Source organism: Mustela erminea, chromosome 8 (genome assembly GCF_009829155.1).
Source record: "Mustela erminea isolate mMusErm1 chromosome 8, mMusErm1.Pri, whole genome shotgun sequence".
Classification (NCBI taxonomy): Eukaryota; Metazoa; Chordata; class Mammalia; order Carnivora; family Mustelidae; genus Mustela; species Mustela erminea.
The window spans coordinates 80,476,168-80,620,346 of NC_045621.1; the positions used below are offsets into that span (position 1 = coordinate 80,476,168).

Sequence of the window (144,179 nt, forward strand, 5' to 3'; positions counted from 1 at the left end):
GCATAAAACACTTAATTAATCCTTGGTCTCCTTATCTCTAAAATGGGGATAATGACTACTTATATCATAGGGTTACCAAAATTATATAAATAGGGTTTGAGAAACTTACTCCCACAAAACAGCTCTACAGTGAATATTCCCATTACCAAGAAAAGAATGCTATAATTTGTAAAGGCAGAAAGTTGATCAGTGGTTATGGGGGTTTCAGGGTGGGAAAGACGGCAAGGGGAAATGGGTACAAGGAACCTCTTTGGGATGATAAAAAATGTTCCAAAACTAGACGTGGAGATGTTAGTACAACTCTGAAAATTTACTAAAAGTCACTGAATTTTATACCTAAAATAGGTGAATTTTACAGTTTTTAATTTATGTCTCAATAAAGCTACTTTGTTTTTAGTGCTCTAGGGAATAGGAGGAGAGGGAATTGATTTTAAAAAACTGGCCATAATAATTGTTTAAGCTGTTTAATGGGTACATGAGGTTTATTAAGCACTTATCTTTAATTTTTAATATACTCAAAAATATCGGTGATAAAAATAATTGGAGAAAAAGGAACGTTGTAATTAATGACAATTAAGTTTTATAATTTTATCATTGTTAAGGTTATCTAGTTTCTTAAACCAGATATAAGGTCTTATGTCTTAATAAATATAATGCTGCTAAGAAGTAAGAATGACAAATGAATAGAGGCATAGGCTCTTTCCCAGCTGTCACTGAGAAGCAGAGGTTAATTGAAAGCTATTCTTATACCTTTGCAATTATTCTTTGTATCACCATAGATATCATTCTGCTTTTACTAAATTGTAAAGATGGAATTTCCTCCTCTATTGACAATTCAACATAAATTTAAAGCGAGTGGCAGAGGGTTCTGAAAACATAAACCATCAAGAACCAGAACGTTTACAACTTGATATATTCTTTTTTTTTTTTAAGATTTTTATTTATTTGACAGAGAGAGATCACAAGTAGACAGAGAGGCAGGCAGAGAGAGGAAGGGAAGTAGGCTCCCTGCTGAGCAGAGAGCAGGATGCGGGGCTCAATCCCAGGACCCTGGGATCATGACCAGAGCTAAAGACAGAGGCTTAACCCACTGAGACACCCAGGCGCCCCTACAACTTGATATATTCAAAACAAACTTCCTCCCACCCCACTCAACTGATTTTTTACCAAAATTTAATCTTCCATTTGAATTTCCCTGAATATCAGTGTACAATCAGCCGCACCACAAAAACAAACAAACAAACAAACAAACAAAAAACAAAAAAAAAAAACCCTACAGTTATCTAACTTCTCTTCTCTCCTTAATTTTCTACATGCTATTGTTGATCATTTTCTATTAATTACACCACTTGACATTATTCTTCTGCATCCTGTCTTCTCCACCCACAAAAACCCTTACTTAGTTCAGATCACATCACCTCTCAAGAAGATGACAGAGATCATCTCCAACAGGTATTTCTGTTGGCCTCTTTCCACATTCTCTACATTAGCCATTCTCAATCTACTTTTCTTTTGGAGAACACAATGAAAGATGCTCACAAGAACACAATCATATTTTAATGAAACTGCAGGAAAAAAAAAAGAACTGCAAAAGAAAAAAAGCATGTAGATAAAGTAGGAAAGTAATATATTCATAGCTCTAACTATTAATAGTATCTCAGTAATGGTCACTTTTAAAGGTCCAAGTAGTAGGGGCACCTGGGTGGCTCAGTGGGTTAAGCCTCTGGCTTCAGCTCAGGTCATGATCCCAAGATCCTGGGATCAAGCCCCACATCAGGCTCTCTGATCAGCAGGGAGCCTGCTTCCCTTCCTCTCTCTCTGCCTGCTTTTATGCCTACTTGTGATCTCTGTCTGTCAAATAAATAAATAAAATCTTTAAAAAATAATTAAAAAATAAAGGCCCAAGCAGTAAAAGGATCATGGATTTGGTGTGATTCCAGCCAATGGCACTCCTCTTTCTCCCCCAAAAGGCAAACCGAAAAATAAATGAGCAGCATTATTAATTAAGAACACCTCCTAATACAATGACCAAATCACTTTCAACTTAACATTTTTCTATAGGTCCTCACGGTCTACAGAATAAAGTTCACATTCTTTAATAAATTTTATAACTGCAAACCCAACCCCATAATCTGGATTCTTTCATCTGTTCCTTGCCCATACCTTCAATCTCAAATTCTGTCATATTCCTAATCTAATTCTACATTCCAGCCATACTGAGCCACTCAAACTTCTCTAAATTTTTTATTATGTCTCACATTTTAGAACCCCAAAAATAGTTATGAATAGTTTTTAAAAATGAGGAAAATAAAAACTCATATGTTGCAAGCTGCTGGTGAAAAAAGAATATTCCATGTGTGATACATAATAACTTAATAGAATTCTTTTAAGACATAACTTCAGAGGTCTGATGACCATTCAACTTATCCCAATCTTAGTTATTTTTACTGCAGCTAAAATTACTTCATATTTCTGTTTCTAATTTCCAAATTTGCCTTTGGATCTGGAACTTTTACCTTCTGACCTTAGCACACATTAAACCATCTTATCCATAAGAACAATGAGATACTATAAAATAATTATACCATTATATATAATGGTATATAATACTGAACATTATATAATGTTTAGTATTACATAATACACTAAACTAGTCATAGTTACTGGCCAAAAAGTTATATATTTTTTTAAAATCCACACAATTTTTTCTGTATTTTACCTCAAAACTGAATTTCAGAATATTTTAAAAATACTTAAATATAGATACCTTTATAAATTCATTTGTATAAGAAAAGCTAAAAGGAAGAAGATGAAAATGAAGTGAAAGAGGTGGAGAAGGAAAAGGAAACAGAAGAAAGTTTGCATTTTCTAAATGCTAGATCTAGATATTTGGTGTTGCCAGTATTTTATAAAAAATGGGAATTATTTGGTTTTTAAAACTAGTGTAATGGAGAAAATAATGGTATTTATGATACTGCTGTCTTAGAATTAATAAATGAAAGTCACCCTTCTGCTGAGCTCTTCAGTGACTCTGCATATGCAATGTTTTGAGATTAGAGGTCGTAAAAGACATGAATTCACTTCTCCACAAAAAATTGAGACGAAGTTGGGGTTACTTAGAATATTCCAAAAAATGCAGAAAAGGGGGGAAAGGAAAATGTAAGAACATGGCAAGGGAGAAAGACGTTAACAAACTCGTAAAAAGGCAGAAATGCTATATTGTGAGATGGTCAGTGAAACATCCCCATTTGTTGAGCAGCTGAAGAACTTTTAAGACAGAAATATTTTTTTAAAGTCGATTATTTTGTGGGAATATTATAGCCCCCAAACTCACGTAGTCACACACCTCCCTTGTAAAACTAAGCAGGCACACGGGTTTTTTGTTCATTTACTTGATGTAAGTCATGAAACAGAGATGAATTCCAGGTCTGCGGCAACAGAGAGAGTAACCAAAGCACTCTGTTAAGGAAGGTGAGATAATCCATAACCCGAGTCAAATCAACAGAACCAGTGGCTCAGAAGAAGAATGAAAGTCATGGGGGAATTCCCATAAGTTTCACAGAGGACTGTGAACCTTCAAAGAGTATGCCATGGAGGGTCAACCTATACCACCTACTTCTGAAGTGGCAAGAAAATCCCAGCTGATAATCAGGCTACATTAGTTTTCCAAAACTATCACACAGCCACCCAATGTTAACAGGCATGCATTTCCTACATATCAAAAAATGATACCTCATGTGCTACATACAAATGTATTTGCTATTTATCAAAAACTAAAACCTCATTTTGTCTTTATCTCAGAGGAGCCACAGAGAGTGAAATATGATAGTTTTGCAGGCAAAATTCCATGTATTTGATGATGACTGTCAACCCACTCAAATCAGAATTATATAGAGTTGTGTAATAAGATACTATAATTATCAAGATACTAGTGTCATAATCCTATAAATCTATGCCCACTAATTATCAAGTTATTAGTGTTATAATCTTAAAAATCAATGCCCACTTACAATAGATTAAGAAAAATATGGCAATATTCATACTTCATTCAAAAAAATTGAAAAAAAAAAAACCATGAAATGTTAACCAAATCTTCTCTGGGTAGTAAGACTATGAGAAATGTTGCTTTGCCCCCCCCTTCTCCTCTTCATATGGAGTTTATTTTATAACATTTTTATTTTGTACTAGAAAACAAACTGCAATTTTCATTGCTCATGAACATCTGAACTATATGGATGTAATTAGAGATAAAATGTATACATACAATAGTTCCATGATTATTCTAATTACTAAAGCTATGCAACTATGAGATTTCTAACTATGAATCTGTATATACCAGTCCTCTCATTAGTTTTTAATTTTCTTAAAACAGAAAGAAACAAAGACCCTTTGGAAAGATGACCTATTGACAATACAGTTTAACTTTCTCCCATGCTAAAGCTATTTTGTCTTCCACTGAAAATGTTATTGCTCACTAACTACTCTACTGAAATTGGATATTCCTTACCTTGGGTAACTCACAGGTTTTAATGCTTTTAAAGCCTACCTGTTGCTACCATATTTTTCCTCATGCCAGTCTCAGCAACAGCTGGGGAAGTCACCATTTATTTGTAATTGTGTTGTTAAGGATGGAAATAAGTGAAAACAGGAGAAAACTGAAGTTGCTCTGCTGGACAGTCTAAACCTTTAGGGCTGTCCAATAAAGACCAAATTATTTTGCTGAGCAGAAAAAAATAGTGTCAAGCTGTCAACAGTAGAAAATAAAGAGGTGTCATTTCTCAGTAATTTAGAAGACTAGAACATATCTTTTCTCAAGCAACTTTTATTTGTGTGGGAGGGTGTGTGTGTGTGTGTGTGTGTGTGTGTGTGTAAAACAGAGAGAGCGAGAGAGAGAGAGAACTGCCAAAACTTCCCATATTTTTTTAAGGGAGCTACTGTGCTTCTAAACTTTAATATCTATTATTTTTCTTTCTCAGACACAAAACTCTCTAAGACTTTAGAATTTCACCCACTATTTCTTCAACCTGAACACCAACCTTTGCTTTAGCCACTGAAAAATTCTCACTCATTCTAGAAGGTTCTGCTCAAATTCTTTCTACGTTTTCTGTGAATCTCGGACTGTTCTAGGGAGACTTTCATGCTTATACTTCTTTTCAACCTTCAAAACAATTGCCTTTTATGGAAATACATTGTAATTGCTTGAGAATAGAGACAACAGAGTTTCATCATTGTATTCCAAAGACTTAACAAAATAAGCACTACTGAAGGATAGATCTCAGGAAGATAGCCGTCTGATTCTAATATGCCAGTGCTAACTTTATCAACATCAGCAAAAGGGTGAACCCCTCTATGCTTCTATTTCTTTAAAGCGAAAATTGTAGTGATGATAAATCCTATCTAATAAAGGTGTTGTGAAGATTAACTCATATACTATTTGTACAACACTAAAGAAAGGGCCTGGCATATAATAAACTCTCAAAAAAATACTAGCTCTTGTCTAATAACCAGTAAAATTATATCTCTTACCAAATTTCTGATGAGAAAACACAGAAATAACATATTATTAAGGTTCTTTCTCATTATCAATTATTTTTCTTAGGATTCCCATCGAATATAAGAAGGTTCTTATATGAACTAGAAAAGTTTGTATTCCTAGTGAAATTCCTTCAAAAGGTGATAAAAGTCACTGTCACAGATAACTAGATTGAAGGGTCTTTAATTTACCAGTAGATCATTAAAAGCCACACATGCAATTCTTTTAAATGTCGTCTATCCTCTGTAGGATATCCTAATGATGAATACGTGTTATTATATACTTGTCCAAATCCACAGGATGGATAATACCAAGAGCAAATCATAATGTAAACAAAGACCTTGGATGACTATGATGTGTCAATGTATGGCCATAAATTATAACAAATGTACCACCCTAGTGGATGATGTTGATAGTGGGAAACGCTACCCATATATGGGGGTAAAAAGTATATGATAAATCTCTATACCTTCCTCTGAAATTTTGCTGTCAACCTAAATCTGCTTTGAACAGTCTTATGGGGTGTCTGGGTGATGTAGTCCATTAAGCATCTGACTCTTGAGTTCGGCTCAAGTTATGATTTCAGGGTCTTGAGATCAGTCCCCATGTAGGGCTCCACACTGCTGGGTGTGGAGACTGTTTAGGATTCTCTCTCCTTCTTCCTCTGCCCCTCCCCCTCCTCACTCGAGCCCCCTCTCTCTAAAAAAATAAAATAAAATAAGGGCACCTGAGTTGCTCAGATGGTTGAGCATCTGCCTTCGGCTCAGGTCATGACCTCCAAGTCCTAGGATGGAGCCCCACTTCGGGCTTCCTGCTTAGCAGGGAGTCTTCTCCCACTTCCCTTCCCCCTGCCCGTGCTCACTTTCTCTCTCTTTCAAAGGAATAAGCAAAAACTTTTTAAATAAATATACAGAATAAAGAGAAATAATAAATAACAATCTTTTAAAAAGACAGAAGCACTTAAATTGGTTAGAAATCTAGAAATACATGTTCCTAAGACATACATCTAAACTAAATTGTTGTTTACAAGATTGAAATAAACAAAAGGTCTGAGATATACTAAAGAAATCCTTATCAGAAAGAAAAAAGAAGAGGCACCTGGGTGGCTCAGTTGATTAAGCAACTGCCTTCAGGTCAGGTCATGATCCTGGAGTCCCAGGCTCCCTGCTTGGTGGGTAGTCTGCTTCTCCCTCTGACCTCACCCCTCTCATAGTCTCTCTCTCTCTCTCTCTCTCTCTCTCACTCTCTCTCACTCTATCAAAAAAAAAGAAAAGAAAAGGAATGATAAGCAGATATAAACTGAGTTCACAAACTTAGGTATATAAGCAATTTTTAAATGATTCATTACATTTTTGTGTAAATGTATTTAAATTCCAAGCTCACATCTTTCTAAGCTCGAAGGAAATTCAAACATCAGCAATTCCTGAGATGCCTCCTTAGGGTTAACCTAAGGTTTAACTTAGCAAACTAGTAAACTAGTTTGGGGTCCTGGTCAACACCAGGATATTGGGGTGGGGGATGGAGAGCATTTTAGTCATCATGTGTTTATACTGATTATCACTTAGTCCTCTATTATTCCAGCCCACATGTACCTTTCAGATCTATCATTTACTCTATTACTTTTGTAAACACGCTTTAGATACAAAGTCTTAAAGAGGTGAAGATATCTTGGATTGAAATCAATTTTCCTGATCATTCCTAATGACTATTCCCTCTGAGGACTTCCACATCTGAATGTCAAATCCAGGCATTTTTTTTAATCAGTTAGATTTCTTTTTTTTAATGAATAAATCCCCAGACCTTCCACTCATCACCGGCAATCGAGGAAAATTTTTGTAGTCTGTGGAAATCCCTCTCTATATCCTTTAAGAGCTCCCTTTCATTGGACTCTATCGTCTTCAGTAGGCTTAAGCTTTTGGAAACAAAAGACAGGAAACAGGAGAAATGTCTGGTGTACAATTTCTATTCCACCCAGCCGGAACTTCTACCTAGCCAGGAAATTCCCAAGATAGAAAAGTCACAAAATTGATTATCTACTTGAATGGGATAAGGGAAGAGAGAATATACCAAAAGAAAACCCATAAGAATGTGTCAAAAATTTTCATCGCACAGTGATATAATGCTGAGGTTACACAACAATCATAAAAGTTTTTGTGTACCTGTAGCTTTCTATGGAGGCAACTAGGATAAGATATGATATATTTTAAAAAGAAGGAACCCTGAATTTTTAGTCAGGAAACCTAGATGTAAGGACTATTAATTTTATGGGTCTGGGAAGGATATTTCATCTATGTGAGCCCAAATTTCATCTTTAGTGAAGTAAAGATTCCTTATAAAAATTCTGGGCAATCAGCAGCAGCCGGGTGGCTTGGTGGATTAAACTGTCTGACTCTTGATTTCAGCTCAGGTCAACATCTCAGGGTGGTGAGACTGAGCCCTGAGTCAAGTGTGAGGCTTGCTTAAGATTCTCTCTTTCCTTCTCCCTTTGCCCCTCCCACTCCCTCTCTCTCTCTCTCTCTAAAAATAAAAAGAAAGAAAGAAAAAACCTGGAGAATCAGAAAAGTGCAAATATAATGTAATAATATTATTATTACTTATACTTTTTTCTATACTCTTTAATTTTTAAATATATAGAATATATTCATTTAGGTCCTAACAGATTAAAGCTATAACTGGATGCTCTTACTCTTTAATATTTGTCTGTTCTTTCTCTTAACATGAAAGGGAAGGAAAAATAAGTATTAGAATTATCGCTGAGTGTAATATTCAAAATGCTATGTCATCATGGAGTACCTGCTTACAAAGTTCAGGAGTGCCCAGAACTACCATTATTCTGACATCAAAACTTTGGGACAGCAGTCCCCAAATAGCCCTCATTTCTGACACCAATTACAAGTCCCCAAGACCATCCTCAAGTTCCATAATTTACCAGTAGGAGCCACAGAATTCACTGATAGCTATTATACTCATTGTTATGCTATCTTACAGGTGGCGGATACTGGCAAAAATTAACCAACAGAAGAGACAGAAGGGACATACTCCAAAATACTTCCACATCTTTAACTTCCAACTGTCCTCCCTCAATGAAGTTGTGGACAGTGCTAACTTCTCTAGGTAATGATGTGTGACAATATTCATAGAATATTGCCAACTAGGGAAGTATGCTCAAGCCATGGTATTCAGAGTCTTTATTAGGGCTTAGGCACACAGACATGACTGACCACCTATGTGACTGACCTTTAATTGTCAGCCCCTGTGGAGAGTGAGCTGTGTGGCCCAAAGTCCAGACCATAATTCACATTATTAGACTATTCAGTGTGACCCAAGGCCCACAGATAAACAACAATACTCTTATTGGCAGGTTAATAAAAGGGCTTAGAAATTACCTCTCATGAAGAAAGGTAAGATCTCTCGGTGGGTAAGGTTAATTCTTTACTACAGAGCAATTATGATTACCAATGATGTTGACTGATAACTTCTCATAAAGCCATGAGAAAACAAACCTAAACTCTTTAGACTTACTATAATAAAGAAGAACACCACCATCAACAAAGTCATGGCAGGTTCCCCAAAAGAAAAGGATAATAGAGAATGCTACTGATATAGAGTTTTGGGGTCTAAGATGAGGTAGTTTAAGGTTGGTGTTTCAAGGCAGGAAACAAATTCTGAATCGGGCAAGCGCATGATGTAACAGCTTAGAACTGATGGGCACATGAGAACACTTTGCGTTCTTTCTTCATATGAAGACGAAGCACACCTTCCTCAGTGGACTTTTTGATACATTTGTTATTTGCCCAGTTAAGCAATCTCTTCCTGGGCAAGAATTTCCTGAAATAATATTTAGTCATGTTGACACAAGTAATCTCTATTCTTATTTACAGCTATTTAGTAAAGTGGATGCAAATGGTCTCAATTCTTAATGGTAGAATAAAATTCCAAAACTCATATGGAAGTCTTACCATAAAACAGAAAACTAGCACTACAAGAGACTATGTTTCAGTGAAGTATGTGGATCTGAGCAGGCAGTGAGGTTGTTTGGTTAAAAATTTTAGCTCATCCATTAAAGATTAAACAATTAAAACCTTAAGACCTCCTGAGACTCGGTCTCTTTATCTTTAACACAGAAATATTAATACCTCCACCAAGGTACTGAGCAAGTTTAACTAGCTACTAAATGACCAAGTTGGGATGCAAACCCAGTCCGTTGGACTCCCAAATCTCCCATCACACCACCTGGCCTTATATTCTCATTCTTATGCTAAAATAATTGAAATACTAAATAAAATAATATATGTGAATGCACTTACCAGAACTTGGCACATAGTAGGTGTGAGTAAATATTAATTTCCTTCCTTAATTTGTGAAGATTACTGCTTTCCATTTAAGGTCAATGACAAGGAGAAAGGGGTCTAAATGATAGATGATAATTAAGTCACACACATCAAAAACTTTCTGAACTTGTGCAACAAAGTTCTTTCCCTATTCCTTATAAATGAAATAATAAGCATTTATTTGTCTGGACTGAGGGAGAGGATGTAGAAAGGTGGGAGGGACAGGTAAGGATATAAAATGGTCTTTGAAGTTTGGGTTGGAAAGGGAATAATACCAAACATTTAAAGAAGAGTTAATACCTACTCTTCTCAAACTATTCCAAAAAACAGAAATGGAAGGAAAATTACCAAACTCATTCTATGAGGCCAGCATTACCTTTATTCCAAAACCAGACAAAGACCCCACTAAAAAGGAGAATTCTAGGCCAATATCCCTGATGAACATGGGTGCAGAAATTCTCAACAAGATACTAGCAAATTGAATTCAACAGTACATTAAAAGAATTATTCACCACAATCACATGGGATTTATTCCTAGGCTACAGGGCTGGTTGACTATTTGCAAATCAATCAAGGTGACACAGGACATTAATAAAGGAAAAGATAAGAACCATATGATCCTCTTAATAGATGCAGAAAAAGAGTTTGATGAAGTACAGAATCCTTTCCTGACCAAAAAAAAAAAAAACCTCAACAAAGTTGGGATAGCGGGAATATTCCTCGACATCATAAAGCCCTCATATGACATACCCACAGCTAATATCATTCTCAGTGGGGAGAAACTGAGAGCTTTTCCTCTAAGGTCAGGAACAAGACAGGATGTCCACTCTCACTACTGCTATTTAACATCATATTGGAAGTCCTAGCTTCAGCAATCAGACAACAAAAGGAAAGAAAAGGCATCCAAATTAGCAAGGAAGACGTCAGACTTTCACTATTTGCAGACAGCATGCTACTCTACAAAGAAAACCAAAAAGACTCCACCAAAAAATTGCTCCAACTGACACACAAATTCAGTAAAATCGCAGGACACAAAATCAATGTAAAGAATTCTGTTGTGTTTTTATACACCAGTAATGAAGTGGCAGAAAGAGAAATCAAGGAATCAGTCCCATTTGCAAGACCTTCTATACTCATCTTAAAGTGTTTAAAAACTGATAAACTGTGAAGAGAGTTTTTGTGTTTGAAAAAGTTGACTCCTGTTCCTTTACCACCCACAGTCCCACTGGCCTGCAAGTGAGTTAAGTGTTCTTTTTCAATTAATTTTCAAGTCAAACTCAAGGATGAATTTTAAAATAAAAGTGAGAGCATTTGTCATTGGACCTTTCATATTGGGTGACAGCAAGAAAGCATGGAAGGAAGACATAAAGTGAAACTGAAAACAAGCAGGATTGCCAATATTGAATGTGTGGGGATACTGGCATTTTTGTTTATTTCAATGGTAATAGCCTGATGTCTCTGCAATTTCTTGTCTTACATAAAAAAGTTTGGAAATGTTGTTATAAATAGAGTTAGTCAGATTATCCATTAAAGGTGCATAAACAAACTTTTCTAAATTCAGCTCCTAAACTATGGCTGATACATTGATGGACAGCATAGCTAAAAATTTAGAAGTCAGTGAGGACTGCAGTGAGCAGTATTCAACAGAAACCTTACCACAGTGTGGTTCCTACAGAACAAAAGAGTCCATCTGTGATCAACCCAGAACCCACTGGACTGGCAGAAGAGTTATCCAGGACCCGGTTTCCCTCTAATTTTACTGCTGTGTCATCTTTAGGATGCCACTTTCATTCTTGTGATTGTTAGATGGCTACTCCATCTTGAGATATTGTATCTGCATTCCAAGCAGGAGACAGCAGAAGGATGGAGGGCAAAAGACAAAAGACCAGCTGTGTGTCATCTATTTCCAAATAGTCCCTGAAATCCCTTCCAACAATTTTTCCTTATACCCATAGTTCCCAAGCTGTGTGTCAAACTACTTCATAGCATAAGCTAATTCATGGGAACATGACAGGATATTTTAAGTTTTTGAGGAAAGCACCATAATAGTCAATTATTAGTCTGATAATAGTCAATTTATCAGACTAAGAGAAAAACTAACTTGAGCAAATTTGGGTTCAACATTTGAACTTGGTATATTGAAATGACCTATCTTTGAAAAGCTGTAATTTTGACAGTGCTATTGTTAAAAAGAAAGCAAATATCATATGCAAATCAATGTTGAACAGAAAATGAGGACAACAGGGTCCAATCTGATTCCAAGATTTGAAAAGTTGCACAGCATTCAAGGCACAAACCTCCCACTATGCATAATTTCATTCGTCAAGAATGTAATAAAAATAGCTTTGATCTTAATTTACTTGTATTATTTTTTTTAAATGGCTACTACCTTATTAAAACATAGATACTTAGTAAGTTGTTTGGATGGAACCACTTTAAAAAACTGTTATTTATTTCTTTTGGCTTAAGGGCACCATGAAAAAATTACTAAGGTATGAAGAGCTCCGTGATGAGAAAGTTGGGTCACCTCTGCCTTAAATCTTTAGCCATCTCTAGCTGCAAAGAAATGTAGGAAGACATAAACTTTTGTTAGACACACAACCAGGACTCTATTAATAAAGAAAAAGGAGAAAATGAATATTGAGCAGGTAGCACACAGTTTCTACCCCACAGACAGACTGAGAATTTTAATACTATTCCCATTTCTTTTCCTTTTTATAACATTTTATTTTTAAGTCCAAGGAAAGGACAATTTAATAACTGGAAAAATATGGTAAATTACCAGTCAATGCTCACATTTACTAATTATATACTTGGGTATTATCTTTGTGGACTTTGTAAAACTCACATCATTTTATTAGTTCAAATTATTATATGTTAGTTCAAATATTACAAATTTTAAATTATGTTAAGTATGTTAATTGCCACTGTCAGCTATAATGGGATCTAATAAACTGGGGCTACGTTAGGTATCTTATAGAATTTCACTAACATTTACCAAAAATGTATTCCAATAATTAACAGATTTAGTTCAGCTTTCTAAACCCAACAGAGGAAGCAATTTTGAGATCAGAAATTTAAGATTCAATATCTAGTAATGAAAAACTTTAAGCATTTACGAAAAGAGCTTAAAATTGGCATTTTATATATTAAACCCACTCTAAGTCAATAACCTGGGGCTATATGGAATTAAGAGAAACAATAATTATCAAAGAATCGTATTCTTTAAATCTCTATTTTACCACACCATATATATTGTGTGATGACAACTGCAATGAAAGTACATAAAAGAGATAACCAAATAGCACTTAAGGAGCTAAAATACCCATCTTAAATTTTACTTCGGCTAGTTGGTATTCATTTAGATTATAGAACACTGGTATAATGTGTTTCCTTGTAATCACACCCAGAAACACTTAAACCGAAAATACACTGTGGCCTCATCAGCCCAAAGCTTAGAAGCACAAAATGTAAAGAGTAACTGATGTATTTTTTAAAAAGACACAATAACCTTTGCAAATCTGACAGAAATTTTATTTTACACCAAAACTCCCACCTGAGTCCACAGAAACTAATTTCAGTATAGTACATCTTGTGATAGGAATTGAGGGCCCTTCTCTCTCCCCCAACAACAACAGCAATAACAACAACAACAACAAAACTAAAAAAAGAAGGCAAAAAACTTATATTCAAATTGGAAGATCTGTATCTGGAAGCCTCCTACTGTCCAAAACATTTGATGTTAGCTATAATGTGGATGTATTGAAACTAATAATCTAAATCCTCTTAATATCCAGTTCTGGCATTAAACCAGTATCACTGTGGTTTAAGGCCTGAAATAAATATTGCGTGTTGCCTTGACTTCTGATTCTAAGGCTTCAAATGGCCTAACCACAGTTCCCTGCTCCACTCTGCTCTCAGAGACAAAATCCCCTAGCCAAGCAAACCCATCACGGAAACCAGGGACCATGCCTACTTTATCCTTGTACCCCAGTTTTCAGTTCCCCCCGAGCCCACAGAATTACTGAACAAGCCAATCATATCCTCCCATAGGATCCCAGAGTCATCTCACCCTCTTGTCTCTACAAAGTCTGCTCCCCCCTCTGTTTGTTCCACTGATCTTGAGATCACCTCTCTGTGTATCCGGCTCCAGCAGATCGTGAGTACATGTCACTGGTAAACTGCTGTTGTCTCATCTTTCCAGAGCCTAGTGTCACTTGTTTGGCCTTCCCCATAACCTGAGGGTAAGAATCCTTCCCTCACTAATGGGGTGACAAAGACGTGATCAAAATAGTCAGAAAAGGGCGCCTGGGTGGCTCAGTGGGTTAAGCCGCTGCCTTCGGCTCAGGTCATGATCTCAGGGTCCTGGGATCGAGTCCCACATCGGGCTCTCTGCTCAGCAGGAGTCTGCTTCCTCCTCTCTCTCTCTCTGTCTGCCTCTCTGCCTACTTGTGATCTCTCTCTGTCAAATAAATAAATAAAATCTTTAAAAAAAAAAATAGTCAGAAAAACATGGAACAAAAAAAAAATCATGACTCAGAGATATAAATTAAAATGATTACTACTAATAAAATGATGATAATAATTATCATGAGGGCACCTGGGTAGCTCAGTTGGTTAAGCTTGTGGGACTGAGCCCCATGTGGGACTCTGTTTGAGATTATCTCTCTCCCCTTCTCTCTGCCCCTCCCCCACTCATGCTCTTGCTCTTTCACTCTATAAAATAAATAAATAAATAATATCTTTTAAAATTAATAATTACCACATATACAGCTTTCCATATGCTAAGTACTGTGCTGGGTGTTCTACATACATGTTGTTATTCAGTCTTCTGATAGTTCTATGACATATTCACATTTTATGGACAAAGAAAATAAGGTTTATAGGAGTTAAGTAATTTAATCAAGGTTATAAAACTATTTGTGCAATGAACTAAGATTTAAATTTAAGCAGTCGACACCATTACCCTAAAAGACAGAATCATTGTCATTCAGATAGATCTAATCTGTATATTTCAGTTCTAGTAAGAAGTCATCCCATATCTTTCAGGGCAGAGTTTATCAAACATCAATAATATAATGAACTCTTTTCAAAGGAAATAATATTTACTAAACCCTATTTTTTTTAAGATTTTATTTATTTATTTGACAGAGAGAGAGAGAGCAAGAGTGCGCACAAGCAGGTGAGCAGAAGGCAAAGGGAGAGGAAGAAGCAGGCTCCTTGCTGAGCTGGGAGCTGATGCCACCCCAGGACCCTGGGAGCATGACCTGAGCTGAAGGCAGATACTTAACCGACGAAACCGCCCAGGCACCCCTAAATCCTGTTCTTGACAAATAATTTCATCATGAGTCTTAAATAGACTCACATAAATTAAAATATAAACTGTTAATAAAAAAAACAAATTTTAAAATTAATATTAAAACTAAACTGAAAAAAATTGATTTGATATATTGAACATCTTCTGAAGCTACATTGTCAAACACAGATTTCACATAAATGTCACTAAACTGACTTCTTTGATTTGGGGGCATGCTGGGATCTCATTCAACATTATTGTTATCATGTTTTTATAACAGTGAATTTGATCGAGTAACACATTATTTTGATAGGCTACTTAATAGTGAATACAAATTAACAGTAAAAATCAATAAAAATAATTTCTTATTATTTATTTTAACATTTATTAATAATTATTTGATTCAAGTCATTATATATAAATCATTATATATAAAGACAGAATTTTGTCATTATATATAAAGACAGAATTTTGGGGCAACATCTTCTCAAGATGTAAATATAGTAAACACACACATATACATGCATATTACATTGTTGGTTCTTCTGAGTTTTAAAGGCCATGACGAATTAATTCTTCCAAAATTTCTTTATTTGAACTACTATGAAATATATAAATAAGGCTAATAAGAAAACTGACCTTCTCTTTACAAAACATCATTTATGCATTAACTTCTGCCACTATTCTTTCTCAGTACTATACAATAATAAAGGCAGCACATTTCTCCAATACTCCGTGTCATTTTCTTGCCAGTTTAAAGCCATAGTTTATCAAAAAACTTAGACTTATATTAAAATGTAATGTGACTTGATTTCTAACTGCAAAAAAATATTTTTTTCTTAATAATTTCTAAAGGAATTCATCATGAGTACAAGTATAGAAATGGAATAACTTTTGTTATTTTGGTACCAGAACATTCCACCTTAAATTCCCCCAGATTTGGGGATGCCTGGGTGCTCAATTGGTTAAACATCTGCCTTCAGTGCAGGTCATGATCTCAGGGTCCTAGGATCAAGTCCCATATCCGGCTCGTTGCTGGAGGTGGGGTGGAGGATGGGGAGTGGCGGGGGAGACTGCTTCCACCCTCTGCCGGCTCTGCCTCCTCTGCCAGCAGCATCCTCTGCTTGTGCTCTCTCTCGCTCTCTGATATAAATAAATAAAATCTTAAAAAAAAAAAAGAGTCAGATATTTTTACCAACACTCTGAAAGTCAAGTGACTTTTTTTAAAGATTCATCTATTCCAGAGAAAGAGAAAGAGAAAGAGCGAGTGTGGATGAGACAAAGGGAGAAGGACAGAGAATGTCAAACAGATAACACGCTGAGCATGGAGGCCCACACAGGGCTCAATCTCATGACCCTAAGATCACAATCTGAACCAAAACCACAAGTAAGACATTTAAATGACTGCGCCACCCAGGTACCCCAGGAAATCAAGAGACTTTAGTGGTCACTTGATAAAAATTCAATTTTGGACACAAGTAAAAATCAGGCACTAAAATTGCGTGGCAGGGCTTACTTACAGGTTAAGTCTAACGCAAAATCTGTATTAAAAAGTTTCATCACCACAAATTAAATTTTAAAATGATGCTAGAGGGGGCACCTGGGTGGCTCAGTGGGTTAAAGCCTCTGCCTTCAGCTCGGGTCATGATCCCAGGGTCCTGGAATCGAGCCCCACATCGGGCTCTCTGCTCTGCAGAGGGCCTGCTTCCTCCTTTCTCTCTCTGCCTGCCTCTCTGCCTACTTGTGATCTCTGTCTGTCAAGTGAATAAATAAAATCTTAAAAAAAAAAAAAAGATGCTAGAGGACAACATGCAAAAGAATGAAACTGGACCATTTTCTTACACCATATCCAAAAGTAAATTCAAAAAGGATTAAGACCTAAGCATAAGACATGAAACCATCAAAATCCTAGAGGAGAACACGGGCAGCAACCTCTTTAACATCAGCTGTAGCAACTTCTTACTAGACATATCTCCTGAAGCAAGGGAAACAAAAGCAAAAATAAACTATTGGGACTCAAAATAAAAATTTTCTACACAGTGAAGGAAATAATCAACAAAACTAAAAGACAACCTATGGAATGGGAGAAGATATTTACAAATGATATAACTGGTAAAGGATTAGTATTCAAAATCTACAAAGAACTTATCAAACTCAATATCCAAAAAAAAAAAAAAAAAAAAAAAAGATCCGGTTTAAAAATGGGCAGAAGTCATGAATAGACATTTTTCCAAAGAAGACACTGAGATGTCTAATAGACGTATGAAAAGATGCCCAACATCACTCATCATCTGGGAAACACAAATCAAAATTACCAGTAAAAATTATTAAAATGAACAACATAGGAAACAACAGGTGTCAGTGAGGATGCAGAGAAAGGGGAATCCTCTTACACTGTTGGTGGGAATGCGAACTAGTGCAGCCACTCTGGAAAACTGTATGGAGGTTCCTCAGAAAGTTAAAGAACTACCCTACAATCCAACAATTGCACTACTAGATATTTACCCAAAGATACAAAAATACTGATTTGAAGGGATTTAAAATTTAAAAATTAATATTAAAAAAAAAAAAAAATAAAAAAAAAAAAATAAAAATTAATATTAAAACTAAGCTAAAAAACAACAAAAAATTCCAGTTCAAGGTAACAGAAACTTTTTTGAAGATAAATTCTGAAGATAAATGAATGAAACAAGTAACACTAACGCACCTAAAAGTATGATTCCACACACAAATACCAGTAACTAACTATGCACCTTGTTCTTGGGGTGATTGTATAATTTATCACTCTAACTGCAATATTTTCAGAGTGAAGAGAACTGCTACTAATTATATTGAGACAACAAGCATATACCAAAACTACACCTGGCAAACTGAAATATGTGACAGCCACTCTACTGCTAGCCTACATTTTTTAAGCACAAGAAGATTCCTCAAATCTCTATCCGTGAGACAAACACAGACAGAAATGCAGAAAGGAAAATGAAGAGGGGTTAAAAAAGAAAGGAAAATGTTTTAATTCATCATACTCACTTTTCGATTTGTCTCAGGGCCAAAATCTTTTTGTGAAATTACATGCACAAACTTTGCTACTACTTGTGAGTTGAACTAATAGTAAACACAAAATATTAATAAAATCCTAAAAAATTTAAATCACTTTTAAAGAATCATTCTTTGTTCACTTGGTAATGACCAAACTGAATTGCTTCATTTTCTGAGGCAAAACATTAGAGTCTGGTTTGTTTGTTTGTTTTAAGATTTTATTTATTTATTTGACTGAGAGAGTGATCACAAGTAGGCAGAGAGACAGGCAGAGAGAGAGAAGGAAGCAGGCTCCCTGCTGAGCAGAGAGCCTGATGCGAGGCTCAATTCCAGGACCCTGAGATCATGACCTGGGTTGAAGGGAGAGGCTTAACCCACTGAGCCACCCAGGCGCCCCATTAGAGATTTTTAATAGTACTTCATTTCTACTAAGTTAAGTTCACCATTTAGAACCATGGAAGAAGTGCTGAGAGAACAAAACATTTCTCCCAGTGAGATGAAAATAAGAGCTTGAGTGGTTATCATCTGAAACAAAACCAAAAAGAGGCAGTGCGGCGGCGGGGGTGGGGGGGGGGGGTCGGGGGGGAGGCGTGTTATGATAGTTCAGGGCTTAAAGGAGTCAAATAAATAATACTTGCTGTTCCTCCCTTAGGTTTGAAAACAACTGGGAGATACACTCAAGTTTCATGCTATTAACCTTTGTTTCTAATGAAAAAGACTGGAGAAAATGGTTTTAGACCTGCAGTTTTTTGCCAGGTTATCATAATACTTTACTAACAGGTCTTCAGGCAAAAGCAGTGCAGGACTGTTTCAGGCTTGCGCCCAAAGAAGGCAGAAAAAAGACCCAAATTCAAGAACTTCATGGCAGTCAGACTGAAGAACCAAGAGACCTCTGTCGCTCAGTTTCTTCTCCCAAACTCACTAGGTTGTGTTATTCTCTGCCGGAGGAGTGAATGATATGTGAGAAAGAAATTGGCCATTTTACACTCCATGAAGTCCCTCCACACGGAAACAAAAGGCCAAAATATGGAGGTTTTCCTCTATCTAACATATGTGCCTCATAATTCTTACTTGAATATTGGGGAAGTCCCTAGGATCACCAACTTCTAGTAAAATCAAAGTGGTTTTAGGTTTTTATTTTTAGTCAAAATCTGGTAAACCATTTTATAAGGGAAGGCAATGTTTATATGCAGTATGTGCTCTTGTTCTCCCAGGGAACTTTCCACAGAAAGTACATTCAAGACTTCCATTGAAACCCCTGTACACTATGCATAGAGGAAAACAAATAACCATGTCATTAAGGAAAATGATTAAATATGAGAACAGAGAGAAACCACAGGCCATATATCCAAACCACATACGTGTGATGGGAAAGAGAGTCAGTAGTTTCAAATAAAAATCTTAGAAAATAAAGAATATTTAACCAGGCATAAAATTTACAGAGATTTCAGTAAAGGTTAGAATAAGCTATACTTGAGAGGAATAGATACTGTATTTATTGAGGGTGTGCTTAAACAATACTCTTAGAATAGACAAGATTCCAAAAAACCCTTTTTATATTTTTCCAGCCAGTGGTGATCGGATTTCTGTTTCTGGTCCTACAAAATCTCTGTTCATATGACTGCTGAGCATCAAGGACTGTAACAGTTCCTGAAACACCAAAAGATACTTTCTGTAAATGCCACAGTTGCCAATGTTTAATGGCCATCAAAATGCCCTACGTGGAGTATAATTTAACAGAATTGGTTCTGTGACTTGTTACAGCAACTATCTTAAAGTAGGAATAACTTCCTGACTGAATGCTGATCAAAGTTTTTGAATATTTATATTTCTAGAAATACTTAGCTAAGAAAAATATGCTTAAAATCACACTTGCTTGTAATCATACTTAAACTGGGATAAACTATCCAATTTCTCAATATATGGCATTTTGTGTAACCTTCATTGCAGTTCTCATCTAAGCATCTAAATAACTAAATTTTATTGAGTACTATCAGAGAAAAATAGTTTGTTAAAGTCTGCTTTTGAGATCCAGATGAAATTTTTTTACTCCACCAAAAAAGACTACTTTTCAAATCTTGAATTATTTTGACAAAAAAATTATTTTATTTAATCATCTATTTTAAAATTATTTCAATTTATCAACTATTCTCAACAATTCATTAATATTTAGTATGTGCAACTGAACTATAACTAGCACTATGTTGTCATTTATCAAAATTATTTCTACCACATATTTCTAATTATGTAACTATGAAATAAAATTGAAACTGCTCCCTATGACAGAAAAATAAATGTTAAACTTCAACTCAGAGTTGAAAATTTGTTTCCTAGTTCTTAGATTAATTCCATTATTGCATCAAGAATTCTCCCTCATTTGGAGAATGTTATTCTCATTATAGTATTTAAGAGTGGTATTAGATTAGTAGAATCCCATTTTTCAGGAAAACTCCATAAATATGTTCATACTTTGTACTCTAATATCTCCTCCAGTTCCAAAAAGACACAATCAAACAATATCCTTGATACAAAGGGAAGAGCATTAGCCTTATCAATTCCTAAGCCGTGATCATTCTAGTGGATTCTATTTCAGAGCAAATTTTATCACAAATGTAATCCCAGAAATACTGGAACTATAAATTATTGAGCACATATATAAAATTCAATTACCAGAGTCATTTAATTGATAGGAAATATATATTCCTTTCCTATGGGAAAATGAAATAAAAAGAGAATTTTCCTTTCAGTACTACTGAATTGGAATTAATATGAAGTTCTTTAATCCAATGCAATCCTAGACCTTATTTCCAGCATCACATGTCCTCTAAAGAGAATTTCTACCAATAGAAATTGGTTTGCATTAAATCAACCAAAAGTTATCTCCCAGAAATGTTTAACTTTACTAGATTGCTATAACACCTTCCCTACTCAGTGCTGTCTCTCCCATGTGCATCTGTCTGGAAGGCACCTTTGGCTATTTCTTCTTTCTAAACCTTAACAATTCTGCAAGGCCCAGCTCAAGCTCCCTATCATCCATGAAGTTGTTCCAGATTTCCTTAGCCCACAGCAAGCTCTACCTCACCCCTGAATGCATAAAAACCTGATTGTCTATATAATTCATCTAGTTTCATCTTTTTTCCCCCTTGGATAATTAATCATATTCTCATAAATCTAGAATAGAGTTGTGATTTGTTTCCCCAACTAGGCCAAAAATTCTATAAGGAACTATACTGCTTACCCAAGATTACCTATTCTAAAAACAGAAAGAAGCAATAAGAATTATATATTCTGTAAACTTACAAGATAGCCACAATCCCTGCCCCTTCCATTCTGGTTTATAAGAACAGGAGTTTTACTGTCACATATCCCTCATTAAGTTATTTGACCTGATAATAAGAAGACTAATAAGTATTTGTTGTATTAATCTGTTTATTTAAAATGACATTACTCTGTAAATATATAAATTTCCTAAGAAGTAAGGCACTCTGAATTGGGATTTTCCTGCTATACTCTAAAGCATTATACATGATTAAAACAAATGCCTCACATGTCCAGTCTACAGTGCTCCACTCTACCAGCTAAGCTATGGAAGGGTGAACTCACCATCACTAATTATCAGAAACATGCAAATCAAAACAACTGTGAGATATCACCCCACAGCTATTGGAAAGGCTATCGTTGAGAAGATAAGAGATAACAGGTATCAGTAAAGATGTGGAGAAAAGAACCCTTGCGCAGCCACTATGAGAAACAGTATAGAAGTTCCTGAAAAAATTAAAGACTGAACTACCATACAACCCAACAATCTCACTTCTATCATATCCACAGGAAATGGAGAAAAAAGTATCAAAAAACTAACCAAACGCCCAAGTTTATTGCAGCATGATTCACAATAGCCAAGATATGGAAACAATCTACATGTATACACACACACACACACAGGAATATTATTCAGCCATAAGAGAAGGAAAACCTGCGATTTGGAACAACATGTTTGGGCCTTGAGGTCATTAAGCTAAATGAAATAAGTCAGACAGAGAAGGACAAATATTATAGGGTTATCACTTACATGTAAGGATCTAAAAAAAAGCCAAACTCATAGTAGATTGGTGGTAACCAGGGGCTGAGAGGCAGGGAATTGGGGATATGTTAAAGGGTAAAAATTTAGCAACTAGAAGGTGAATAAGTTCTGGAGATCTAATGCAGAGTATCAATGATCATGGTCAATAATACTGTATTCTATACTTCAAAGTTGTGAAGTCTAGGTAGATCTTAAATATTCTCACCACAAAAAAAGAAACTATAATTACATGATAGAGGTATTTATAGTGGTAATCATATTATAATATATAGATCTATCATACCAACCAACTATATACCTTAAACTTGCACAGTGTTATATCTCAATTATATTGCAATAAAAAACAAAAATTAAAAAAATAAAGCAAATGGTTCAAGTGAACTGCCTAGTGATTTTATCTTCTGAAAGTCTCCATTATATCTGTCAGTACAAAATCCATTGCATTCTTTGGCCTCTGGGTAATAAATTATTCTAATATCAATCTCTAATCTCAATTAAGAAATTTCAAAAGATTCTCGTTATTGTTAGAATCAATAAACCACAAAAAATTAGCATAGATATTTATTTTAAGGTATGTCTTTTCTCTTTTACAATAAACATTATTTGTAGAAATATATGTTAGAATGCATTGTTTTAAGTTCAGCTTTAAACTGATAAAGTAGCTCCCTGTTATGTTAGGTTCCAGGTCATACATGAGTCAATACATTTTGCAATACTCTAATTGAGCTAAAACATTAATATAAGTTAGGGCTGAAACAGTCACCTTGATCCCAGCCTTTCAAATGGGTACTGTTGTTCATAAACCTAGAATTGAAAATAGTTCAAATCCTTCTCTTCAGAAATAAGATCACAATTCAAAGGATCCTTCACTAAAAATTACCATCCTGAGGCACCTGGGTGGCTCAGTTGGTTAAGTGACTGCCTTCAGCTTAGGTCAAAATCTCAGGGTGCTGGAATCAAGACCCATATTGGGCTCTCTGCTCAGCAGCAAGTCTGCATCTCCTGTTCCATCTGTGATCTCCCTCGCTTTTACTGTCTCTCAAATAAATAAATAAAATCTTTTAAAAATTACCATCTTTTTTAAGAATAGAAAATTATATCCTGAAGAAATAGTAACTGTTTGCTAGCTCTTCTAAATACTCAAGATAGTTTAAGATGAATAGAAAAAAACAAAATCAGTGTCCAGATTTTAACAGGATCAATTATATCCATCTATGTTGGTGGGATAGGGAAGATCGTGAAAACTCTTCTTTCCACTTGCCCTTAATTCTCAGAAGAAAATTGCAACAACAAGTTTTATGATACAGACAGAACCACAACTAAATGGTGTTAGAACCACAACTAAATGGTGTTATTTCACACATTTTTGAATGAAACAATATGGAACACTGTGGTTAAAACAGCTCTCTAAGGCCGGACCACCTGGGTTTGAATGCCAGCTCTGCCTCTCATTAGCACAGTAGCACTGGATGACTGACTGCCTCCTCGGTGCTTCCATAATACTAGAACCCACCTCACAGACTTGTGAAGAGAAGGTACTCCACATAATGCTCTTGAAATAATACAGGATACATAGCAAGCACTTGATAAGCATTAGCTAAATATAAATTATCTACAAATGAAAATATTACGTATTTTTAGAAAAAGATTTAGTGATTGCTTTCACCAACTTAAACAGAAAAGGTAATACTTTTGAAATCTGAAAATACAAGTCGCTCTTTCTCAGTGCATAAATGCATTTACTAATGGTAGACAGACTTTGATTAGGGACTAAATCAAGAGAAGGGTAAAATAACAAAACATTTTATGAGATATATATAAATAAATAACTCAGTAGGAAACATTTCTGATGTTGCTTAATTGCCTTACCTTTGATATCCTGCCTGTCATACCAACCAGTGACCCGAATTAAATCCAGCTGTTCAGATCACATCACTTTGCTAAACCTTTCAGGCAAGTGGGATCCAGTTCTTGTTTACCTGCCTTCCCTCACTGTTTGCTCCTACAGTAAATATGCCCACAAACAAGCTCCGACCAATCTTGGTTCTTTGCCTGAACAGAAAAATAACTTTGCAAGAACTGAAGTAAACTTCTATGGTGAATGTCTTACACAGCAGCAAGTACGGGGATGCCATCATTTTCATTATAGAAAGAACTTTTTAATTTAACAGACTAGTGTACTGTTTAAGAATGCATTCTACTAGTGACATTCATTAATCTTAAGTTAAAATGTATGTTTTGGCAGCTTATTCTTTGCTTTAAATGAACTATTACTTTAATCACAGACATTTGCAAAACAGTTTGATTTTTCTTAATTAATGTCTGCTAAATTTACTTATGATAGACACACTCTTTTGCTAGAAGTAAAACAAATACACTGTGTGGTTATTAATTCCCACTTAGCACCACACAAAATTATTAATTGAGGTGGAACTTTTCTGCCAAGGTACTTTAATTTCTTTTTTTCAAATGAAAAGATGTAGGAGTATGACTGACTGGCATGCCCGTCCAATGAAGGTAGTAATTTTTCGCTGCCTGTCAACTTGAAGACAATGTTTCACCCCAGTGTTTTCTTTCAAAGAGCTCCAGAGGAAATTTAGCAAGATTAGGAGAGACAAAATGGAACTGTACAAAAGTTACTGGCTTTTTTTCCTTCTTTCTTTATACATTCTGTACACAATAGTGACATCTTCTGGTTGGCTGGAATATTGATGTTTGGAACAATGCTTTGAAACCACATCAACCTTGTCATCAAAACATGCCTCTTTACATAAAGATACTTAATGAAATATTCCTGAATTAGAAGCACCTCAGCTTTATATATACACCATCAAAATTGCAATTTAAGTTTTTAAGAGAAAACACAATAGCAAAGCAGATACTTATTTCTTCAAAACAAATTTGAGACACAGGTTAAATGTAAAACTAATTGACCTTAAAAAAATCACTTGACACAAACATCCATTTACAGAAATTTCATTTTCTGGAAAGCTCACTAACAACTGGAGAAAATTATAAAAAAAGAGAAAAATTCAATAATATATTTCCAGGTTATTTTCAATGAGAGATAAAGGAGATTTAGAGGGTCTAGGAGAAGGAAGAAATTATAAAAAAAGAGAAAAATTCAATAATATATTTCCAGGTTATTTTCAATGAGAGATAAAGGAGATTTAGAGGGTCTAGGAGAAGGAAGAGCCTAACATTAATCACACTCCTTTTCTCTCCAACTTTTTCATAAGGGTCTACACCTGTGCAGAATACCATGAAATCCTGAGGATGCCTTAAAGCACTCTCCTCAATGCTAACGTCTCATTTCACCAATGTAACTGTCTCTTAGCGTAGACATCCATCCTACAGCATCACTGGGTCTAGACAGGTCCTCAGGGACCCAATATCCCAGTCCCTTTCAAGAGGATTGATCCAAGCATTGGGCTTCTAAATACAACATACTTATATTATTGGGCATCTAAATATAACATATTTATATTATAACCCCTTTCTCAAGACAATAAAGGAAGGATGCAGAAGGATGCCTTGAGTAGTTCCAAGATGACTTGCTTATCCTCTCTCCCTAGAAAAGATGGAAAGTACCATATATATACTTATCATTAATAAACTAAATAATCCACAGCAGAAAATTCTAACCAAAAACTAAAGGAAACTTAATTTCATATCAGCAACTATTTGTAAAAATAGAGAAGGGAAAAATTAAAAGAAATTGAATTAACTTTGTTCTGTCATGAATGCAATACAACAATAAGTATTATAAATTCCAGTCACACATTTTAGAAAGAGAATTTAATTCCTAAGAAGAAAAAATATGTAGCTCAGGGTTATATAAAATGGTTTAAATAACAATAAACCAAAGAAGCTTATTATTAAAATTATACTAATTACATTTATCCTATCATCTGGATCAAGCTAGTATCTCTCTTGGTAATAACAGCCTTTCACAATCTTGTTACTGTACATTGAAAGGATATTTGTAAAGAACAGACCATGAACATTTTACATGCTAAAAAATATATTAAAGAACACAGATTACATTCTTCTTCTTTGTATTTAGAAATTTAGGAATTTATGTAACCTGAAGTTGCTAATCATATTTGACCAAAAAAACAAGCTATAAATAATATGTATAAGTATCCTTTAAATGATGCAATAAGCTATTATGATTAACAGGAATTTACTGTTATAATCAGGATTATGTGCTGAATGTATTTCTGAATTAATAAAAAAACTATACTCTCAGAAGTGACAGAGATCAACAATCAATTCATTTCCTACCTAATCTGTGAAAGCTCTGCCACTTGTTTCTGGTATTGTGATTGCTTTATTCCTCAGTTTTCCAATCTCATTTTCAAAAATGTTCTTTGTGTAAAGAAATAAATAAGCCTCATAGAATAGATATGCCTATGACAGGCATTTTCTAAAATTCAAAATCTCCTTCAAGTCAGTAGTAAAATAAGCAAACTATGAGGGTATGGGGCTATTATCTGGTTGACAATAAAATCAACCCCTCTCCATGTAAGAAATGCAGAAAATATAAATTAAGTTTCGTCTTTAGATACAGCATGTGGGCTTATTTTACTCAAATATATTCAGTAAATAAAATGTTAATATTGACTTGCCATTCATATGAGTTTGAATGGATCAATAAAAGCTACAACATTGAATTCATCTGTACCATGATCTATCTCAACAGTTGCATTAACCAAAATAACTTTTAAATGATCCAATATCAAGAAAACAAAATAATCAAGTTACATGGTTATAAGGATGCCATTCTAAGATAGCTTCTATTAACTACAAGTTTTTGAATAGCTATTTGCTGTCGAAAGGTTGAGTTTTTCAAAATAAAGTTAAATGTTACTTTTTAAAGATGTTCTTCCTTCCAAATCATTTGCAAGGTTAATGTAATTGCAACCAAAACTCCAGTGGGATTTAATTTTACTTTTTTAAACTTCGGGCAATTTCTAGTTCTTTAAATACATGTTTACTGATATAGAACACAAGCACAGAAAGTGCACAAATCCTAAATATAAGCTGATTTAGCTATGCCTCATTCTTCTAGGAATTTCATATCTTCTTCTCAGTTCCTTTTTTACTTTTTTAAGATTTATTTATTTGGGAGAGAGAGCACAAGCAGAAGGGGCAGAAAAGAGGGAGTCAAGCAGACTTCCCGCTGAGCACCAAGCCCAACACAGGGCTTGAGCAGACTCTCCCTGTGGGGCTCCATTCCAGGACGACAAGCTCATGACCTGAGCCGATAACCAAGAGCCGGACACCTACCCCAATGTGCCACCCAGGTGCCCCTCTTCTTCTCAGCTCCTTTTTAAAACAAGGTTTGTTTAGCAGTGTTGGGCTTTGACAGTGTACTCTTTATGGGACTGATCTGGGGTATTTACTGAGCCCTTCTCTTTGAATGAGTTTATTGTCAATTTTTATAAATATCTCCTATGTGCTTGGAAAGAATATCTCTCTCTCTCTCCTCGGCGGGCATAAGTTTATACATAGCAAAAGCACACTACCTCCATTATTCAAGTGCCTTTGCTTATTTCTTTCTTAGTATCAAATTCTCAGAGAAGTATCTTAAAATCACCTCCATTTGTTGTTGGCTCATTTATCTATTTTAGTAGTTCTGTCAGTTTTTGCTCTATGTTAAAGCTATCTTACTGCCCACATATATGTTCATAACTATACTACATCTTTTTTTTTATGTCCTATATGATGTTTTCGCTATTAATTCCATGTTGTCCAAAGCTAAATTTATAACCCAATTTTCTTGACTCCTATTTGCCTTCCAAACTTTCTTTATAACTTTACAGTCACTACATTTGGACATCTTTGAAAAACCAGTGTGAGATTCTCTTTTTGTTGTCAGTAAGGCCCAGATCTGAGCAAAGACAACTGTGGCAAGGAAGTGGAGAAGACCAATGCAACGTCTGGTAAAGGGTCTTACTTTTTGAGCGCTTTCCAGTAAATCAATCCCAGTTAGCATACAGATTCAATCTTCCCCTCCTACACTGAAATATTCCTTAATGACAAACTCTTTGGGGCCATGGTGGAGAATAAATATATAACAGAGTAAAGGGATATAGAGTTGCATATGGCCGGGGCATCTGTGTTCATGAACTTTCAGCAACCAGCATCAAGTAAAATGGGGTTCCACAAGGAGACAGATGGTGGGTATAGAAAGAGTATGCTGCCATAAAGAAAACTAAAAAGTGGGCAATCAAGAAGGACAAATAAAAAAACTCCACAGTTTTGTACATACCAGTGGGATATAACTCTTGAAAAGAGGGAAAAAGTAACTCTTGGTGTCCATTTAAAAACTCATGACAGTCTATATTCTCTAAGTATAAAGTGAAAAATGAAGCAGTTGCTCTTGTCAGCACCCTACAGAAGATGAAGTGGTGATGCGCTTTTTATCTCCTCACTCCCTTCTTTTTTTTCTCTTGACTGATTTTGGAAACATAGACTCGGATTATTGTTAGGACGCTTCCCTTTCAAAACATAGTCTTCCTTTTCAATAGTAATTTCTAGAATGTGCTTTTAATTCCATGACAGTTTCCACTTTAGGATGCTAACTCCCGCAAGTCCTTTCATATCTTCTAGTTCTTGAGTCTTCCATTTTGATCCGCTACCTGCTACCTAGATTCTTTCTTTATCCTTTAGTTAAAACCATGGAGATATTCTCCCACCTATTCTCCAGAAAAATCTTTGTTTTGGTTCAGAGGATGGAGGTTTTGTCCTGTTTCTTAAGCCATCCTCAATTTTTTAAAAACATGGGATTATCACTTTCTTTCTTGTAGTAAGCCCTTACCCCTTTTTTTCCAGGGCTCATGTATGTTTTACTCTTCTCTGTCTTTATTAGTACTCCATCAGAGGTTGAGAAGGGCAATCAAGCTCTTTATCAAACCACCATCCTAACTGCAATTTTAATATTTGCAATCACTGTTTTCACAGAATCCAATTCCCAATCTTAGTCTACAGGCTTTTCTCTGACCAGCCAGCTCTAATTCCTAAATAATGAAGAAACATTTGAATATTACCCTTCTATTGTTAAAGTTTGAAACTACGACAGAATAACCCAAAGTTATTTAAAAATTTTTTTGAAGATTTTTAGTTCAGTCACCTCTCATCCACATTTTTTCAATTAACTTTTTTAAATTATTAAACCTGGAAAAAATTAAAAATTTCATAAATATTTTGTCTGAAAGCAAATACTTGAACCCACTAATATATATCAAAAGTAGACCTAAAAAAATGAATTAGGGGTTTTTTTGAAAGCATCCATTCCCCCTTTTTTAAAATTTAAGTATAATTAACATAAAGTGTTAAATTGGTTTCAGGTATTCAGTATAGTGATTCAACAATTCTATAGATTACTCAGTGCTCATCAAGATAATGTACTTTTAATCCCCATCACCTCTTTCAGTCATCTTCCCACCCACACTCCCCCCCCCCCACCGATAACCATCTGTTCTCTAAAGTCTATTTTTTGGTTTGTCTCTTTCTTTTCCTTTGTGCATTTGTTCTTAAATTTTACATATGAGTGAGATCACACAGTATTTGTGTTTCTCTGACTTATTTGCTTAGCATTAGCTCCATCCATGCTATTGCTGCAAATGACAAGATTTCATTCCTTTTTATGACTGAATAATATTTCAGTGTGTGTGTGTGTGTGTGTGTGTGTGTGTGTGTGTGACCTCTTCTTTATCCATTCATCTACTGATGGATACTTGGCTGCTTCCATAATTTGGCATAATATTTTACATAATGTTGCAATAAACACAGTGGTACCTACATCCTTCAGAATTAATGTTGTATTCTTTGGGTAAATACCCAGGACTGTGATTACTTGATCATAGGGTAGTTCTATTTTTAATTTTTTGAGGTAACTCCATACTGTTTTCCACAGTGGCTGCACAAGTTTACATTCCCACCAACAGTACATGGGGTTCCTTTTCCTCCACATTCTCACCAACACCTGCTTCTTGCATTGTTTATGTTAGCCATTCTGACATGTGAGGTGATATCTGACTATCATTTTGATTTGCATTTTCCTGAAGATGAGTATAGATGTCTGTTGGCTATATGTAATTCTTCTTTGGAAAAATGTCTGTTCATGTCTTCTGCCCATTTTTCAGTTGAATTATTTGTGGGGTGGTTTTTTTGGGTGGGGTGCTAAATTGGGTTTTTTTATAAATGCAACACATTTATATTGTGACTTATAAGTAAATTAGTGTTTTGTTTCCAAAAGTGAGTATTTCTTAAAGTGTCTACCTATTATAAGGAATTAAGAAATGAGCCATAAGCATTACAAAGAACATGCTTGTTGGCATTCCCATATCATTTTGAGAACTTTGGAGTTTGAAAGAATCTTGTACACCTTTTAGTTTCTCCTCCAATTAAGTGCTCTTATCATCCCTCCGTCTTGACTCTTAAAATTACTTAAGCCATTGTAACTTTTACATGATCCTCTAGGCTATGATCCTCAAACATATGAAAAGTAAAAATGATGCAGAATACATTGTTTTTCTTATAAAGTATATCTTGCACTTATTGCTGGGTGTTTGTTAGGGGAAACAAGGACTAGCTGATGATAGGCATGCATCTCAAAGGTTCTAGGCACAAGTCCTCATCCTCTGAATAATTTACTGAGTCTTAAAGAAATATGTTTTGAAATATGTTTTGAGCACTGAATCTATTTTTTTTCTTGCCTTCAGATTCAAACTGAAACATCTACTCTTCCTGGGTCTCGAACTTGCTAGCATTCAGACTGAAACTACACCTTTGGCTCTCGAGTGGTACAAAGTGTGACCAATGAGAAGATGTGTTAACACTCCAAAAGTATGGCTTAATTTTCAAAACAGACAAAAATCCAGGGAACGTGTGTGGGAATGGATATTAAGGGAATGGGACAATGGTGGAAAGTATGTACTTTCCATACTGGATCAGGCTGAATTTACTGAATGGACTCATGAACCAGATTTGGCATCTAATGTCCCATTAGGGGGATAACAGAGGGGTCTCTAACAGTTTTGTTGGCTGACTGACTGAAACATGGATTAAAAGATTACACAGATGGGGCGCCTGGGTGGTTCAGTGGGTTAAAGCCTCTGCCTTTGGCTCAGGTCATGACCCCAGGGTCCTGGGATCAAGCCCTGCATTGAGCTCTCTGCTCAGCAGGGAGACTGCTTCTTCCTATCTCTCTGCCTCCTCTCTGCCTACCTTGTGATCTCTCTGTCAAATAAATAAATAAAATCTTTAAAAAAAAAAAAAGATTACACAGAGTGAACAAATTAGTATGGCATTTGCTTACTGATCATAGTGTCCTTAGAACTGAAAGGGAAAGCCCACTAAATTCTTACTTGATCTGTATAAGCAGAAAAGTTCTAGGTTAAGTGAACAAAAGTCTAACCTGAATCATAAAAACAGGGGTCATGGCCCCTCGATTAATTTCCTGATTTAAGCCACTTTACAGACCCAGAATCCCATGAATGAAACGGAGGCCCTTCCCTTGAGGAAGGATCCTAGAACACTGCCAAAAATTTATACTGGTAATCACTCTCCCAGTCTTCCCCAAGGTGACCTATAACCTTTTACTAAAGTAACCTCAGATTGGGGCAAAAGAAATATTCAGACCTTTCAGAGACCACTGTCTGAACTGACAGTAATTCCAGAAGACCCAAAACATCACTGTGGTCCACGGTTAGAGTAGGGTCTTATGAAGGTCGGGTGACCACTGGAGTTTCAACATAGACCCATCTCACAGTGAACTCAGTGGGTCCATGAATCTGTCCTGTGGTTATTCCCCTCATTCCAGAATGTATAAGTAGAACAGACATACTCAGTAGCTAGCAGAGTCCCCACATGCTAGCTTACCAGTTGCTTGAAAAAAAAAAAAATGATCAAATTTTCTTGAAGTCTTCAAGTCACATATTTTCATGCCTTTTTATATTTCCTTAAATGAAATTATTTCCAGGGTCTTCATCATGCCTAACATTGTACTATATTTTTTAATGCATGACTAATATTGAAATTGTATTTACCAAAATCCCATGAGAATTTTTTCACATGAATTGCCAACAAGCAGAGTCGTTCACAAATGCACTAAAGCAAACCATTTGAGCCTAAATAATGAAATTTATATTTACTGCTGTTAAATTTCATCTTCTTCTTTCTGGACCTGCACTAAAAGCTATCAAAGATGTTTCTGAATCATAAGTAATTCAATAGGCAAACATTTATTGATGGCCTACTCTGAGTCAAGCCTGGTAATGGAGCTATAAAGATGAATAAGACACTGTCTTTGACCTCCAGTTGCTCTGTCTAGTAAGAGACATAAAAAAAGTAAATAATATAAATAAGCAATGTGATAAGTACTATGGGAGTGTTATGTCTAAAAAAAAAAAACCGTAAATGGAGTTGCTGGGAGGAGGACAGAAAAGACGATCAACACTGAGCATATAAGCTTGAGATGTCACTGTAAGGAATGCGAGACGGAGTGCTGAGAGGTGAGAGAAAGTAGCAGAAGGGATAGGAGATGAGAAAAGAGAGGTAGAGAGGGAGACCATGAGAGGAGGGGGGAGGAGGGCATAAAGATTGAGGAGGAGATAAAGAGGAAGGCTTAAAGGGTTAAGATTGAGGGCCAGGGAGGAGTCTGATGGATCCAGAACCCTGAATTTCCGAAATCCTCAGATCCAATGGCCCTTTAAGTACTACTGCAGACTTTAAAAATTACTTAAATAAGTAAGTTTTAGATGAACTGGTAAAAGTGGCAAAATAAAATACAAGTGATTTGGTTAACTGATCTTTCAACCTCTGAGCTTTGGATAAATTTACCCAGAGTCTCAGATTTTTAAGTTGTGGAAGATTCTATTTTCTAAAAATGGCTGCAAAAACATCTCTCATCTTCTATGTTCTTCTACAAAATGAACTTGCACCCAGTGAGGACCAGAGTTTATTTTTCCACCATCTTATGAATGCTTTGACCAATGTAATATGACAGAAATTATACTATGGTGCTTGCAGGAAGAGCCCTTACCTGCCCTGGTGTTTTTGCTTCCTGCCTTTTGTAAAAATTGCTTTGGGGACATTCCTTTTCAGAGCCCACCTGCCAAGCTGTGAAAAGTCCAAGTTATCTGGAGAGGCCACATGTAGGCGTTCTGCTTAACAGCCCCCACTAAACATCAACTGTCAGCCATGTGACTGGGTCTCCTGAACGTCCAGCCCAGGCAATCTTTTAGAAGACTTCAACTCCATCTAACATCTGCCTGGGACTGCTTCAGAGGATCCATGTAAGAACTGTCTCACTGAGTCCATCAACCTGAGCAATAATAACACAATATTGTTTTGAGCCATTAAGTTATGAGTTAGTTTGTACACATCAGTAATTCACTAGGAAAGAACGTTAGGGAAAACAGAGGGTTTACTAGCTGATAACTAAAGAAACTGAACTGCGGTGGAATTAAGTAAATCACAGAGTGGTTAGGAAGAGGGGATACTCTTCCCAAAGTTCAGATGTGGCCTGGGGGGTTATTTCTGGACCAACAAAGTTTCTTGCTTAAGAGACTATGTGAACAGCAATGCCATTACCTAAACAGAATTTAAAAGGGAACGCTGTGTTCAACCAAGAAATTGAAGCAATTTTTAATATGTTGAATTTGCATTGTTTATAATATATTCATTTAAGATGATCGGTAAATCTTTGTAAAAATAGATTTTGAACTTGGGAAGGAGGTGTGATCTGTATGTACTAGAGTCATCAGCACACAGAAAGGTATTTATCAAAGATAAGCCAAAGAAGGTGGTGATATTACCCAGAGAAATTACAAAGAAAAGTTCCAAAAAAAGTCACGAGAAATACCAACAATTAAAAGCTGAGTACAGAGAATTTCTGGAACGATTTCTATTAAAGGCCATCATTTTCCATTTTCAAGTAGGACTCAATTTATCTTATCATTGGGATGGAGAAAAGAAAGAAATACTGTTCTCTTCTACACAATCTTATATAAATTAGATAATTTGGATAAGGGAGAACAACAATGCTGCTTAATATGACTGAATTCGCATCGAAACAGCAATGATGAAATAGTCTATCAACATGATACTGCTTAGGACTTGCACTGTATAAGTAATAAGTAATATGTATGTGGTTGAGTCTATAATTACATCCAGCAAATTAGTATGAGATTACAAACCAAGATAGGACCTGTAAACATTAGAAAACTAATTTCTTTCGCACAATATTTACTAAGCATTAATAATTTCATCTTATTTTCATGACTATTTTAATCTCTGCACAAAGTTCACAGATCAAGCTGTAAATTCAGACTATTTGAGGTTAAAAATATATAGTATACATTTTTCAGAGAAAATCCTGGTGCATATTATTTCAAAAAAAGTATTTGTTCTAAGGATCAACACAAACAAACACATATCAAATTATTCTTTGTGAATATATAACCGGATTTTTTTCTGAATTTAAATTTTTATTGGTCACAAAAGCATACCAGTTGCATTTATTGTAAGTAATGTAGTAATTAATCAATAGTAGAAGGGCAATGTGGTAGATTGCATGATTTTCAGCAAATATTTATTCCTTATCTCAAACATCCATGGAAGTACATTTTCCCACCTCATGGGTATTGGACTTGGTCATATGACTTGCTTTGACCATTGAAAAGTAGGCAGAAGAGGAAGATTGTCAGTTTCAAGCCCAGGGTATAAGAGATTACTGCTCACCTTGGGAGCTTTGCACTCCTTCTGTTAACCAAAAAATAAATAAAAATTAAAAATGGCCCCAAGGAGCTACTTTTTTCCAATTTGGGGACCCAAAGACATTTGAAAGGAGCTTCCTCAGCTGATTTACACACCCACAGCCAGAAACATAACACATGCAATGTTTAAAGTAAGGAACAAGTATCCTTTTAAGTCACTTAGTTGGGCAATATTACTGAGGTAATAACTGACTGAAACAGGTAGCTCAGAAAAAGCTAAAATACTAATTCAAATAAATTTTCTGACATCAAAATATTTCACGAGCCTATATTTAATCTATAAGAAGTAAGAAAAAATAAAGGCATGTTGTGTTTTTTATATTGTTAGACCTCGACTGTGATTAAAATACAGGAGTATCATCTATCAGATAGGCTATATAATTAAGGTAAAGTTAAGAAGGACCAATTTGTAAATAATTCAAGTCTACATTTATAAGCAAAGTCCAGTAATGAAAATTTTAGTAAATGGTCATGAATAATTAACACTCAAATATTATAAATTTATGTATTAATCAAAGACTAGATAAATATCTATTTCTGAAGAGGAAGAGAAAAATAGAGTGGTACACATATATCAAAGTAGTAGTCATTAAAAAAACAATGCATTGATTAGAGCTCTCTAAAATTAGAAGAATTGCTATTATGATCATAAAAGCAATAAACTTGAAGTGAACTTTTTTTAAAAAAGAATTTTATTTATTCATTTGACAGACAGAGATCATAAGCAGGGGGAGAGGCAGGCAGAGAGAGAGAGAGAGGAGGGAAGCAGGCTCCCCGCTGAGCAGAGAGCCCGATGCGGGACTCGATCCCAGGACCCTGGGATCATGACCCAAGCTAAAGGTAGAGGCTTTAACCCACTGAGCCACCCCGGCACCCCTGAAGTGAACTTTTAATTTCTGTATGAAATTGGTTCTTATCAGATCAGAAAAATCATAAAAAGTCAGTCAAGTCTCTCAAATAATCAGAAACTGAATAAAATCACTAAAACAAAGATAAATATCTCACATAAATAACTCATCTTTCTCTTTCTCAATTCACTTCTTGATATTTGCCAGGAAATAAGGACACTTAGTGTCCCATGAAATAAAAGTTTACATATATTTCTAAACATAAACATAGGTTATGTTTTAAAGGTCTCTTCTTTTACAAAAAAAAAGAAATTAAGATTTTCCTATCTCAGTGCCTCAAATGAAGAAAAAATTAAGTATCATTCTACAATTAATATTTTTAATGTTTTGTATTTAAAAACCAATTTGGAAGAATTCTTTATCAAGGTTATTTGGAAACAATTAAAATAATATAATTTGGTGTTTCTTAATTTTAAAGATCTTTAAAAATTATATCAGTTTGGATAAAAGTGAACAAACTTGGGCTAGATTGCATCAGGTGATCATAAGCAAAGTAGTATCAAAATACTCAAATCACACTGACAGAAAAAGACTGAAGCAGGAAAAGTCCAGCTATGAAATCCGCAGTAGGAGGAAATGGAAAAGCTAGAATGAGGTAAATCTGATTTTGAAAAAGGGAAATATGAATGAAGAGGAAACACTACTAGGCTACCATGAAGCAGTTTAGTTATGGTAGATGCAAATCAGATGGGATTTGCAGTGGGAGATAATGCAGTGGGAATTACCAGCATCAAAAGGCATGTTCGGTAAGGGTTGAAGCTGGACTTAAGATAAGTCGAACCCTCTATGTTATTTTTGACAAGGTTACTGTTTGAACATAACATCAAAAAAAAAAAAAAAGGTTTTACCATGAAATAAACTGGTTCATAATATTATGCTGAACTGTGCGCAATATATCAGCCCAGACAAGGAGACTGGTGCTATTGTCCAAAGCATTTTCTCTTTTTTTAGGCTAAGTTGACACTACAGTAGATGATTTAAGACTTATGATGAATCATATTATGGGTCATAATAAAACTTATGATCCTTAAACTAGAGTGCTTCTGAATGAGGGAATGGATAATAGCTTAGAGTTATAATAAAAGTGTACATCAATTTGACATTTTAAAAGTCCAAAAAGTACTTGAAATAAAATAATATGTAAATTATTATTCCTATTTAGTAACAACCTATATACATAAAGGGAGTCATAAGAGAGAGAAAAACAAGTCTGAAAAGGATACACTGCAAATTATCACTATTACCATAGGATGAGGTGGCAGAATAGAGTTCCCTTCCTTTATGTGCTTTACTATAGTTTGAACTTTTATAAGCTTTCCTATTTTTCTTTTAGAATTTAAAATGCTTTTAAAAAGTCTCCCCTCAAAAGTATCTTTTTCAAGAAAATGGAGTTCCCTCTACTCTGCGCACACTTACTCATTCATATTTCCACACAATATAATGCATATAGAATTTAGCAAAATGCCTAGACATATGATTAAAGCACAAAAATCAATTGCATCTTTAAATACAAGTAAGAATCACCTAAAAGGCAAAAATAAAATATTATTTACAATAAGATCAAATACTGATGGATAATAGATCTAGTGGAAGATATTTATAAGCTCTATGGGGAAAAATATAAAATAAAGAAATTAAAGGAAGTGATAGAGTCTTAATGGATGGAAACACTTACTACATAAAATTCTCCCCAGGCTTATTTCTAGCTACAGTGCAATTTCAGTCTGCATCTGAATGGGGTATTCTCTAATTAGAACTGATAAAATGATTTTAAAATTATATGGACATGTAAAACACCAATGACAGAAGAACAGAGAGACAGAATCACCCTGTTAGAATCTGTGTCTTCTGCTGTAGTAATTAGACACTGTTGTACTACTTTAGACAAAGACAAATTAAACAATGCAGTAAAGTGTCCAGAAGCAGACATACACATACACAGAACTTTGATACGTAACTAAGATGTTCTGCCAAATAGGTGAAAAAGAAGGTATTTATTAAATAAATGAGATGGAAAAGTTATCTAAATAAGAGAAAAATAAGATAAATTGCACTCCTATTTTATATTAAATACCAAAAAAAATCCAAATGAACCAATTATTTATGTCAAAAACAAAGCTTTAAAACTATTAGCAGAAAAAATAAGTAAATATCTCTCTGTTTTTGTGATACAGAGTATTTCCTTTTTTTTTTTTTTTTTTTAAGAGAGGCAGAAGTAGGGGCAAAAGCAGAGGGAGAGAATTTTAAACAGACTCCAGGCCCAGCAGAGAGCCCAGTGCAGAGCCCAGCACAGGACTCCATTTCACACCCCTGAGATCATGACCTGAGCCAAATTCAAGAGTAACACTTAACCAGCTGAGCCACCCAGGCGTTCCCAGAAGTATTTCTTAAAAATGATAGAAAGGAGAGGGTAGGAGTCAAGACTGCGGAGAAGTAGCAGGCTGAGAGGACGTCAGGTAGCAAGAAGGTCAGCTAGATAGCTTGTCAAACCATTCCGAACACCTACAAATCCAACAGGAGATTGAAGAGAAGAAGAGCAACAATTCTAGAAACAGAAAATCGACCACTTTCTGAAAGGTAAGACCAGCGGAGAAGTGAATCCAAAGTAATGGGAAGATAGACCGTGCGGGGAGGGGCCGGCTCCCAGCAAGTGGCGGAACAATGGGACACAAAATCAGAACTTTTAAAAGTCTGCTCCACTGAAGGACATCACTCCAGAGGCTAAATCAGGGTGAAGCCCACACAGGGACAATGTGGCCCCAAGTCCCACGCGGTCACAGAAGGATTGGGGGTGTCTGAGTGCCGGAGACCTCGCAGGTATTAGAGTGGGGAAGCTGGCTACAGAGACGGAGCTGAGGAGTGAGCTCTCAGCTCGGGGTTACCTTGAACCATAATCCGTGGCACAGGCCAATGCTCTGTGAGTGGGGTCCCCACAAGATCCGGAGAGACCCCCCCGGAAGAGGTCAGAATCTGCAGGGTTTGGAGACTCCAGGTGGAGCTGTGTGCCAGAGACAGAGATGCTTGGTCACAGTCTGGGTGAGCTCACAGCGCAGCTGGAGGCCAGGGAGATGGGAGTGAATGAGCACTTTTCTCTGAGGGCACACTGAGGAGTGGGGCCCTGAGCTCTCGGCGACTCCAGGCCAGAGATTGGGAGGCCGCCATTTTCATTCCCATCCTCCAGAACTCTACAAAAAGCGTTCAGGGAACAAAAGCTCCCAAACGAACCCTAGCGGATTACTTAGCCTGGCCCCTGGTAAGGGTGGTGCAATTCTGCCTCGGGCAAAGACACTTGAGAATCACTACAACAAGCCCCTCCCCCAGAGGAGCAGCAAGAAATCCAGCCAAGACCAAGTTCACTTACCAAGGAGAACAGCAGAATTCAAGAGGAGGAGAAAAAGCATGGAATTCATGGCTTTCTCCCCATGATTCTTTAGCCTTGCAAAGTTAATTAACTTTTTAAATTTTTTTTTCTGCTAATATTTTTTAACTTTTACCCTTTCATCTTTTAACATCTTTTAACTAGTTTATATTAATAATACCATTCATAAAAAAATAATAATAATAAACTTTTTTGAACCTTCATTATTATAGTCATTTTATCCTTCATTGTATCTAACTTTATTTTTTTTGTATACACATAGGTTTTTTCTTCTAAAAAATTTGGGGTACAACTTCTTCTAATAGATCAAAATACACCCTAAATCTAGCACCAGACTTGTTCTAGTCCCCAGCTTGAGTAAATTCTCTCCACTTTCTTTTTCTCTATTCTCCCAACCAACTTACCTTATCAACTTTTTTAGGAATTAAAAAAAATTTTTTACATCTTTTTAGTCATATTCCATCCCTTCGTTGTGCTTACCCTTATATATATTTTTCATTCTTTAAAATTTGGGGAAGTAGTTTCTTCTAAGAAGCCAAAATATCCCAAAATTAAGTGGGTGACCCTGTTCTAGTCACCAGTCTAATATACATATTTTTATTCTTTTTTATATTTTTTCTTTATTTGTTTTCTTTTTTAAATTTTTTTTCTGAACTTCTTTTTACCCTTTTCTTCCCCCCCCCAAAAAATTTGGGGTCTTTTCTGGTTTGGTTAAAGCACATTTTCCTGGGGTCTTTGCCACCCTCTTAGTATTTTATTTGTTCCTTCATATATTCTTATCTGGACAAAATGACAAAGTGGAAAGACTCACCACAAAATAAAAGAACAAGAGGCAGTACCAAAGGCTAGGGACCTAATAAATACAGACATTGATAATATGTCAGATCTAGAGTTCAGAATGACCATTCCTAAGCTGCTAGCCAGGCTTGAAAAAAGCATGGACAATATTAGAGAAACTGTGTCTGTAGAAATAAAAGCCCTTTCTGGAGAAATAAAAGAACTAAAATCTAACCAAGTTGAAATCAAAAAAGCTACCAATGAGGTGCAATAAAAAATGGAGGCTCTCACTGCTAGGATAAATGAGGCAGAAGAAAGAATTAGTGATATAGAAGACCAAATGATAGAGAATAAAGAAGCTGAGCAAAAGAGGGACAAACAGCTACTGGACCACGAGGGGAGAATTCGAGAGATAAGTGACACCATAAGACTAAACAACATTAGAATAATTGGGATTCCAGAAGAAGAAGAAAGAGAGAGGGGAGCAGAAGGTATACTGGAGAGAATTATTGGGGAGAATTTCCCCAATATGGCAAAGGGAATGAGCATCAAAATTCAGGAGGTTCAAAGAACACCCCTCAAAATCAATAAGAATAGGCCCACACCCCTTCACCTAATAGTAAAATTTACAAGTCTCAGTGACAAAGAGAAAATCCTGAAAGCAGCCCGGGAAAAGAAGTCTGTAACATACAATGGTAAAAATATTAGATAGGCAGCGGACTTATTCACAGAGACCTGGCACGCCAGAAAGAACTGGCATGATATATTCAGAGAACTAAACGAGAAAAACATGCAGCCAAGAATACTATATCTAGCTATGCTATCACTGAAAATATAAGGAGAGATAAAAATCTTCCAGAACAAACAAAAACTGAAAGAATTTGCAAACACCAAATCAACTCTACAGGAAATATTGAAAGGGGTCCTCTAAGCAAGGAGAGACCCCAAAACTAGTTAAACAGAAAGGAACAGAGACAATATACAGTAACAGTCATCTTACAGGCAATACAATGGCACTAAATTCATATCTCTCAATAGTTACCCTGAATGTAAATGGACTAAATGTCCCAATCAAAAGACACAGGGTATCAGAATGGATTAAAAAAAAAAAAATCAATATGCTATCTACAAGAAATTCATTTTAGACACAAAGACACCTCCAGATTTAAAGTGAGGGGGTAGAAAACAATTTACCATACTAATGTACATCAAAAGAAAGCTGGGTAGCAATCCTTATATCAGATCAATTAGATTTTAAGCCAAAGACTATAATAAGAGATGAGGAAAGACACTATATCATACTCAAAGGGTCTGACCAACAAGAAGATCTAACAATTTTAAATATCTATGCCTCTACCATGGGAGCAGCCAACTATATAAACCAATTAATAACAAAATCAAAGAAACACATTGAAAATAATACAATAATAGTAGGGGACTTTAACACCCCCCTCACTGAAATGGACAGATAATCTAAGCAAAAGATCAACAAGGAAATAAAGGCCTTAAATGACACACTGGACCAGATGGACATCACAGATATATTCAGAACATTCCATCCCAAAGCAACTGAATACACATTCTTCTCTAGTGCACATGGAACATGTTCCAGAATAGATCACATCCTGGGTCATAAATCGGGTCTCAACTGAGACCAAAAGATTGGAATCATTCCCTGAGTATTTTCAGACCACAATGTTCTGAAGCTAGAACTCAATCACAAGAGGAAATTTGGGAAGAACCCAAATACATGGAAACTAAAGAGCATCCTTCTAAAGAATGAATGGGTCAACCAGGAAATTAAAGAAGATTCGAAAAAATTCATGGAAACAAGTGATAATGAAAACACAATGGTTCAAAATCTGTGGGAAACAGCAAAGGCAGTCCTGAGAGGAAAATATATAGCGATACAAGCCTTTCTCAAGAAACAAGAAAGGTCTTGAATACACAACTTAACCCTACACATAAAGGAGCTGGAGAAAGAATGACACAGAAAGCCTAAAGCCAGCAGGAGAAGAGAAATCATAAAGATCAGAGCAGAAATCAATGAAATAGAAACCAAAAAACAATAGAACAAATTAACGAAACTAGGAACTGGTTCTTTGAAAGAATTAATAAGATTAATAAACCCCTGGCCAGACTTAGCAAAAAGAAATGAGAAAGGACCCAAATAAAATTATGAATGAAAGAGGAGAGATCACAACCAACACCAAAGAAATACAAACAATTATGAGGACATACTATGAGCACCTCTGTGCCAACAAATTTGACAATCTGAAGAAATGGATGCATTCCTAGAGACGTATAAACTACCACAACTGAACCAGGAAGAAAGAGAAAACCTGAACAGACCCATAACCAGTAAGGAGAGTGAAACAGTCATCAAAAATCTCCAAACAAAAGCCCAGGGCCAGACGGCTTCCCAGGGGAATTCTACCAAACATTTAAAGAAGAATTAATTCCTACTCTCCTGAAACTGTTCCAAAAAATAGAAATGGAAGGAAAAATTTCAAACTCATTTTATGAGGCCAGCATCACCTTAATCCCAAAACCAGACAAGGATCCCATCAAAAAAGAGAATTGCAGACCAATATATCCTTGATGAACCCAGATGTGAAAATTCTCACCAAAATACTAGCCAATAGGATTCAACAGTGCATTAAAAGGATTATTCACCATGACCAAGTGGGATTTATTCCAGGGCTGCAAGGTTGGTTCAACATCCACAAATCAATCAATGTGATACAATACATTAATAAAAGAAAGAACAAGAACCATATGATATTCTCGATAGATGCTGGAAAAGCATTTGACTAAGTACAGCATCCCTTCCTAATCAAAATTCTTCAAAATGTAGGGATAGAGGGCACATACCTCAATATCTTCAAAGCTATTTATGAAAACCCATCACAAATATCATTCTCAATGGAGAAGAACTGAGAGCTGTTCTGCTAAGGTCAGGAACACAGCAGGGATGTCCATTATCAGCACTGCTATTCAACATAGTACTAGAAGTCCTAGCCTCAGTAATCAGACAACAAAAAGGAATTAAAGGCATCCAAATTGGCAAAGAAGAAGTCAAACTATCACTCTTTGTAGATGATATGCTACTCTATGTGGAAAACCCAAAAAACTCCACTCCAAAACTGCGAAAACTTATACAGGAATTCAATAAAGTGTCAGGTTATAAAATCTATGCACAGAAATAAGCTGCATTTCTCTACACCAACAACAAGACAGAAGAAAGAGAAATTAAGGAGTCAATCCCATTTACAATTGCACCCAAAACCATAAGATACCTAGGAATAAACCTAACCAAAGAGGCTAAGAATCTATACTCAGAAAACTATAAAGTACTCATGAAAGAAATTGAGGAAGACACAAAGAAATGGAAAAATGTTCCATGTTCCTGGATTGGAAGAACAAATTTTGTGAAAATGTCTATGTCTATGCTATCTAAAGCAATCTACATGTTTAATGCAATCCCTATCAAAATACCATCCATTTTTTTCAAAGAAATAGAACAAATAATCCTAAAATTTATATGGAACTAGAAAAGACCTCGAATAGCCAAAGGAATATTGAAAAAGAAAGCCAAAGTTGGTGGCATCACAATTCCAGACTTCAAGCTCTATTACAAAGCTGTCATCATCAATATAGTATGGTACTGGCACAAAAACAGACACATAGATCAATGGAACAGAATAGAGAGCCCAGAAATAGACGCTCAACTCTATGGTCAACTAATCTTCGACAAAGAATGTCCAGTGGAAAAAAGACAGCCTCTTCAATAAATGGTTGCTGGGAAAATTGGACGGCCACATGCAGGAAAATGAAATTGGACCATTTCCTTACACCACACATGAAAATAGACTCAAAATGGATGAAGGATCTCAATGTGAGAAAGGAATCCATCAAAATCCTTGAGGAGAACACAGGCAGCAACCTCTTCGACCTCAGCCGCAGCAACTTCTTCCTAGGAACATCACCAAAGGCAAGGGAAGCAAGGGCAAAAATGAACTATTGGGTCTTCATCAAGATCAAAACCTTTTTCACAGCAAAACCAAAAGACAATTGACAGAATGGGAGAAGATATTTGCAAACAACATATCAGACAAAGGGCTGGTATCCAAAATCTATAAAGAGCTTAGCAAACTCAACACCCAAAGAACAAATAATCCAATCAAGAAATGGGCAGAGGACATGAGCAGACATTTCTGCAAAGAAGACATCCAGATGGCCAAGACACATGAAAAAGTGCTCCACATCACTCAGCATCAGGGAAATACAAATCAAAACCACAAACCTCGCACCAGTCAGAATGGCTGAAATTAACAAGTCAGGAAATGACAGATGCTGGCAAAGATGCAGAGAAAGGGGAACCCTCCTACACTGTTGGTGGGAATGCAAGCTGGTGCAACCACTCTGGAAAACAGCATGGAGGTTCCTCAAAAAGTTGAAAATAGAGCTACCCTATGACCCAGCAATTGCACTACTGGGTATTTACCCTAAAGATACAAACCTAGTGATCCAATGGGGCACGTGCACCCGAATGTTTATAGCAACAATGTCCACAATAGTCAAGCTATGGAAAGAACCTAGATGTCCATCAACAGATGAATGGATAAAGAAGATGTGGTATATATATACAACAGAATACTATGCAGCCATCAAAAGAAATGAAATCTTGCCATTTGCAATGATGTGGATGGAACTAGAGGGTATTATGTTTAACGAAATAAGTCAAGCGGAGAAACACAACTATCATATGATCTCCCTGATATGAGGAAGTGGAGATGCAACATGGGGGGCTAGGGGGGTAGGAAAAGAATAAATGAAACAAGATGGGATCAGGAGGGAGACAAACCATAAGTGACTCTTAATCTCACAAAACAAACTGTGGGTTGCCGGGGTGGGGGGCGGAGAGGGTGGTGGGATTATGGGCATTGGGGAGGGTATGTGCTATGGTGAGTGCTGTGAAATGTGTAAACCTGGCGATTCACAGACGTGTACCTCTGGGGATAATAATACATTATATGTTTATAAAAAAATTTTTTAAATTAAAAAAAAAAAACATGATAGAAAGGAGTGCTAACTAAAAGAGACCTGATATACTGGGGCTCCTGGGTGCCTCAGTCAGTTGAGTGTTTGACTTGATTTTGGCTGTGGTCATGATCTCAGGGTCATGAGACTGAGCTCCAAGTGGGGCTCCACACTTACTGCAAAGTCTGCTTTCTCTCTCTCCTTTCCCCCGGACCCCTGTTCACATGCTTTCTCAATAAATAAAAAGGTGAAATCTATTAAAAAAAGAGTGACATGATATATTAACTAATTTAATTTTAATTTAATTTTAAACTATTTAATTTTAACAATGTAAAATTTAGAATTATTAATTTAAAGATACTTTTTAAAACTGAGGAAAAGTAATATTAAGGACACATTAAGAACAAATCATTACAAAAAAGAGAACATAATTAAAAATGAAGAAAAGGTATAAATCGGCATTTTATAGAAGAGGAAAAAGCATATAGTGATAAATGTATACAAATATTGTCATTTCCACTAGTAGACTGGTAATACAAAAAAGAAACCCCATTTCTATCACTTGATTGGCAAAAATTAAGATGCCTAACATTACAGGGTATTAAAAATACTGTATCTTACACTTTGCTGGTGGAAGCATAAGTTAAAATAGTATTACAGTGAACTGACTCTAAATATAGAGAACTCTTACTAATGTAGACCAGGGGACATGTGCAAGAACATTCATAGCGGCACTGAACATAATAAAAAATCCCTGAAGTAATCCAAAGAACACCAACAGAAGAATTAATAAATTGTGATCTAGTCATTAGTGAAATATTATATAACATACCTAATATGTAAACAACATAAAATGTATAAATATATAAAATAATTAATTGCCTTCATTTGCCAACATTGAGTAAAAATACCTGTAGAAGACATAGTCTGATACTCTTTTTTTTTTTTTGCTTTATTTTATCAACAGACTTTATTTTGCAGGGCAGTTTTTGATTTTGAGAAAAACTGAGGAAATACTGCAGTGTTTTCACATATCCCTTCACCTGTGCAGTTTTCCCTATTATTAACATCATGCATTAGTGTGTTATATTTCCTACAATTGATGAAACAATACTGATACTTTGTTATTAACTAAGGTCCAAGACTATATTAGGTTAACTCTTTGTATTGTACAATTCTGTGGGTTTTGACAAATGTACTATACAGTACTATACAGAATAGTTTCTCCACCCTAAAAGTGCCCTGTGCTCACCTATTCATCTCTCTCTCCCTCTCTCCTTCCCTCTCCTCTTCCCCCCAAACCCCTAACTACTACTAATCTTTTTACTGTCTCAACAGCTTTTCTTTTTTCGGAATATTGGAATAATGCAGTGCATAGCTTTTTCATACTGGCTTCTTTCATTTAGCAATATGCATTCATAGTTCTTTCATGTCTTTTCATGGCTTGATGGCTCATTTATATTTTGTTTGTTATTTTATTTTGTTAACAAAGAATGTATTACTTATTTCAGGGGTACAGGTCTGTGATTCATCCATCTTACACAATCTACAACCCTCACCATAGCACATACTCTCCTCAATGTCCATCACCCAGTTATCCCATCCTGCCCACCCCTCCAGCAACCTCAGTTTGTTTCCTGAAATTAAGATTCTCTTATGGTTTGTCTTCCTTTCTGGTTTCATCTTGCTTCATTTTTCCCTCCCTTCCCCTATGATCCTCTGTCTTGTTTCTCAAATTCCTCATATCGGTGAGATCATATGATAATTATCTTTCTAGCTCATTTATTTTTGTTGCTAAATAATACTACATTGCATAGATTACCAGTTTGTTTATCCATTCTTCTATTGAAGGACATCTTGGTTGCTTTCAGCTTTTGACAATTATGAATAAAACTTCCATAAGCATTCATAAGCAAATTTGTGCACTGACACAAGTTTTTCAACTAATTTGGGTATATACCTAGGAATGCAACTGCTGGATGGTAAGACTATGGTAAGACTATGTTTAGCTTTGTGAGAAACTGCCAAACTATCTTCCAAAGTAGCAGTACAATTTTGCGTTTCCACCAGCAATGAATGAGAATTCTTGTGGTTTCACATTCTTGCCAATTATTTTGCTGTGTCATCTTTATGGATTTTAGCCTTCCCGATAGGTATGTAATGTTATCTTATTGTTGTTTTCATGTGCAATTCTCTAATGACAGATGACACTGAGTGTCTTTTCATATGTTCCTTTGTTATTATTTCACCATCTTCAATGAGATTCAGATCTTTAGCAAACTATTTTTAAATTGAATTACTTGTTTTCTTGTTGAGTTTCTTGGTATACTTGGATACAAGTCCTTTATCAAAGGACTGTGATTTGTCTTTTCATTCCATTAACATTGTCTTTTGCAGAGCAGAAGTGTTTAATTTTAATGAAGTCCAAATTATTTTTTTCTTTGATGGATATCACTTCAGTGTTGTACCTAAAAATTATCACTGACCCAAAGTCACCTCGATTTTCCCGTTACTTTCTATAAGTTTTATAAATTTTTGTTTTACATTAAAATCTACGACCCATATCAAGTTTTTAGAAAGGTGTGAGGACTGTGTCTAGATTTTTCTTCCTTCTTTCTTCCTTCCTTTTCTTTCTTTCTCTTTTCTCTTTTCTTTTCTTTCTTTCCTCCTTTCATTCCTTCCTTCTTCCATTCCTCCCTCCCTTCCTTCCATTCCCTCCCTTCCCTTCCTTTTTCTTTCCTTTTGGCATGTAGGCATCAATAGTTTCAGCACTACATATTATAAAGATTATCTTTTCTCCATTGAATTGCTTTTTTTCTTCTGTTAAAGATCTGTTCATTATATTTGTGTGACTCTATTTCTGGGCACTCTACTCAGTTCCATTGATCTATGTCTAGTCCTTCCATGCTACATGAAATCTTTAAATGGCTTTACATGAAATTTTTAAATCAGAAATATCTGTCCCTCAACTTCATTCTTCTCCTTTAATGTTATGCTAGCTATTCTGGTTCTTTTGCTCCTCTATACAAACTTTAGTATCAGTTTCCAATATCCACAAGATAATCTGCTGAGGTTTTGATTGGCACTTCATTGAATCCATCGATCAAACTTGGAATAACTTATACCTTAACAATGTTGAGTCTTTCTATCCATGAACATGGAATATTTTTGTATTTATTTAGATCTTTTTTGACTCCTTTCATTAGTTTTAAAGTTTTTCATATATATATATGTAATATATATATATGTCTAAAAATTTCATTTTTGGTGCTACTATAAGTAGTATTATTTTTTTTACTTCACATTCACATTGTTCATGGCTGGTATCCAGAAAAGCAATTGGCATATATTAACAACTTTTATATGATAATGTTGCTATAATCACTCCAAGAGAGCTGGTTGGGTTATTCCTCCAGCAATCTGTTAATTATTGTTTATGTTTTCCTACCAGTTATTTCTGTGGTTTCTACTCCCCATAAGCTGATTCTCTGAATTCACCTGTCTCTCATTTTACAGGGCAGAAATCTGCCACTTCAATTTTCTGATGGACCTATTTCAGTTTATGGTTTATTCAGTGTTTTTCTTGTTGTGAGGCTAGATGTGATGAATCCCAAGTCAGAGCAGAAACTGGAAGTCTTATATATTTTTCTTAAAAATTAAAAACCAGGGGCACCTCTGTGGCTAAGTTGGTTAAGCATCTGACTCTTAGTTTCAGCTCAGGTCATGAACTCAGAGTGGTGAGATCAAGCCCTCCAACAAGTTCCTCACTCAGTGGGAAGTCTGCTTCTTTCTCTCTCTCTCTCTCCCCACCCCACATCTCACTCTGCCCTCCCCTTGCTCATGTGCTCTCTCTCAAACAAATATGTAAATAAATCTTTAAAAAATTAAAACCAACAGAAATAAATCAAAGAATTTACTTTTAACACAATATAGGTAAATATATCTTTTAAAAACCAAAGTAAATATAAATGCAAATCAGGATAGTGGTTATCCTTTTAGCACCAAGGACTCAGTTCCTTGCTGCTGCCATTGATGTCACTCCCCAACTTCTAGAGGCCACTGGAATTCCTTGGTTAATGTTCCCTTTCATCCTCAAAGCCGGTAATGCTGGGTCTATCCCTTCTCATGCTTCATCTCTCCTCCCTTCTCATCAGTTTATAAATTTCATGTGATTTGCCTTGGCCCACCCAAATATACCAGGATAATCTCCCCATTTTAATGTTCATAATGTTAATACCATTTGCAAATTCCCTTTCCCATGCAAAATAACATAGCCACAGGCAGCAGGAATTAGTACATACACATTTTTAAAGGCCATTATATTGCCTAACATGTAAACTCATGGTTAAAAATTTCTAAATTAACAAGGAAACAAGAAATCATGAATAAGAGTTAGCAAAGGCCACACGGTACAAAATAAAGATCATGATAACTATTCATAAAATGAAATTATGAGAGATGTAAAATAAATATACTTAATAAATACAATCCTTAAAAAATAAATATAAAAAATATACTTAACGTGTTTAAGGAAATAAAGACATTGAAAAATAAGACAAAGAATAAAAAATTATCAATATATATTAGGCAGTTTAGAAAAATAATCAGATATATATATCTAGAATTTTTTTTTTAAATCATAGATATTAGAAATTCAATGCTTGGTGGGGCGCCTGGGTGTCTCAGTGGGTTAAAGCCTCTGCCTTCAGCTCAGGTCATGATCCCAGGGTCCTGGGATTGAGCCCCACATCGGGCTCCCTGCTCAGTGGGGAGCCCGCTTCTCCCTTGCTCTCTGTCTGCTGCTCTCCCTGCTTATGCTCACTCACTCTTTCTCTCTCTCTCTGACAAATAAATAAATAATCTTTAAAAATAAATAAATAAATCATTATATAGAATAATAAATTTCATGATTTGGGGTATTAGAAGTCTTTCTAACAAGATTACAAAAGCATTAACTGTAAAAGAAATGGGTCATAGGGTGCCTGGGTGGCTCAGTGGGTTAAGCCGCTGCCTTCAGCTCAGGTCATGATCTCAGGGTCCTGGGACATAAATAGAATACATTAAAATTAAGAATTTATGTTCACCAAAAGACATTATTGAGAGAATTAAAAAGAAAATCCAGAGTGAAAGATACCAGCAACAAATAAAATTAAAGAGGCTCATATTTAGAATATGCCTTAAAACCACACACATTTACAAATTAATAAAATAAAATGAAGCCCCAAAAAAGACAAAAATAAAAAGAAAGGAAAACACTAAAATATGATTGACCTTACTGATATTCAGAGAAATCCACTGTAAAACCATAAGGAGTTAATATTCTACTTTATTGGATTGGTTTCACTGATTGTAAAAAGTTAAAATTTGACAATACCAAGTACTGGAGAGAATATGGAAAAATGAGACTCTCATCTTCTGCTGATAACATATGTAAACTGATAAAATCATTTGGGAAAACAATTCAGTATTTCCTCCTAAAGGTGGAAATGCCCATGCCCTACATTCAACAATTGTCTAGAGAAACGCTTACATGTGAGCATCAGGATACAGTGAAAGTTTATTTGGTGCATAGTGCATAGTTTATTCACAGTTTATTCATTTTTCTTCAGAGCAAAAACAAAACAAAACAAAACAAAAACAAAAAACAAAGGAAGGGATAAATCAAATATCAATAATAATCCAATGAATAAAGAAATTATGGTGTCATAAAACAACAAACTACTATCCAGCTGGAAAAACAAATGAAATACAAGTACACAATACTGAGCCAAAAAAGCAAGTCACAAAAGAATACATATATAGAATCAATTCAATATGTACAGTGCAAAAGAGAGAAAACTAAACGACGATTTGCAGCGTATGAAATAACTAGAAAGAACATCTGGGGAAACAAACCATCAAATTCAGGCTGGTGGGGAGGAGGGTAGGCAGTAGGTGGGCTTCAGTGTCATTTGATAATGTAGGCAGCATTCTATTTCTTAAGCTAAGTTGTAGATACATACTCTTTGGTGTGTATGGTATATTTCACAATAAAAAAAAAAAAGTACTGACTTTTTCGTGGCTGACTTTCTCATTACCCTAAGAATAGAATTCAGAATCTAACTTTCACGGACAAAAGCCAGAATGATCAGGCCCTGCCTCTCCTTTCATCTAACCCCGGGCTCTCCCATCTCATCACAACTCCAGTAACCAGGAACACAGACCTGTTAACACTCTAAGTTCCCCCTCACCTTTGCATTTTTCTCTTCCCTCCGATCTTACAACTATTTCATCCTGATCTTTGTAGACGTGGCTGATTTTTACCATTCAGGTCTCAGCTCAAATATCTCACCCAAGGAAGTTTCCCTGAACATCTCATAGCAGGTAAGTGACAGAATCAGAAATATATCTACTTTTCATGAAAAAAAATTCTGACAAGAAAATTTATTGTAAAGTACCTTGGCAATGATGTCTTATATATAAAATAAAGATAGGAAAATTGGAGATGAGGGTGCTTTGGTGGATAAAGCAGTGTCAAATATAACTACCAGAGCCTGTGGTGAAATAGAGAATGAAGGCGTTAGAAATAACTTGCACTGCTATTTTAAAAGTTGACTACATCTTAACTTGTAGATCCTTTCCTTGAGTTGTATGTTTCAGAATGATTACAGCTTGCTAATATAAACATTCTATTTATAGTACTTAATTCAGGGCCTTGCTATTCTTCTTCTGAACTTATGCCCTAATCAAAGTCAACTGCACTATCATCAATACTCCTCCACTTTCCCCATTTCAAATCCATTTTAAAAACTGACTCCAGTCATTTACACTTAGCAACTGAATATACTAAGAAGGGGGCGGGGAGCTTGATGAATTTTGAGTTCAGATTAATTCATCAGACATAAATAGCTTGCATATTTCCTTTTGGAAATGAAAAACATGAAAAAGAATACCACTTAACTACTTCAAAGGAGCATGAGCAATTATCTGCATTTCTATATTCTATCTTTAAACTACTTATTAGCTCATTTGTTACTTAAACCAATTAGTTTTGGTTGCTGAAGATATTATTCAATATGCAGGAAAGTAATCGCTTTGTTGTATTCTTATTATTCCCTTTTTTCCTTTATTTTTACTGAAACTCAGCTCTGCACATTTTAATATCTTCACTTTATTTCAAATATTAATTCCCTGTCTCCCTGTTAACATGATATATCTCAAAATAATTTGGTTTAATTTAAGGCATTATTTCTAATTTCTGGAAACACATGATACATTTACCAAATCTCATTGTTAAAAAAATTAAACCCAATTGCTTATAATTGACTGAAGTCTATAACTAATACCTACTATATTTCTGGTAAATTGTTTAAATGTTATTCCAACATGATGTAAGAGGTGAGTGATATTATTTTTCCTATAAACTTTGAGACATCTTTATTTTCACCAAGATGATTTTATAAATGTTTATAGTTGGTTCTATATTATCTATTAACTAAAATATTTAACTGTAATTGTGTACCAAAAAGAATTATAATAATGTGCCAAAGTAAAGTTCTGATTCAGGTTCTATACAGTGAAAAGTAAAAACATATATAACCATCAAAAATAATTCAGTATCTAAATCTTTGTGAAAGAAAAAAATGGAATACAGTCTAAATAGGTAATATCCATTATAAAAAGTGTTATAAGTAAGAATCTCAGTATTTTTCATTCTTATTAGTTTGAAAGTATTTCTCAAACTCTCAAGAATTTATTCAGATAGAATTACTCATTTCCTCCTCATGTACTAACTCTTTTTTGTGTCAACCATAATGGATATTCTTCTATTGCTTACAAAAAGTAAGCTATACATTTTGAGAGGTAAATCTTAAAAATCGTACCAGTTTGAGTATAAATGCTACTTAAAAATAAGAAGAATTTAGATCAAAATTATAATTTTGCTTTAAAGCAAAAGTCACTAAATGCAATAGGATCTACATTACATAATTAATGATTAATATCATCAATTGCAACTGCCTCAAATTGTGAAAGTCTACATTTCTGTGTACTTAAGTTTTCTCTAATAGAAATATAATTTGGACAATTCCAGAAAGCCAGATCTGAAATCATTACTTAAACTTCTTTATGCTATTTTTAGTAACACTTGTGAATTCTTGTTCATCAATCTCACACTTGAAATCTTCCAGGACTAAACACATAATCTATTAGTTGAAGCAGATCTAAAAAGACAGTAGAATGACATCTAGAATTTCTTATCTGAACTGTTTTAATCGCTCCTGGAAATAAGAGGAAGACATCAGGAGGTTGGACATCAGAAGACTTCACATTTGTTGCACTGTATGGCTCCCATAATGTGACATAATTTATAATCTACCCAGATTGGCAAGAGTTGGTACCTGGATTCACTAGTTTAAATCTAAAAAGTTTAAGTCCAAACTGCTTCCTTTATTTAATCCATTTCTTCAGACAGTACTATCTGTTATAGGATTATGTCTGAAGAACCTAAATTTGCTTCATACACCCTTCAATTTTTTTTTCTTTTCTTTGAAGAATCTCCCCATTAATTTACCAGACCCTAAAAGTGGGCAACGATACGAAATACAGAATTTTTATTTACATATCTCTATTTTGTGACCTCGACCAACTTTACAATTGGTCAAATTATTCTAGTTTAGAAAATGAAACTCAATTCTCTGCTCTTCAAAAAAGGAAGAGAAAAATCATACAGGTATTATATTTCCATGACAAATACACTTCACATTCATTATTTTGTAAAAAAAAAAAAAAAGAAGAAGAAGAAGAAGATTATTATCACTTAATAAGAAGAGTAACAAAATTTTTGTGGCTTCTAATCTAAAAATAAGAGTTTCCCCCAAGTTTCTCACTATAATATTCCATAAAATTTTAGAGTTCATTTTTTATACATCTCCAAAACAACATAATATTTTACTTCAAATATAATGCTCTTCAAATATAATCACTAACAAATTTATTTAAAAGTTCAAATTTTACTTACATCAATAAATATTAGTCCTTATCAAGTGATTTATTATTATTGACAGACAAGGTTCAAAGCATTTCATGCACCTCTAAATGTAGAAACCATTACACAAAATTGCTAAAGCAACATGAGCCAAAAGATACTTATCTGCTTCTCCAAATTTAATTTAGAGACCAGAAAAGCACCTACCACTCGCCATACAAGTTATTATAAGAAAACAGTCTTTTAAATTGCTCAGGAACAATAACAGAAAGAGAGGAGAAAAAGATTGTTAGTGTTGTTTTTGTTTTTACATTAGTTAAAATAAGGATCAGAATATAAAATACCCTGTGGTAGACAGAATCCTAAGACTGCCTCCAAGACTCCTGCCTCTAGTGTACACACCCTACATTATTCTTATCTCTTGAGTGTGTGTAGAACTTGTAACCATGACAGGATGTCACTCTTTTGATTAGGCTACATAAAACTTCATTTTAGAAGACAGAAGTCAGAATTCTCCTGTTGGAGACATAAGTCCTACAACTCCTACAAATTGCCATGAGTCCTACAACTGTGATGAACTGAATCCTATCACTAACTTGAATGACATTGGAAGATGACCCTGAGTTCCAGATAGAACCCACTCCCACTGATGCCTTGATTTCAGCCTTGTGGGATCTGGAGTAGAGGGCCAGTGAAACTGTGCTGGATTCCTGACCCACAGAATTCATAAGATAGTAAATGTGTGAAGTTTAAGCCACTAGCATGTGGAAATTTGTTACACAGCAATAGAAAACAAATACAAACCGTAAAATATTTTGTAGGTGACAAGTCAGATAAAGTTGTTTACACAAAAGGTGAAAAATAAACTGACAAAAACATACAGCGTAAACTGCACATCTACCCAATGAAAAGAAAAAGCAGAGTCTTCACAAATTTTTGCTGCACCAACCATGTACTTCCAAAATATATGTATTTGTATATATAGATTTTTATCTAGCACCTTCAATTTGAAGACACAAAAGTGGTACAGTAACTATCACCATCCTTGGATTGTGTAATTATTATCCTAAATTTGATTCGTTTTCTTATCCTTACCAATATTTTGTTTATCAACAGAATTTAATGTATAATAAACTGATTTTTTCTGTATAATAAACTGTTAAATGGATAATGTTTATCTGAGATAGCTAATGTCTACATTTTTTGGATCAAATACTTTTTGACCCAGAGAAATACATTTTAAGGAGAAAATTCATGAGGTAGATTTTATTATCCACTTCAGAGGAAATGGTTGGAAAGAAAATTAACTTCCCTGTCATGCACATATAATTTATACTAAACATAATATTATTTCACCTTAAATTTCTGAGTTAAAAGACAGAGGAAACATTAATGTATTCACAGAGTTACAATTCATAGACTAACATCAGCCTACATAATTTATAAACTATGAATTGTAAAGTACTTATATTTCAATTTTGTCTACTATAATTTCCTTCAAAACATTTACCTTTTTCTAATATTCAGTATTTCTTCTGTCTTTTCAATATATAATAAAATAGTTATAGTTTAGATTAAAGACAGATATCAGGGCAATGCTACAATTTCCTTAAGCAGCTAATATACAACAGATAACTATTTGTTCTATTAAAAATCCAATTTGACTATTTTAAAGCTACACTTTCCACACACTTGTTCACATTTTGCCTTAATTATACCTAACTGATTAAACAAAATTATATAATTGTAGAAGAGGCAAAATTATTTTCCTTATCCAGGAAGCAATCCCAGATTGATCCAGTCTTTATTTTGCTGTTTTAAGGATTTCAAAGGAAACACACAGGAAGAAAAAAAATGTGTATAACATAATGGAAATATATTATAGCTTTATCTACAAATTGGATGTTAGATATTATATCAGTTGAAGTGTTTTTAAAAATACAACAGTATTGGAGGATTTAATTTTTGCACCACACCCAGTGCTCCATGCAATCCGTGCTCTCCCCAATACCCACCACCTGGATCCCCCAACCTCCCACCCCCCGCCCCTTCAAAACCCTCAGATTGTTTATCAGAGTCCATAGTCTCTCATCGTTCACTTCCCCTTCCAATTTCCCTCAACTCCCTTCTCCTCTCTAATTCCCCTTGTCCTCCATGCTATTTGTTATGCTCCACAAATAAGTGAAACCATGTGATAATTGACTCTCTCTGCTTGACCTATTTCACTCAGCATAATCTCTTCCAGTCCCGTCCATGTTGCTACAAAAGTTGGGTATTCATCCTTTCTGATGGAGGCATAATACTCCATATTGTATATGGACCACATCTTCCTTATCCATTCGTCCGTTGAAGGGCATCCTGGTTCTTTCCACAGTTTGGCGACATTGGCCATTGCTGCTATAAACATTGGGGTACAGATGACCCTTCTTTTCACTACATCTCTATCTCTGGGGTAAATACCCAGTAGTGCAATTGCAGGGTCATAGGGAAGCTCTATTTTTAATTTCTTGAGGAATCTCCACACTGTTCTCCAAAGAGCCTGCACCAACTTGCATTCCCACCAACAGTGGAAGAGGGTTCCCCTTTCTCCACATCCCCTCCAACACATGTTGTTTCCTGTCTTGCTAATTTTGGCCATTCTAACTGGTGTAAGGTGATATCTCAATGTGGTTTTAATTTGAATCTCCCTGATGGCTAGTGATGATGAACATTTTTTCATGTGTCTGATAGCCATTTGTATGTCTTCATTGGAGAAGTGTCTGTTCATACTTCTGCCCATTTTTTTATATGATTGTCTGTTTTGTGTGTGTTGAGTTTCAGGAGTTCTTTATAGATCCTGGATATCAACCTTTTGTTTGTTTTCTTTCATTGTATTTTATTTATATATTTCTTTCCTTCTATATTTAGGAACTAGTTTCTTTTAACAAGCACACTAAAACACACCCAGAATCTACTTTTTGTCTTGTTTTTTTTCATTCTTGTTGTTATTGTTCTTGTTCTTTCTTCTTTGCTTTTCGGGACAAAATAAAAACATGGAGAAATTCACCCCAAAAGAAAGGAGGTGGTATGTACAACCAGGGATTTCATCAAAATGGATATAAGTAAGATGTCTGAAATAGAATTTAAAACAATGATTATAAAGATAATAGCTAGGCTTGAAAAAAGCATACAAGACACTAGAGAATCCCTTACTATGTGGATAAAAGAACTAAAATCTAGTCAGACCAAAATTTAAAATGCTACAATGGAGATGCAATTCCAAAGAGGGACAAGAAAATGAGGAGCAAAGAATCGGAAGATCAAATCAGTGATACAGAAGACAAAATTAAGGAAAAAAATGAAGTTGAAAAGAACAGGGAAAGAAAACTATTAGAACATGGAGGTAGATGTAGAGAACTCAGGGATTTCATAACAGAAATAATAGCCATATTATGGGAGTCCCAGAAGAGTAAGAGCAGGGAAAAAGGGGCAGAAGACTTATTTGGACAAATGTGAGCTGAGACCTTCCCTAACCTGGGCAAGGAAAAAGGCATGCATGTCCATGGGGCACAGAGAATCCCCCCAAAATCAACAAAAGCAGGTCAATACCATGATATATTAGAGTGAAAATTAGAAATTACACAGAAAAAGAGAAAATCCTGAAAGTAACACAGGACAAATATTCTTAACCTGTAAGGGTAGACACATAAAGCTGGCACCAGGCCTGATCACAGAGATCTGGCAGTCCAGAAAGGACTGACGTGATATATTCAATGTGCTAAATGGAAAAATATGCAGCCAAGAATACTTTATCCAGAAAGACTGTCAATCAGAATAGATGGAGAGAAAAAGAGTTTACAAGACAAATAAAACTAAAGAAATTCATGAACACTAAATCAGCCCTGCAAGAAATACTAAAGGGGACTCTCTGAGTAGAAAGAAAGACAAAAAGTAATAATGACCAGAAAGGAACTGAGACAATCTACAGGAACAGCAACTTTACAGGTAACACAACAGCACTAAATTCTTATCTTTCAATATTATTCTGTATGGACTAAAGGCTCCAATCAAAAGACACAGGGTATCAAAATGGATTAAAAAAAAAAAAAGACCCATGGATATGCTGCTTACAAGAGACTCATTTCAAACCCAAAAACACCTCCAGATTTCAAGTGAGGGAGCAGAGAATCATTTATTGTGCAAATGGGCAGCAAAGAAAGCTGGAGTAGCCATCCTTATATCAGACAAAATATATTTCAAACCTTTAAAGAGGGGTGCCTGGGTGGCTCAGCTGGTTAAGTGTCTACCTTCAGCTCAAGTCATGAACCAAGGGTCCTGGGACAGAGCACTACATTGGGCTCTCTGCTAAGTAAGGAGCCTGCTTCTCCCACTTCCTCTGCCTGCCACTACACCTTCTTGTGCACTCTCTCTCTCTCTCTGCCAAATAAATAAATAAATCTTAAAAAAAAAAAAAAGACTGTAATAAGAGATGAAAAAGGTGAAGAAGAATTCTTTTTTTTTTTTAAAGATTTTATTTATTTATTTATTTGACAGAGAGAGATCACAAGTAGGCAGAGAGGCAGGCAGAGAGAGAGGAAGGGAAGCAGGCTCCCTTCTGAGCAGAGAGCCCGATGCGGGACCTGATGCCAGGACCCTGAGATCATGACCCGAGCCGAAGGCAGTGGCCCAACCCACTGAGCCACCCAGGCGCCCCAGGTGAAGAAGAATTCTATATCAGAATTAAAGGATCTACCCAACAAGAAGATCTAACAATTGTAAATATTTATGCCCCTAACTTAGGAGAACCCAAATATATAAATTGATTAATAACAAGTTTAAAGAAATTCATTGATAATCATCAAATAATAGTAGGGAATTTTAACACCCCACTCACACCTGGGGACAGATCATCTAAGCAGAAGATTAACAAGGAAACAATGACTTTGAATGACACAGTGGACCAGATGGACTTCACAGATAAGACAGAGCATTTTATCCCAAAGCAGTAGAATACACATTCTTTTTTTTTAAGCTTTTATTTATTTATTTGAAAGAGAGAGAGAGATCACAAGTAGGCAGAGAGTCAGCCAGAGACAGGGGGAAGCAGGCTCCCTGCTGAGCAGAAAGCCCGATGCAGAACTTGATCCCAGTACACTGAGATCATGACTTGAGCCAAAGGCAGAGGCTTACCCCCACTGAGCCACCCAGGTACTCCAGAATACACATTCTTGAATGCACATGAAACATTCTCCAGAATAGACCTAGGTCACAAATCAGGATTCAAACTAGGTCACAAATCAGGATTCAAACAGTACAAAAAGACTGAGATCATACCATACATATTTTCAGAGCACAATGCTATGAAACTTGAAGTGAACCACAAGAAAAAAAATCTGGAAGGCTCACAAATACATGGAAGTTAAAAAATATTCTACTGAAGAATGAATGGATCAACCAGGAAATTGAAGACAAATTTAAAAAATACATGGAAGCAAATGAAAATGAAAACATGACAATTCAAAACCTTTGGGATGCAGCAAAGATAATACTATGAGAGAAGCATATAGCAATACAGGCCTTCCTCAAGAAACAAAAAAGGTCTCAAATACAAAAACCTAATCTTACACCTAAACAAGCTATAAAAAGAACAGCGTAAAGCCTAAACCCAGCAGGACGAGAGAAATAATAAAGATGAGAGCAGAAAAAAAAAAAAAAAAAAAGATGAGAGCAGAAATCAACAATGTAGAAATTTAAAAAAAAAAAGAAACAGTAGAACAGATCAATGAAACTAGGAATTGGTTCTTTGAAAGAATGAACAAGATTAATAAACCCCTAGCCAAACTTATCAAAAAGAATAGAGGAAGGACCTAAATAAATAAAATCATGAATGAGAGGGGAAAGATCACAACCAAGACCACAGAAACACAAACAATTATAAGAGAATGTTATGAGCAATTATATGCCAACCAATTAGACAATCTGGAAGAAATGGATACATTTAAAAACATATAAACTACCAAAACTGAAACAAAAAGAAATAGAAAACCTGAACAGGCCCATAACCAGGAATGACATTGTATCAGTAATCAAAAATCTCCCAACAAACAACATACAGTCCAGGGTCGGATGACTTCCCTGGGGAATGCTACCAACCATTTAAAGAAGTGTTAATACCTATTCTCAAACTGTTCCAAAAAATAGAAATGGAAGGAAAGTTTCCAAACTCATTCTATGAGGCTAGGATTACCTTGATCCCAAAACCAGATAAAAACCAACTAAAAAGAATTATAGACCAATATCCTTGATGAACACAAATGCAAAAATTCTCAACAAGATTCTAGCAAATAGGATCCAATAGTACATTGAAAGGATTATTCACCATGATCATATGGGATTTATGCCTGAGCTACAGGGATGATTGAATATTTGCAAATCAATCAGTGATACATGATATTAATAAAAGAAAGGATACGAACCATATGATCCTCATTTAACAAAATACAACAACCTTTCTTAATAAAAATGCATTTAACAAAATACAACACCCTTTCTTAATAAAAACTCTCCACACTGTATGAACAGAGAGAACATACTCTGTGAGTGTATATATGGTCTTACAATAAAGACTATATACAAAAGATGTATATGGTTTTACTATAAAGACCATTTACAAAAGACCCACAGAGAATATAATCTTCAACAGGGAAAAACATGACAGGGATATTCACTTTCACCACTGCTGTTCAACATAGGACTAGAAGTCCTAGCCTCAGCAATCAAACAACAACATTAACAAAAAAGTCATCCAAATTGACAAAGAAGTCAAACTTTCACTCTTCGAAGATGACATGATAGGCTATGTAAAAAACCTCCAAGACTCCACCAAAAAATAGCTAAAACAGATACAGGCATTCAGCAAAGTCATAGGATAAAAAAATCAATGCATGGAAGTCTGTTGCATTTCTATACAATAAAAATGAAGCATCAGAAAGAGAAATCAAGGAATTGATCCCACTTATAATTGCACCAAGAACTCTAAGATATCTAGGAATAAACCTACCCAAAGAGGTAGAAGATCTGCACTCTGAAAACTATAGAACATTTATGAAAGAAATTGAGGAAGACACAAAGAAATGGAAAAACATTCCATGCTAATGGATTGGAAGAACAAATATTGTTAAAATGTCTGTGCTACCCAAAGGAATGTATACATTCAATACAATCCCTATCAAAATACCACAGCATTTCTCAAAGAGCTGGAACAAACAATTCTAAAATTTGTATGGAACCAGAAAAGACCCTGAATAGCTAAAGGAATGTTGAAAAAGAAAACTAAAGCTGAAGGAACCACAATTCCAGACTTCAAGCTGTACTACAAAGCTTTAATCATCAAGACAGTATGGTATTGGCACAAAAACAAACACAAAGATCAATGGAAGATAATAGGAACCCAGAAAGGGACTCTCAACTCTATGGTCAACTAATCTTTGACAAAGCAGGAAAGAATATCCAATGGAAAAAAGACAGTGTCTTTAAAAAATGGTGTTGGGAAAATGGGACACCCCATATGCAGAAAAATGAAGCTGGACCACTTTCTTATACCACAGACAAAAATAAATTCAAAATGGATGAAAGACCTAAATGTGAGACAGTAATCTATCAAAATCCTAGAGCAGAACATAGGCAGAAACCTCTGTGACCGCAGGCACAGCAACTGCTTGCTGAACATGTCACCAGAGGCAAGGTAAACAAAAGCAAAATATTGGGACTCCTTCAGGATAAAAAGCTTTTGCACAGCAAAGGAAACAATCAACAAAACTAAATGGCAACCTATGGAATGGGAGAAGATATTCCCAAATGACATATCAGATAAAGGGCTAGTATTCAAAATCTATACAGAACTTATCAAACCCAAAAGACAGTCAAGCAATGGGCAAAAGGCATAAACAGACATTTCTCCAAAGGAGACATACAAATGGCTAACAGATGAGTGCTTAGGTGGCTCAGTTGGTTAAGCATCTGCATTCAACTCAGGTCATGATCTCAGAGTCCTGGGATCAAGCCCCACATTGGGCTCTGCTCAGTGGGAAGTCTGCTTCTTCCTCTCCTTCTCCCCCTCCCCCACTTATGCTCTTTCTGTCTCTAAAATAAATATATAAAATTTTTTAAAAAGTGGTGAACAGACACATGAAAAGATGCTCAACATCACTTGGCATCAGGTAAACATAAAAAAAAAAAAAACGCAGGCAGATGCCATCTCATACTGGTCAGAATGGCTAAAATTAACAACTCAGGAAACAACAGATGCTGGTGAGGGTGAGGAGAAAGAGGAACCCCCCTACACCATTGGTGGGAATGCAAGCTGGTGAAGCCACTCTGGAAAACAGTATGGAGGTTGCTCCAAAAGTTGAAAATAGAGCTACCCTATAACACAGCAATTGCACTATTAGGTGTTTATCCAAAGGTTACTACAATAGTGATTCAAAGGGGCATATGTACCTCAGTGTTTATAGCAGCAATGTCCACAATAGCCAAAATACATAAAGAGCCCAGATGTCCATCAACAGATAAATGGATAAACAAGATATGGTATATATATACAATGGAATATTACTCAGCCATCAAACAGAATGAAATCTTGCCATTTGCAATGATGTGGATGGAGCTACAGAGTACTATGCTAAGTAAAATAAGTCAGAGCAAGACAAATACCATATTATTTCATTCATGTGGAATTTAAGAAATTCCAGAGTAACATAGGGGATGGGAAGGAAAAATAAAATTAAAAAATCAGAGAGGGATACAAACCATGAGACTCTTAACTATAGGGAACAAACTCGGAGTTGCTGGAAGGGCGGTCAGTGGGGGGATGGGGTAATTAGGTGATGGGCATTAGAGAGGACACATGATGCAATAAGCACTGGGTGTTACATGCAAATGATGAATCTAATAATACACTATATGTTAACTAAGTGGAATTTAAATTAATTTTTTTATATACAACAGTATGAACTTATTTGAAATGATCTGTATGTTTCTCCACATAAATTTTTATATCTGTCTATTTCAGAGGTAACCATCCCCCAGAATTTGATGCCACAAAGATATTTACTGATATTTATTTTATTTTTTTTTAAGATTTTATTTATTTGACAGAGAGAGAAAGAATCACAAGTAGGCAGAGAGGCAGGCAGAAGGGGAGGGGGAAGCAGGCTCCCTGCTGAACAGAGACCCCCCCCCCCGCAATGCCAGGCTCGATCCCAGGACCCTGAGACCATGACCTGAGCCCAAGGCAAAGGCTTAACCCACTGAGCCACCCAGGCACTCCCCCAACATTTATTTTAAAATTTTGAAGAAAAAATATTCCCACTAAGATCTTCAACCCACCTAGAAAATTCCTTTGTTATAACCTGAGACAACTGTGTCATTTTCTTAAAACATGGGTAATCAATTATCTAGGCATAAAATAATTAGATGATCTTCTTTCCATTTATTTATAGTTTTTCTTATGCCATTATGACATTATATCTATATTAGTCAACATCTGTATCTATTTATACATGTTTATATATAGTACTGATTTTTGTCTCTCATTATTGGATTTTTATGACCTTTCTTGCAATAACAACAACATACAATCTTAATTTCTATAGTTTTCAATAGTCTGATAACTAGTAAGGAAAGATCCTGACTTCAGTCATCTCCAGAATTATCTACTCTTGACCCACTTCTCTCCCACGTTAATTAGGAATGTCTGTCACCTCTCAAGGAGAAATAAATACATATATATGCTAAACCATACTATATTATACTATAGTACTACTATATACTATACTATACATTGTATACATACTATATAGCATTATATAACTTAGTTTTATATAACATAAATAATATAATACAGTATAAATTCTGTTTGGCAGTTGTTGGTGGACAGGAATATTACAAGATCTGAAGACAAGAGGACACATTCTGTTCCAATATCATACCTCATTTGCTTTTATATTGCATTGGTTAGGACCTCTATTCCAATGTTGAAGAAATAATAGAAAGCAATTGTTTCACTCTTGACTTTACATGCTTATAGTTTCACCACTGGTACACTTGATATAAAAAAAATTTTAGATACAGTTTTTCAAGTTATTGAAATTCCTTTCTACTCTTAATTTGCTAATGGTTTTTCTCTTGATGAATGGTAAACTTATCAATTCCTTTTTTTGCATTTACAGAAGTGACCCTTCACCCTCTTCAATCTGTTGATATTGAAATCTTGCATTTTGGTATGTATTATCGGGTTAAGATATAATAATTTGGGGGCACATGGGTGGCTCAGTGGGTTAAGCCGCTGCCTTCGACTCAGGACATGATCTCAGGGTCCTGGGATCGAGCCCCGCATCAGGCTCTCTGCTCAGCAGGGAGCCTGCTTCCTCCTCTCTCCCTGCCTGCCTCTCTGCCTGCTTGTGATCTCTCTCTGTCAAATAAATAAATAAAATCTTTAAAAAAAAAAAAAGATATATTAATTTGCACATAAGGCTAAACTTGATTTGTGAGTATATAACTTAGAATCCGACTGTTTGAATTCATAAATAAGTTTGATCTACAATCTTACTTGCCTGCACTATAATTTCTCTGTTTTGATACCAAAGTAATAGTTACCTCATAAAATGAATAGTTTTTTCTCTGTTTCTAAACCCTGAAAAAATATATACATCTACATTTGTATACAAATTCATAACAAAAATATTACAAATATATTTTTCAAACATGCAGTTAGAAGACAAATATGTTCTGGGGATCTACTGCACAGCAATGTGACTATCATTATAACACAGTATTATATATTGAAAATTGCTGAGACTAGATATTAAATATTTTCATCACAAAAAAGAAATGATAATCATATGAGGTAATGGAGGCATTAACTAATGATACAATGGTATGCAATATATGTCTGTCAAATCTATACATCATACATCTTAAATTTATACAATGTTATATGTCAATTATATCTCAATTAAAATATTACATATATAAAAAAGAAATATCCTTTTCTGGAAAGTTGGATAAAATTTATCCTGAAGACTATCAAAGTATAGCGTCTTTACTGAGTAAGGCTTTGATTACAGATTCAATCTATTTAACTTTTATTGATATACTTGGATTTCTATTTTTTTCTAATTCATTTATATTTACTACAAATTTATCTATTTGTAGCCACTCAACTGTATTGGCATAAAATTGTTCATAGACATCTCCTAAGATTTCTTTTAAACTTAACATATTTCAGGTCATATTGCCTTTTTTTGGCAAAACTATTATTTACTTTTTCTCTTCATTCTTCATTGTGCTTTTTCTCTTCATTCTTTGATCATTCTTGCTGAGGATTTATATACAATATTTTTTTCCAATGACTGTCTTTTGGTTTTTTAACTTATTATTTAAAAAATATTTCTATGTCATTTTTTTCCTACTCAGCTCATTACTTCCCTTACTTCTACTTTTTTATTTACATTGTTCTTTTCTAGATTCTTGACAACACATACCTTTCTACCCTTTTTAGTAAATGCAATTGAGTTTCTAAATTTTCCTCTTAAGCACCATTTTAACATTACCTTGCAAACACTGACATGCAGTACCTTCCTTTTCATTCAGTTATAAATATTTTTAGTTCCCCTCATGCTGATGATAATTCTGAGAATATTGCTTTAGCAATTTTAGCTATGTCTCTATAATATAGGGTGATGGCTATCATGGAAGCTGAGATACTGAGTCTCATTAGGAGAGCTGTCACAGTGCAAATAGAGACAACCTGTGAGATCCTGAAAGAGTAGATTTAATTGTCATCAGGGCTCAAAGGAGCACCTAGAGCCAAGATAGTCGAAGATCTTCAGTGAATCTAGCAAGCTTGCATTTTAGAATGCCATTTTTCCTTTCAGTTTTTCCAGAAGACTGTAGGTTATAAGAACTAATACAGTTTCTGGCTAATAGATAAGACTCTGCAGTATTTTTTCATGAATAGGACTGTAAAATGAGTCCCACAATCACTAAAGAGATAGGCAGATATTTTCCAAATGGAAAGCATAAGGCCATGGAACACTTTTTCCTCTGTTAAAGCTGTGGCTTTCAAACAAAGAAACCTTTAATCTATCCTGATAATAAGTCTATAATAACCAAAACACTGTATCTCATTGCTGAAGGCAACTATGTTTGAAGTATATTTGCAGGTGCTCAGAAAAGCCTCCTCCCGGCTTCGGTTCCAGTTTCCCCAGGATTATGTTGGAATGAAGTGGGACTAGAAAACATTCTTGGCAGTCCCTTTAAAATTTTCTTATCAGTGCAGGTTTTAAAATGTAGTCAATTTATCCTTGCCATGGTAATAAAACTAACAGCTCTGGCTAATGCATTATTTTAATCAGCACTAATAGAATGTAAGAGTAGAATCTTAAGTTATAATACACAATTAATCTATAAGGATGTAGTAAAAGATCACCCCAAAAATAAGAACATCTTATGAACAGTGTCAACCTTTGAAAAACTGTTAGGACTTTGTATTATAAAGTACTATGATTAACCCTGATTGAAGAGACGTAGAAAAAATTATTTTATGGATAGATATTGTACCAGTATTTATGCATAAACATGAGTATGCTTCCTTAACTAGAATGCCATACAATCATTGAAGTATATTTATAATAGTCTTTTTACTTATACATAATTAAATTTAAAAGACTACCTTTCTTTTGATTTATCTCTTTCTTTTCTCTCAAATTTGGTAATCACACAACTATTTTGAATGAATTACATTTAGAAAAGACCAAAACAAACTTAATTAATTCTATCATCTTTCTTTTTTCTTAAATGAATCTTTTTTTAAGATTTTTATTTATTTATTTGACAGAGAGAGACACACAGTGAGAGAGCAAACACAAGCAGGAGGAGTAGGAGAGGAAGAAACAGGCTCCCCACTGAGCAGGGAGCCCGAAGTGGGGCTCAATTCCAGGACCCTGGGATCATGACCTGAGCCAAAAGCAGCCGCTTAACGACTGAGTCACCCAGGGGCCCCATCATCTTTCTTTTTAAGGTGAAAAAGCAAATACTTGTGTTACTTGGGGGTCATTCTAGGAAATATGTAGATAATTCAGGCACAAAAGGCAGTTTTATTACTTAGAATTCCGCTCTATCCTCATGAGCCAAGCACTTTCCAAAAGCTCACCTTTCAATACCGTCATCTTTGGGGGTTAGGATTTCAACATATGAATTTTGGAGGACAGACACATTCAAACCATATCAGAATAATAAGGTGTGACTCTTAGATTGGGGATTCTGAGAGGACATGCACTTTTGAAATAATAAGTAGGTGCAAATAAAAGGGAACTAAACAAAGTGCAAGGATAGATAAAGGGTATTGGGAGTTCAAACAATACAGAAACTGAACTTGTAGGGGGACCAATCCATCAACATGTAATTTTCTTTGCTGCACTGAGCACTCAGGCATAGGAGCAGAGAAGTCCGATTACATGAAATATGAAGTAATTTGTAGAAAGGACAAGGAGATGAGGAGCTTAGGGATAAAGGCAAGAGAGGAACTGAAGTAAACTTGAAAGGTCAAGAATCTGAACACCTAAAAAAACAGAAAAATGAAAATACTTACACAGTGAACCCAAAGAGCCTGCCTCTACCAAGCACTTTGGCTACATGTTATTTGGTTCTTACATTAACCCTTCATAACAGAGTTTATTTTCCTAATAGGCAAACTCAGGTTCAAAGAATTAAAATGAGTTTGATCTAGATGATTAACCTAGCAGGAAAGGAGATGGTGATGAAAGAATGGGATATCCAAGCTTAAATTTCAACCAAAAAACCTGGGCATATCTGAACATAATTTAGTGTTGTAATCAAATGAAACCTACAGGAATAATCTGACAGATATTAATGATATTCACCATAGGTGTTACACATAAGGTAATTATCCACAGATGATACCCAGTTTTCATTATTTTTACCGATAACTATCGTTAGTGTTAGTTTTATACAGCAAAGTCAAGTGTTCTCTCTTTTTAGTTCTTTTTGGTATCTTAAAGATTTTATTTATTTGACAGAGAGAGGGGGGTAGCACAAGCAGGGGAGCAGCAGGTGGAGGAAGAATCAGGCTCCCCCTCACCCCCAAGCAAGGAGCCTGATGTGGGGCTCGATCCCAGGACCCTGGGATCATAACCTGAGCTGAAGGCAGATGCTTAACTGACTGAGCCACCCAGGCAGCCCTCCTTTTAGTTCTTTAATAGCTATAAAAACCCTCCCTGGAAACAGATATTCCTGATTCTGAGGAGCCTGAAGTCATTATTACATAGTGCTGGAAAATGACTTCTGAGGTGACTTATTTACTTTCCAGAGCTCCCTTTTATTTCTCCCAAGTTCACTCAATACTAGCAGGCACTAAAGAAGAGAAAAGACCTATTAACTGTGTGTAGTGAATAGAAAGAAAAAGAGCACAGAGGAATCAATGGCCCTTCTCCCAATTTCCATTGCTACCTTTAAGGCAGATACTCTTCCACAGGGTAGGTATCTTAGCAAAAGTTGACATTAAAGGACACTCTGAAACAAAGATAAAACCACTTTTAATTGTTTTGTTGCTTTTCCTCAAAAAGAAGCAGCAGAATACTAAGAGCACAGGAACTAGAATCAGACTCCCAAGGTTGTAGTCGTAGCCTTACTCCTGTTAGCTAAATGACTAAGATAAATTAGTGAATGGGAGCACAGAGAGGAAATATGAAAACGGGAAGTGCAAATGCCCCAGTAACTATATTTGGTATTTAAACACCTTATGATCAAACAAGTTAATGTCCCACAGTGGTCCAACCCCTGAGTAAAACTCTGCCTCTTCTGTTATTACCTGACTAGCAGAAAAAGGCTAAATCTTCACCAGTCCCTTTCCATTAGGCTGTTCTAAAAGCCGAGGATTCATTCATTTCATTAATGTGCAGATTAGTACAGAATTCACTTTTGTTTTTTAAAGATTTATTTATTTTTTACAGAGAGAAGGGAAGAGAGAGAGAATCTCAAGCAGACTCCCCACTGAGCATGGAGCCTGATGCAGAGCTCGATCCCGAACCCAAGTTGAAATCGAGTCAGACATTTAACCAACTGAGCCACTCAGGCGCCCCTACGATATTCACTTTCATAAATTTTACATTTTAAGCCAAAACATGTTTATTAGCTGACTACTTAACATTAATATTAGATGTATTTCTATATTTCAAAGACAGAAAATTATAACCACATCCTGCAAAAGAAAAATCTCAAAATACAGGCTGTCCTCTCAGCCTCCAAGATAGCTAATCACAAACAGGATGTAATGAACTATCTATACACTAACACACACATTAATTGGAAAGCACCTGTTTCTGGTCCACCCCAGCCTGGAGGTCCTAAGCCTCTCCCACCTCCAGCTGCACGTCTCAGAGCTCTCCTCTCCCATCTGAGAGGGTTTACGACTATATACCCAAAACAGTCTTTGCTGCTCAAACTTTCTTTTCCAGAGCACCTCTTTTGTGGCTTCAGTAGATCTCACACATCTCTGAGGTTGCTTTTAGAGTACATTTTCTTGGCTTATTTCTTTCTCTTGAATTATTACTGCTTTCCAAAGGTCATTTTTTCTATATTTTTCTCAATTCTTGTGGATCAGGCTTTTCTCTACACCTACAGATCCTTGGTTAAACACTACATTTAAGAATTAAGCCCTACTTAGGAGCTCCTGGGTGGCTCAGTCAGTTAAGCATCAGACTCTTGATCTCCGCTCAGGTCTTGATCTCAGGATTATGAGTTCAAGCCCAGCACTGGACTTCATGCTGGGCATGGAGCCTACTTCCAAAAAAAAAAAAAAAAAAAAAAAGGGAAGAAAGAAAAGAAAAGAAGTAAGCCCTACTTAGACATTTTTCCAAAGAAGTATTCATTATACAAGTATCCATTAAGCACATGAAAAGATGCTCAACATCATTATCAAAATCAGAAAGAGCTGCCATTCCCATGCCTATGAGGATGGCTATAATAAACAGTAACAAGCGTTGATGAGGCCGTGGGAAAACCTGGAAATCCCATACTTAGCAGTGGGAATGCAAAATGGTGCAATCTCTTTAGAATAAGTCTGACAGTTTCTTAAAATGTTAACATATAGTTACCATATGACAAAGTAATTCTACTCTTAGGTACATACCTAAAGAAATGAGAACATGGTCATGCAAAAATGTGGGCATGAATGTTCATAACAGCATTATTCATAAAGCCAAAAAGTGGAATTAAATTAGGGCAATGGCAGTGGGAATGGAAAAAAGTGAATAGGACTGGAAAAGTTTTGGGGTGGGGGGCTGAGGGGGATTAACAACCGGACTAATAGGATGTGAGAGGTCAGAGAGAAGTTAACATAACACAGATTTACGATTTAAGCAAACAAATGGATGGTGTTTCTGTTTTAAAAAAGAAAACAAAGCAGAACAGATGGATTTTTGCAAAGAAGACCAAGAGTGCAGTACAGGATACACTAATGATTTTAAGATATGCAAGAACAGGGGTGCCTGGGTGGTTCAGTCAGTTAAGTGTCTGCCTTCCCTTCAGGTCATGATCCCAGGGTCCTGGGATTGAGCCCCACATCTGGCTCCTTGCTCGGCAGGGAGCCCGCTTCTACCTCTCCCTCTGCTGCTACCCCTGCTTTTGCTCTCTCTCATTCTCTCTCTCTCTCTGACAAATAAACAAATAAATAAAATCTTTTTAAAAGAATAGGCATCAATATGTTTATTTCTCTATTCAGTTACCTAAAGTATTTTTTACTAACAAACATTAATGAGCTTTTTCTCTTCTACTTTCTAACCCCCTTAAGAACTTTGTTATATATTCTACATAAACTATTTTCTATTTTAATTAAATTAACAGAATTAGAATATAAGTTTTATGTATAATATTGCATTGAATAAAGATTAAATTTTAATATTGCAAAAAAGTTAATACTGCATTTTCCTCTATAGCAACATAAAAATACATTTTATATAATTGCCTGTGGAAGAAGAAAATGGATAGAAGTAAAATTTAAATAGTTTCAGTTTTTTCCATCCCATAACCAAGGTTCACTTGTGTAGTTATAGGGTAAAACTGAAATTACATGGCCATTCAATTACTGTGAAAAAATTGAATCTTTTTAAGTTTCCTATGTAGAGCTTTTGAGCTAGTGGAAAAAATCTTTTCTTCTTTACTTGTACAGAATTGAAATTCCCTTCACATTCATCTAGATTTAAATGTCATTTCTCTTTCGATCATACAAGCATGGGCAATGACTGTTCTCATTTCTTTTTTGCATCATGTAGCACATGTTTTACCTTTATAATGGTAATAAAAATACTCAAATTCATGATTTTATATATTCTAAGGGGAAAAAAATCTTCTCAGAACTGAATATTGCATGCATCACTTTATTATATTTTAATTCCTGTTTAACTGTGTCACATAATACTTTTCTTAATTTCATGTAAGATCTTGAAAGTATAACTATAATTCTCCTTGTAAAAAAATTTAATACTTGTTATTATTGTAATGTGTTCATAAATTTTTTCAAATAATTTGTTTCTAAAAATAAGGTAAAAATACAAATTGGGATAGAATGCAATGATTTTTGAAGAATGCTGGATAATCATAACTTTGTTCCCCATCCTTTGAACAAAAATAAAGATGGGGCGCCTGATTGGTTCAGTCGGAGGGGCATGAGATTCTTGGTCTCGAGGTCCAGAGTTTGAACCCCACGATGGGTATGGAGATTACTTTAAAAAAATAAACTTAAAAAAAAAATTTTAAATAGACTTACCTTTTTATAACATGTGTTCACTTCTTACTTTGTACTAGAAGCTATCACACATATTATTTGATAGAACAAATTTTATTATCCTAAACAATGCAGATGAGGAAGGTGAAAAACAGACTTTAAGTAACTTAACCAGAGACCACAGTGGTACCTGGCAAAGGCAAGACTCACACCACACTTATCTGCCTCCAAAATGTAGCTTCTTTTCACAGAGAAAAAAAAAAAAATGCTAATTATTTTTTAATATCTGGGGGAAATACAAGAGGAAAATTTATAAATTAACTTTAAAAACATTTTGTTGATATTTTATTAAAGAAGAAAACACTGAGTGTGTGTTAATATGAAAAATAAACAATATTCTTCATAGCTTCTTGTCCTCTCAGCTTTCTGGAAGCAAAATTTGGAACCAGTAACTCATAAAACCAATGGCAGGACCAAGAAACAGTTGTTTTGTCTAAAGTGTTCAAAGCTATTATGAAAATTTTTTTAACTGAATTAATATTCCAGTAAAATAGATAAAGTGAAAGGGGCCAGAAATCCAAGTCTAAACATAAACTTCATAGATCAATGCCCTGAATATCAACAATTTATACAACTAACCATTACATTATTGTTTTTAAAAAAATCCAACTAAATGGTGGCAAATGAAATTGCATCCAACCAAAGAACATCTCTCATTAAAAGAAAATGCTGAGAGCTGGATGGTAGTCGGGCTAGAGAAGTAGAAACGGTTACCATGGAGGCAAATTGGACCTGCTAGAAAAGACCACAATGTATCAAACTTAACACCTCAACTTGCTTCTCAGTAATTACTTCATACTAACATCCCATTGCTTTAAAGGCATTCTGTGCTGGTTTGTTATAAGAGTAGTCTGACATATCATTAGGCTTCAGGTTTTCACAGCTCTTAGACAGAAAACTTCTGTATAAGTTTTTAGTGTGATTTTTCTTGTTAATCATCCTTATGTTTTTGCATTGACCTTGGCAGTCATAACTACAGACTGCTGATTTTTAAAATATAACATTTCTGACATTTTATCGAAATTAATGAAGAATATCCTAGTTTCTAACCCAGTATGAGAAAAAGAAAAATATTCTGGGTCCAAAATTAAGAGTAAACATAACCATTTTTAGGAAAGAAATATTTACTCTTTCACACCAATAACATTTTTTTAAATCTACTAAATGAAATATGCAATGATTAGAAACAAAAAAAAAATTGCTTTTATTCCTCACTGAGTGGTTCGCAAAAGGAACAAGGGATTCATTCTAGAATCTTCTATGTGTATATTTTAAATGAGATCACAAAATGAAAAAACGTTTCACAGGCCTAATGTGTTAGGGTATGCATTATAGCCACAGTATGTCTATAATCATTTATATATTTTCCCAATTTTTTTAGCTACATGTGCACAACTTTTGCAGTATTTATTTGACTTCTCTACTCCTTGGGCAATCACTAGCAATACCCAAAAGATGTCCAATACATCACAAATATGAAAATGGTGAAGTGCATCTAGATTTCAAAATTACAGGTAAAACTGGTTTTAACTCCTACAATTCCATCATGTTAAATAAACCTACCCATTCTCACATGTTGGTTTATTTTGAAATGTATTCTTCATGTAACTAAACTGCCCTAATTTATTGAACATATCATTATATGGTACCACTTCTTTTTATTTGGTCATTCTGAGTACAAGCAGTTGTAGCTATAAAAATAAAATAATATATGCAGAAGTAACAACTTTGTTACCTTAAGTATTTACATATATTTCCTCATATAAATGTTCAGTTCTCATCAGAAATACAAAATTAATTTTCTTATTTTATCACCATTCCAGTCATGTGATATCAATAATTAACTTCTCATAAGATTGCATATTGGCAATATTTTAGAAATGGAGGCATTGGTAGTGACAGCAGTCAATATAATGCACTGTGATTTGCCAACTCTTTATCATCTCTGCCTGCAAGAAGTACAATGAGGCACCCAATAGATAAGACCAAATGAATCTCAATTTGCCCCTTCTCTCTCATTTTCTCACCATAATTAGTTCCCAAACTCCCTTTCCTAACCAGGTCTGAATCTGTCCCTTCTTCAATATCCACACCAGCATTGCTTTAATTTGGTTTACAGGATTCTTCGCTCAACTGGTCTCCTGCCTGCTGGCTCTGTCATTCCCCTCTCCCTATTCTCCCCTCTCTTGTCTAGGTAATCTTTCTACAATTCAAAACTATTCATATTTGTCCCCTTAAAATATCCACCAATGGGTCTCAGTTGGTTTTCAGGAGGAATTCTAAACTTTTTGGCAATTTTTTCCTGGCGTCCATGTTGTGGTCCTTGTTTGCATTTCACACCCTATCATCTCATAAAACCTAATGATATAGCACCACTTGAAGCTTTATAGGAACAATGTTCTCTGAAGCCCTCATGTGCCTGGAAGACTCAGTCCCGACTCACATTCCCTCCTAGGACTTCTCACCTCCATTCCCCTCCAGGCTCAGTGAGTAAGGAGTGTCTTCTCCACACTCTGTACCTGCCGTATTTGTACTACCACCACACTGTCTATGTGCTTGTCTTCTCCTCCAGAATCTGCTTTTTGACTCCTAAAGGGAGCTTCTAAAGAATGAAATGATTTCTTGTTTTTACTCAACATGTTAAATTTATAGCCATGTGGATACTATTTCTATACAACCTGGATTTTTTATTTTATCACACAGTGTCTCTATACAACATGATTTTATCATACAGTTTATCTCACTGTTGCCATAAGTATAGAATAATATTCCAGGCATGCTACTACCTCATTTTTAGTATAGAAAATATGATGACACACATAGACTTAACTGTGTAGGGGTCTGAGAAAGAAAATTAAATCCTATGCTGTGGTACTTTATAGTTAATAAAAACAACTTTCTCAGGCCTTAAAAGAAAGGGACATTTGGGTCTTTCTTTCCGTTAGAAGTCTTCTAGCTATAAGCCAGAACTTGGGCAGTCTTCTCCCTCAATTTATACTAAAAATATTCAATTTTCTTTTTACTATAATTGCCAATTAAGATTATCTGGAAAAAAGACATTAACTTCCTTCCTTTTGCACTCCCAATTAGTTTAAAGGAACTCAATTCTCAATTGCATTTTCCTCCTTTTCAGCGATAACAAAGAAACACTAGGCTACAATGGTGGTGACAGAGCCCTCAATCAAAATGACTGCAATTGCTCTAAATCTGAAAGAAATGTTAAGGTCTTAATTTATATGTGTCTCATTCTTAACTCTCACCTTCCAATACGTCACACCAATATTAAATATGTAACTTACATAACCTCTGTGAGCATTTTACAACATGGATTATATCATGTAATACAAACATACCTACATACACATGCACATTCATCCTCAACCCTCTGCCCTAATCTTTCTTATGAGTTTAAAGATACAAGAAGACAATGAGCATAATATGGAAGTTTCCCAAATCATATGTCTCCAGCAGGTAATATGTGGGCCACAGTACAGATCTCCTCAGCTTTGAGCACAAGCTAAGCAGGAGGCAGGCTGACTAGAACCTCCAGAAATTGGTTGCCTCTAACCATAAACAGCCTCTTCCTTTTATCTCGTATGCGACATTATCGTTCTTGGGAGGTGTCATAACATGAAAACGTTTGGAATGTACCACAATGAGAGTTAATATGTCTAACAACAAATCTCCAGTGTAAACATCAAATCCTCACCTAAACTTGCTCTTGGTCTTGTATTCTCTACCTCCCTGGCTTGTTACCACACCCACTCAGTCACCTACATTGGAAAAGTCAGTCATACATTACCCTTTCCTCTTTCTCATGATCTCCCTAATCACTATTAAATTTAACTTCTCAATATTTCCTCAATACCATGGTCTGATTCATCACCATCTCTTAAATGAATATGGCCTCCTGAAAGGTCTCCTGGTCTTCAGTTTTGTCAGCTTCAAAATTATCTTCCACAGAGCCACCTTTTCAAAATTAAATGTGATGACAGCACTCTGTAGTCTCAACTGAAACAATGGTTTCCCGTCTTCAATAGAATAAAGTCCATATGTCTCAAAACTGGGTTACAATGCACACTGCGATACGGCAATACCCGTTTCTTGAGCTCCATATTTAGCTACATCCAGCTAAAATTCCAGAAGTACCACACTGTTTATATTGTACTAGATACAGCCACCTCTTTTTTGACTCCTTATGCAGCGATGTGGTAAAAATAGGCTTGGGAAAGGAGGGGATGTAGGTAGAACCTGATTTGTAACATTTGTGGACTTCTATATGGCAAGTACTCCCAGTTACAGCCTATTCCAAGCTACTAACATGGAGTCACTGAACATGGCGTTAGGAAAACAAAGACAGTAACACATAATTACACAGCGGTCCCACCACATGGACCAACAGACATAAATAAACTTAACAAAGCATAGATACTAGTAAATGTGGTGAAATAATTAGAAAGTGATGAGTTTTCTGTTTATTACTGTTGCTTTTAATGTAACTTATTTAACTGCGAATTCATATAAATCTAATTTTAATAATGGCCATGTTTAACAAGCAGCACACAAAATTCCTGAAGATTTAACATCCAACTTTGGCAAGCCATATGAGCGAGTTCCAGCATACCACTGCTTTTTATGGCTTTGTTCAAGGTGTTCCTGCACCTGGAATGCCATTTTATTCCATTATCCAGACTCCTTCCTGCCCAGATGAGGGTTACTCATCTTCTAAGGCAGGTTATTTCAAAGTGTAATCGCGAACCACCTGAACCGAATCCCCCCGCAGTGTTTGCTAAAATGCTGGTTCAGGGGTCCACCTGCTGAATCTGAAATTCCCTGGAAGCCTAGGAATCTGTAGTTCAACAAGCGAGCTCACCAGGAAAGTCTGGAGCACTCTCCAGACTCTGGAGCTTGAGAACCCCTTCTTTAAACTACTTTGTGGCTAAGGTGTCCTATCACCCAGGAAACCTTTCCTGTGTGACTCACGTCCAGGACGGCAGGATGGGGAAAGGATAAGCAAAGTCGCAGCTGCCTGAAACAGCAGGGCACAGAGAACTGCAGGACGTTCAGCAGGCCTGCGGGTGATGCTGAGAAGAGTAAACTGAGCAGCGCAGGTGGAAAGAGGTGGCTAAGGGCTATCCCCACGGAAGGCCTTTCATTCCTCATTAGGGACTTTGGACTTCATTGTAACCGCAGTGAAAAATGACTAGAGAGTCTAAAGCCAAAGAGTGACAGCCAATATTTTTTTTAAGAAAACTACCCAATCTTCCTCATCCTTGTGTAAACTTTAAGAACTCATTGAACAGAATAAAACCATTTTAAATAAAACTATATGGCTTTTTTTCTCAGAATAATTACTAGTTTTATGAATAATTACGTGTTTTATGCTTATGGAACATGATCTCCTGTATTAAAAGCCGAAAGAAAAAAAAAAACACACACAAATTCTAAGTCTTTTATTCCTAGATAATAATCTTCCTTTGAGCAATGATTCCAGTCCTGGTGGATCTTCTCCACGGGCTTCCTTTATCCTATCAGTACTGCCAATCCCATTGTTACTCCGAACTCTGCTCACTCCTTAAAGTTTTTACAGCTTTGACCTATCAATAACCTCAAAATAAACAACAACAACAAAAAACCCTCAAAGGACATTCTTATCCTTCCATCCGACCATTTAAATTTTCAAAAAAGGCTTTATAAAAATGCTAAGTGAAAAACAAAAAGGAGGCAATGAATCACCAGAAGCATAAGAAAATCTCAGCTTACAAAATGATATGTTCTATAACTCTCTTAAATGTGGAAATAATGGATATAAATTTACTCCAAAATTCAAAAACTAAATAACTTCACAAGAATTATTATATACACACTTAACAAGTAGAGAATTACAAAGTCAAATTATGATGTGCTTTGTGGCAGCCAGCTAACTTCACTTACGAGGTAATTTACTTGTTGAAGCGCTCCTGTTTAGCAGCACCTTAAATTCAAATCTATGCCTCAGCAACACTGCAAATGATCACCTCAGGGGGATATATCTGCAAAAGTTGCAAACAGAGGAACCTTAAAATACGAAAATGCATGAATATCTATTCACATTTTTTCTTAAGGAACACATATTTCTTTCCAATACATTATATAAATGCAAATATTATTTTGATCCTGACTCCCTGAACATTCTAAGATCATGGGAAATATTAGCACCTGGAAACATCTAGTCCCTTTGTTCACTAAATCTTTCTCTGATCCCTGAATAGTGAGTTATATATAGTAGACCTTCAATACATAATCTGTGAATGAATGAAAGTCCTTGTCCATTCAAATTTTCCCATTTCATAAATAAATGTGAAGCTGTAAGAATCTTGCTGTGTAATTTGGGTACAGCTAGAATAAATAAGAGTCCTGTGGCAAATAAAAGTTCTCTTGATGAATTACTTTTGCAAATCACTATAAAAATTTAGATATACATCTAATTCCTTTTATTGCATTTTAAAGAAACAGACTTTGTGAGTTTAAAAATAATTTCTAATAAAATGTAAAGGTGGTCTCAATAATTCACAAAGAATACCTTTAGTCAAGAAAACACTATATTTGGGAGTTTTACCTCCTGTATCTGTTAAAATATGGCTAAATATATTACCTTTATTTCCATAAGGTTAAGGTTGGAGAAAATAGTTTCAAAGAATATCACACAGATTATAAGGGTGGACATAAATCTAAAATATTTAAATTTAAAAGCTCTCTTAAGCTCTTCTTTGTGGTTTACCTCTTAACTAGGGTGAATGGAACCTGAAACCACCCCTCAGGTGATGGTGACTTTCCTGCTGAGACCTCCTGCTGGTCCAGCCCTCCCAAACCCTTGAACTTAACCCCAGACAGCCAGCAGTCAGGGGGCAGAGATGGACAGTGAAGTGACCTCTGAAATGACCTACCATTACCTTCACCTCATTATAATACTAAAATTTCCACGCAGGGAGGAACCCCAGCCTCATTTACATAACATACAATGTATGCACAGGCTTGTCTCCCTAAAGTGGATGGGTAACTTCATACCCACCTCTACATCCAATGACAAGGCCTCACTATCTAAATATCCATCCTAACCCTAAACAAAAGGTGCCCACTGACCCTCTCTCAGGGAGTTAGAAGCCATTCCCTGTGATCTGCTTATTTGCTGCAAATAAAGTTTTTTTTATGCCACTCACTCTGCAGTTTCTCTTGACTCTCCAAGGAACAGACTCACATTGGTTTGCTCATTTTGAGAAGTTTTGTTTCAGTTTTCATCAATTAAATATTTTTATTAGCATGTAGTTTACTTCCTTTAGCATTTACTTTAAAGAGACTTACCTTACCTTTAGCATTTACTTTAAAAGACCTAAAATGACAAATGTTTTCTCTGTCTCTTTGAGATAGAGATATATGCAAATCTTTTTAAAAGTGAAATGAGCCTCAAAAAATAAAAAAGCTAAATGAGTTTCTTGACAGTTTTGCACCCCGGGAAGGTCTCTGTTGGGTGCCTAAGCTGTCCCTTTAAAATGTGAACATTTGGAAGGATGAAGCCCTATCTCTCTGTCTCTGTAGGAGTTTAGACTAGGTGCCTGCCTCCACGTTGTAACTTCCTGGTTGTCAAGAAGATAAATGCAGTTTTATTCTTCCTTGGATAAAGACAATTAACATGTGTGTAATGGATTGTGTCTGCAGGGCTATATAAAAAGTAGTAGCTCTTTTTGTCTTTGCAATCTCTTCAGCATATTGCCTGTGATGCACACCACAGTTGGGTTTAATGACTATACAATAATAAAACTGTTTCATTCTTTTCTATCTACATTTTGTGGAAAAGATTCACTGGGTTGTCAGGAGATTTTATTTTTAATTATATTTTCCCAATAAGATTCAGATATACTAATATTTTTAAAAATCCATTTCTGTTATAAACTTGGAGTTGAGAGGAAGAAAGAGCCACGTTAAAACAAGAAAAATGAGCAAAACAATCAGACTAAGTCACTGAAATGTCTCTTGTCTATTAAATGTGGAGTAAATGTGATATACTTGTCCTGGCAAGAACAAAAATTTTAGAACTAATGTGCTATATACTGGATGTAGGGAAGCAGAGTTTGAAAAGCTCAGAGAATTCAGAGCTTTTGGTATTAGCTAAATCCATCTGTGTAGGTTAATAAAAGGAAATTCAATAGTTCTCACATCAAAGCAACCGATTTATCTCAATGACAACTACAAAGGAATTAAACTACATGCTAATAAAAATATTTAATTGATGAAAACTGAAGCAAAACTTCTCAAAAAAAAAAAAAGCACTAAGGCAAAGGAAAAACCCTCAGTGATTACTATATCAAAACTTCACTGTAGAAATAGTCTAAAAATTTTTCATTACTAATGAAGTTCCCATAAAGTTATCCACCATTACCAGTATTATCAGTAATTACCATTTGGTTACATTTTGTATCCTCTAGTCCAGCACACGAAGAGAAGTTACCGAAGATCAAAACACATGCGTAATGCTTCTTCGATACTGAAATGTCTGTGAAATTAGGAACTTCATATTTATAAGCAAAGGGTTCTGATCAAAGAAACCAGAGTCTCGATCCCCTCAGTCTAAGCCAAGTCGTCCTCCTGACTCTAGGCCCTGGCCTCTCTTTTCTTAGAGCATTTTCTTTAGCAAACTTGTAGTTGTAAATTATTTCTTTGCCTTTGTGAGATGTGAATCCTTCTAAAGGCCTCTTGACAGTTTTATAGCCCAAGAATACCTTTCTCGAAGACCTGGGAACCAACCTTTTTGAAATGTGGTCATCAGTCTCTAGGAGGATAGGAGCCTCACTTCTTTGGCCAGTACCAATTATAAACACAGATGGCCTAATCACGGAGAAAAAAAACATTCGCAAACTCAGGAAATAACTGAATGTGCTCAGCACACCCCATTGATCAACCTCCCCAAGTAACAGCCTCAAGCAGTTTTCCACTGGCCTATCTCAGTGCTTAAAACTCCTCCTGCCCTTTGCTTCTGCTACCATTTGCCACCGGCAACAGACTTGAATAATATCTTTGCCTGTTCAACTTGGTCCGATGCAATTTCTGCTTTGATAAAAGCTATCCTAAGAATTCTTAAAATCTCTACCAAAAAAAAAAGAAGTTTGAAGAGGATAAGAACTATTTAATGATTTATTTTCTTTATGTTTCAGAAAGGATGTACTTGACTGTAGAGAGCACAGATGCATATTCTGGATCATAATATTTATATGTATATGTATATTTATATATAAATAAAATATACCTAAATATATTGAAAGGGACCAAAATATGCCATCCCAAAATATGCTTCTTTGGTGTAAGGATTATTTTGAGCTGAAAGAAATTGAGGAAGAACAGATGAAGGAAAAGCTCTAAAAACAGAACATAAATTTCCCTTCTTCTATAGGAAATTTACATTATAAAGGAAATTTCCATTTGTAAAAGCATCTCTCCTGCACCAGGAAGGACAACTCATAATTTAATTTAAACTTTCAGTTTAAATCTCAATTTAAGAGCATGGTTTTTATCTTGTTAAAATCCTTTAGCTAATTATATGTTTAATAATTTTTAGTGAGACAGAGCATAAGAATATAAAGGGAACATATTTAGCCTGAAGGGAATTTTGAGTTAGCTCTGCCTGTGCTCTTGCCACAGAGACCGAGTATATTGAACAGACTACGCTGCTAATGTAGGAGTTTTATTTATACCTTAATGTTCTTCCAGGAGAAGACACAAACCAACAATATGATTTTCAAATCATCATTTAAACCATGTAATGAAGAGTTAAGATATCATGTTTCATATTTGCTAGAGTTTTTTGACCTGTAAACTTTTGTCTGTTTACCTATTTGCCTGTTCTTGCGTTAGGCACTGAGCCATAGGTTGTTGGGTTTGATGAGAAAAACTGAGAATTATTAGAGTGGATTATTTGACATTGTATTTACTATTTTAATATGTAAACAAAGAAAAAAATGAGCAAAAACTGCAAAAGAGATCTTTTATTAAAACATCCTAACTCTTCCTCTGAAAAGGATCTAAGGAAAAGAGAGAAAGCTTGCCAAGATGCTTCAATTTCTCTTTCTCGTTCTTTCTTTGACACTTGGGGCACTACATCATTTTTCCTTTGTGAATAAAATACTCTAAATCCTTTGTTCCCATAGATTAATTCAGGGAAGTGAAAGTCCTCTCCTTTCTTCTTTCACAGTTTAGTCAAAGCCAAAAGGCTTTCATTCCAGAATTTGATTAGAGTTTAAGCTTCTTCTTAAAAAAAAAAAAAAAAAAACCTCTTGTAAGCAACTCTTACCTGTTATTTCCTAATAGCCCAACTTCTGAATTCCTAGAGTAGATGGAAGGTTGATATCAAAGCACAAATGACACACAAGATTCATATTCACTTATAGTTTATCAGTACAGATAAAACAGAATGAAATTCAAGAACCAAATGAACATTACTGTGAGGTCTTTCACACGTCACATACAATTATCTGATGCAACAACAGACTTTGTTTCATTGATGGATCACACAAATTGGCAAAAAGGCAAGAAAAAGAGAAAAGCATCATGGTTTCAGGTTTCTCTGGGTCTTGAAAGAATTTTTCTCAATCACTTAGGGCTCCCCAAATTAAAATGTGATTAGAGGCTGCCGTTAGAAAGACTATGTACTTTGAAAATATTTCCGTTTTTGTAATGATGGTTACTACAGGCCCCAATTCTCCCACCTGAGCACTGACACGTGTAACTTCAGCTTCCAATATGTCTGAGAGTCTCTCATCTCCCCTTTACTCCTATATTTCTTTTTTTTTTTAAGATTTTATTTATTTATTTTGTCAGAGAGAGAGCGAGCGAGAGCGAGCACAGGCAGACAGAGTGGAAGGCAGAGTCACAGGGAGAAGCAGGCTCCCTGCGGAGCAAGGACTCGATCCCAGGACGCTGGGATCATGACCTGAGCCTAAGGCAGCTGCTTAACCAACTGAGCCACCCAGGCGTCCCTACTCCTATATTTCTTCACCTCAATTCTAAATTACATGCACTGAGTCAAGACACACATCTTTGCTCTTTTTCTGACAAAGATACTTCTTAATAATACGCAATTACCTAAAAAACATTCACAGAATCTCCTTCCTCTCACTCCCCATTGCCTCCTCCTCTTTTTGTGTGTCAGGATTTTTAAACAGGATTTCTGTCACCCTGACTGTTGTCACTACTGCCTACTCAGGAATTCCTTCTGCCTCCAGCTCCTGCTACCCAACAGGAGGGTTCTTCCCCATTCTTACACTCTAACACCACACTGGCCCCTGCATTGTTGGATTAGGCTGTTCTTAAAAATGCCTTCCTTAAAGTCTTCACCTCCCTTCCCATTTTCTAAATTCTTTTTTCGGTGTTTGCTTTTCCTTGACCATGGCTATCCTGTCTACTCTGATGGTTCCCCAAATACCCCATGCAACCATAATGCAAGACCTAGATCTCCCTTCCTCAAATTTGGCCACACTGCCTTCACTTTAAATAAGATCAGCTGGCTTTATAAATGATCAAAATGTCCCCAAGTTTGGCCTTGCTAATTCTATTTCTACTTCGTACAATTTCTGTCCACCTCTATTTGTATTGTCCATAGTTTCTTTCTTAAAGACAAGTTTTTGTTTTTGTTTCTTTAAGAGTTTATTTATTTGTCAGAGAGAGAGAGAGAGCACACAAGAAGGGGCAGCAGAAGGCAGAGGCAGAAGCAGGCTCCTTGCTGAGCAGGGCCCCCCGCCAACCCCGCCAACCAGGTGGGACTGAATCCCTGACCTGAGCTGAAGGCAGATCCTTAACCAACTGACTGAGCCACCTATCCAGGTGTTCCAAGACAAGGTTTTTTTGTTTTGTTTTGTTTTTTAATTTCAACTTGACTTTTCAGTTTTCATTTTGGTCTTCCACGCTGTAAGAATTTCCTTTGAGCACACTATTTTCTTAAGACTTCCATATAACCAATGTTTCTCAATATGTCTGAGCAAATACGGCTTTCAGATCCAGAATGTTCCAAGCAGATTTTAAAATATTCCTTCGTGAAAATAAAAGGGGGGTGGTGACCTGGGTGGCTCAGTCAGCTATGCGTCCAACTCTTGATTTCAGCTCAGGTCATGAGCTCAGGGTTGTGAGATCCAGCCACACATCATACTCCATATTGGGCATGAAGCTTGCTTAAGATTCTCTCTTCTTCTCCCTCTGCCCCTCCCCATTCCTCTCTTTAAAAAAAAAAAAAAAAAAGGAAATATATATATATATATATTCCCTCCTGAATCAGTATGTTTTTCTATATCTTGGGCTGTTCGTTTCTTTTTTAATTGCCACATAACAAAGGATCTCTTCATATTTTATTGAAGGATTTTACCCTCCAATACACTTGGCTAGAGATAACTATGCCCATGATGAAGATTTATTTAAGGTCCATTAGAGGTCTAAAGATCCCCAAACAAAAAATACAAGATCAGGGAAACCCATAGATATCCAGCAATCAAGCCTGGCAAGCAATCACGAATTGATATCTTTTTATGTGTACAGATGTATCCATGCATTTTATTATATCCCCTAACTCTAGTCTCTCTCAAACATTCAGTACCAAAAGGCAGAACCAGTAAGTCCCAGATTGCAGAGGAGACAAGGAGACAATTAATGCAGGTGGTCCTGTCAGTGCTCCCTGTCCTGGACCCTAAAGCCAGTGAAGAACATCAGAAGGCCTAGGAAATAAGGTCTTGGTGCCAGTCTCGAACCTTGAGAAACAGAGACAAAGGGCAAAAACCTGAATCCAGTATTCTGGAATGGCATAAACTAATAATAATAATAGTAATAAAAAGAATAAGGTAAAGCAAGGAGGTGAAGAGGAAGAAAAACTCGCTGTGCCACAAAAATGCTTTTTGCTACTAGAGATGAATGGAGAAGTAACAAAGAACAGGGCCTCTCTAGACTTCTCTCAAGGCCTAGAAATTCAAACAGTGAATGAAAATTAGTCATTCCAAACACTTACCATATCATAAACTTTATAGTCTCAAATTAAAATATGTGAATCTATGCTATATTTTCCCAGCTAATAAATTTATTGTGGATCTGATTAAAGTTGTTCAATATTTTAGTACTTCATGAATTATTAAAACTAAATATACTTGTACATGATTGCCTAAAACTAAATCATTACAAAGTCTATGCCCTAAAAAGAATCCTATGCCTGCAAGAGATAGATTAAAAGTGATTAATGACTCTCTTAGTTGAGTATTATCATTTACCATAATTGAATTACTTTGAGAATTTGGCTCAGTAACGTACTATTATTAAATATATACAGAACAGTACAAATAAAACGTGTCATGAAAACAATGTCTTTCACCTCCAAAAAACTCACAGTTTAATTACTTAACCAATCCAATTTATTATCAACAATGTAGAACAGTCTCTCAATATAGGATTCAAATATATGCCATATGCACTACATGTGGAACACTTCCAGAGCATTTCCTCAATCCATTGTATATCATGACATACCAAATGTCTCTCACTGCTATAATTTGAATTTCAAAGGCTATTTATACCTGTTACAATTTTTCTCAAAATGACCTACTTTGATGATTTTTCACATTACTATATCCTTATCATTGTTTATTTGAGACAGAAAGGCAAAGAAATTAGAGCCCTCATTTCAATTTTTCATAACCTTTTTGATCAACTAAAGAAAATGATTTATCCTATAAATTATAGAGCATATAATAATATAATTGGATTGAATTATCTTAAGATAAAACTGTTTATTAAGCCAGCTTGTGATTTACAAGGTTGATATAGTGAATTGCACTAATTAAACATTATTCAGATAGGTTTTTTTCTCCCAAATCTCACATATTTTTAATCTGTCTTTGTGTTTTACTTCCAGCATTCAGTTTTTTTAAAAACTTTATGATTTTACATATAGTAAAATTCACCCATTTCAAGTTTACAATTCAGTGATCTTAGTAATTTCACCAAGTGGTACAACCATCATCAAAAATTAGTTTTGGTAGATTTCATCCAACCAATAAGATCTCTCGTGTCCATGAAGTTAATCTCTTTTCCCACTCCAAGTCCAAGGAAACCACTAATTTACTTTCTATCTTATGAACTTGTCTTTCCTAAGCATTTAAGATAATAATATGAACTGGATTTTAAGTATTAGACAATCTATTGGGTGAAGAAAGTTAAAGCAACTGGATTGTGATTCATTTCCCTCCTCTTTTGGTAGGAGAGCAGTGATTCTTCTGGGGAAAGAAAGAAGGCATATGTCCTGGTCTAATGATCTTATAAAATGTTGGCAATTAGATCGCCTACAAAATAGAATAATTATATGTGATATAAGATTAGTCCTTATCTATGAAATACTCTGAGGAGAATGTACATGAGTTGGGATTATTTATTAATATATTAATATTAATACATTAATATATTAATATGTAATATTTATTATCAATCAAACGATCTATAGAGTTACAGAGGAAAATTTCACATCAACAAGGTAACCATCAGATTATAAAATTGATATATTTTATAACCTAAAGGTTACATTCTATCCAGAAAGCCTTTAGCCAAAGACCGTAGCAGAGGTTCTAGGTTCCAGCCATTTCTTCCCAATTCAAGGTCCTAACGGGCAAGCATTAGCTTCAAAGTTCTCCATTGAGTTTCCTAGGATTGATATTACTGGCTAAGGCATTTCCCCCACCATCTTCTGCTTTCTTCCCTCATTCCTTTCATAGACTTACACCATAGCTTGAAAGCTCTTCTTGCCTATTTAATACATCATTCCCTTTTATCTTCCACAGGTGTTAACCTCTCAATAAAGCTTGTTCTGACTGAATTATGACCTCTGTCTCCTCAAAATTCAAAAGTTGAAGACCTAATCCTAAATGTGACTGTCTTTGGAAATAAGAAGGACCTTTAAGGAAGTAATTATAGTTAAATAAGTTCATAAAGATGGGACCCTAATCCAAAAGGGCTGAAGTCCCTATAAGAAAAGGAAGAGACACCAGGGCTGTGTGTGTATGGAGAAAAGGCCATGTGAAGACACAGTGAAAAGACAGCCATCTGCAAATGAAGGAGAGGCCTCAGGAGAAAACAAGCATGCTGGCACCTTGATCTTGGACTTCTGACTTCAAGAACTGAAGAAACTAAATTTCTGCTGTTTAAGCCACCTAACCTATGGTATTTAGTTACGGCAACCCTAAGTAAAACAAACCCTTTGCAATCCTCACTGTCTCCGCACTGCTTCCCAGAGAACCTAAAAGTTACATTCTCTAATGTCTCATTGAGGACTGACTTCCTAGTTCATGAGATAAGGCTGAAAGAGATTCCTTTGCATCACAATGAATAAGCCTAGGCAGAAACACACAGTGTCAAAGTATGGCTACAATACAAGCTACCCTAATGCTGCTTCCCGTCCTCGTGAAATCCAATGGGAAAGAAATCCAAAGAGAAAAGATAATGTCCACACAGAGACTTATATAAGAATTTTCATTATAACTTCATTGATAATAGCCAAAGACTGGTAACAGCCAGAGTGTTCATAAAAGGGAGAATTAATAAGCAAACTGAGATGCATCCATAGAATGGACACTACTCAGAAATAAAAAGGAACAAATTAGTGAAATCCACAACAATACAGATGAATTTCAAAAATATTATGCTAAGTGGAAGAGTCTTATCCAAAAGATAATATACAATTCCACTTACATGAAGATGTAGATCTAGAAAAGGCAAAGCTAATTCATAATAAATGTGATCATAATCATAATGACTGCCTCTTGGACAGGAAGGAAGACAGAGATGGTGACCTGCATTGCATAGCTCTGGACATTGAAGAAGAAGAAGAAGAAGCAGAAGCCCTTAGGGAGTGTTTACTTTCCTCTGTAAAGCCAGAGATCTTAAGGAATTTGCATTTTTCAATCAACCAAAAAATATTCAATTATTTCATGCATCCAGTATTGCCTCAGTCAAGAAATATTTCAAAAAAAAAATTAACAAGGCTTAAAATTTTTTCAATGGATTTCTGTTTAACAAATGAGAACAAACTTTGTTTTCTAAATGCCTATTTCATGAATTGACTGGTGTATTTATATGTAATGAAGAAGCAAAGAAAATACTCATACACTTTTAGTGAAAGCATAAGATCATGCTTCTTCAATTAGGATAAATATATTCAGTACTATCCAGAGAAGTGTATGAAATAACAAAATAAATATGGCTAGTAATATATTCATTTTCCTTGCATATAAGTCATTTTAAGCATCGTATTCTTATAAAAGACACACATAACATAGAATAGAATGGAAAAAAACTTGCATGAATATGTATCTTAAAATAGGAGAAATTCTATGTTTTGAATAATGTCATGAAGAAAAATATTAAAAGTTGAGTTTCTGGGGGCAGCTGGGTGGTTGTCACTTTAAGCAACTCGGCTTCAGCACTTTGAGTCATGATCTCAGGGTCCTGACATCAAACCTGATGTGCAGCTCCATGCTTAGCAGGGAGTCAGCTTGAGATTCTCTCCCTCAGCCTCTGCCCCTCCCCCACTCACATGCTCCTTCTCTCTCTCTCCCTCTCTCTAAAATAAATAATCTTTAAAAAATTAATTAATTGATTGATTGATTTAAAGTTGAGTTTCTGGACACAGATGACATTTTGCTTTTTCCACTCACTCTGTACTATTCAGCTTGAGTAATAAATCACAGAGTTGATATCTATGCTTTCTCATCAGCCTAACTATAAGAAATAAAACTGCAGAAATCAGGTACTCTCTGATGCTTGATTTAAGTCTTCAAAACAGTCTAAAATTCTGCTTTTAGGATTTCCCTCCTGTCTATGTACCACCAGCCATGGAATGGGGAGCAGAATAAATTGCAAACACTCTCCCCAAACTTTGACTCTAGAGCAAGGCAGACAGTGCTGTTTGCACTGATGTTCTTCTCAGCGGCTCGGGCAACTGCAGGACAAGGTCCAAACTCTTCCCGCAGGGCCACCTCACAGGTGGGTCTTCCTGACACGTCTCCCCAGTCCCACCCACAACTGCCTCAAGTCCTGCTCCTTTTCCAAAACTGGTCCTTCAGACTCCCAACAATTCTGTGAGCTTGAAAAAGATTCTGAATAGAGTTCTTCTTTTGCTTAAGTTAACCACAATTGATTTCTGTTTCTAAGCAACAAAGACAGACCCCCAAGCACAAAAAACAGGAACAGCAAGATGCCTCAAGCAGGACACCATCAAAGTTACACAAGCAATCACAACACCAGGATTTAATAGTTAAGTAAGAGATGGTACCAAGCCTTAAGTTGATATTATTTTATAGTAGTTACTTGTACTTTGTTAAGAACAACTGTCCTGCTTTACAGACATTCCAGAGTTCTGGCAGGACTCAGACGAGAAAGAAACGTGCCAACCACCCACACTGAATCTCATGCATGCTAGTTTAAAACACAGCTCCTGGAACCCACCCCAGAAGTGAATCAGAATCAAGTACTGACTCTTAAGAGGGAGCCTGAGAATCTGAATTTTAAACAGCCTTGCTTTGATGTGTATGCAAATGAAAGTTTGAGAACAATTGGCTGAGGTGAATTTTTTAATATGTACCAAAACAGACATCACAAGTGCCTTATTTTATTTTTAAGACTTTATTTATTTATTTGAGAGAAAGCAAGAGCGAGAGGCAGAGGGAGAGAGGGAAGCCGACTCCCTGAGGAGCAGGACGACAGATGCCACTGAACCCCAGGACATGAACCCCAGATCATGACGTGAGTCAAAGGCAGAGGTTTAACCAACTGAGCCACCCAGGTGCCCCACGTGTGCTTTGTTAATAGCAGTTAAATGTGTTACTCTTGACCCTTGGTTAAAACAGCATCCTTAGCACAGTCTCAGTGCTATGTTATAAAGAGCTAATGCCTGAATGTCCCCTTCTAGCTCTATAAATAACAAATTGTTATCCTCTGAAATCAATAATATAAAGCTTTCCTTTTTTATTTCTCTCCCTTTTATATCCTCCTCTTCATATTCTCTGCCCTAGCGACTTACCTGATAAAACTAAAAATAAATAAATAAAAAGAGGGCAATAGCACATCATTCACAAAGTCTTACCTGTTGTGGCATGTATCATTTAAGTGATGAATTGCATACGCTTGTTAGTGACTCAACAACTTGGTTATCTAGTTATTTCAGAGCTTTCAGTCAGCTTCCCTGATTTATTGCCCTGGGAAATAATAATACATTCCAAGACCAGAGAGATAACTCTGTATGTATCTAAAACAGAAGATAAATTTGATTCTACAATCTAGGGCATAAGAGAAACCATGAGAGATTAACATGAACATTGCAGGATCTTCTCATTTTTATAATACCAAGAAGTAAGGGAATAAGTGAAAAAAATCTATAGTATTTAAAAGAGATAAACAACTACTGTATTTTTCCCCTTTTTTCATAAAATGATTTATCTTTAATAACAAAGTCTTTAAAAGCTCATTTTTATACAACAAAGTCATAATGATATATGTATGATATCAAATATATCATTGAACTTTTAAAAGAGTATTTAGAAGAGAAATCTGCAGAGTTACAAAACAGAACAGAATGCATAAAAGGATGTCAGAGGCTTACAGATTGCAGAAAGGATCTTAAGAACCTCTCTTTGCCCCTTCCCTTCCCTAGACCTCCCTCCAGGAAGGATCAGTGTGAAAAGCAAGCACATTTGGGTGGATCTCAGTACTACAGGATGTGATATTCACAGTCATGAGTACTGAAGGTAAAGGTCTGGACCTATTTGGTGTTCCTTCCCCAGCTCCCTTTCGGAGTCTCTGAGTATGTACTCCCATGCAGGTACAGAAGAATCAACTCCTACTGGGAGCTCCAACTCCCACAAAGGTCTCCAGTACCTAAGCCAGTTCTGCTCCAGGTCTTAGAGCTCATCCAGCAGCCCTACATCTTCGACCTGACCATCACACTTAGAGTAAACATAACACAGAAGATCACTTTGATTCTAGGATCCTTCTGATATAAAGGATCCTCAACATGTTCTCACTTAGCCCACTAAGCCAGAGGATCAGGGTTTGAGGAGAATCCTATAATCATGATACAGTGTTCTGCCCACTTGTATGTCATACACCTCTATATCTTCCCAAAGAAAAGAAAAAAGAAAGGATGAACTGGAGGGCAGAAGAATGGAGGAGGCGACCCTTTAAGAATAAGACTGTGGGATTGGCAGTCCTGAGCTCACACAAACTCTATTTCTAGGTCTGCCCCTCTCACTAAATTAGCTAATAGGGACTTTTTCCCAAAGAAGTTGGAGTTAAAGAAAGTTTTACATATCTAAATATGTGACTGTATGAGTTCATTTTTCTATGTACATAGATCAAAAAATGTGATTATTTGTATCTCTAATGCAACAGTAATTAGAAATGCTCTCTATCAACCTCCATGCTATAGTGCATTGTAATGACAGTATATACAACACTGTGGTCTCACATTAATAGTGAGAATTGAAAAGAATGGATAATAACACATTCTTAAAAGTCAAATGCTCAGGGTGTCTGGGTGGCTCAGTTGGTTAAGTGTCTGCCTTTGGCTCAGGTCATGATCTCAGTGTCCTGGGATAGAGCCCAGAGTAGTGCTCCCTGCTCAGTGGGGAGCTTGCTTCTCCCTCTGCAAATCCCCCTGCTTATACTCTCTCTCCCTCTCTCTCTCTCTATCAAATAAATAAAATATTTAATAAATAACTAAAAGTCAAATCCTCATGTTTTCTAATGTATTACATATATATACATATACAGACATACACACTGTGAAAATTTTAATCACCTTGCCTTAGGGAAAAAAATTAACTTACCACATTGATTCGGTAATAAGAGGAACTGTTCTGATAAATGTCCCTTCCAAAAACATATTATACCAGACTTTACCTTTAAAAAAACCTATTAGTCTATGAAACAAATAAGCAAAATTGTGGGTTGTTTATCTATGTTACTGGTTACTATTGTGTATATTTTATGGAAAAACATTTGCTTTAACTAATTGAAATCACCCATCACTCAGGGAAAAGTTTCCTGTACACTGCATTCATTTTCTAGGAAAAACAAGGAAGTGCCCTCTTTATTATATTACAGTTGTTCTCAGATCTGTACTACTTGTGAAATCAGTATCATATGTCCTTTGCAATTAGAATTTGTTAAATGTCCCAGATAAGAGAACTGCTACAGAATTTTAAGGATTTTCCTTCATCAGAATAAAGACTCACTGGATATTTCTTGGTTAAGAAATACTGACACCATACATCAACCTGGTGTGCAGCTGGGAAATAAAAAAGGCAATTTAATTTCAAGAAAATCACACAGAATCCAGTGGAGTGGAAAAGCAGAACAGGCCAAACATGAGTCATCTCCACCATAATTTAATGCCTAAATAGATGTCCTATCAGGAATATCTTCGCAGAACATATTAGATAATAGATACACAAAGAAAAGAGACTAACTATAATTATGCTTAAGAGTACACCTACTGAGCCTCCTACCTGTTCAATCATAATAGTTTGAGTGCTTTCTACGTGGGTCTGCACTGTGTTTAGTAAGAGTTAATAATAATAGCCAACAGTTAATAAATACGTATTTGTACCAGGCACTGTGCTAAATATTTTACATGGATTATACAATTAATGCTCAGAACAAGTACATAAAGTACTATTAACCCCATTTTCACCATTGAAATAACTGAGTCTTAAACGAAACGGGATCACACAGTTCTTAAGGTTTGGAGCCAAAATTCAAAATCAGCCTGTCTAATCAAAAAGCCCTTCCTCGTAAGTACTATGCCACCTTTCAAAAAATTACATGTATTACAAAATTTTGCAAAGGGAGAAAATGAGCACCAGAGGTAGACAGAGATTTATCGTGGACTCAAAACCATCTGTGCTCTTTGACTATGCCACATACCACCGCTCTGTCAACAAAAAGAATCCGAAAAAATATTAAGCTTCTGGAACAAAGACTGCATTTGAAAAAGTAATCTCTGAAATGAGATGCGGATTTCACCATTTCATTAATCCTTCTCTTATTTACAATGAGAGAGCTCTGCTGAAGCAACGCGACAGCAGGAAGAAACATGCCCACGTTTCATCACTCACCAGGCAGGGAAGAACATCGCTTTCCAGGCTAAACATTATTTTGAAATCACTTTGCACTAAGATTGCCAGAAGAAGTTGTCACGGTCTTCAGTGAAGAAACAAAGACATTTGAAGAAACAAAGGCATCCTATTGGGCATAATATTCGGTCCCATGATAAGCAGTGATTTAAAGCACTGAAATCCCAAAGTAGACACAAGAACCATGGCTGCTAAACTCAGATAATGAACGAAACTTTTAAAGACTGTTTTTCTAATAATGACTTAAGGACATGAAATTTTCAATCATTTTAAATGGTTTACATCTAATTGTATCCATCTACCAACATCTCTAAAGCAATCTTAAAGTGGTTGCAAAGACATAGTGTGTACATGCAGTACTTTGGATAAACTCAGAATGAGTGACATTATCACTAATTGAGAAAAATAAAGATGGCTCAATTACTCTGAGCATAAATTAAACAAATACAGTAGTTTGGAGTTAAGGGACCTTTAAAGATGATCTAGTCTGACATTTTCTACCAAGTGAGAGAAATTAAGACTCATAGGTTTGATTTTGTGATTAAGATGGCATCTAACTGGAAAACTCTTAGTTTTCTACATATGAAACACCTAAGAAGAGGGCAACACAACATTCTCACTGAAATATATAAGACAAATAATATATATATGAAAACTCAACACTGTAGACACACTTCCAGGATCCTGGGTCTTCTTTAACAGAGGAAAATCCCTCTAGAGACTTCCATTATCTCTACCACCCACCGCAACTTAAAAGTATATAATCAATTTCTCATCATGGTCACAGTTCAGCTCTTTCTGCCCATGGATACTGTCCCCTTTAATAAAAACCTTTTTGCACAGAAGAAAGAAAGAACGAACCTCAACATTGCAAAATTTATATTTATATTCAACCTATTGACAGTTCTATAAAGAAATTTCATAAACTATAAGATATATGGGACTTAATAACCATAATAGAAATTAAGACAAGCTTTATTATTGCTTAAAAAAAAAAACACCTGCAATTACCACACTATACTAAAAGTTGGTAGAAAATACTTGGTTTTGTTGGTTTTGTACCCCAGCTGAAAGTCCCAGGATTTATACCAATTATGACATGAACAGGCATGATTATTGTTTGATCAAATAACCAGATTCCTCTTTTTGCACAATTAATGCTTCACCTGCTCCCACCACAGTGGGAATTGGAAAAGATTAACCATCACTCCAATAGAAGTACTAGAGGGCTTCAGTGATGCAGGATGGTGCTAATCACAGAAATATCATCAGTGATGACCCTCCATCTTAAAACTGGGCACTCAATTCCACAAAACCACTTAAAGCTCCAGTTAAAGCAAGTCAATATAGTCTTGTTTCAAGAATGTTTTAAAGTAGTTGCACTGCAACTTGACACAAGGAACACCCAAGAGCTCTTATATTTTCAACATGGCTCATTTATTTAAGCTTGTCTTAAGAATAAAAATTTTATACTGAGAGACCCACTAGTTCACCTCCATCTTTTTTTTTTTTTTTTTTTTTTTTTTTTTTCAGATGAAACTGAGGCTCATAGGGCTAGGAAACTTGTCCAAGTTAAATCTACTTAGGCCAGAGCCACTTTATGTCTAATACCACTATTATTACACCCAAAACTGCTCAAGCATACAAGATCAGAAACAGTTAAGTTTCTGATCTCTAACATTAGGAAAGAGAGGTCATATAAAGATGAGAAAACAGCTGCAGGAGAATTGCATACTAGATAATTACCTCTACCTTGGAGGGGAAAAAAAAAAACATGTTTTGTTTTTTTCCTAAACAGTAAAAGGGTTGTATTTATATGAGGTTTGCTTACATTCATCATTAACTTTTCTACTGAAATTCTGTGAGTGATTAGAGTGAGCCAATTTTTCTTCTTTTAATGAGCCAATGTGCAAGTATTACCTCTAGTTAATTAATCTTAACAAGCAAGCCAGTGTTTCAACTTAGATTTTGATATGTGAAAAATAACTCATTTTTAGGACCTGATCCTGACAAATCTTACTTAACAACCTATAATTTAAAAAATAGTAAGCCAGAAGTCACTCACCTCATGGCCTCACTATACTAGAACATATAATTTGAATACCAAAGCAAAGAAAGGCAAATTTTTTTCATACTGCTCATAAATGGTAAATTGAGACACAACAATTTATGACGGGACTTATTAGTGAACAGGTGAATACTGATTTAAAAAGAGAGACTTCTGGGGCACCTGGGTGGCTCAGTGGGTTAGAGCCTCTGCCTTCGGCTTGGGTCATGATCCCGGGGTCCTGGGATCGAGCCCGGCATCAGGCTCTCTGCTCAGCAGGAAGCCTGCTTCCTCCTCTCTCTCTGCCTGCCTCTCTGCCTGCTTGTGATCTCTCTCTGTCAAATGAATAAATAAAAAATCTTAAAAAAAAAAAAAAAGAGAGACTTCTGTGTTATTCTAAACTCGCCTTCAGTAATTAAGATATGTCAGAAGAAACCTTTACACAGAAAAATTACTGGTAAATCATGAGTCACGATTATCAACATTCTGAATTATCTGTGATTTATTTATACTTTGCCTTGCTCCTATGTGAAAAAGGGTGGCTTGCAAAAATACATACACTATAGCAGAAATTTAAAGTTGTTTGAAAAATACAGCAAAAGTAAAATCAGCTCAGGAGTGTCTGAAGAAACCAGAAAAAAGGAAATGAAGGGTGGGAAGAAAAGTCTAAATATGCTAATGTCTTTATTTGCAGCTGTCAATCTGTAGCTACCCTCTAATGTTGAAAAACTATACTTAACAAAACGCAATGACCCAATCTCTTACATTTTTTAGAATTTATTTTAATTCCAGAGAGATACTTCAAGGCCTAATACAGCTTTGTGAATAAAAACAAATATTTAGTCTGAAGTCAAGAAATTACTTCTGTTTCAAGACTTTTTATCAAATGTATATGAAATGTTACATTTTAATTAAAAATTAAAGTAGATGGGGCACCTGGGTGGCTCATCGGGTTAAGCCTCTGCCTCCTGCTTAGGTCATGATCCCAGGGATGGAGCCCCACATTGGGCTCTCTGCTCAGCAGGGAGCCTGCTTCCCCCTCTCTCTCTGCCTGCCTTTCTGCCTACTTGTGATCTCTGCCAAATAAATAAAAATAAAATCTTAAAAAAAAAATTACAAGTAGAGAATTATCCCATCTGCTCCAAGATTACTTTTACCTAAGTGTCTATCTTTCTATCTACATATACACAAAGATATATTCAGTGCTATTCAGCAAATATTTGAAGTGACTGTCCTGTCAAATAATGGCTATTTTTTTACTTTCTTCCTTGTAATTGTCCATATTTAGTTCTTTATATGTAATGAAACTGTTCCATTTTTAATGAAAATAATAAAAACATTTTTCTTTTTTAAAAAAACTCTAAGTTGTAATTAAAAGAATATATTTTTAATGCGGGTGTTGAGCATTTGGATGTGCTTAAATGTGTGCAATGCAATTTAATCTGCTACTAATCTTCTTCCTAAATTACACCTTATTTTTGAACATTCAAGATCTAAGGTATAATTATAATCCTAATCATATAAGGCTTCAAATCCCAACCCAGTTTTATAAACAGGGCCACTTCTAAAACCACCACCACCACCACCACCACACACACACACACACACACACACAGAGGCATATACAAACACACACCCTCCATCTCATTTGGAGACTACTTCCCATCCTGTTTATGCACAGATTTTTGCACCCAAAGAAGGAAAACCATTACTCTAGCATTTCTGGGAGGTCCAACATTATTGTCATTTCTACTATTTCAGCTTTCTCACTCTTATGCTCCTGGTAATATACAAATAGAAGAACTTCCTCCCATCTTTCAATCTTCAAACCATTCAGGACCTTCTCCAGGGCCCTCGATAAGAAACCATTTTAAGCTCCTAAGGGCAGGCCTGATAGGGCCATTTGAATAAGCCTGCAAAGAAGGATTAAAGTTTCAAGGTAGTCTTTGCTAGTTGTGAGCTAGCATCCTAGAAGCATTTCATGAGCTTTTCCTCCTTCCTCAAGAGAAGATACTAAGTCTGGGTTTGAATCCTAGTCCTGACAATTATTAAGTAGGTAGCTCAGACACATAACTTTATCCCACCACATCTCATTTCCTCGCATGTAAAATGGGATAGACCTGAAGTTGTGAGATTATGTGAGATAACTGAAGTTTTCTAGCACAGTATCTTTCCATAACAGGCAGGAATTCAATTCACCTTTCCAGATCTAACTTTCCAGCTTCTCATTTGTCAGTAACTGCATTAGGCATTATAAATCACATTTGTCTGTCCAGAGTTGAAGGAAAACTTGACATTATCTTGATTTTTTTTAAGAGTTAATGAAGGAATAATCTGTGAATAAAATCTGTGAAATCTTGGTTTATGATATAAAAATAACATCAACTATGAGTTACTTGATATAAATATTAACCACATGAGTAATAAATGTATACATATAATTAATGACTGATTAATGTACCTATTTAAAATGAATATAATATCAACCTTGCTCCCACATGGTTCAGAGTATGATCTTCTGCCAGAACTTAAAAGGATTGAAAGAAATCTTAGGTAGGGTGTCTGACTTCTTCCTCCCTCTAATACTACTTAGCTATGTCACCTCAAAATTAATACTTCAGCACTGCCAACCTTCCATTCCCTTGAGGATTTGGGATTATACCATCCAAACAGCCCTCCTTGTCCATGAATTCAATAGTTCATTCTTGCTTCTTATTTGTAAGAATAAGAGAGTGACAGTGTGAGCTACACGGCATTTCATTAAAGAATCATTGATCTGCATGGCCCTTGCATGTAATTATTAGGCATGTAATGACAGTTTAGAGCCTTTTCTTTTTTTGGAATATCCACATGGTAGCACAAAACATCAACATCAATTACTCCCTGCAAACTCTGCCTGCCTTCTTAGTGTTCATTATCCACCCCCAAATGAAAAGCAATGGTATCTGTGAGTAAACATCTCTTTGGTTTATTGCTAATTTCTATGAAAATATATATGATAAATACAAAAGAGAGGCAAAGTAGATAGCTATTTGATATTCAACCTTCTGTCAGAAATTATTCACGCCAATTAACTAGAATGCTGTGGTGTTCCATCTATTTTAAAACACTCATTTTCTAGCCCAGTAGGTTTAGAATTTCAGGAAACAATATTTGTGTTCTACCAAGCTCAAGGAAAATGATGTTGTTGCAAATATCCCTAAGAAATGTTATTAACATTTTGCTTAAAATAACCACTTATTTATTTGTCCAACATTTAATGATTATCTATGAGTGTGTCAAGAGCTGAAGACACCTAGAAGAATAAGACAGATTTCCTGCCCTCTGGAAGCACATGGTTCAGTAAAAGAGGCAGATAAATACACAGATTTTGACAATTCAGTTTGATAATGAAGACATGCACAGAGCAGAATGAAAAGTGCCTGGTAATAAAGGAATTACTCACAAAGGATTGACTAGCACAGTGCCTGATGCTTAATAAGGATCTGATGCTTAATAAGAATTTCGGAATATTAAATGAGTTGATTTTGAGCTGAGAGCTTAATCTGTATGTAAAGACTTAGAGACAAGATAGGGAAGGTTATGCTAAATAGAGAAAACAATCTCTGCAAAAACATTTTAATATTGTACCCTGAGTGATGCAATAGTTTAGTGAGACTGATGAAGCCAAAGAAGTAGGCAGGGTCTGACCACTAGCAGTTTTGTATGTCAAGATAAGAAGTTTGAGTTTTATCCTGATGGATATGGGGATAACATTGCATTCAAGAAAAAGACTTAAAATAATTTGCAGAGAAAAAAAGATAGGAGGCAAGTAAACCTGTCAGAAGGATATTATAGTAATCTATCCAAAGAGGGCCTGAAATACAGCCCTTTCAGGAAAAAATAAAATAAAATAAAGGCATATTTAAAACAATTTAAGAGGTAACAATTGATCACAAGCAGAAGGTAAGGCAGAGGGAAGTACCTAGAAAAATTCCTAGGACACTGGCTTGTCCTAGGAAAAGTCAGTTAACAGTGACACCATCTACTCAGAATTTAAGAAGAAATACACCAGGAAGGGAAGACAAAAACCCACTAACTTTTAGACGTGTTAAGTTTCAAATATTTGCGTCATAATATCCAGGCGTGTACATTCAGCTTGATGTAGGAAAAATGGATATGAAACTAAAGAGAAAAAGATTCTACTAAATAAACATAAAAACTTCTACTGAAATTGGTTGAAACTGTGGGCATCAGAGAGATCACCTAGGAATAGCATAGAGAAGAGGACGAAGAATGAGACTCCAGGAAAGGTCAGTACACAGGAGAGGGCAAAGCTAATCAAAGAGCAGAGTATGCAGAGGTCAGAGGGGTGTGAGAAGAACCAAGAAAAGGAGGTGTTACAGAAGACGAACGAGAGTTAAAAATATAAATCATCAACTGATGATTTATTCAACTGATCGTTCCTATGAACAGGCCAGTATGCTAAATTCTTCACATAATTTATCTCATTGACAATTCTCAAAAACCTTGAGTTGTGTACTATTTCACCCATCTCACAGTCAGGAGATGGAGCTCAGGGAATTGTGACTTTTCTAATAACAGCAAGAAATGGAAGTCAAACACCCACCTGCTTAGATCTTAAGCCCTCTTCTCACAGAAAAAACAAGATTCCTGGAAAATTAACATTTTCATACACGAATCTAATATGCAAAATAGGATGGTAAAAGTCTCAGCATCAACAGGAGAAAGCTAAAATCAATGAAAGCTGTGTTGGTTTGTCATTAATAGGAAGTTAAATATGCACAAAGAAAACTGTTTGCATATAAAGGGCTCTACAGAGAAAATGAGGCACATAGTTGAGCCCATATGGGATTGCCGTAGGAAATGGGAGTTTCAGGTCTGAGCAAAGTACAGCTATTTCCGCCATGTGGAATGCGGTAACACCACAGTATCCTCCATGTACAGAGCCTAATTCTGCAAGGAAACCAGTTACCCATCTCTTTCCTCTCCTGCTACCAGTGAGATTATATTTTTTAAAGCTTGAGTCCCTTTATTTTCCCACCCAACTCAAGAATGTTATGGTTGTCCACTATCTCCAAAAGTCCAAACTTCAGAGCCAGGTATTCAAATCTATTCGTATTTTCCCCAAATTTATCTTCATCTTTATCACACCCGGGGATACTCCGGCAAGAAAATTAATCTCAGCTCCGTGCAGACAGTCAGTTTCCACTTCAGTCCTTATTCTATTTTCTCTCTCTGGAACTCCTTTTTCCCATATCCTCTTGTGTAACTTCTCCTCATGCTTCAAGGCCTCCTAAATATCACTTCCTCCCTAAAACTGCTCCTGATTCTGTATTTCTATGTCCTTCAACCCACCTTTAACCTCCCTTCAACCCATCATGTACTAGCTTTGAATTCATCTTTGTATACCATGCAAAAAAAGGATCTCTGAAGCCCTGAACTCAAAACACATATGTAGGGGCGCCTGGGTGGCTCAGTGGGTTAAAGCCTCTGCCTTCGGCTCAGGTTGTGATCCCAGGGTCCTGGGATTGAGCCCCACGTCAGGCTCTCTGCTCAGTGGGGAGCCTGCTTCCTCCTCTCTCTCTGCCTGCCTGCTTCCTCCTCTCTCTCTCTGCCTGTCAAATAAATAAATAAAATCTTTAAAAAAAAAAAAAGCATATGTAATAGAAAAGTTAAATGGACCCTCTCTTGCAAGATTAATAACATCTTTGGTATTTAAATAAATCCATCCCAAGCATTTTTTCATTATGTGGCTCATACTCAATTTGATATAATGAGTGAAAAATAAAAAATAATTTTATATCCCATAAGCTTCTCCTGCCTTAGGATGCCTTCATCTTACTATGAATAAAATGTCTTCTTTTGCCAATGCAAAACTGCTTACCTATGAACAAAAATACTTTGAATAACCATTATATCTATGTAATATTAACCAAATGTTTGAGGCAAATATAATTTATAATATATTTTATAATATAACTTCATTAAAATCATAATCATTACATTACTTGCTATATACATATGTATATATTATGGTGTCTTACATTAAAACACAATGAAAATGCTGTGACCTAAATGTGCAATGTTCAAGAGTTTAATCAGACATTCCAAAGCATGTTTCCACTCTGGTGTGAAGTATGCTGTCATTAATTAAAACGTATACCGATAATCCCTCCTTGCACCATTAATGTCTTACCAAACATGTGATTAATTTCTCTATAAAAGCATGCTTTCTAATGGCTCTTAGCATTTGGTAGGAATAAAATATTCCTACTAATAGCTATTTTATATTTAAACATTGAAGATCTAAATTTTCAAAGGAGTTCTTATTCTTATAAAATTTATTTTGATCCTGGAACAACTTTCAACTCCATGCAAAAATATTATCTTCATGAAAGCTTGCTTTCTTCACTGCATAGAAGTTTGGAAGAGGAATAGGTCTGTAACACACTGCTGGCAGGCTATCTAAGTGAAGATGTTGATAAGGAAGTTAGAGATGTTGGTGTGAGGCTGGGAGTGAAACTAGATTAAGACTTAAATGTATGAATCACTCATGCTGAGAGGATAATTGAAGTCATTGAAACCATAACAAGGTGGGCAATTAATATTGAAGAATGTATAAAAACTAAAGGAAAAAAAGGTTAGGTATAGACTGAGGAAGGAAAGAAGAGAGACAAGCCAAAAAAGAGAGAAAAAATGTAGTAAGGGAGAAACAATGTAATAGAAGTTTGTGGACATCAAGAGAAAGTTTTAGGAGGAGAATGAAATACAACTATGCAGTCATTGATGACCATGAACAGAGCAGTTTACTGGAATGGGAGACGTAGAATCTAGAGTGACATGGTGATAAAACTGAGTGGCTGGAATATAGGTTACTTTGGGGGAAAGAAAAGTAGTAAAAGGAAAATTAGGATATAGTTCAAAGATGTATTTAATGTGAAGAAAGGTTTTGGAATTTGTTGCTTTGGTTTTTCTGTTTGCTTTTCTAAGTGCTCTGTATCTGTTTTATTCTTGCTATTGTTGTTGTGGGGCTGTTGTATACTCCATTTTTTGTTTTAATTAAGTTTTATGTATATCTTTCAACTCCTCTTGTTTTCTTCTTAACTCACATCAGTCTCTACCACTTCCATCCCTACAACACCACTAACACTCCATTTGCTAAAGTCGCGGTAATCCCTGTTCTATCAATGTCAGAGACCACTTCTCTGTCTCAGCTGTATCTGAAATTTGCTACCTCATCTATTTGGTCTATCATGTTGTTCAAGTCTGCTGGTTCCTTTTTGCCTGATCTATCCACTATTGGAATCAGGGTATTGGAAGTGGGATATTGAAGTCTTCTACTATTACTGTATTACTGTCTATTTCCTCTTCAGCTCTGTCAATGTTTGCTTTATATATTTAGGTGCTGTGAAGTTGTGTGCATATATATTTATAACTGTTATACCTTCCTGTTGAAGTGACCCTTTTCTTAATATATAATAACCTTCTTTGTCTCTTTGGACAGCTTTAACTTAGTTTATTAACAAAATGAAAGACAACCTACAGAACGGGAGAAATATTTGCAAACCATGTATCCGATGAAGGGCTAATATCCAAAATGTATAAGTAATTCCTATAACTCAAAAATAAAAGAATAAATAATCTGATTAGTAAATAGGCAAAGGACCTGAATGGATATTTCAAAGAAGGTATACAAATGGCCAACAAGCACATGAAAATGTGTTCAACATCACTAATCATCAGGGAAATAAGAATCAAAACTACAATGAAATACCACCATGAACCTGTTAGGATGGTTATAGTAAAAGTAAAAACAAATTTAAGATTTCATTTATTCATTTGAGTGACACAGAGAAAGAGAGAGAAGCAGCAGCAGAGGAGAGGCAGAGGGAGACACTGACTCCCTGCAGAGCCAGGAGCCTGACATGGGGCTCAATCAGGACCTCTACTTGTGTTTTGCAGAGTTTCTTTCTTAAAGACAAGTTTTGGGTTTTTTTTTTTTAAGATTTTGCTTATTTATTTGTCAGAAAGAGAGCACAAGCAGGGGGAGCAGCAAGGAGAGAGAGAGAAACACGCTCCCCACTGAGAAAGGAGCTCACTGAGCAAGGACCCCAATGTGGGGCTCCTGCCACGACCGTGGGATCATGACCTGAACCAAAGGCAGACACTCAACTGAGTTAGCCACCCAAGTGCCTCTATTACTTAGTCTTTAAAAAGAAAGAAATCCTTCTATTTCCAACATGGATGAACCTAGAGGGCATTATGCTAAGAAAATAGGCCTCACTCCTCATGTCTTCTCTGGTTCAGTGAACTGCACTACTAACCATTCAGTTGCTCAAGCCAAAAACCTAGAGTCATCTCCGATTTCTTACCTTCAATCCATCATCAAATCCTACTAACCCTGCTTTTGAAAATATTTCCCTAATCCATGCATTTCAATGCCTCTCCACCACCACCTCAATCCAAACCAAAATCATCTCTCACTTGCACTCTCAAACAGCCTTCTAGCTGCTTTCTGCCTGACACTCTTGTCCCACTTCAGTCCATTATCTGTGACAGCTGAAGGAATTTTCTAAATTATTAATCAGATCATATTAACGCCCTGCCTATTACTCTTAAAGTCTAAAATACTTTACCTAAATTGTTTCCAATGAAGTCTATACCATCAAGCCCTAACCTACTTTTTCAACCTTATCCTGTGCCACTCTTCACCTTGCCTGGTATGTTCCAGGCCAGCCTCAGTTTATAGCCATAATTAATTAGCCTCTACGTGGAGTGTACCCTCCTCTGAAATTTCTCTTGTGGACTTTTTCTTCTTATTCAATTGCTTCTGCTTTGTCTTTGTTATTAAGTTATAAAGAAAAAAGGGCATCTGCATGATCAGTAGCTGTATCCTATGAACTATGGACAAAGTTAATTTGCTTAAGAAATCATATCCAGAACACTACCTGCTAATGAAGCCGCTACCTGATAATTCCTTCTCCAAGTGCTGTTGCCTTCTATACAAGATAGACACGTTTAATAGGAATGTAACTTGAATCTCCATTCTTACTTCTTTCAAGTATGTGATGGTGCGACAAATGTCTGAAATCACTGTAGGAAAGCTCTACTTTATTATGATGGCAAGAAGCAGCAGCTCCAGGGCCTTCCACTTGACCCTCCTCATGACTAAATAAATCAGGGAACCAATATGAGCATTCCCACTAATTGCTGAGTATGTGCATTTTAAACAATCACTGTGCTTTGAGTCAAGCAGCAACTGCAACTGGCAATCTAACTTGCTTCCAGGTTTGTCATCCCTCCCTATGTGCGATAAAAGCAGAAAAATCCATTTGGACAGGACTGATCTGTAACCATTTTCTTATTCCCAGTGCTCTCAACATAAGCTTCAGTATACCTATCTCTCCTGGTATGTGTACAAACACAAGACTGATACAACTATGTTGGGCTGTGTAGCAATCAAGGCAGTAACTAGTTGATTACACCACCCATGTGGTTAAACCAAAGCAAGGTAATTGTCATTCAATCAGGTTTACCAACAAATCCCAAACTGACTGAAGTTACGGTGCTCTTCAAGTTTTATGTTTATCTGGGGAAGAGAATGGTCCACAGAATGTCTCTCCATTGGGAATGAGGATGGGTTTTGTGCCATCTATTGTCCCTGTACCAATAGCAATGAAACCAAAGATCAGCAAGTCAGTCTAAATTCCTTTGAAAAGGGTCATAATAGGTAATAGACTGGACTTAGATTACATCCTGCCAGTCTGAAATGAGACATACTGATCTTCCTGGGACTTACTCTCCCTTGAGTGAGCCCAGGACCTTGGGGGACAGAGAGGAGGTCAATACTGCAGGACCGCAATACTGCATTCTGATGCTTGGAGTCATGTTGATAGTATCCTTAATTAAATGTTTTCTGAAACAAACTGAATGGATTTAGTCTCAGCCTCAATCCTTCAGATTAATCAGAATGATCAATGAAGTGCATATAAATGTGCAAATCTGAGCTTTGCCAAGAACAGGTAGGACCGAGTAGACTTATGGGAAAGGCATTCCACCATGGACTCTGAGCAAAACCACATGCTCTTGGCAGTTCCATGAATACAAGGCCCTGATTGTTCTTTACCCAAGCCATTTCCCATGGTTGTGTTTTCAGCAGTCATTCCAGGTATAAAGTAATGTCTCCATCAGCCAAAGCATACACTTGCCGCAGAGCAGGTAGATTCCCCAAGCTCATCATTTCTCATCCTGAACACAAACCCACAGCATGTACATCAGCTACTTGTGCCCTCTGAGACTATTATCCTTCTGAGACTTTGAGAACAGGGGAAATAATGATGCAAAAGTTATGCCCATTCTGCTTGTTATGCAGTAATAAAGCTCTTTATTACAAGGGTCTTATGTATTCCATGAAACTGTAACAGTCTAACTTATTAGCATGTTAGGATAGTAAAATCAATCCCAGACTCTGACAAAAGCCACTCAGGTTTAGTCAATCAACTGAGCAAACTCAGAGAGCCTCTCCCAGGTACTCAAGACAACACTGAACCCAGAGTCTTTGCTTAGAAATATGCAGATAGTGATCATTTTGGCAAGTTTGGTATCTCTTCCCAGGTCATATTTTGTATCCATCTTCTTGTGGCATATGGAGCTTTCTGTCTAATTGTAGGTCTAGAAGAAATGATAAGAAGTGGAACTGAATTTTAAGGATGATTGACATTTCGCAGAAACATGATTACTTCAGGAGAGCTCATCATGTGTTCTTCAGCCAAATGGCAACTAACCTCCTCAGACAACAGTAAAAGAACTGCTTCTGTTGTTCTTTTGGAACTTGGAAGACTCTAATCTAGAACCATTCAAAAAGCTGAGCATTCTTGAAAATGTAGTTCCCAGCCTCAAAAGGAAGTGGTAATGGTGCTGAGTTGGCAAGAGAAAATCCACCACAAATGAGATAAGCAATCATTTATTGGATGATTTTCAAGCACGAAAGTAAGCTTAAATTTCCCCCAAATTTTCCTACTCCACCTTATGCTGAATTTGAATTTCATTTATAGGTGCACAAGCAAAATTAGAACTTTGTCCTATGTTAAGACACAAACTCATAAATTTCAATAAAATGCCTATTAATTTGAGTGACTCAAATGATGCTTTCTTGAAATGGAGTTTTAAAGTCAAGACTAAATGAGCAGAGAACATAAGAACTTTTAAGTTCCTGAGAGGGATCAATACCACAAACTGAGAACAAGGGGAGAGAGGGGAAAACAAGATAGTGAGAGGGACTAAGCCACTGTTTTTGCCTAAGAATAGCCTAAATAAAATGAGGGAAAAATTGTCTTTGGTTTCCATGTTAAAACAAATAAAATTAATTTAAAGGCCCTTACTAAATTGTGACAATAAAGTTACTGGCTTAAAAATAAGTGGTTTCACTGAGAAAGAACTATTTTATTTTATAATTAAACTTTTCATTGTTGAACCATAAAAACAAATAAATTTATTACAATACTCATGCTATAAAGGATAAATATGTCCTTATCAGTCAAATTAGAATTCTACTTCATTCCTCTTAATAGGATTTTTCCCCCAATGTTTTATTTAGAAAAATTTTCGATAATAACACTATGTTTATAGCTCCCTTCTACCCCCCCCCAAAAAAAAAAAACAAGCATGACTTTTTTTTTTTCATGGTAAAGTCATTTACCAGATGTTAACTGATAGAAATCAATCATCTGAGAGGCAACCAGACAATTGGGGAAGCTGAATCTCTTAAAGTGTTTATTAGGAATATAAAAGAAATATTGTAAGATTGGACTAGCACACACAAATCAGCAAAGTTGGAGCCCCTAATTCCTTTCTACTACTAATGAGAAGAGACCCCAGGAGACATAAAAGAAATTGTAATCCCCAAAGAAAATGCCTGGCAAAAATTGCCTGAATGATATGAAAAAGATGTCTTCGGAAGGGAAAAGAGAGAGGATTAAGATAAATACCAGAGTTTTCAGAATACAATCAGAAGAGCTGAGACTAGTAATCCCCTGTTGATATATGATAGAAACCACTGATGAAAAGTGCCTTTCAAGATACTGGCACGAGGAACTGAATTCACAGAAGAACATTATTTACCTGTGCTTGGTCTGTGAATGTACTGTGTAGAAAATAATGATAGGGATCAAAAATTTCAATCTTACTGACGGTACCGAGGGATGATGCTGGAAGACTGTGCTGGCAAGTTCATCTTCAAGTTCTGCTTTCAATTGTTATAAATTTTCTCAAAAAATAACACTTCAGTGTTGATATTTTTCAACTGGTCCCTTGGTGACTATTGTAAAGAAGATTGAGCAAAATCTATTCAAATGTTTTGTGTATTTCATCTAGTAAATATTTATTATTTCCCAATATTAATCCATAAAGCTGTCACTGTATGGTTCCCTGTACTGATCAAAATACATTCCCTGAGACCAAGGATTAGATATATTCTGTAAGCACAACAAATAGTAAATTAAGGTTTTAACACAACAGAAAATGAAAAACAAAAGATCAGGTATGAAAAACATAATACAAAATATAATAAAATGTATTAACTCTAGTTAATTTCTTAGGCAAAACATATCTGTTACCTTATATGCATACTTTCCACCCCAATTTTAGTAATGTCACATCAAGAAGACCCCCTAAGACTGCCTAAAGAATAAGTTTACTTGGATGATTTCATCTTCTCTGACATCTTACTAGTATCTAAAATTTCATGATTGCAGATTTCTCTTTTGAATTAAAACATTAAACTTGTTCTTGCAAATAGTATATTAAACCTTTTTATATCTTCCTCCTTTAATGTAAAACATGTATCTGAAATCTTTCTAAACGTGGAATTCAATGTCGCAAGAGTGTGACCTCTGGAGCCATGAAAACGATCTTTTCTCTTTCTTTCCCAAATCTCTCCAGGACCTACTTTGGTCCAAAGTCCCAGGGAGGAACAAGTCCAGGAAAACTATAACTGATCTGTAGGCTCATCTCAGAAAGAAGGCAAGGCTCCTGCAGAGCTTTCTGAGGAATATAGCATAGCTTATGAAAAAACATCAACAAAAAAGATTCAATTAGTTCATACAATGGCTTAAGATACAGTTTAATGAAGAGGCAAAGATTAGATCAAGAAAGAATCTGAGTGGGGTGCCAAGGTGGCTCTGTCAGTTAAGCGTTTGACTCTTGATCTCAGGATCGTGAGATAGAGGCCTGCATCCGGCTCCCTAGGGACTATGGAGCCTGTGTGAGAGTCTCTTTCCCCCTCTCTCTGCCTCCCTTCCATGTTCTTTCTCTCTCTCTCTAAAAAAAGTAAAGAATCTGAGCAAATTCATCTCAGAATCCCTTAAGAAACAAAATACATATGTACTCAACTATATTATATATATAAGAAAATACATCACAGAATATTATATTATTAATATAGTACTAAAAACAATAAATAGTGATCTCAACTGATCAAATGTGTGGGGCATTTGAAGAAGGTAAATGGACAGAGCACACAAAACAAAGACAATCTACAGCCAAAAATGAATGTTAAGACAAATTTATACAAAAGAAAGAACAATTTCAGAGATATCCAAACCTCAGAAACAGGATATAGAAAGAGAAGTTAAGGGGCCCTGAAGTAAATAAAGAACTTCATAACGCTACAGCTAAATGAAAAGACCTTTTATTCTCCTCCTTCCCCTTGCTGAGCCAGAACCAGTAACAGCTTTAGCAGAAAGAGAAGTTTGTCTAGGAAGAGCTCCCAGAGCTAGGTAGTAGTACACATTAGAATCGCCTAAGAAGCTTTTAAAAACCCCATTGCCCAGACCTTACTCCCCAACTAATCAAATCATAGTTTGAGGGGCGCCTGGGTGACTCAGCGGGTTAAAGCCCCTGCCTCAGGTCATGATCCCAGAGTCCTGGGATCGAGCCCCACATCGAGCCCCACATCGAGCTCTCTGCTCCACAGGGAGCCTGCTTCCTCCTCTCTGCCCGCCTCTCTGCCTACTTGTGATCTCTATCTGTCAAATAAATAAATAAAATATTTTAAAAAATTAAAAAAAAATTTAAAAAAAAATCATAGTTTGAGGGTGGGGGAAGAGACCCAGACCAGATGTTACTAGTTTTTAAGTCTCCACAGGTATATTCAATACACAGTCAAGTTTATGATGCACTATCCTAAAATAGTGGAGCTAGAAAAGAAAGTAGAAAAAAAGCATAAAGAAATTCTAAAATCTAAAAAAGAAAGAGAAAGAAAGAAGGAAGGAAGGAAGGAATTCTAAAATCTAACAAAACAGCAGCAAAAAAAAATTTTAAGGCAAAGGGAATATTAATATCAACTATTGTCTATCTGAAGTAGAGGGTCTAAGAGGAAGATTCAGAGTTGAGTCAGGGTCCAGACTGGCAAAGTGCTTACTTCTAGCCAGTTGCCCCCTTAAGTAAGTGCAAGTCACAGCACAAGCCCTATAACTAAAAATGTACCAACAAGTACACTGAGTCAAGGTACAGGATGTGTTAGACTAAAAACCTTTTCAGGACAAGAATCCAAAAAAAATGAATAAAGATAGGCAAATATTAGAAACCGAAAGAAATGGAATGGGCTGAAATAGTATTAATGTCAGTGTAAGTAGAACTTAAGGCAAAAAATGAAGACTTTAACCAAGATAGGCCTTACATAATAATAAAAGAAACAGTTCACGAAGATAAAATAATCATGGCTATGTATATACTAAAACATCCAATTTTTATATATATGCAGCAAAAGCAGGTTCAAACACAAGAAGAATCTGAAAAACCCTCAGTCATTTGGGGAAAATTTTAACCCCCAAACGTCAGATATTGATAGATCAAGACAAATTTACTGAGTACATCAAGTGTTATAAAACAAAATTAGCAGGGTGCCTGGGTGGCTCAGTAGGTTAAGCATCGGACTCTTGACCTCAGCTCAGGTCTTGATCTCAGGGTGAGGAGTTCAAACTCCATGCCTTCTAAATGAACAAATAAATAAGTAAGTAAGTAAGTAAGCAAGCAAATGTGATCTAATGTGGACCATCTAATGTGGACTTTCTTCTTCTTTTCAAATATATATGAAATGTACAAAAACGACTTCATAAAATGTAACAAAGGAAGAGTCAAAAATGCTGAAGCATTGCTTCACATACACAGTATTCTCTAATAACAAAATTTAATTAGAAATCAGCAAATAAGAACAGCCTTGCTTGGGAGGAAGGAAAACAAAATATTAAGAATTAAGCAATGCAAGTACTACACATGGGATGCAGCTAAAGCTTGTATCAGAGTTGAATTTATAGCCATAAATACATGTATTATAAAATAAGATATAAAAAAAATAAGTTGAGTTGTGCTCAATTCAACATGTTAGAATAACAATCACAAAATAGTTCTACAAAATGAGGGTAGGAAATAAAAAAAAAGAGATAACAAAAGACATTCTATAGAAGACAAAGAAAAACCCATGAAAATGATTTTTAATTAATGAAAGAAACAGATCTCCAATAACGCTTACAGAGGAAAGGGAAGCTGAAACTAAACAATATTGACAGTGAAAAGTTAAACAAAACAGGTATATTAAAGACTGTCAAGAAATTTGAAATTGAAATGCGGGGCACCTGGGTGGTGCAGTTGGTTGAGCGTCTAACTCCTGGTTTAGGCTCAGGTTGTGATCTCAGATTCCTGAGATGAAGCCCCCCTCTGGGGTTCTCTGCTCAGTATGCGGTGGCCTTGAGACACTCTCTCCCTGTCCTTCTGCCCTTCCCCCATGCGCGTGTGCACGCGTGCTCTCTCTCTCTCTCTCAAATAAATATTTAAATCTTTTTTTTTAAAAGAAATTTGAAATGTAATTTTCTAGAAAGAGATAACTAAATTGATTCAAGAATAATAGAATTAAGCAATGGACATTAAATAAATTAATCATGCATCAGAGTGTCTTCTCTCAAGACACCATGAGCAGACAGACTGCAGTTTTTCAGACCAGTAACCTTACCAAAAAAATAAAAATAAAAAAGGGCAGTTTTAAGCAAGGATAAAGAAAAACAAGAACTCATATGCTGCTGGGTTCACAGGTGTTAAAATCACCACAAAGAGCAATCTTGCATCATCTAATGAAATTGAAAATTCCCACAGATAAAATACAACAATTCCAACTCTAGGTATTTACTAAAGGAAAATTCCTAAATATATTCTAAGAAGTAATATACCTGACCCTGCTGCAGCATCCTTTGCAATATCGAAATTTGGAAACATTTTAAATGTTCATCAATAGGAACAGGAATACATATATGTTGTGATATACTCATAATGGATACAGATCAGCAAGTAAAATAAATGAAGTAACGTTACATATAATGACACAGATATTTCTCAGAAACATAATATTAAATGAAGAAAAGACACGGCTCATAATGATGTCTACAATTATGATACCATCTAAATAAAGTTCAAAAGCACACCAAGAAAGGAAGGAAGGAAGGAAGGAAGGAAGGAAGGAAGGAAGAAAGAAAGAAAGAAAGAAAGAAAAGGGGAAGGAGAGAGGGAGGGAGGAAACCACCACCACCACCAGTATATGTTGCTTATGGATATAACAACTATTATACCATGTAAAAAATTAAAATAAAAATTATCTTTAAAAAGCAACTTTCCGGAGCTCCTGGGTGGCTCAGTGGGTTAAAGCCTCTGCCTTCAGCTCAGGTCATGGTCCCAGAGTCCTGGGATCGAGCCCTGCATCAGGCTCTCTGCTCAGCAGGGAGCCTGCTTCCTCTCTCTGCCTGCTTCTCTGCCTACTTGTGATCTCTGTCTGTCAAATAAATAAATAAAATCTTTAAAAAATTTTAAAATGAAATAAAAATTGTTTAAAAAGTAACTTTCCTCTGGAGAGAAAAGAATATCTATAATGAAGAAAATCGAACAATATAATTTAGGAAAGTAAAGTATATTTGAGATTAGTTATTTTTTTAAATACACCCTGCTTTAAAATTATATTTTTATTTTGGTACTTTAACTAATCCTCAAAAATTGAGTATCTCTTTGCTGGTAATTTCAAGGTCTCTTAAGATATACCTAGTTCTTTTTATAATGCTTGAAACTACAATCCAATTTTTCAACAAACATTCCTATTATGCTCCGTAATATGTCTTCCCTTCATTTCTTAATATTGAAAAATCCTGAATACTGACAGTAAGAAAATGAAAGCCAAGTACTTGTCTGAGAGTTGAGTACACAGAAATGCAATCTAATTCCTCATTATTAGTTGACACTCTTTTCTAAAGTTTTGAAGAAATTAAGGACTATAAGCACTGGCTGATGAAAGGGGATTATAATAAGTACTAAAAGGTTATTGTGTAAAATGAGGTGCTTATTAATTATCTGATGATGTCTTAACAGCAATACACATTAGTTTCCTTGTGTTTAGAAAAAAGCAAAGAAAATAGCAGCAAAGAAGAAGAAATTTTTGCCCATTATATCCTTGAATACCTCATAAATGTCTATCTGGCAGTCAATAAAACAAAATTTTTAGATGAAAAGACAAATATATACATAAAAATCAAGGATAATATTCAAAAGAGTTAACAACCAGCATGGCATGGGTATCAGACTATCAGACATGCAAACTGACCAATCAGAACAGAAGCTGACCATTAAAAAAAAAAAAAAAAGCAAACCAGACCCTACTTCTAAGGGACTAAGAAAAGGTAAAAAAATAAAAAATAAAAATAAAAAACCCTCATTTCCTTACTATATATAGTCCATCTCTCTCATTTGAGATCCATGCTTCTCAACTTCAATGTGTGCATATGAACTAGGGAACTAATAAAATGAAGATTCTGATTACTTAAGTACAGAGAGGGCTATGAAACTTTGCTGTTCTAAGCATGGTTCTCTGTCCATAAAAATGGGCATTATCTGGGAGTTGGTTAGAAACACAAAATCTTTCCAAGCACTGGGGTGGTTCAGTCAGTGTGGCAGCTAACTCTTGATTTCAGCTCAGTTCATGATCTCAGGAACCTGGGATTGTGTCCAACATCGGGCTCCACCCTCCACAGGGAGTCTGCTTGACAATCTCCATCTCACTCTGTCTCCTCTCTCTCTCTCTCTTTCTCAAATAAATCAATAAATCTTTTAAGAAAAGAAAGAAATACAAAATCCTTCAGCATCACTCATCATAAGGGAAATATAAATCAAAATTACAATGAGATACCACCTCATACCTGTCAGAATGGTCAAAATTTTAAAAATTAAAAACTCAACAAGTTAAGTCTTGTTGAGGATGTAGAGAAAAAGGAACCCTCAAGCACTATTATTGGGAATACAAACTGCTGCAGCCACTCTGGAAAACAGTATAGATGTCCCTCAAAAAGTTACAAATAGAACTACCCTACAGTATAGCAACTTTACCACTAGGTATTTAACCAAAAGATATAAAAATACTAATTTAAAGGATATATGCACCCCATTGTTCATGGCAGATTATCTACAATTACCAAATTATGGAAAAAGCCCAAATGTCCACTGACTGATGAATGGATAAAGATGATGAATGGACAAAGAAGATAGAAGATTTATTTATTTATTTATTTATTTAAATTTATGTAATTTATATAAATTTTATATAATTTATAAATTTTATATAATTTATTTAATAATTTATATAATATATAATTTAATGATTTGTATAAACTTTAATAAATTTACATATATAAATAAATTAATAGTCTGTTATATATATTACCTGGTCATTAAAAAAAGAAAATCTTGTCATTCACAATGACATGGGTAGAGATTGAGAGTATTATGCTAAGTGAAATAATTCAGTCAGAGGAAGACAAATACCATATGATTTCACTCACAAGTAAATGGAATTTAAGAAACAAAACAGGTGAAAATATGAAAAAAATAAAAGGGGGGAAGGAAGGCAAACCATAAAACAGACTCTTAACTATAGAGAACAAACTGAGGGTTGCTGGAGGGGAGATGGGCAGGGGGATGGGTTAAATAGGTGATGGGTGTTAGGGAGGGTGCTTGTTGTGATGATGAGCACTGGGTGTTGTGTGTAAGTAATGAATCATTAAATCCTACACTTGAAACTAATATTACACTGTATGTTAACTAACCAGAATTTAAGTAAAAACTTGAAACAAACAAAAAAAATCAACAGTTTAAATTCTAAAAAAATTTAAAATAGAGAGAAGTGGTGGTTGCCAGGAGGAGTGGGTAGGGGGATGGGTGAAATAGGTAAAGGGACGAAGAGTATATTTATCATGAAGAGCACTAATGAACAGAACTGCTGAATCACTAAATTTATTGTACACCTGAAAATAATATAATGCTGTATGTTAATTATACTTGAATTTTAAAAGTAAAAAATATTTTAATTAAGAAAAAAAAGAAATACAAGATCTTATGACCCTTCCCAAACCTACTGAAGAAGAATCTTCATTTTGACAAAACCCTTGGGGGGGTGGGGGGAAAACCTTGGACAATTTATATCTCAAATATTAAAGCTAAGAGACACTATTCTATGTAACATATGACCTGAAACTTCCACTAGCCACAGACCAAGAAAGGGGCAAGGAGATTCTAGTGAATAAAAAGACTCAAGAAACATAATAACCAAATACAACATATGGAATGAGGTATATGGATTGGGATGAGACTAGAGAATTATTGTTAATTCTGTTAGATGTGATATTGGCATGTGATTTTTTTAAAAAGGCAAAATGATGACTATTAAATAAATTATGTAATGGATATATGAGAGTATAGAGGCTCATACACAAATCTCTCTACTTTATGTATGTGTGAAAATTTTCATAATAAAAGGTTAAATAATGATTCCCCAAAGGTTATTAATTTATTTATTCAAAAAATATAGAACACCTGGGTGACTCAGTGGGTTAAAGCCTCTGCCTTCAGCTCAGGTCATGATCCCAGGGTCCTGGGATTGAGCCCCACATTGGGCTCTCTACTTGGCAGGGAGCCTGCTTCTCTCCCCACCCCACCCCCCGCCTGCCTCTCTGCATACTTGTGATCTCTGTCTGTCAAATAAATAAATAAAATATTTTAAAAAAATAGAGAGATACTGTGTTCAATTTCTTTTCATGCCAAACTGAGAAACATTCCAAGTATTCCCATTATGCATATTTTCCAAAGTACTAAATCCAAAATTTTATGTATTTAATCTCCAATTTTCTTTTTTTTTTTTTAATTTTTTATTTTTTATAAACATATGTTTTTATCCCCAGGGGTACAGGTCTGTGAATCACCAGGTTTACACACTTCACAGCACTCACCAAAGCACATACCCTCCCCAATGTCCATAATCCCACCCCCTTCTCCCAAACCCCCTCCCCCCAGCAACCCTCAGTTTGTTTTGTGAGATTGAGTCACTTATGGTTTGTCTCCCTCCCAATCCCATCTTGTTTCATTTATTCTTCTCCTACCCACTTAAGCCCCCATGTTGCATCACCACTTCCTCATATCAGGGAGATCATATGATAGTTGTCTTTCTCTGCTTAACTTATTTCGCTAAGCATGATACGCTCTAGTTCCATCCATGTTGTCGCAAATGGCAAGATTTCATTTCTTTTGATGGCTGCATAGTATTCAATTGTGTATATATACCACATCTTCTTGATCCATTCATCTGTTGATGGACATCTAGGTTCTTTCCATAGTTTGGCTATTGTGGACATTGCTGCTATAAACATTCGGGTGCATGTGCCCCTTTGGATCACTACGTTTGTATCTTTAGGGTAAATACCCAATAGTGCAATTGCTGGGTCATAGGGCAGTTCTATTTTCAACATTTTGAGGAACCTCCATGCTGTTTTCCAGAGTGGCTGCACCAGCTTGCATTCCCACCAACAGTGTAGGAGAGTTCCCCTTTCTCCGCATCTTCGCCAGCATCTGTCATTTCCTGACTTGTTTATTTTAGCCATTCTGACTGGTGTGAGGTGATATCTCATTGTGGTTTTGATTTGTATTTCCCTGATGCCGAGTGATATGTGTCCATTATCACCACTGCTATTCAACATAGTACTAGAGGTCCTAGCCTCAGCAATCAGACAACAAAAGGAAATTAAAGGCATCCAAATCAGCAAAGAAGAAATCAAATTATCACTCTTCGCAGATGATATGATACTATATGTGGAAAACCCAAAAGACTCCACTCCAAAACTGCTAGAACTTATACAGGAATTCAGTAAAGTGTCAGGATATAAAATCAATGCACAGAAATCAGTTGCATTTCTCTACACCAACAGCAAGACAGAAGAAAGAGAAATTAAGGAGTCAATCCCATTTACAATTGCACCCCAAACCATAAGATACCTAGGAATAAACCTAACCAAAGAGGCACAGAATCTATACTCAGAAAACTATAAAGTACTCATGAAAGAAATTGAGGAAGACACAAAGAAATGGAAAAATGTTCCATGCTCCTGGATTGGAAGAATAAATATTGTGAAAATGTCTATGCTACCTAAAGCAATCTACACATTTAATGCAATTCCTATCAAAGTACCATCCATCTTTTTCAAAGAAATGGAACAAATAATTCTAAAATTTATATGGAACCAGAAAAGACCTCGAATAGCCAAAGGGATATTAATCTCCAATTTTCATAGCACATGAGTATTTGTGGTCTTCTTTGTAAGTATCCAATACACACAAGAGATGACAGGAAAAAAAGGTTGTGAAAAATTATCATTGCTTCTCTTAAAATGCAGTACAGAATGAGAATGGTAACTCTTATTACCAAAATTTTTTTCTAGTCTTATAATTTTCCTCATGTCCATGTCAGTTATCTTTTCCTGTCTAAATCCTGAATACTTTAAGAAATCTTGAATTTAGATAGCTTCCTGAATAATGGTTCCAAAATGTCACCTAAACATTACTTGTATGAGGATTATTGAGTTTGTTTATAAAAATATAGATTCTGCACCATTTCCCATAGACTCTTCAGTGGGACCAGAGAATCTTTATTTATCAAGGCACCCAAATGATTTTTAGGCACACTAAAGTTGACATTTAAATTTAAAAATGCAAAAATGCTGTGAATGGATTTCTACTTCCAACATCAAGTATGAATTTTCTTCCTAACATAAGTAAGTAGAAAACTGCACAAAATATGTAAAATTACTATTTTGAGATCCAAAACAACAGACAGAATAGGACTGTGATACCTTAAAAAATAGAAACAAATGAGATAAATACTGGGATTGTCCTAGCTTACTCCCTGAGGCAGTCTCACCAAATGGAGGAAGAAAATTTTGAGTTCTGAGAGTCCTAGGTCTAGATTTTACAGATCAGAATCCACAAGAGGAGGGAGTCACAATTAAAAAAAAAAGGCTTGATGATCTGCAAAGAGATCCTCTATACCTGCATATCCATGTGAAAAAAATCACATGATACAAGAAAAGAATTATCAGAAAATACTAGGATAAACAATTCCCAGAGCTCACACAGGAAAAGGAGTAATTCCTGTTCCAACCAGAATGGAGAACTATCGTGATACACAGGCAATTTTATTAGTTCTTCAGAAAGGTAATACCTTGAGAGTGGAACATCAAGTAAAGGCTACTCTTCATTCACTTAAAGCTTCAAAGAAAGTGTAAAAGGATCAAATTGGTCCATAAACAACTGTTTATCAGAACAAAGCCCAACACTCTTTAAAGAAATACAACAAAATTCTTCCACTCAACAATTCATATTTCACATCAAGTGCCAAATCAAAAATCATCCAGCAGCCAGAACACTAGAAGATATGAACCTTAAACAGGAAAAAGAATAACCAGTAAAAATAAAACCAGATATGACAGAGATTATGTAATCAGCAGTAAAAAAAATAAAATAAAATAAAATAACCTTAAAATAACTATTAGAAATACAAAAAGACTCAAGGACTCAAGGGAAAAATACAAATACAATGTCTGAAATTAAATACTTAATGGGAATAACAAGTGATTAGATACTGAGGAAAAAATATCAGTGAACTTAAAGACATAGTTATAAAAACTATCCAAAATGAAATAAAGAAAACAAATTTTTTTTTTTTTTTTTTTTTTAGAGGGAGAGTGTGCAAGCATATTCAACCAGGAATGGGGGCAGAGGGAGGGACAGAGAGAAAATCTTAAACAGACTCCAAGCCCAGCGTTGACCCAACTCAGGGTTTGATCTCATGACCCTAAGATCATGGTCTAAGCCAAAATCAAGAGTCAGACACTTAACTGCCTGAGCCACCCAGGCCCCTCAAATTTAAAGAATAATAATAAACAGTGCCTTGGTGTCATGTGGAACAATAACAAAAAGTCTACCATGTATATTACTGTTCCCCGAAAGGGCAAGAGGAGAAAAATTTTGTGACAGGGTGATGGCCAAAATTTTCCCAAGTTCTTAGAAATTATAAATGGTACAAATCCAAGAAACTCAACAAAATCCAAGCATAATAAACAAAACCACATCACAGCATTTAACAACCAAATTGCTGAAAACCAGGCATAAAGTGAAAATCATAAAAATAGCAACAGATAATTATCATATGGTTTCACTTCCTTGTGGAGCATAAGGAATAACACAGAGGACACTGGGTAAAGGAGAGGAGAAGTGAGTTGGGGGGGAAATCGGACAGGCAGACGAACCATGAGAGACTGTGGACTCTGAGAAACAAACAGGGTTTTGGAGGGGAGGGGGGTGGGGGTTTGGAAGGGCCTGGTGGTGGGTATTAAGGAGGGCACATACTGCATGAAGCAATGAGTATGGTGCATAAACAATGAATCTTGGAACACTGAAAAAATAAAATTAAAAAAAAATAGCAACAGGAAAAGACACTATGTACAGTGGAACAAAGATAACAATGACAGTAAAAATCTCATTAGAAATTCTCCCAGCAGACAATGGAAAGACATCTTTAAATTGTTAAAAGAATTAAATTGTTGAAAGAATAACTTAACCTAGAATTCTAGACCAGTAAAAATATCTTTCAAAAATGAAGATCAAATAGAGACTTTAAACAAACAAAAGCTGAAGTTTCACTGAATGCCCCCAACCTGGAATAGAATAAATGTAAAAGAAAGTTCTTTTTTTTTTTTTAAGATTTTATTTATTTATTTATTTATTTGACAAAGAGAGAGAGAGAGAGAGATCACAAGTAGGCAGAGAGGCAGGCAGAGAAAGATGGGGAAGCAGGCTCCCTGCTGAGCAGAGAGCCTGATGAGGGCCTCAATCCCAGGACCCTGAGATCATGACCTGAGCTGAAGGCAGAGGCTTAACCCACTGAGTCACCCAGGCGCCCAAAATAAAGTTCTTTAGGCAGAAATAAAATGATACCAGATGGAAGTGGTAAATTCATGGATGAATATAAAAGACAAATTTTTATATCTTAATCTTATAAAGATAATTGTTCAAACAAAAATAATAACAGTGCATTTTGTCATTTATAATATATGTAAAGCAAAATGTGACAATAATAGCACAAAAAGGTCTGGAGGAATAGAAATACTGTGTTGAAAACTTCTTTCACAACATTTGAAGCAGAATAACATTATCTTTAAAAAGTAAAGTTGTAGGGGTGCCTTGGTGGCTCAGTCAGTTAAGCATCTGCCTCCAGCTCAGGTCATGATCCTGGGGTCCTGGGATCAAGTCCCATGTCAGGCTCCCTGCTCAGTGGAGAGTCTGCTTCTCCCTCTCCCTCTGCCCCTCACCCACCATTTGTTCTCTTTTTTTCTCTCAAATTAATAAATAAAATCTTTAAAAAAAAAAAAAAGAGTAAAGATGTATATTGGAAACTTAGAGCATCCACTAAAATTTTAAGAAAAGGGGATATAATGAAAAGCTAAATGTGGAGAAAAATGTGGAATTATTTTTTAAAAACCAACTAATCTCAATCAAAAAGAATGCAGTGAAAGAGGAAATGTGAAAAAAATATATATAGGACAAATAGACAACAAAGGTAAAGAGTGTAAATTTAAACCAATGATATTGATACTTTAACTGTGAATGTAAATGACCTGAAGACTCCAATAAAAAAAAAAAAAGTTGTTAGACTGCACAAAAGAAGCAAGACCCAACTATATGCTACCTATACAAAACCCACTTTAAAAAAACAAAAGAAAAAAAACACAGATAGGGTGCCTGGATGGCTCATTTGGTTAAGCCACTGCCTTCGGCTCAGGTCATGATTCCAGGGTCCTGGTGAGTCCCATATCCAGCTTCTCCTGCTTGGCAGGGAGCCTGCTTCTCCCTCTCCCTCTGCCTGCCACTCCCTCTTCTTGTGCTCGCTCTCCCTGTGTCAAATAAATGAAATCTTTGAAAAAAACAAAAACAGAAACACAGATAGATTAAACAAAAAGAAATAGGAAAAGACATAGCATGTTAACTTAACCAAAATAATTTGGGATGACTACAGACAAAATAGACTTCAATATAAGGAATGTTACTAGGAATAAAGAATATCATTATGTAAAGATAAAGGGGTCATTTTATCAAGAAGACATAAAAATCTTAAATATATACACACCCAAAAACAGCTTGAAAATACATGAAGCAAAAACTGATAGAACCAAAATGAAAAATAAGCAAACCCATAAATACAGTTGAAATTTCAATGCTGTGTTCTTGGCAATTGGTAGGACAGACAAAAGATTTTATTAACAAAAGAATGAAACAAACAAACAAAAAATACATGAGAGTAAAACAACACTCTGAAATATTAACCAAAAGAAACCACATACTAAGTCATAAAATAGTATCAATAAATTTAAAAATATTCAAATCACACAGAATATGATTCTGGATCAAAACATTTTATGTAAATAAGCTATAAATCAATAAGAAAAAATATTAATATAACAATCCCTATGTATTAAGAAATTAAACAACATACTTGTAAACGACCCCTGGTTCAAAGAGAAGATCACAATGGAAATCTTGAAAATATTTTGAACCTAATGAAAATGAAAAGTATATCAAATTACAAGATACAACTAAAAAATACTTAAGAGTTTCGCACTTTCTCGTGGAACTAAACATATACTTACCATATGACCTAAAAATCTACTCCTAGGTATTTATCCAAAGAACTGAAGATATAAATAAATAAATAAAAACATAAATAAATACATAAATATCTCCACTCAAAAAAATTATGTGACTGTCAGAGGCACCTAGCTGGCTCAGTCAGTAGAGCATGTGACTCTTGACTTTGGAGTTATAAGTACTAGCCCCAAGCTAAGAATAGCGATTACTTAAAAATTAAAAATCTTCGGAGCACCTGAGTGGCTCAGTGGGTTAAAGCCTCTGCCTTCAGCTCAGGTCATGATCCCAGGGTCCTGGGATCAAGCCCCACGTCGGACTCTCTACTCGGCGGGCAGCCTGCTTCCTCCTCTCTCTGCCTGCCTCTGCCTGCTTGTGATTTCTGTCTGTCAAATAAATAAATAAAATCTTAAAAAAAAAAAAAATCTTTGAAAAAACTTATATGAATGTCTTATATTTCATATATACTAGTATAATTTCAAAAGGAAACACTTGGCAGAGATAATAATAACACAACATATAAGATTTATAGAATGAAAATTATAGAAAAATTAAAGTAGACCTAAATAAATGAAGAGATACACCATCTTCAGGAGACTTGAACTATATGATATCAATTGTTCAAACTATATTATATCAATTGTTCCAAAAAAGAGCTGCAGATTCAACAATAATGCCAATTAAAATCCTAGAAGGATATTTTTTGGCGTGTTGATTTTTAAAATTACAGAAATGCAGAGAACACAGAATAGCCAAAACAATTTTTAAAAACAACAAAGTTTGTTACACTGATTTGAAATCTTACTATAAATCTACAGTACTCAGGACAGTGTAGTTTTGCTGTTGGTTATGTGTTTAGATAAATAGAACCATACAGAGACTCCAGGAAATATCCACTCATATGCAATAACTGTGCAAGCTGAAATTGTACAAACTGATCTTAGTAATCATTTGGAAAGTTTATAATTATTTTGTGACCTTTATAATTTTTTGTCAAACATTTAAAATTCTCTTACTATTGGCTATAAATATACAGGGAAGTGAAAAAAAACAGTAAAGCTGATATTTATTCAACATACTGCAATTTAAAATATCAGAAACATTAAGAATTAGAGTGCTTTAATTCTTCATTTAAAAAAGTAGTGTGTTGGGGCACCTGGGTGGCTCAGTAGGTTAAGCCTCTGCCTTCAGCTCAGGTCATGATCTCAGGGTCCTGGGATCGAGCCCCAAGTTGAGCTCTCTGCTCAGTGGGGAGTCTGCTTCCCCGTCTCTCTGTCTCTGCCTGCCTCTCTGCCTACTTGTGATCTCTGTCAAATAAACAAAGTCTTAAAAAAAAAAAAAAGCAGCGTGTATATAAAAGAGTACTCTACTATAAAGAGTAGTGTGAATGTGCTTCCTTGTCATACACTACAACATAGAGCAAGCACCTCTTCTATGCCTTGAAAATTATCATATTCCAGTTTGGATCAGCTTCCACCCTTTTATCTATGTATTTTCCATTGCATAAAAAATCCCCAAATGTTCCCTTAATGTTAAATTCTATGCCAGTGTCACTTTCTCTGGCACATCTTTCTCCTTTTCATCACAGCTATTTTCCTCACGTATGTTAGTAGGTTCGCCATTACTAAATTCCTTGGGCCACATATCTAGTCTCTCCAATGGCAGGCAGTGTTAACGTTCCCACAGTCAGCTATTCCCTCTCTAACTAACTACATTTACATTCAACTGGAATTTCACTTCCAACACTATCATCTTTTGTTTCTTTGCTGTACTTTCATCCTGATTAACCAATTTCCTCTTCTAAGTATCCATTTGTGTAAAATGACACGTGCATTTATCAGTTTGTGACAAAGAAGCAAGACAACTTCACATTTTGCATTAACTGAATAACATGTTCCCTGAGAAAATCAATAGATTTTGAAAGAAATGGCATGACTGGTCACTATCATAATGCTTATGTTGTTCATTTATTTAAAGACAGAGTCTGAGCATACATGAAAGTGGGGGGCGGGGGCAGAAGAGGGGCAGAGAGAGAATCTTAAGCAGATTCCACCCCCAGCATGGAACCCAAGTCAAGGCTCAATCTCACCACCCTGAGATCATGACCTGAGCCAAAATCAAGAGTCAAGACACTTGACTCACTGGGCCACCCTGGTGCCCCTCCAATGAGCATTTTTAAAATGCAAAAGAGTCTGTGTGCCCAACAGGAAAAGGGAATCTTATTTGTTAAACAACTATCCAGTTTACGTGCCAGGAGTCCTCTAATCTATGTTTTAATTTACATTAAAGGCTTTTGGGGTCCAGGAAGATAAAGGTCTCATAGTGAGTGAAAGTCTGCCTAGGACCAGAATTTGCATGATCTGACTCCCATTTCAGTTCTCTTGGCTTTCTACCAAATGGCAACAATTTGCTCTCACTCTCATTCTATTTTCATCATTGCTTATTTGCCCTTTAATTGAATTCATTTTAAATTCAAATACGAAAATGGATTCAAAGATGAAAAAAATTAAGCTGCTAATAAATTATACGACCAAAAATTACTTCAAAGCCAAGTTTATTATGTGTTCAGATCAATACTCTAGAAACTATAGATTCATAAACATATAAAGCATTTTAAACTATCTCCCTTAAATATGATGTGATAGATGAATTCTATTTAATTATATGCACAAAGATAACTCAGTTGTGAAAATCTCAACCCTTGGTGTTGACTCTTATATGCCACTGCTACACGCCTTCTTATTTCCTCATGAAGATCAGACTTTCTTAATTAAACAAACAGATCATCTATACCTTGTGATTATAATTCAACAATTAAAATCTCAGAAGAGACATCATTTACTTTAGAGTATGCAGAGTTGTTCATCTTTCCAAATAACTAGAGAAAAGAGGCTCCCTACAGTTCATACGCTTTTTATAAAGGTAATATTGTATAATTCATCATGAGATGAAACATGACAGGCAAGTTCAAAGGAAGCAATGGCATTTTAACTTTTGAGCCTAATGAAGCATATAGAACAGCAAAACATTCTGCTTGTTACTATTGCATGGTATCGGAGCATGAACTTTCTCTCACCTTAGGCCCCACTTAACTTTACTATTAATAATTTCAGTATTATCCTTGCACTGTTTCTATCTTCCCAAACCACATAGATAAATAAGTGTACTTTACACTTTCCTCTACTACTTTCACTTAAATATTGAGGTATTATGTACTAATATTTCTTTCAACTTGCCTTTTGCAATTTATTTTCCCATTCTTAAACCTCGCATGACACACAGTATGGTCTATGCCCTGCTTAAGGAGGTCTAGACCCTTCTGTCATACCTGAAAATTTGTACTGTCATCAGTAATTAGATTTCAACCTCAAATGCAGTTCAATGTTCATAATTCAAAGACAAATTATCTACACCGGGCTCCAAACTGACCACATACACAAAGTGTGCCTATTCTCAATGCAGATCAGCCAGGTAGGTAATTAAGTATGAAGTAACCAGAATCTCTAGGAAGTTAAACTCTAACAGAAAAAAATATATCACTCTCCTGGAGAACATGATAAGGATTTTTAATGTAAAATCTGACATTCCTCATTATTTCCTATGACTTGGAGCCCAACCCAGTAAGATTTCACCAAATATTTCATTAACATCTTACATATCAAAAAGGACACAAATGGCTGAAATAACCTTGAATTCTAGGAAAGCCCAGAAACATAAGTTATCAGGAAAAGACCATTTAGAAAACTTGGAACTAATATCACAAGAATAAAAATACAACATGTAGATAAATCCAAGTTCAAATAACATTTTAGAAATAGCTAGGTTTAATAATCTAAGGGAGAACAGCCTTCTATCAAAAACAGAACCAATGAACAAAAACAGTGAGGAAAATAGTTCAATTTAAGGTTAACTGAAGTCTGTAAAATAAATTTAAAATAATTAATATAAATCTAATATAACACCTGGGTGGTGCAGTCGGTTAAGCGTTCAACTCTTGATATCAGCTCTGGTTGTGATCTCAGGGTTGTGAGATGGAGCTCCACACTGGGCTCAGTGCTCAGTGCCCAGTTTTCTTGAGATTCTCTGTCTCTGTCCCTCCCCCAACTCATGCATGCATGCTCACTCTTTCTCTCTCTCTCTCTCCCTCCCCCTCTCAAAATATATAAATAAAATATTTTTAAAAAGTAAAATGAAATAATTAACATGCAGTTTTTTGTTTGTTTTACACAATTAAGATTACAGAAACATGAAACTGTTTCTAAGCATTTGGAAAGAAACCAACCCGTGTAAGAATGACCTTTGAGAAAGAACTACCCAAGTACCAAACAAGGTAGCCTCGGACCCCAAACCTCTTTCCGTATTATACTGATATGATAGCACTAGTATGATAAACTAGAGGCCCGAGTCTAATAGTGGCACAAAATAAGCAGCATTTTGAGGACTCTCCAGGAATTGACACATACTGTTCCCAGAGTAGAAATGCAGAGAAACTTCGTGAAGGCAAAAGAGGGAACAATGAAGAAGAGGTATGACTTGTATTTGTAAAAGTACATAAATTCACATATGCTTATCTAGAAAATGTCAGGGCTGTAGACCTGTCAGTGCTTCCACTGACTCAGCAGTGAGTCAGTGTAAATAAATTAGTGATATCTGATTTCTGTTGCTTCTCTGCCTCTACTCCTCTGCCTATGGGCACCTCCACATATTCTTAGACTACGAATCAGAGGACGTCAACTCTAAACAATACTCGGGAGTTGAATTAGCTGTTTAACAATCCTGACAGCCAACTAACTTTTCTGATATTCCTAATAGCTGCCAAGGAGATTACCTGGATTAAGAAAAGCTGGGGGGAGCGGAGTCAGTCAGGTAGAGTGGAGTACATTAGTCCCCCTTATCCAGTTTTGATTTTCAGGTTTCAGTTAACCAAGGTCAACAGCAGTCAGAAGTAAATAATACTGCTTCTGACACACTGTCAGAAGGTCAACAGCAACCAAACACTAGGTCACAATGCTCGGCAGTCACCTCATCTCCTCATGCAGGCATTTAATCATCTCACATCATCACAAGAAGAAAGGTGAGTACAGTACAATAAAATATTTTGAGAAAGAAAGACCACATTCACATAACTTTTACTGCAGTGTATTATTATAATTGCTCTATTTTATTATTGTTGTTGTTAATCTCTCACTGAGCATAATTTATAAAATAAACCTTATCATAGGTATGTATAGGAAAAAGCAGAGTATATATACAGTTCGGTAGTATCCATTGTTTCAGACATGCCCTGGGGGCCTTGGTACATATCCCCCAGGGGTTGGGGGGGACTACTATACAAGGATAGAACATGGACGTCACAAAGAAATTGGGCATTATCTAAGAATTGAAGTAGTCACTGTAAGAAGTAATAGCCAGTAGAAACTTCATCTGGAAAACAATAAATTAGATAATCGGTAAATCAGTTTATCTCAAATACACATGATAAATATGCCTATTAAGTACAGTCAGGTAATCATCAAGGGAAAAAAATCCAAGTTTCAGTGCCTACATTCATGGTAAGTCCCAGGTACTGGGAGTCTATAGACCTGCTTTTTAACCAAGAATTTGTCAGTAAATAGCTAAGTCATCTTGAGAAAAAATAACTATTCTGTATCTCAATTTCCTTATCTTGAAAATTGTCATTTTTATTAGATTATTTCTTCTAACATGAAAATGCTATAACTCAACTAAAATTAAGTATATCGAACTTCAGCAGCAAAGAATTCAGCGTTAAGTTCAAGAGGGCCAAATAAAGGATGTCTGGGTGGCTCAGTCTGTTACACATCTACCTTCAGCTCAGGTCATGATCCGAGGGTCTTAAGATGGAGCCCCACATTGGGCTCCTTGCTTGGCAGAGAGCCTGCTTCTCCTTCTCTCTCTGCCTGCAGCTCCCCCAACTTGTGCTCTCTCTGTGTCAAATAAACAAATAAAATATTTTTTTAAAAAAGAGTCCTGAATACTTAGCTCTTGACTTCCGCTGTGACACTAGGCACTCTAACTAACATCACAGACCATTACAACATTATATACTGTAGTTTCTCAGTCTTCTTTCCTGTGTTTCTTCTTCCTTAATTGTTTTTTTTTTTTTGTCAAGGTGTCCAACATCACACATTGACACCTGGTAGTCACTACAGATTGACTTACTGGTCAGTATATGGATTGCTGGATGGCATCCCAGATTTTTGGAAATGGCAAAGGGCCACAAGTCCAATATAGTACAAGCTTTGAAATACAGAAAAAGTAATCTTTTCTCAAAGATTAAAAGGAGAAAACCAATATATCTTGGATAGCAGTTCAGGATGTTCTATATATTCCTCTATAAAATACTTTTAAATATTTGCCCTTTTCCATGCATTCCATGCATACAAACACATACACACACACTCACATTCACACTTACTCACAGACTTCTGCCTACTCTATATTCTCTAGGAAATCTCAGCAAAATCTTCCCTCCAGAATCTTTTCAATCTTAAGAATGACAAAAATATTACATGGAGAAAATAGTGCAAAGGCTGTTAACAAATAGTAACTTGTAATCCCCATACAACTTCTTGTAGGTTCCTCAGAAAAAAATCCATATGAATACATTCAGCAATCCTAGAAAACACCAATAATTTTCCTACCTTTTAATAAAAATGATACCAAAAAAAAAAAAAGGCTACCCAAGGTAAGGGGGAAGTTTAAAATGTAATCTGAAGGAAAAAGACAATAAAATAGCAGGATCTAGCAGACCAATTTTCCATCCTCTGCAGTTACACACAATGATCCTCCCAGTTCCCTGAAACCATACAGAAAGCAACTTTCATCTAAAACACACATGCAAACAGAACATAATGTCAGGAGACAAAGTTGCTGAGAGTTATTTGTTCAACTGATGATTATGTATTTTGCATCATAGAAAGCTGCTCAGATCAACTTATATTCAAGTGTAACATGATCAAGATATTAAGTTCCAGAAATATTGTTTGGAGGATAAACAGATAATAGCCACATGAAAACAAGTTATATTACTGTATAATCTGGATCCTCTCTTTAAGAAAATTTCAGAGAATCAAACATTCTGGCTGACATGATTGATTTAGTCCCATTTCTTCAACAAAGCAATTTTCCCTCACTCCAACCCTGATCCAGCTTGGGTGAGATCCCCAGTGATTCTTAAACATACACCTTCATATATGCACAAACACATAGCCAGATACAAAGCTTCAGAACAAATATTCACTCAAGCATATACCTTTAGTTTTTTTTATACTTAGGAACTTATTTCTAAAGAAAAAAATTTCATTTATTCATTTATTTATTTATTTGTTTGTTTATAAAATCTTATATGTCTATGGGGACCTGGATGTTACACAAGGATGATGAGCCAGACACTGGCCTTGTAACAGATGTGAAACTTAACAAATCCAAAATAAATTCAGCTGGACTTCAGCCAGTAATGGCAGAGTAAGACACACCAAACCAACTCATCCAGAAGGAAAAAAAAAAACTATAAGGTATGAATATAACACAAAAACAGCTACCTGAAGGTATTTGTGTGTTTGTCATCCCCCAATATATGACAATAAGTTTCTTGAAGGCAAAATTATTTAATCATCTTTTTATACTCCAAATTATTTAATTTACTAAAGTGTTTTCCCCATAGTTACTGCATAATATATATAGATTGAACTGAATATCTGTGCTCAATAAATATAAAAGTGGTTAATTGTAACTGTTATTAGCAAAGCTACAAAAATGGCCTTTCCTGAGGCTCCTGGGTGGCTCAGTCAGTTTAGCATCCAACTCTTGGTTTGGCTCAGGTTATGTATGATCTTAGGGTCATGAGATTGAGCCCGGAGTCAGGCTGTACACTCAGCAAGGAGTCTGCTTGAGATTCTCTCTCTACCTCTCCTTCTGCCACTCCCCTCTCATTCATGCAATCATGCATGTGCTCTCTCTAAATAAATAAATAAATCCTTATTTTTAAAAATTACCCTTTCCCTGGTCAGATTTTACACACTGATTATAAGTACAGGTGCACCTCAAGAGACACAGGTCTGTAGGCATGATCTGATACCTTACACTGGAAAAAAGCATAGCAGGAACACCTTTTCTAGAATTTTCTCTTCCATCACAAATACGGCAACAGTTACTACAAAGGGAATTATCTCTTCCCAGTATTCAGTATTCTTTCTGGCTAAGCTCTCCTGGATTTAGAAGGAAATAAGAAAAATGTTAATAGCATAGGGGGGTGCCTGGGTGGCTCAGTCATTAAGGGTCTGCCTTCAGCTCAGGTCATGATCCCAGGGTTCTGGGATCGAGGCCCACATTGGGCTCCCTGCTCAGTGGAAAGCCTGCTTCTCCCTCTCCCACTCCCTCTGCTTATGTTCCTGCTCTTGCTGTATTTTTCCTGGCAAATAAATAAATAAAATCTTAAAAAAAAAAAAAAGGAAAGAAAAATGTTAATAGGATAGAAAAAACCCTGAGGATCATCCCAGAATCACCTCAACTCTTAAGAATGACAGAATTGAATAGAAAAAATAATTAAACTTTAACTAATCTTCTTGTTTTTACTCAAGGCCAGATACAAGATAGCAGGTCAGTCCCTTGTCTGACACATAACAGGAATGCTTTGAGATTATTCTTTATGACATCAATGAGTATCTTTCTTTGAGCTCTATGGGTGTAATTTCCCTTAGGTTTCAATATAAAAAATAACAAAAACTGCATTGTGAACAAGTCTTGAAACTCAAAAAATACATGAAAGTGTTTAGCACCCTGTCCAGCATATGAAAACTCTCTAAGTGGTACTATTACTGTTAGTAGTAGTGTGCTCCAAAATAACTGCTTTATTCATAGCTATGAACACATACATTATAAAAATAATCTGTTCACAGAAGCCAGGAAATGAAAAATCTAATATTTATCTTCAGATACTCATTGATTTCCTACTGTGTCCCAGGCTCGCTCTCTTTCCATAGAATAATTTTACTTAATTTTAATACTATGTTGTGAATACCTTATGAACATAGACAGAAAATAATTCAAGTGATCTTGTAGCCACGGGATGAGGTACTCTTAAGACTTGTGTTGACAGTGTCTCAATAGCAATTGAAGGAACTTTTTAGTCATCATTTATGGATCAATGTTTACAGTGAACTTTTTTTGTGGCTGTTGTGTTTGCTTCCTATTATGTTTGTTTTTGTTTTTTTCGTTGGATGGTTTTTTTTGTAGTTAGAATAACATGAGCTAAGAGAAACTTTAGTGAAGGCACAAAAGACTTGTATCCAAGAACAGTCAGTGCAATGAGATTAACCAGGCCAGCCAGGGTAATATTTTATTTTAGCTGGTTACTACATCAGCAAGTTATGTAAAGGAGTAAATTGGGAAAAGAACTCCACAGTCCCTACCACTAATAGCCACAGTGTGAAGGAAAACACAAAACTGTTGGGGCAATAAGCAGATAATGTCAAATCAAAAACACACATATGTGCTAATAAAGGTAATGAACAAATAAAGTAGCAGCAACATGGGAACTGGGAACGGGGTTTAACCCGATACATTAGGCCACTGGGGAGCAACATAATTAATGAATATTTATGGTTGAATCCTTTTTAGTAAGTAGAGTGGTAAATATGGAGAACCAAAAAGCTATGCCTACCTGAACCACCACTGATGTTGCTGTCAAATCACACTCAATATATGCTATGAATAAAAATAACTTTTTTTTCTACATGTGGACAAAATCACTAAGTCATTTAGGACAGTGAAGTTAACCAGGTTCTGGATACCATCTGAGGCTGTAGAAATCGTGTCATTCACAAAGTTTAACCCAACAGATATATAAAAAGATACCCAAATCACTAGTCATCAGGGAAATGAAAATCAAAGCCACAATGAGATATCACCTCACACCTGTTAGAATGGCTATTAACAAAAATACAAAAGATAAGAAGTATTGGTATAGATGTAGAGAAAAGGGAACCCTTTTACACTGTTGGTGGGAATGTAAATTGGTAGAGCCACCATTTAAAACAACATAGAGATTCCTCAAAAAATTAACTATAAAACTACCATTTGATCCAGCAACCTCACTTCTGGGATATATTTAAAAGAAACAAAATCAGTACGTTGAAAAGATATCTGCACTCCCATATTTATTGCAGCATTATTCACCATAATCAAGATATACACCGAAACAAGTGAAGTGTCCATTGACAGATGAATAAAGAAAATATGGTGTGTGTGTTTATATACACAATGGAATATTAATCTGCAACAATATGGATGAACCTTAAGGACATTATGCTAAGTGAAATAAGCCAGATGCAGAAAAACAAATACTTCATGACCTCACTTACATAGAGAAGCTAAAAAAGTTAAACTCATAAAAGCAGAGAGAATAATGGTGATTCCCAGGAACGGAGATAATAGAAAAAATGGAGAGACATTGGTTAAAGGTCACAAACTTAAAATTATGCAGGATCTAATGTCCAGCACAGTGACTACTTATAATACTGTATTATATACTTGAAATTTTCTCTGACAGTATATCTTAAATGTTCTTACCATAAAAATAAAAGTAACTATGTCAGGTGACAGGTTTCTTAATTAACTTGATTGCGGTGTGGTAATCATTTTACAATGTATACATGAAGCAAAACATCATGTTGTACACCTTAAATATCCACAATTTTATTTGTCAGTTATACTTCAATAAAACTGAAAATATTTTTAAACAAAACATTCCTTTGAAATTAGGAGGTTTTAATATCAAGTCATGATACAGAAAATAGGATAAAAGTTCAGCAAAAAGTCACAATAGAGTTGTCCTTCTCTTGTCTTTAAAAGGAAATACTATAGTTCTCTATCTTTGGATATATTATCACTACTACTAAAAGCCTATTAGATCAGGGGCCAATTTCGTTTATAGTCTTTATTGCCAAAGACAGATGCTGAATGGTAATTTGTTCAAGTTACATTTGGTAATTTGTTCAAATTTGGTAATTTGTTCAAGTTACACAGCAGTTAACTTCTTGGAAAAGTGGCTCTTCCTCAATGGTATCTTTGAATTTTTTCTGCATGCCAAAATCTGAAATGACCTCTATTTTTCCCTAAAATGTAGCTCAAAAATAGGAAGACTGGATCAAAGTTTTAATATCTCTACTGTTATCACAATGGCTAAGCCAAAGTCAGACCCCCAGACAAACCTTCTTTAATCGTGGGATTCAATAGTAAGACTGTTTGAGAAATTAAGCATAGTAAATGCATAGCTAATAGATATACATCATAGTCCAAATGATAATATCTAATTCTAAAAATAAATGTTTATGTTTCATGGCTACACTTCACTTTACCAAAGAGAAAAAAAAACCAATAAGGGAAACTTGACCTATATATCATTTAGAATGGTTAGCAGAACTCAAATATCTCAGTATTAGACTTTTTATACTTCTTTGCACAACAGGATTCTGTACCCTTTCATGGTCTGAGAGCAATGGCCTACCACAATGATATGGGAGCCATAAGGAGTATATACGTGAGGAATTTCTACTAAATATCTACATCTATAATATTTCTACTAAATATACTAAATGGAGCAACTCTAAAGAGACATGGCATTTTTCAATAAAATAAAGCTTTTGAGCAATGATTTTTAAACCACTCTTCCAGTGAAAATTTTGCTATTAAATAAATGTAATTATACTTCTAATTCTTAAGTACTTTGAATTTCAATTAAAATACAGCATGATTTTCATAATGTAATTGAGATACGGTCACTACCATTGTCTACAACTTGATTGCTATCATAATTCTTGGTGATTTTAATAGCCAGGCAGTTCATTGACCTCTACTCTTTAAATAATTTTGATTTCCTCTTCTCTTAAGCCACACACAGCCCTAAATGACATCCCCTTCACAATCTCAATATTAAACATTACTCTCTTTTGCGACCACCTGCTCCTCCACGTTTCCTCATTCTCTCTGATACCAGATTTTCAAGATTTCTTCTACCCACTAGAAACTACAATCTTGCAATTTTTTCCCACAGGCTACTATCCCCATTATATTCTGACCTCCTTCCTTATACAGCACTTGCAAGGAGCTGGAGAAAAACACAGAACCATACTGACTGGTCTCACTTTGATGTCAAGAGCACTAACTTCAAGTAGGCCTTTCATCCTGCCCAAGCCATCATATTATATTTTCCTACCATACACTTTGATTTTCCTTGTATTTCACAGCTTTTTCACTTTCCTCAAATCGTTAATGCCTCCACCCCCAGATTATGACCACCTTCCTTCCTTCTATCTTAGTATGACTTCTCCATGTGTGCCTTGATCCCAATATCCTCTACCTACTCAAGAGTATTGTTCTAGGAATTCTCCTCTCTTTAAGGTAGCATCACATTACCCCATCTGTACTGCATTAGCACACAAACATGCAGTAATATATGTCATTTTATAAGTAAATCCTTGTTACCAACTATCCTTTCCACCTTCACAGCAAAACTCATCAAAAATGTATTATACTCCCTGCTTTTTCCTATTGAATGTAATCTAGTTAAGGCCTCTACTTCATGCAGTCTTGTGAAGTCACCAGTGATCACCTCCTCCTCCTCCTCCTCAGACTTCACCTTACTTAGCATATCTATACCACTTGAACCTGTTAATCACTTAGACTCCTTGTCAAAACCCTTCCTTCAACTGGTTTGCACGCAAATTAAGGAATGGGTCCTATTTACAACTGCATCAAAAACCGAAAAATACCTAGGAATAAACCTAACCAAAGACATAAAGGATCTGTACTCTAAAAATACTTATGTAAGAAATTGAGGAAGGGAAACAATAGCAAAAATGAACTGCTGGGATGTCATCAAGATAAAAAGCTTCTGCACAGCAAAGAAAACAGCCAACAAAAGTAAAAGGCAACCTAGCAAATGGGAGGAGATATTTTAAAATTATGTTATTTAAAAATTATGTATCAGGGACGCCTGGGTGGCTCAGTTGGTTGAGCGGCTGCCTTCGGCTCAGGTCATGATCCCGGCATCCTGGGATCAAGTCCCACATCGGGCTCCTTGCTCGGCGGGGAGCCTGCTTCTCCCTCTGTCTCTAGCCTGCCACTCTGTCTGCCTGTGCTTGCGCTCTGTATCTCTCTCTCTCTCTCTCTCTCTAACAAATAAATAAAATCTTTAAAAAAAAAAAAAAAAAGAAAAAAAAATTATGTATCATATTAAGAGCTAGTATGCAAGATCTACAAAGAACTTATCGAACTCAATACCCAAAGACCACATAATCCAGTCAATTAATGGGTGGAGGACATGAACAGACACTTCTCCCAAGAAGACATACAAATGGCCAATAGACACATGAAAAAATGCTCAATATCACTTGGCCTCAGGGAAATACAACTCAAAACCACAAGATACCACTATATACCAGTCAGAATGGCTAAAATTAACAAGACAGGAAACAACAAGTTTTCAAAAGGATGCAGAGAAAGAGGAGCCCTTTTACACTGCTGGTGGGAATGCAAACTGGTACAGCCACTCTGGAAAACTGTATGGAGGCTCCTCAAGAAGTTAAAAATAGAGCTACCCTATGACCCAGCAATTCCACTACTAGGTATTTACCCCAAAGATACAAATATAGTGATCCAAAGGGGTACCTGCAACCCAATGTGCATAGCAGCAATGTTCACAAGAGCCAGACCATGGAAAAAGTTTGAGATGTCCATTGACAGATACAGAAGATATGGGGTGTGTGTGTGTGTGTGTGTGTGTGTGTGTGTAAAGGACTATTACCCACCCATCAAAAAGAATGAGTACTTACTATTTACATTGACATGGATGGAACTGAAGGGTATTATGCTGGGAAAAATAAGTCAAACAGAGAAAGACAATTATGCTGTTTCATATGTGGAATATAAGAAACATTGCAAAGGATCACAGGTTAAGAGAGAGGGAAAACTGAATGGGAAGTCATCAGGGAGGGAAAAAAACCATGAGAGACTCGTTACTATAGGCAACAAACTGAGGGATGCTAGAGGGGAGGTAGATGGTGGGATGGAGTAATTGGGTGTTGGGCATTAAGGAGGGTATATGATGTGATGAGCTCTGGGTGTTATACACTACTGATAAATTATTGAGCACTATATCTGAAACTAATAATGTACTATAAGTTGACTAATTCCATTTAAATATAAAATTAAAAAGAAAAAATTTTCAAATAAAAAAATAAAGTTATTATCCACACAATTGCCAGGGCAAGCCATTTTACAACATAAGTTATGTAATATTACTTCTCTGCTCAAAACTGCCCCCATGACTTCCTACCCCGTTCGTACTGAAATCTAAAGCCCATACAGTGGCCTAGAAGTCCGACATGATTTTTCACCATCTCTCCACTCTCCCTATCCCAAAAACCTCTGTAATACCATCTTCTACCACTCTTCCTTTTGCTCAGTTCAATCAAGCCACATGGATCCTTTTGCTGGTTTAAGGACATGCCAAGCATGCCCCTACCTCAGAATCTCTGCGTTTTGTGTTCCCTCTTCAATGAGGACTTTCTTGACCATCCTACACAAAATAGAAATACAGACTCTCCATCCCAGAAGCTCCAGCCACCTCACACACTTACCTTTCTTTATAGTACTAATCATCTGGCATTCGACATACTTATTTTTTTGTTGTGTCATTCCTCACTAAATACAGGCTCCATGAGTGAAAGAATATTTCTTTACTTGCTTGTTTGTTCATTCACTTATTCCAAAAGCTAAATATTCCAAAAACCTAAATTGCCTGGTATATAATAATAGCTCAATAAATATTTATTGATTAAAGAAATCATTTTACATCATTTAAAATGGAATTTCTATCCAAAGGGAGTGTGCCATTATGTAAAACCACAAAATCTCAAAGCATTCAAACTGGAAAGGACAAAGGGACTATCTACCAAAAATAAAATAGTTTCATTGTCTTCTCTGGAAATTCTCATCGGCAATGGGAGCAAGAGTTAGGACCAGAAAAACAAGTGCTCAGTCACCACCAGCCCCAACCAAAGCAGCCCTATTTTGTTGTTGTTGTTGTTGGTGGTGGTGGTGGTGGTGGTGGTGGTGGTGGTTCTATTTCAAGCTTAGACATAATGGTTTGATAAATATTTTAAAGTAAGTTCTGAAACCTAAAATCTAGAACTATAGATCTGGTGTAAATCTTCAGTCACAGAGAAAGAGATTAAATCCTGGAAAATGAAATGAGTTAACCCAGGTCAAATCAAGAGAGTTTCAAAAAACCAGGGTTGGAACTCTGATTGAGTTCCTCAATCCTGTCTTCATGTTTGCCCTACTCTAGGCCAAGATTTCTCCATGTAGAGCTGCTCTTCAATAGGTATAATGCTTGAATGAGATATGTGTTGCCTTTCCAAAAGATCCAATTATTATTTCAGATTTAATTATCATATTTCCAATTTCTTACAAAATGTTTTAAATTTCAAATTTGATAATTATTCTTTTGGATTGCTGAAAACAATACTCATATGTTTGAACTTTTCATAATTTTTCATAAAAACTAATCTATATTCACACTGCTAAGGCAGTGCAGAAGACTTGATTACAATTTGCTATATTTAAGTATTTCCCTAAATAGATAATGTAATCTAAATTTTCTGCACGCTATTTCTCAATTTCTCTTCATGCATCTATGGATAGACTTTTCAGCACACAACCCACCAAGTTAAATTGGTTTGTGATTGAAACAAATGAAAAAGAAAATGTATGACCCTTGTGCATTCTACTAAGCTGACACAATGCATGTGTTTCTCTGCCAGGTTTAGATTAACCACTGATTTGATGCACCAACTGGCCCATTTCTTATAAATGGGTTTTCTTCTATTCAGTGTTTAGTAAGCTCCTTGTCAACAATATAACCCCTAGGCTGAATAAAAATCCCCTTAGACCCTGACAGCCTCGGAGGATTATTTGCTCAGCAATGCTTTTAGGGATCTCTGACAACTCCATTTTGATATATTTTCCAAGAAAGTATATTACTAAAAACCCTAAACACTTAAGCATTTGCAATTTTAAAGACTTAATGCTTGGAGAACAATGGGAATCCTACCAGGATTTTTGATGGCTATTTAGAAGATGGGATATCTAATCCATCCCTTCACTTATTGCAAAGAAAGTAAATTCAAGACAACAGTAATTCACTTGATCAAAAGAAGTTTTCAGCCCCAAGGGCTGTTTGGGGTTCTCATAATTGGTCATGTGCCCAAAAAAACAAAAAAACACAGACTGAAGGCATCCCAGCATGGGCTTCACTTATAATTACATTTCCAGGATCCTATTTGTTGGTAGTGGAATACTGAAAAACACAAAATCATGTTTATAGCTTGCAATTATAGTCCATAAAATATTACGGACACAACAGAATGTATTGCTTCCTTACTTTATATAGTCAGTAATCCTCGTGTACTTAAAATTATTTGACATACAAATTCAGTATACAGAGACCTTAAAATCTATCTCTGTCACTAATCAGTGGTATGATTTTGATTTTGGCCTCATAGGTGTGAAGATTAAGTATGATAATGTATTCAAGGTATCTAGCACAGGGAATGGGCACACAATAGTTTGTCAATCGATGTTGATTTCCTTTCTTCTTCCTTTCTCCCTTTTCAAGCACATACAACTTTACCATAAATAATGCCATAATTTTATTCACTATTTATATTTAAAAATATTTGCTGAGTACATACTACATGCCAGTTTCCCCGCATTGCACTGGGCAATAGAACTGTATACAAACCCAAACCCAATGAAGTCCCTGTCTCACAGAATGGATACTTCCATGGGAAATACAGTAACAGCATTTTTCCTTAAATGGGTCAGTCATGAATGAATTTCCAAAGAGGGAAAGCAAAAAGTCATACGAAATTCTGGAAAAGAGCTTTCCAAGCAAAGAGAATTGCTAATTCATAAGCCTAAAGAGCACATGGGTGCATCAGAACTTAACACTAAGTGGGATAGCAAAGCCAAAATTCTCTGGAAGACAGAGACTTAAATGAGACTCTCTTACTTGTAAAATGAAGCTGAAAAAAATCTGCTTCCTAGCAATGACTGAACCTATGGCTTATGTAACAGTGTGGTAGTGGAGGAAGAGCCACCCACAGGCTGGATGAGAAATGTGCAGTATCTTCTGTATGACAAAAAAGAAGTTCCAATCTGGTAATATAAATCTGGTTCTTTCTTTGGAACTTCTTTTTTGTCAAGGAGCTAGTGAGAAGCATATGCCAACTACTCTTCATAAAAGCAGAACGAAAGAGAAAATGTCTTTTAAAACCTTTCACCAGCTCACGTGCTTGCTCTGTGGGAGGTCCTACTACTATGTTTTAATTCTGTGGAAATTCTGTGGAAATTCTGTGGAAAGGCCCATTTGGTGAGGAATTAAGGCTTCCTGACAATAAGCCATATGAGAGAGTGTTCTCGGAAGCAGATCCACCAACCCCAGCCACGCCTTCAGAGACTGCAACCCCTACTGCTATCTTGAATGTAGCCTCATGACAGACGCTAAGCGTGAAATACCCTGCTGAACTGTTCCAGGATTGCTGGCCCTAAGAAATTTAACAAAACTCCACCAGTCTTTCTGGCTATAACAGAACATCCGGTAGTATTTCCTCAGGCTTGTAAAAGTCCGAAAATGAAATGTATTGGGTGGAGTCCTGCGTGGTTCAGTCCACTGAGTGGCCAACTCTTGATTTGGGTTCAGGTCATGAGATCAAGCCCCAAACTGGTCTCTATGCTGGGCCCTTTCGGAGTTAAGGAAGGAAGGAACAAAGGAAGGAAGGAAGGGATAGAAGGGGAGGGCAGGGAGAGGGAAGAAAGGGAGGAAGAAAGAATGAAAGGAAGGAAGGAAGGAAGGAAGATAGATGTTTATTTAGTGCAAAGGTTAGAGAAGGAATCTTCTAGAACACATGTAGGAGACAGAGAGAGAGCTCCTGGGAGGGACCAGTCTGGACTCTGGGCCAGGAGAAGATACGAGCACGATTTCCCCACTTCTAGAATCACATCTTTATCACGGACACATAGTGTTGGTTGAACTACAAACACTTTCATTCATGTTCAAAAATTTTCAGGGGCACCTGGGTGGCTCAGCTGGTTGAGTGTCTCCCTTCAGCTCGGGTTATGATCCCAGAGCCCTGGGATGGAGTTCTGCATCTGGTTCCCTACTTGGTGGGAAGTCTGCTTCTCCCTCTCCCTCTGCCTGCTTTTCCCCCATGCTTGTGCACTCCCCACCTATCTCTCTCTCTCTCTGTCAAATAAATAAATAAAATTTTTTAAAAATCTTTTTTAAAAGGTTTTTTTTTCAATGGCCCAAAGATGAGACTGACCTACAGCATCCTAGATGACCTCTTTCCGGGCCCATACCTAGACTAACATGATACTACCTTCTTTTCCTCTTGTTCCCTTCATCTAAGCATTTTCAAGTCTGGCCCAAAGGGCTCCATGAACAAAAGAAAGGTCGAGAACCGCAGTCGCTGCCACACAGTGGTTGATGGTGTCATCTTAAAAGAAATGACCATGCAACCAAACATTTCTCCCTCATTATTAAATGTGAGTTTTTCCTTCCTTGCCTGCCTCCCCATAGGGATTTCTGTTCAGAAACATACAGCTTTGAATTCTCCTCACATCTGCATCACAGTTATAAGTATTGTGAGAAAGAAACCTTAGCAAGTGGCTCTGAGTAGGAAAAGTGTATCTGCAAAATGAAAACTTTAAATAGCTAAACAACTTTTTCTCTTCACATTGATAGTCACTCAAATTAAAATGCAACTATCTTTGGAAGCTATGATTTATTGAGAGCCATGTCCAACAGACACTTTCATCTCATCACAATCTCTAAGGTAGTCTTATCATTCTCATTTTAAATATCCCCATTTTAAATTGAGCGTCAGAGATGTTAAGTAACTGACCCAGATCACACAGCTACTAAACCACGGAGGTAGTAGTTGAATCCACAACTTTGTCCCTGGATGTCATCAATATGGCCACTTAGCTCATTCTGACTTCAGCCCCCCGCCCCCACAAGACGAACTAACAACTACCCATAGACAAGGCCCCCCGTTGTGAAAATTGCAGAACCCAGTGGATAAAGCTGAAGCAATCCCCTGGACCACAGCCACCGAGGGGTGGGGGGTGGGGGGGTAAGAGGAGCGACTACACTTTTACTGCACTGCAGAGTCACAGTCCTGCCCAACTGTTCTACACAGCCTCCAGTCTATCCCTCAGGAAGTCTGGCCAAGGCAGCCAGCTGCTGTGGAACACGTCCTGCCTTCCTGGCAGGGAGCCAAGCCAGCAGCCATGCCCAACTGTCGAACATAGCTTCCAGGGCCACATAATCAGGGACTCTGAACAGCAGCAGCACCCAGCCCACAAATGCACCCTGCAGCGTTGCCCGGCACTGGACCCTGCCCCCCTGCAGAACGTAGACTGTGGCCTCGCCCAAAGAGCCCAGCCAGTGACCATGCCCGCAGAGGATGGTCTGCAGTCCCAGTGGACAAGGAAGCCAGGACACCACCCGGCAGGCCACGGAGCACTGCCCCATCCCCAACCGTGGGACACTGCTGAAGGCCCCTCTACACTATGGAGCTGGGCCAGCAACTTCACCCGGCAGCAGAGCACAACAAACGCCGTACCTGCTCTCAAAGCCTGACGTGTGGTCCTGCACAACTTGGGGATGCAGTTTGCATCACGGCCACATCACACAGAACAGCCGAGACGTAGGTCCACTGCAAAACCAGATCCGAGGCCTCCTGAACCCAGAATCTGGTGGGTGGCACCATCCAATCAGAGCACAGCCTGAGGCTCATCCAACCAGGAGTGACGCGGGTGCCGGGCTGGCAAGCCCCGGGCAATCGCCAAATGCATTAGCGCCACTGCCTTGCTTGGGAACAAGGCCTGCAGCCTCATCAGTCCAGAGGGGATTGGGGAGCGAAACTAGTGGTCCCAAGCTCAAAGTAGAGTGTGGCCAGCTGCCCTGCCTGACCAGGGAACCAACCCAGTAGTCTCACTTGAATGCAGAGCCCAGCCAGCAGACCGCCCACCCCCCAGGCTCAGAACAGGCCGCTACCTCCCCCAAGGAGAAACCCCAATAGCAGCCCCAACCTGTCCCCAGATTTTACCAGCTGACTTGTCCAGTACCCCAAACTGAGTTAACTGGTGAAGGTCTTTCCGTGTAAAGTCTGGAGGAGAGTGCTTACTCAAGTATACAGATACCAACACAAAGATACAAAGGTCGGTAAGAATTAAGTAAAGATGATACCACCGAAGGAAACAAAGCGCCAGCAACTGACCCTAAAGAAATGGAGATCTAGGAAGTTCCTAAAAAATTAAAAATAGAGGGGTGCTCAGGTGGCTCAGTCTCTAGAACATGCAACTCTTGGTCTTAGGATTGGAACCCCATGTTGGAGGTAGAGATTACTTTAAAAAAAATAAAATCTTAAAAAAAAAAACTAAAAATAGACCATATGATCCACTAATCCCACTTCTGAATAAAATCACTGTCAGAATAAAATTCTGAGATAAAATCACTGTCTTAATAGTGATATCTACACCCATATGTTCATTGCAGCATTATTTACAACAATCAAGACATGGAAATAGCCTGTGTCCACCAATGGAGGAATAGATAAAGAAAATGTATGAGATATTATTCAGCCCTTAAAAATAAATAAATAAATAAATAAATAAATAAATAAATAAATAAAACAGGGGCACCTGGGTGGCTCAGCGGGTTAAAGCCTCTGAATTCGTCTCAGGTCATGATCCCAGGATCCTGGGATCGAGCCCCACATCGGGCTCTCTGGTCCATGGGGAGCCTACTTCTCTTCCTCTCTCTCTCTCTGCCTGCCTCTCCGCCTACTTATGATCTCTGTCAAGTAAATAAATAAAATCTTTAAAAAAAAAAAAAAAAACCAAGGAAATCCTGCCATTTACAACACCATGCATAAAGCTGGAGGACATTATGCTAAGTGAAATAAGCCAGTGACAGAACAAATACTGCATGTTCCCAAATTTATGAGAAATCTAAAATGGTCAAATTAATGGGGCAGAGATTAGAATAGTGGTTACCAGGCGTTGGAGGAAAAGGTGAAATGGGAAGGTATTAAAAGCAGATTACCACTTGGGTGCTGGGACTAAATCCCACTGTGGACCCTCTGAGAACTAGGTAAAACGTGCTTCACAGCTGTCTCACTGATATATGGGAAGGTGAAGCTAGTGACTCACTGACTCCTGCCCCCATTGGCTGAGGTTTTCTCTCACGCTTCTGGGCTGCTGCAGTGCATGTCAAGGTTCTAAGATGCCAGAGAAATCCCTCAGACAGTGAGGCAAAGAGATTCAAATGCTTAAGATGCACACTGGTCAGTGTGCCAGAAACTCCCTATCTCAGAAGGAGTAGCTCAAAGCTATTGTAGTAATCTGGGAAGGGACATTAATAACATCTGTTAGAATGTGTGTATTAGGTAAGACTTGCTGTTGTGAAACATAAATCCCCAAATCAGTGGCTTAATATAATAGAATTGTATTCCTCACATGAAGTCTAACCAATAGGACAGTAGGGCTGAGGCTGGGTGGAAGAGTAATGAACGTGTTCCTTGTCAGTATAAGGGAACAGCTAAGACATGGCAGAAGAGAGAAGAGCAGATTGTGCCAAAAAAATTTAAGTGTAAGGCTACCTGGCCGCACTAAAGCGAAAAGGAGTTTGGGTAATGTGGTGTGCCCAGCAGGAAAAGAACAGTGGATGAACAGCTAGTGATCTCTGCTATACATGCCAAGGGAAACCATTAAGTCAGCCCAGAACGCTGAGGAAATGTTTGAAGCATAGACGACCCTTAAATGTTAAATGTAAAGGGAGGGGTGATGGTTAGTGTTAGGTCAATTTAACCAGCCCAAGGGGGGCCCAGATAACTGGCTAAACATTATTCTGGGCCTATCTATGAGGGTGTTTGTGGACAAGGTTAACATTTCAATCCACACACTGCTTAAGTACATTGCTCTCTGCCTGAATAGAACAAAAAAGTGAAGTTACAGAGAATTTGCTCTTTCTGCCTGACTGTCTTTGAGCAGGGACATCAGTTTCCTCCCGCTTGGGACCGGACTAGAATTTGCACCATTAGTTCTCCTGCTTCTCAGGTCTTTCAACCCAGACTAGAACTATACCATCCGCTCTCCTGCGCCTCCAACTTGTTAACTGCTGATCCTGGGACTTATCAGCCTCCATAATCATGGAAGCCAATTTCTTACAATAAATATTAACACGTAGATCTTATATTGGTTCTGCTTCTCTGGAGACCCAGACTAATACAGAAGGGTAGAAAATTGTCATTGGATTAAGGAATAAAAGCATTACAAACAGAGCAAACCATGTAACAGGGAAACATAGAAGAACCCAGGCAGATTCAGAGAACTAAAGTATTTGTTCTGACAGGCCCCAAAGTGGGTGTGTACACAAAAGAATCTGCAAATGCAAAGAGGAATCTGACAGTAAGACTCCTGGCAAAGAAGGAAATAAGAAGCTAGAGAATTTTAAACAAAAATATAAAGAAATGCAAAAGGTTTTATGATACTTTGGCAACTGAAAGGAAAAAGTTTTGTAAGGGCGAAAGGGTTTTCTGCTTAATACAGTTGACCCCACAACATCTCAGGGGTAGGTACGCCAACACCCTTTATAGTTGAAAATCCATGTACACCGTTTTTTTTTTTTTTTTAGTAGGCTCCACGCCCAGTGAGCTGGAACTCACGACCTTGAGATCAATAGCCACTTGCTCTATCCACTAAGCACCCCCAAAATCCATGTATAACTTTTGAATCACCTTACTGATAACATAAATAGTCAACAC

At 36.0% G+C, this 144,179-nt stretch overlaps 1 long non-coding RNA gene across 1 annotated transcript; it reads right to left on the reverse strand.

Moving 5' to 3' along the window:
* Positions 1–19,717: 19,717 nt before the first annotated feature.
* On the reverse strand, positions 19,718–80,844 carry LOC116596978. The gene is made up of 3 exons (XR_004288405.1): positions 80,764–80,844; positions 77,917–78,014; positions 19,718–19,849 (listed from the first exon to the last, which is right to left on the reverse strand). It is a non-coding gene; the product is annotated as an uncharacterized LOC116596978 (long non-coding RNA).
* Positions 80,845–144,179: the final 63,335 nt, after the last annotated feature.